Source organism: Plecotus auritus, assembly GCF_963455305.1.
Source record: "Plecotus auritus genome assembly, chromosome: X".
In the NCBI taxonomy this organism is placed as follows: Eukaryota; Metazoa; Chordata; class Mammalia; order Chiroptera; family Vespertilionidae; genus Plecotus; species Plecotus auritus.
The window spans coordinates 69,363,853-69,508,031 of record NC_137784.1 but is presented as its reverse complement, the minus strand read 5'-3'; the positions used below and the strand labels follow the sequence as shown (position 1 = coordinate 69,508,031).

Here is a 144,179-nt window from a genome sequence, read left to right as displayed (position 1 = left end):
TGTGGAGGGAGAATTTGTTAAAGAATGCTTTCTTTCTATTGCCAAAGAGATGTGTCCAGAGAAGGCCGATTTATTTAGTACAGTGAGTCTTTCAGGACCTACAATTACATGAAGGATTGAAGAAATGGGAGACAATTTGCATCAGCATTTGCAAAACTCTGCAAAAAAAACTTTCCTATTTTTCCTTGGCACTAGACGAAAGTAAAGATGTTTGTGATTCTGCACAACTTCTAATTTTTATTCGTGGGATGAATGACTATTTCGAAGTCACAGAAGAGCTTGCTGCACTGCAAAGCATCAAAGGAACAACTACAAGAGAGGATATCTATGAAAAGGTTTGCCAAACTGTGAATGGTTTGGAGCTGTACTGGGCTAAACTAGCCAGTGTGACAACTGATGGTGCTCCTAGCATGGTGGGGTCTAAGAAAGGAGTAATTGCTCACATTAACCAAGAGATGGACAAACATAACCATTCTCATCCAATAGCCATACACTGCCTCATCCACCAACAAGCACTGTGTAGTAAATCACTGAAGTGGGACTCCGTTATGAAAATTGTGGTATCTTGTGTTAACTTCATTAGAGCTAATGCACTAAACCACGGACAATTTCAGGAATTTCTGTCTGAGCTAAATGTTGCCTATGAAGATGTTCTGTACCACACAGAAGTCCATTGGCTGAGTCGAGGGAGAGTTTTGAAACATTTCTATGACTTACTTCCACAGATTACAGCTTTTCTGCTTTCAAAAAACAAAGAAGTACCAGAGCTCAGTGATGCAGAATGGAAATGGCACCTTGCCTTTCTGACAGATGTAACAGAGCTACCCAACAGTTTCAATGTGCAACTTCAAGGAAAGGGGAAGCTCATCTGTGATATGCAATCACATGTGAAAGCATTTGAAGTAAAATTAGGCCTCCTCATCAAACAAGTGAAGGAGGAAAATTTCTGCCATCTCCCCACAACTCAAAATCTGTTAGCGGAAAAACCATTGGTTGCATTCCCAAACAAAAGATGTGTGGATTCACTGGAAAAGTTGCAAAAGGAGTTCCAATTTAGATTTAAAGAGCTTCATATCCATGAACAGGGCATACAGCTTTTCTGTAACCCATTTTCTATTGACATTGAAAATGTGGATACAATTTACCAAATGGAACTGGCTGAACTGCAGAATTGTGACTCTCTGAAAGACACATTCAAGTCAAGCAGCCTTCCTAATTTCTATGCATCTCTCCCCTCTGAGACATATCCTAATCTCAGGAACCATGCACTCAAAATGGCAACCATCTTTGGCAGCACTTACGTCTGTGAACAGACTTCTTCCAGAATGAAACATCTGAAATCTCCAACCAGATCTAGACTAACTGATGCACACTTGCATCACTTGTTACGACTAGCAGTGACAAATATGGAACCGGACATTGACCATCTCATTAGCCAAAAGCAGGCCCATAGTTCCCATTGAAATACTGGTAACTTTGTTGATTTAACTTTACTTGTTCTTCATTTTAAATATTGTATTTGTTCCCATTTTGGGTTTTTTTTACTTCAAAATAAGATATGTGCAGTGTGCATAGGAATTTGTTCATAGTTTTTTTTTTTTTAAACTATAGTCCAGCCCTCCAACGGTCTGAGGGACAGTGAACTGGCCCCCTGTTTAAAAAGTTTGAGGACCCCTGCTTTATAGCATTTACATACAAAATTGTCTTATTTTTGTTCTTTCTTATTGCCTGTTTTTCTCAAGATTATGCACTTATTAATGATACTTCAAATGTTACATTACATTCTCAAAGTGTTTTCTTAAATACTTCATATGATCTTAGATGAGAATGGATAACTGTTTTCTCCAGGAAACAAGCTCAGATATGTTATATGCATTGTAAAAGATCTCGTGACTCATAAATAACAGTTACAGTAAGCACCATGGTTTCTGACTCATAGTTCAATACTATTTTAAAATGGCTAAAGTCTGTTTCTTATTTAACAGCTATAGAGCATCTATGTAGAGAGAGAACTATGTGCCCTATTAAAGTGACACCATCAGTAAGATTACATAGGAGCCAATAGCTACAATATAAATTTAGAAAGTTATTTCCTAAAGAAAAGTTTCCAAAGGCTACTTTCATTGAAATTAATTTCATTCTAGCTCTTAGATTTTGAACTTTACAAGTTCATTCTTGTTTGACTGTCTTGATAGTTTGTTGACTACAAGGAGTGGCCTAGAAGACCCTTATAATGGTGTTGAAGAAACTAATAACAGCTCTTTTTTAAAGTGCCAAATAACTTAACATTATCGAGCATGTACTATATGCCAGACATTATACTAAAGGTCCTATTGATGCCGTTGTAATACCCTGCTTATTATTTAACAGGAAAGGAAAGACTAGATATAGACATGCCATTTATACAGCTTTGTCAAAAGCTTTATTTAATATTCTCCAAGTCTGTTCCCCAGTGATTGGTGGGGAAGTGACTGGACAAAGGCAGTTTAGATGCATGCCCAGGAAGATTTAAGTGACATGGGAAGGTGCTTACCTGTCTTCTTGTCAATCACACCTGGAATCCAGTCAGTGTCCAGCATAGACATGGCCACTGCAAGATCTCAAAACCTGCATATTTAAACTTCTAAACAAAGTAAGTTCCCTCTCTCTTTTCTCCCTCTGGTGCACCAGGTTCATGTCACAGGGATATGCTCCCCTACGCCCACGTGGCACAGGACCATGTTGGACTCTACACAATAGACTAATGAACTTTAATTAGCTTGGATGCTGAACCACACCCGGCTGCAACATGGAATAAAAGTTCTGGACACTGGTCCTACTTCTGGCTCTGCTGAACTCCCAGCTGCCCCTCTTTTAGGACTGGCTTGGAGAAAATGGGACATTGCAACCTGAGAAATATAACCTCATGCAAATAAAACCTTTTTTCACATCCCATCTTCCCATGGGGACTTCTGAAAATGTTTTTTTTCAGCAGTACCCCAAGAACCTCATTCCTACTCATGTCTAAGAAATCTGGCCCATTAATTCCTCCTGCAACTCAAGTACATTAACTAAGTTAATATATAAAACAAATAATAGCTCTAACTGATTTGGCTCAGTGGATAGAGCATAGGCCTGCGGACTGAAGGGTCCCATGTTCAATTCCGGTCAAGGGCATGTGCCTTGGTTGTGGGCACATCCCCAGTAGGAGGTGTGCAGGAGGCAGCTGATCGATGTTTCTCTCCCATCCATGTTTCTGACTCTCTATCCCTCTCCCTTCCTCTCTGTAAAAAAGTAATAAAATATATTTTTAAAAAAACAATAAACATAGGTTGTATTTCTATATCCCATTCTACAAATAAGGAAACTGAGGCCAAGAGGTTAGAAAACCTTCCCAAGGTCATACAGTTTCTAAGTGGAAGATAGAATTTGAACCCAAGCAGTCTTTCAACACTCAGCCACTAAATTCCATGTGCTATGTGCCAAGTGTTTGATGAACATTTACAATCTCATTTAATATTCACAACAACCTTATAAGTTATATATTTATACTCCATTTTCATAGATAAGAAAACAGGCTCAGAGACACTCAAGGGTATCATTTGTTTCAAGGCCATATAGCTAATAGCAAAAGAGAAATTTGAACTTACCTCTGTCTGTCTTTGCCACATTTGTATTCACACCTAAGCAAATCTTTACCCAATACATACACACACACACACACACACACACACACACACACACACACACACACACACATATATATATATATATATATATATATATATATATATATATATATGGAAATAGTTTATTCTTTTCTGCATGAAAAGAGTTTATTAAGGAGAGGAGGTTAAGATGATGGCCGGCAGGACAGAAGTGAGGGAGAGAGTGTGAGTGGGTGAGGGAGCAAAAGGGGAGTGTGTGAATGTGGTGTGTGTGTGTGTGTGTGTGTGTGTGTGTGTGTGAGGAACAGTTAGATCTTGCAGGAGTCTCGGGGGCTGGCAGACCAGGCTCCCCTATACAGAAGCCCCTGCTACCACTGCAAGCACTCTCAGGGTGGACGGCTCTGGCACAGAAACCACACCATCTTGAAGAGGAGAGCTGCTGTGACTAGGAGCCCAGCCACACCACCACCTACACTGGCCTCGGACACTGCCACTGGACCCTGCAGCCATGCCAGCCAAAGACCTGAAACCTCATATGAAAATCCACAGACTCTGAGACTCCAGCCTCCCTGGTCACAGGCTCTTGTGAGCCCCGGAGTGTGTGCCTCTTCCACCAAGCCCAACGTTTCAGCCACAGACACCACACAACTTGGTGCCTGGACACCTTGGTGAGTCTAGGAGTACACATCTCTCCTGCCAAACCCACTGCTTCAGCTGCTGACCCCATGCGTCTCGGTGCATGGCCACCTCAGTGAGTTTCAGGGTGCATCCCTCCTGCCAAGCCTTCTGCTTCAGCTGTAGACCCCATGAAACCCACACCTCGGTGCTTAGAACCCTTGGTGAGACTTGGAGTGTTTGCCCGTACAGCCAAGCATGCCACGAACTCCACCCACCAACATGAACAGATCTGTCACCTGGCACGTGCCCTAACCCTGGCCCAAGTCAGAGCTGCTGGTAAGACCTGGTGTTCCCAGCCACAGGCCACAAAACCACACTGCATGTGTGCTGCCAGAGGGACCTACGGCGCCATCCTACCTTGGATGCTGAGGTGGCACAGTGAATTGCATGCCAGAGAGCTCTGGGCCTTCACAGGAAGTCACAGAAAAGGAACTGTGCACACCCCCCCACACTGACCCCAAGAATCTCAAGTGGACAGCTGATGGAACAGAACCGGGGGAAGAGGGGGTTACAACTCAGAGCAGAGACAACAAAGGTGTGAAACTCAAGGCAGACTCAGCCTCTGGACCAACGAGTCCACGATCATTGAACCACTAGGGGCTTCAATATCACAGACCCCAAGCAGGGAGCCCAGGGCCAGAAAGAGACAGCAAAAAATGGGGAGAGAGTCATCTAGGCAGGAAAAATGGCGGCAGAATAGACAGACGTGTTCCGAGCCTTGTCCCGGAGCAGAAAGAAAGAACAGCTGAGGGTCGCACGAGGAGTGTTTGTTGGCAAGTTGGGGGACAGCTGAACTCCAGAAGAAGGTGGAGGACTGCTAGACGGGGTTCCCCTGACCTGGCAGCCCCCACTGCTGCTGGGTCCCCTCCCAGAGCTGCGGGCTCGGACTCGGAGTCTGCGCCACCTTGAACCAGAAAGTGGAGCTTATAGGAAGCCTGAGAATCCACAACTGTGGCACCCACGGAACAGCTGCGAGCCCCAGAAAACTGCCCCCCAATTGGCACAAACACACGAATTCAGAGGAGCTGTACACTCCACCATGGAAAGGTCAGATTTCGCCTGGGATAAGGTGAGGTCTCTGGTCCTGGCTGGAGAGAGGAACGCGCATTTTCGGGAGCTGGAGGACCAGGGAAGTCTGTGCCTAGAAAAATCCGTGGCTGTTGGGGCTGGCGTGATCCGTGAATGTGGAAGGGGGTCCTCAGAGCTGCTAACAGAAGGGCTCTCTAAAAAGCAACCCATTTTGATCTGATGTGCAGGGACACCCTAAGAATTTCAGGGGTGTGCCGGCTGCCTAGACTTATGCGCAGCCCCGGGGTTCGCACACTTGCGCTTTTTCCTCTTCAAATCCTTGCTTCTGATTACTAAGCCCAATACGTAGGATCACCCAGTTGGGGACACCCTGGGAGTCTGCAGGAGAAAGTTGTTTTTCTGGAACCTGGGGATCGGAGCGGGGAGTGACCATCAGAGAGCCAGCTCTGAGGCAGCCCACTCCCACAAACCAGTAGTGAGTGCCACAGGGAAAGAAGGCTCTAACACTGCCTAGAGAGGCCATAGATAGACCCGGAAGTCAATCCAGAAACACTGCCACCCAGGAGCTGAATCACAAATTGACTCTTGTGTAATCAAAAATAAAGGAATACGAGAAATTAAGACACACCGCCTGCTTAAAATCAGGACTGGCTTACAACACTGAAGAGCAGTGGAACACAGGGAACTGCAATACTGTCTGGACTGAGAAACAGGCGTGCCAAACAGAATAACAGAGGAAGTGAATGACCTTCACTACTCCACATTTTATTTTTTTATTTTCACTTTTTGCATCTTTTACTAAGAAACTAATTTTTCTTTTTTCCTCCCTTGATTTTACCTTTTTAATTATTACATTTTTATTTTCAATCCGTATTATTACTGCTGCTATTTTCTTTCTTTTTTTTAAAGTGTCATTTTATTTTCTCTTCATTTTATTTTGGGATTAGTGTTCCACATTCTATTTTTATCTTTCCTTTAGCATCGTTTTACTCTATCTCAACTCTACCTTTATGCCATCACTCTCTTCCTAACCTTCCCCTTTTCAGTGTCCTGTTTATCTTACCCCTTTCCTGCTTTAGATTTTCCCTATTCTTTCTGTTTACCCCTTGTTAATATTTCACCCTACTTACATATCTAATCTCCAATCCCCTGCTCCAAGTCCATACACACCTCTCTCTTCGCTGTCTTAACTATTCAAAAAATTGTTTTTCTCTCTGTCCTTTTGTTGTTGTTCGCTTGAATGTAGATTATATAGAATTTTTATGCTTTTTTGTGAGATTGTTTTGCTTATTCTTCTTTTGTTTATTTTTTTCTTTGTTTTGTGCTTCTATTTTCCCTTGCCTCACTCAATATTAGTTGGTGTTGTAGTTTGTATTACTCCCCAGGTACTTGTTGCTGGAATTTGCTGGGATTAGTGATTGTTCTATTAAAGTTTTATCGCCAATATATATAGTCTGTTTCCCTTTCTCTCTTAGTCTCTTTCTTGTCTCTCTTACTTTTGTTTCCCTTTTCCCAATTTCATTTAGACACTCCTTTTTTTTTCTTCTTCTTTCTTTCTTTTTCCTCTTCTTCTTTCTCTCCTATCCCCTAATTTGCCTTTCTCTGGTGGTCACCTTTATTGGAGGTTATTAATATCGTGAATAGATTTCTGTTCAGTGCCTTGTGTGTTGTACCTGATAGTGCTGTATTTTGTGCCTTTAAATCAACGCAGGAGAGAGAGAACTACATAACCAGACACCCAGAGAAGAGAGACCATGGGGAGATAAAGAAACAGCCCGCATATGAAAGAAAAGCAGGCATCACCAGAAAAGGAAGTAAACGAAATGGAGGCAAGCAACCTTCCAGAAAAAGAATTCATAGAAATGGTCATAAGGTGGCTGAAAAGAATGGAAGACAAATTTGACAATAGGAATAAGAACCAAGAGGAAATGAAGAAGAACCAAGAAGAAATGAAAAATGACATCGCTGCTGTAAAGAACTCAATAGAAAGCATCAAGAGTAGACTAGAAGAAGCAGAGGACCGCATCAGTGAGCTAGAAGACAAGATGGGAAAAACTACCCAAGTAGAGCAACTTCTAGAAAAAAAAAAATTAAAAGGCAGGAGGTGAGCCTAAGGGAACTTTGGGACAACATGAAACAAAACAACATCCACATAATAGGGGTTCCAGAAGGAAAGGAAGATGAGCAAGGAATAGAAAACCTCTTTGAAGAAATAATGACAGAAAATTTCCCTGATATAGGGAGGAAAAAACCCACACAAATCCAAGAAGCTCACAGAGTCCCACGCAAAATGAACTCCAAAAGACCGACACCAAGGCACATTATAATTAAATTGGCAAACACCAACGACAAAGTAAGAATCTTAAAAGCGGCAAGAGAGAGACAGAAAGTTACATACAAAGGAACCCCCATCAGACTAGCAACTGATTTCTCAACAGAAACTCATCAGGCCAGAAGGGAATGGAATGAAATATACAAAGTCATGCAAAGGAAGGGTCTGAATCCAAGAATACTGTAACCACCAAGGCTATCAATCAAAATTGAAGGTGAAATCAGGAGCTTCACAGACAAAAAAGGACTAAGGGAATTTATTACCACCAAACCAGCAAGGCAAGAAATGCTAAAGGGTCTGCTATAAAAAAAAAAAAAAGAAAGAAAGAAAAAAAAAAGAAATAGGAAGCGAAGAAGGAACACAGGGGTAAAGAATAGGAATGGCGACAAATAAGTACCTATCAATAATAACTTTAAATGTAAATGGATTAAATGCCCCAATCAAAAGATATAGGGTAATGGATTGGATAAGAAAACACGACACATATATCTGCTGTCTACAAGAAACCCACCTCAGAAAAAAAGACACACACAGACTGAGGGTGAAGGGATGTAAAAAGGTTTTACAGGCAAATGGAACAGAAAAAAAAAGCTGGGGTAACAATACTTATATGTGACAAATTAGATCTCAAAGTGAAGGACATAACAAGAGATAAGGAAGGCCACTTCATAATACTAAAGGGAACAATCCAACAAGAAGAAATAACTCTGGTAAACATATATGCACCCAATACAGGAGCACCCAAATACATAAAAAAACTCCTGGAGGATATCAAGGGAGAGATTGACAGCAATACAATCATAGTAGGAGACTTTAATACCCCACTATCACCATTGGACAAATACTCTAAACAAAAAATCAGCAAAGAAACATCAATCCTAAATGACTCACTAGACCAGATAGAATTAATTGACATCTTCAGAACATTTCACCCCAAAGCCACAGAATATACATTCTTCTCAAGTGCACATGGGTCATTTTCAAAGATAGACCATATGTTGGGACATAGGCAAAGTATCTTCAAATTCAAGAAGATAGAAATCATATGAAGCATCTTCTCAGACCACAGTGGCATAAAACTGGAAATCAACTACAATAAAAACAACCCAAAGAAATCAAACACATGGAGACTAAACAGCAGGCTATTAACCATGACTGGGTTACCAGAGAGATCAAAGAAGAAATAAAAAACATCATGGAAACAAATGACAATGAAAACACTACAATCCAAAATCTATGGGACACAGTGAAAGCAGTCTTGAGAGGGAAGTTCATAGCTCTACAAGCCTACTGCAAAAAACAAGAAACAGGGGTAATAAATTACCTAACCCAACAACTCAAAGAGTTAGAAAAAGAGCAACAAGAAAAGCCCAGTGTAAGCAGAAGGAAGGAAATAATAAAGATCAGAGCGGAGATAAACGACATAGAGACCAAAGAAACAATACAAAAGATCAACAAAACCAAGAGCTGGTTCTTTGAAAGGATAAATAAGATTGATGAACCTCTAGCCAGGCTCACCAAGAAGCAAAGAGAGAGGACCCAAATAAACAAAATCAGAAGTGAAAGAGGTGAAATAACAACAGATACCACCGAAATACAAAGCATTGTTAAAAAATACTATGAACAACTCTATTCCAACAAACTGGACAACCTGGAGGAAATGGACATATTCCTAGAAAAATATAACCTTCCAAAACTCAATGAGGAAAAATCTAAACAGCTCAACATGCCAGTAACTATGGAAGAAATTGAAGCAGTCATCAAAGAGCTTCCAGCAAACAAAAGCCCGGGGCCAGATGGCTTCACAGGAGAGTTTTACCAAACATTCAAGGAAGAAGTAAAACCTATCCTCCTCAGACTATTCCAAAAAATTCAGGAGGAAAGAACACCCAAGCTCCTTCTATGAAGCCAGCATCACCCTAATACCAAAACCAGATAAAGACAACACAATGAAGGAGAATTACAGGCCAATATCCCTCATGAATGTAGATGCCAAAATCCTCAACAAAATTCTAGCAAATCGGATCCAGCAGTACATCAGAAAGATCATACACCATGACCAAGTAGGATTTATCCCAGGAATGCAAGGATGGTACAATATCCGCAAATCAATAAATGTGATACATCACATAAACAAATTGAGAGATAAAAATCACATAGTCATATCAATTGATGCAGAAAAAGCATTTGACAAAATCCAACACCCTTTCTTCATAAAAACTCTCAACAAGGTGGGAATAGAAGGATCATACCTCAACATAATAAAAGCTATATATGATAAACCCACAGCTAACATCATACTCAATGGGCAAAAACTAAAACCATTTTCCCTAAGAACAGGAACAAGACAGGGTTGCCCACTCTTACCACTCGTGTTTGACATAGTACTGGAAGTATTAGCCATTGCAATTAGACAAGAAGAAGAAATAAAAGGCATCCAAATTGGAAAAGAAGAAGTAAAGCTGTCCTTATTTGCAGATGACATGATATTGTACATAAAAAAAAACGAAAGACTCCATCAAAAAAGTAACAGACTTAATAAATGAATTCGGCAATGTAGCAGGATACAAAATTAACACCAAGAAATCTATAGCATTTCTATACACCAACAGTGAACTTACAGAAAGAGAGACTAAAAAAGCAATCCCATTTTCCATCGCACCAAAAAAATTAAGATACTTAGGAATAAACCTAACCAAGGAGGTAAAACACCTATATGTGGAAAACTACAGGACACTGAAAAAAGAGATAGAGGAAGATGCAAACAGATGGAAGAACATACCATGTTCTTGGATTGGTAGAATCAACATCATTAAAATGTCCATACTACCCAAAGCAATCTATAGATTCAATGCACTCCCCATTAAAATACCAACGGCATATTTCACAGACCTAGAAAGAACTCTCCAAAAATTAATCTGGAATGAAAAAAGACCCCAAATAGCCACAGCAATCCTGAGAAAGAAGAACAAAGTAGGAGGGATCTCAATAACAGATTTCAAGCTGTATTACAAAGCCACTGTCCTCAAAACAGCCTGGTACTGGCACAAGAACAGACATATAGATCAATGGAATAGAGTAGAGAATCCAGATATTGACCCAAACCACTATGCACAATTAATATTTGACAAAGGAGGCATGAGCATACAATGGAGTCAAGACAGTCTCTTCAATAAATGGTGTTGGGAAAATTGGACAGATACTTGCAAAAAAAATGAAACTAGATCACCAACTTACACCATACACAAAAATAAACTCAAAATGGATACAGGACTTTAATATAAGATGGGAAACCATAAAAATACTAGAGGAATCCACAGGCAGCAAAATCTCAGACATATGCCAAAAGAACTTTTTTACTGATATTGCCCCTAGGGCAATGGAAGCAAAGAGAAAATATACAAATGGGACTACATCAAAATAAAAAGCTTTTGCACAGCAAAAGAAACCATCAACAATACAACAAGAAACCCCACTGTATGGGAGAACATATTTGCAAATGTTATCACTGATAAACGTTTAATCTCCAACATCTACAGGCAGCTTATACAACTTAATAAAAGGAAGATAAATGATCCAATAAAAAAATGGGCAACGGACCTAAATAGAATCTTTTCGAAAGAAGACAGAAGGAAGGCCAAGAGACACATGAAAACATGCTCTAAGTCACTAATTATCTGAGAGATGCAAATCAAAACGACAATGCGATACCATCTCATACCTGTCAGAATGGCTATCATCAACAAATCAACTAACGACAAGTGTTGGCGAGGATGCGGAGAAAAAGGAACCCTCGTGCACTGCTGGTGGGAATGCAGACTGGTGTAGGCACTGTGGAGAACAGTATGGAGTTTCCTCAAAAAACTGAAAATGGAACTCCCATTTGACCCAGTAATCCCACTCCTAGGTATATATCCTAACAAACTAGAAACACCAATCAGAAAGGATATATGCACCTTTATGTTCATAGCAGCACAATTTACAATAGCTAAGATTTGGAAACAGCCTAGGTGCCCGTCAGCAGATGACTGGATCAGAAAACTATGGTACATCTACACAATGGAATATTATGCTGCCATAAAAAAGAAGGAATTACTACCATTTGTAGGCACCTGGATGGAATTAGAGAACATTATGCTAAGTGAAATAAGCCAGTCAATGAAAAAAAAACACCACATGATCTCACTCATTTGGGGATAATGAAAAACATTATAAACTGATGAACAAAAAGATTGATACAGAGGCAGTAAAGCATCAAACAGACTCTCAAATTACAGCGGTAAGGTTAGGGAGACGTGGGGGAAATAAGAGATCAACTGAAGGACTTATATGCATGCATATAAGAGTAACCAACGGGTGCAAAACATTGGGGGGTGAGGGCATGTATGGGAGTGGGGTGGGGGGGGGCAATGGTAAGATATGTACACATATAATACCTTAATAATAAAAAAAAATGGGGAGAGAAAGAAACAACACCCAAAGGAAAGAAAAGGAGGAATCTCCAGAAAATGAAATAAATGAAACAGAGGCATGCAATATGTCAGAATAAGTATTCAGCGTAAGGGTCAAAGAGTTCATAAATGAGCTGAATGAGAAAATCAACAACTTATTTAAGAATCAAGATGAAATGAAGAATTATATAGCTACAATAAAAAACACAATGGAAGGTTTCAACCGTATACAAGAAGAAGCAGAGGACCGATTAGCCAGTTAGAAGGCAGGGTAGAAAACACAACCAATCTGAACAGCAGTTGGAGAAAAAAAAAATTAAAGCAGGAGGAGACCCTAAGGGAGCCTTGGGACAACATGACACGAAGTAACATCCATAAATAGGGGTTCCTGAAGGACAAGAAGTAGAGCAAGAATTAGAAAACCTATTTGAAGATTTAATGACAGAAAACTTCCCTGATTTGGGGAAGAATAAGCCACACAAGCACAGAGAGTCCCAATCAAGATGAACCCAAAAAGACCTACACCAAGAGACATGTCATAAATACAATGGCAAATGCGAACGAAAAAGAGAAAATCTTAAGGGCTGCAAGAGAAAGACAGAGAGTTACCTACAAGGGATCTCCCATTAGATTATCAAATGATTTCTAAACAGAAACACATCAGTCCAGAAGGGAAGGGAATGATGTATACAGAGTGATGCAAAGCAAGGGTTTGAATCCAAGAATACTCTATCCACCAAGGATATTATTTAAAATTGAAGGGGAAATTGGAAGCCTCACAGACAAAAAAAAAAAAAAAAAAAAAAGTAAGGGAGTTTATCACTACCAAGTGTGAAATGGAAGATATGCTAAAGGGACTACTGTAAAAAGAAGTACAATGGGGGATGGGGTGGGACATATGTAATACTTTAAACAATAAAGAATTTTTTAAAAATGGAAATAGAAAGGGAAGAAGTTACACAGGCTTAAAAAATAAAAATGGCTACAAACAAGTACCTATCAATAATAGCCTTAAGTGTAAATGGATTAAATGCTTCAATCAAAAGACATATAGTGGCTGAATGAATAAGAAAACATGACCCATATATATGCTGTCTACAAGAGACCCACCTCAGAAAAAGGGACTCACACAGACTGAACATGAAGGGATGGAAAAATATCTTTCAGGCAAATGGAAATAAAAAAGACGCTGGGGTATAAATACTTATATCTGATAAAATAGACCTCAAAGTGAAGGCCATAACAAGAGATAAGGAAGGCCACTTCATAATAATAAAGGGATCAATACAACAAGAGGATATAACTCTGGTAAACATATATTCACCCAATACAGGAGCACCCAAATACATAAAAAAACCTTCTGAAAGATATCAAGGGAGAGATTGACAGCAATACAATGATAGTAGTGGACTTTAATACCCCATTGACATCACTGGATAAATCCTCTAGACAAAAAAATCAACAAAGAAACAGCAATCTTAAATGACTCACTTGATCAGATGGACTTAATTGACATCTTCAGAACATTTCACCCCAAAGCTATGGAATATACATTCTTCTCAAGTCACATGGGACATTCTCAAAAATAGACCACATATTGGGACACAAGCAAAGTCTCTCCAAATTCAAGAAGATTGAAACCATATCAAGCATCATCTCAGATCACACTAGCATAATATTGGAAATCAACTACAATAAAAAAATTCAAACATTTGGAGACTACATAATATGTTATTAAGCAATGATTAGATTACCAAAGAGATCAAAGAAGAAATAAAAAACATCCTGGAAACAAATGACAATAAAAACACAATAATACAAAATCTATGAGACACATTGAAAGCAGTCCTGAGAGGGAAGTTCATAGCATTACAGACCTATCTCAAAAAAAAGAAAAGAAAAACTAGTAATAAATGATTTAACTCTACAACATAAATAATTAGAAAGAAAGCAATAATAAAAGTCCAGAATGACCAGAAGGAAAGGAATAATGGAGATCAGAATGGAAATAAATGATATAGAGACAAAAAAATACAAAAGATCAATAAAACCAAGGGCTGGTTTTTTGAAAGGATATAAAAGATTGATAAACCTCCAGCCAGGCTCACCAAGAAGCAAAGAGAGAGGACCCAAATAGACAAAATCAGAAATGAAAGAGGTGAAATAACAACCAATCCCATGGAAATGCAAAGGATTTCAAAAAAATACTATGAACAACTCTATTTCAACAAACTGGACAACCCAGAAGAAAGTAACATATTCCTAGAAAAATATGATCTTCCAAAACTCAATCCGGAAGAATTAAAAAAATCTCAATAGGCCAATAACTACTGATAAAATTGAAGCAGCAATCAACAAATGTCCAGCAAACAAAAGCACTGGGCTGAAAGGCTTCACAGGGGAGTTTTACCAAACATTCAAAGAAGAACTAAAACCTACCCTTCTCAGACTATTCCAAAAAATTCTAGAGCAATGCTCACTTCCAGGAATTTTCTATGAAGTCAGCATTACCCTAAACCCAAAACCAGATGAAAACACTACAAAGAAAGAATTATAGGCCAATATCCCTGATAAACATAAATTCTAAAATCCTCAACAAAATTCTAACAAATCAAATCCAGCATTACATTAGAAAGATAATACACCATGACCAAGTTGGTTTTATTCCAGGGATGCAAGGCTGGTACAATATCTCCAAATCTATAAATGAGATATATCACATAAACAAATTGAGAGACAAAAATCATATAATCAGATCAATAGATGCAGAAAAAGCATTTGACAAAATCCAACACTCTTTATTTTTTTAAATATATTTCATTAATTTTTTTACAGAGAGGAAGAGAGAGGGATAGAGAGTTAGAAACATCGATGAGAGAGAAACATCGATCAGCTGCCTCCTGCATACCTCCTCCTGGGGATGTGCCCACAACCAAGGTACATGCCCTTGACCAGAATCAAACCTGGGACCTTTCAGTCCGCAGGCCGATGCTCTATCCACTGAGCAAAACCGGTCAGGGTTCCAACACTCTTTCTTGATAAAAACTCTTAGCAAGGTGGAAATAGAGGGGTCATATGTCAAAATAATAAAAAGCCTTATATGACAAACCTACAACCAATATCATACTCAATGAGCAACAACTAAAACCATTTTCCCTAAGAATAGGAACAGGGATTTCAATTTTCACCACTCCTTTTCGACATAGTACTGGAAGTACTAACTATAGCAATCAGACAAGAAGAAGAAGTAATGGCATCCAAATATGAAAAGAAGAAGCAAAACTGTCATTATTCACAGGTGACATGATACTTACATAGAAAAGCAAAGAATCCATTAAAAAAAACTACTAGACTTAATAAATGAATTTGGCAATGTAGCAGGATACAAAATTAACCCCCAGAAATCTGTAGCTTTTTTTATACAACAGTAATGAACTCACAGAAAGAGAAACAAACAAAACATCCCATTTACCATTGCAACAAAAAAACTTAAGATACCTAGGAAATAAACTTAACTAAGGAGGTAAAAGACTTGTACTTGGAAAACCACAGGACACTGAAAAAAGTGATAGAGGAAGACATAAACAAATGGAAGAATATACCATGGTCATGGATTGGTAGAATCAATCAACATCATTAAAATGTCCATAATACCAAAGAAATCTATAGATTCAATGCAATACCCATTAAAATTCCAATGGCATATTTCATAAACCTAGAACAAACTCTCCAAAAATTCATATGAAATAAAAAAAGACCCCAAATAGCCAGAGCAATCCTAAGAAAGAACAAAGTTGGAAGGATCACAATACCAGATATCAAGCTATATTACAAAGCCACTGTTCTTAAAACTGCCTGGCACTGGCATAAGAGCAGACACATAGACCAATGGAACAGAACAGAGAACCCAGAAATGGACCCAACCTATTATGCTCAATTAATATTTGACAAAGGAGGCAAGAGCATACAATGGAGTCAAGACAGTCTCTTCAATAAATAGTGTTGGGAAAATTGGACAAATACATGAAAAAAAAAAGAATCTAGACCACCAACTTACACCATACACAAAAATAAACTCAAAATGGATAAAAGACTTAAACATAAGACAAGAAAGCATAAAAATCTTAGAAGAATCCATAGGCAGCAAAATATAGACATATGCCCTAGCAATATCTCTACTGATACAGCTCCTAGAACAATAGAAACTAAGGAGAAAATAAACAAATGGGACTACATCAAAACAAAAAGCTTCTGCACAGCAAAAGAAACCATCAAAAAAAGATAGAAAAAACAAAGAAGAAACCATCAAGAAAATAACAAGAAAGCCCACTGCATGGGAGAACATATTTGCCAATGATATAGCCAATAATGGTCTATCATCCAAAATTTATAGGGAACTCATACATCTTAACAAAAGGAAGGTATACAATCCAATGAAAAATGGGCAAAGGACAGAAATAGACACTTTTTGAAGGTAAACATACAGAGGCCAAAGAGACATATGAAAACATGTTCAAAGTCACTAATCATCTGAGAGATGAAAATCAAAAGGACAATGTGGTACCATCTCACACCTGTCAGAATGGCTATCATCAACAAATCAACAAATGACAAGTGCTGGTGAGGATGTGGAGAAAAAGGAACCCTCCTGCACTGCTGGTGGGAATGCAGACTGGTGCAGCCACTGTGGAGAACAGAATGGAATTTCCTCAAAAAATTAAAAATGGAACTTTCATTAGACCCAGTATTCCCACTTCTAGGAATGTATTTCAAAAAATCAGAAAAACCAGTCAGAAAGGATATATGCACCCTTATGTTTAAGCAGAAGAATTTACAATAGCTAAGATTTGGAAACAGCCTAAGTGCCCATCAGCAGATGAGTGGATTAGAACATCTATACAATGGAATACTATGCTGCTGTAAAAAAGAAATAACTCTTGCCCTACTCGGTTTGGCTCAGTGGATAGAGCGTCGGCCTGCAGACTGAAGGGTCCCGGGTTCAATTCCGGCCAAGGGCATGTGCCCGGGTTGTGGGCTCGATCCCCAGTGGGGGTCTTGCAGGAGGCAGCCAATCAACAATTCTCTCTCATCATTGATGTTTCTATCTCTCTCTCCCTCTCCCTTCCTCTCTGAAATCAATAAAAGAAATATATTAAAAAAAAAAAGAAATAACTCTTACCATTCGCAACAGCATGAAGGGACATGGAGAGAATTATGCTAAGTGAAATAAGCCAGTCTAAGAAAGATAAATATCACATAATCTCACTCATTTGTGGACTATAATGAATAACATAACCTGATGAACAAAAATAGATCCAGAGACAGAGGAGCATTGAACAGACAGTGAAAACTCAGAGGGAAGGCAGCGGAGGGTGGGGGGTGTGTAAGAGATCAACCAAAGGACATGTATGCATGCATATGAGCATAAGGAATGGACACAGACACTAGGGGGTGTGAGGGCATATGCTGGGTGGTGGGAGGGGCTGAGGAGAGGTCAATGGGGGGAAAAGGAGACATATGTAATACTTTAAACAATAAATAATTTAAAAGAAAAGAAAAAAAAGAACTCTTACCATTCTTAATGCTTGGATGGAACTGGAGAGCATTATGCTAAGTGACATAAGCTAGTCAGAGAAAGATATATATCACATGATCTCACTTATTTGTTGAATATCTATCTATACTAATAAAAGGGTAATATGCTAACTAGACCGGGAGACCTTCCGGACGTCCTTCTGGACAAATCCATGGTGGCGGGGCCAAGGCAGAGTCAGTTAAGGGCAATCAGGCCAGGAGGGGAGGGCAGTTGGGGGCAAGCAGGCTGGCAGGTGGGGGCAGTTGGGGGTAAGCAGGCTGGCAGGGGGGAAGTTGGGGGCAATCAGGGGGGGCAGTTGGTGGGATCAGGCTAGGGGGGAAGTTGGGGGTGATCAGGCCAGCAGGGGGGGAGTAGTTAGGGGCAATCAGACTGGAAGGGGGGGAAGTTGGTGGCAATCAGGCAGGCAGGCAGGTGAGTGGTTAGGAGCCAGTGGTCCCTGTGGGATCGGGCCTAAACTGGCAGTTGGACATCCCCCAAAAGGTCCCAGATTGGAGAGGGTGCAGGCCAGGCTGAGAGACAACGCCCCCCATGCATGAATTTCTTTCACTGGGTCACTAGTGTGTATATATATATATATATATATATATATATAAGCCCAGCAACCTAATGGCAGAGTGACCAGAATGACTGGAATGACCAGTAGCTATGATGTGCACAGCAGCAGCCACCCTGCCTGATTGGGGCCCAGATAGTCCCCCACTAACCTCCTGAAGCCCCTCCCACCTGGCCAGCCCCGCCCCTGAACGCCCCCCCCATCCCAATTGTGGGTGGGGCCAGCTGGCCAACCGCCCTGGCTCCCTCCCTCTGACTGCCCACAGCCCCCCCCACCCCTGGCAGCCCCAATTAGCCCCCATTGGGGCAGGCCGGCCGGACCTCCCCTGTGCATGAATTTGTGCACTGGGCCTCTAGTAATGAATAACAAACTGATGAATAAAAATAGATCCAGAGACAGAGAAGCATGGAACAGACCATCAAAACCTCAGAGGGAAGGCAGGGGAGGGTCGGGGGGTGGTCTGGGGTAAGAGATTAACCAAAGGACTTATATGCATGCATATAAGCATAACCAATGGACATAGATTCTAGGGGGGTTATGGCATGTGCTGGGGGGGGGGGGAGTGGCCACGAAAAGGTCAATGGGATAAAACAAAGACATCTGTTATACTTTAAACAATATAGAATTTTTTAAAAAAGAGTTCATTGAAATATTATCACTCATTGCAATTGGTCAAAATAGAAAACCCAAAAGATATGTTAGACCTATGACCCAAAATGAATTATCCTTTTTGCTCCTTTCCAGTCACTTTTCTCTCCTGATGTCTTCACTTCCATGTACCCATTTTCCTTAATTTATTCAGGTGTCTTGATGATCCAGAGCCAAGCAAAACAAAGCTCTCGAGCTTCTCTCCATGATAAATGGTCCAGATTCCATAAACTTATTTGCCTCCACTATCTCCTACCTCCACTCACTTCATCCTAAGCATCAAAATTTCCTTTTCTCAGTACCCAGTTCTGAGAATGGTACTAGGAAAAGAAACTATTCATGATAAATTCCATATGATTAATAAATGCTTAATATTATCATTCCCAGAAACAGTTGAATAGTTACACTTTGAAAAAAGAACTCAATATGTCTTCAACCAAAGGGATGAATTTTGAATGTTGAAATCTCAGAAGTGTGGCTGTTATGTGCATTGTTTATTAAAAGGCTTTCTGGAATTTCTCTATTCACATTAACTGAATGTACTGAAGGAGTAAGGAATGCAACTTGGTTCATGATAATGCCCTCACATATAACTTACTTAAATCATTTAAAGTAAATAGTAAATGAAAATTAATATTAAATTAGTCTTTTTAGACTAAAGTTGTTGGGATCCTGATTTCTAAGAACTTCCTCTGCCTTGGTTGTCTCATCTTTAAATGGGAGCTCCCTGATGTACCAGTACTACCACTTCTTTCTAAATGTCAGGCCCTATTGCTGAGTCTGACTTTGCCAATATCCTTCATATTTTCCCTGAATTCATCAAATATTCAGTGAACACGTACTGTATGTCAGAGATTCTTCTAGGATTCGGAAATATATCAGTGAACAAAACAACGAGTCTTACTTCATGGTGCTTACATTCTAGTGAGGAGAAATGGGCAATGAGAACAAACATAATATATAAGTTAACTACTAATATCTTAGAAGATGATAAATGCTATGTTAAACCTAGAGTAGATTAAGGGGGGTTGCCAGTGAATATAGAGTGACTACACTTCCATTTTACATAAATTGTCAGAGTAGGTATCAATGAAAAGGTAAAGGCGGCATTTGAGCAAAGGCATATCAGAAGTGAGGGGTAGAATCATGGTGCTATTTGGAGGAAGAATATTCCAAGCAGAAGTGATAGCTGTGTCCAGGGCCCTGAGGCAAGAGCATTAGAGGAACAGCCAATGTTGTTGGAGACAAGTGATCCAGCAAAAGAATCTGATTGATAAAGAAGATGTTCTACATATATATATATATAACAGAAGATTACTTGGTCATAAAAAAGGATGAAATCTTACCATTTGTAACAACATGGATAGACCTAGAGAGTATCATTCTAAGTGAAATAAGTCAGAGAGATAAAGATGAATACCATATGATTTCACCTATATGTGTAATCTAAAGGACAAAAAGAACCTGAACAAACAAAACAGAAACAGACTCACAGATACATAGAACAAACTGACGGTTGCCAAATGGAAGGAGCATTGGGGGACTGGGTGAAAAAGGTAAAGGAATTAAAAACTACAAATTGGTAGTTACAAAACAGTCATGAGAATGTGAAGTACATCATAGGGAATATAGTCAATAATATTATAATAAGCTTTTATGGTGTCAGGTAATAGCTAGATTTATTGGGGTATTCACTTTTTAAATTATATAAATGTCTAATCATGAAGTTGTACACCTGAAACTAATATTGTATGTCAACTGTAATTGAAATCCTATATAATAAAAGGCTAATATGCAAATCAACCGAATGGCATAACAACTGGTCGCTATGATGAGCATTGACCATCAGGGGGCAGAGCTCAACACAGGAGCTGCACCCTGGTGGTCAGTGTACTCCCACGGGGGGAGCACCACTCAGCCAGAAGTTCTGAGCTGGGCTCATGACTGGCGAGTGCAGTGGCAGTGGCACTAAAGATGTCTGACTGATGGCTTAGGCCTGCTTCCCAGGCCTCTAGTATAAAAATATAAAAGAATATCTAATCTAGTGACCAGTAATTCATTTTTTTGGTAAAGGGCCAGATATTTTAGGCTTGTGGCCATACAGTCTATGTTGCTATTCCAGTCTGCCACTGTAGAGCAGAAGCAGCCACAGATAATATGAAAATGAATGAGAGTAGCAGTGTTCCAATAAAACTTTATTTATGAACACTGAAATTTGTTTTTTATATAATTTCACATCTGTCATTAAATATTATTGATTTTTTCAACCATTTAAAAATGTACAAATCTTTCTTAGTTCATGGGTTATACAAATTAGACTACAGGGGACCCACTTGGTGCTTACTTTCACATCCTTGACCCATTGTAACTGTGAACCAAAGGCTGAGGAAAGCATGATCATCAAGAGCTTAGACCACTTGAGAATGAAGGTTTGGATCCCACTATGAAAACCTGCCAAAGTGGTAGACAAAGATGAAGGGAATTTATAATAGACTAGAGGCCTGGTGCATGAAATTCGTGCACTCAGGGGGGTCCCTCAGCTTGGCCTGCACCCTCTTGCTGTCTGGGAGCCCTCGGGGGATGTCTGACTGATGACTTAGGACCGTCAGTTGGGCATCCTTAGTGCTGCCGTGGAGGTGGGAGAGAATCCTTGCACCGCCACTGCGCTTGCCAGCTGTAAGCCCAGCTTCTGATTGAGAGGTGCTCCCCCTGTAGGAGCGCACTGACCACCAGGGAGCAGCTCCTGGGTTGAGCATCTTCCCCCTGGTGGTCAGTGTGTGTCATAGAGACCGGTACTGGTTGTTCCGCCGTTTGGTCAAGTTGCATATTAACCTTTTATTATATAGGATTGTGCAGAAGGGAGACAATGAGTTCCAGTTGTGGCCCAGGATTAATTGCAGAGGCTGGTGCATCAGGTTCATCCCACTAATTTCCTTATTCTGTTTTTTTCTTAGAAAGAAAAACCCATAGGAACCATAGACTAGCTACTTCCCCTTTAGCTATGAGGGGCAATGCTTGACTGCAGTAGCCAAGAGAATACATCTTGTAGACCTCTTACTACAGGGTGTGTTACTGATTGAGAGCTCCATTGACTATGTCCTGAAATCCACCACAGTGTTTATCCCAAAGCCACACTTCCCACAGGCTGCTCCCAGCCAGTGATTGAGTGCAGCTGAAATACTAAAACAGGCCTATCCTGGGAGGTGTGGGTCTCATCTAATGGGCTGTTTTGATCCCTTGGAATCTCTCAGGAAGAGATGAGTTTGAGGTCACACTGTGATATAAATTAAAGTCCATAGTCTAATTCCAATTTCAGTACTCCATGTTGTCAAACCTTCCTTAGAATTGCACTGCAGTTGAAGATGCTTACACCTCACCCTCTTCCTTCCTTCCCTCTTTCCTTCCCTCATAGACTTAGTCTGTCAGTGATCCTATGAACTCTCAGTTCTCTCAGCCACCCAACTCCCTTCCCCTTTTGCTAAGAGGTATTCTCCCTGATAAATTCCTTGCATTATTGATTTCATCTTGTTGATTTCTTGCACGACCAGGAGTAACACATTGTGAAACCAAAAGGATATTGCAGAAGTGATGGAGTGTGATATCTGAAACTAGGTCAAAACAGGCATTGTGGGTTCCACCTTTCTCTCTCTTGGATCATTCATTTTAAAGAATACAGTTGCCGTATCACAAGATACCTAGCAGCCTTCAAAAAGGCCCATGTGGGGAAGAACTAAAACATGTTGTCCACAGCTAACATTGATTTGCCAGCCTTGTGAGTAAACCACTCTGAAGAGAACCCTCTAGTCCTTGTCAGGTCTCAGATGACTGCATCCCCAGCCAACATATTTTTAAAAATATGTTTTTATTTATTTTAGAGAGAGAGAGAAGGAGGAAGAGGGAGAGAGAAGAACATTGATGTTATAAACATCAGTTGGTTGCCTCCCACATGCACCCTGACTGGGGATTGAACCTGCAACCTGGGCATGTGCCCTGACCTGGAATAAAACATGCAACCTTTTGGTTCATGGGATAACGCTCAATCAGCAGAGCCACAGGGAACAGGGCCCCAGCCCACATCTTGACTGTAGCTTCCTGAGAGATCCAGAAAGACCCCCCCCCAAAAAAAAAACACTGAACCAGGAAGTCCCAAGTAAACCATTCCAAATTCATGACTCCTAGAAACTGTGTGCAACAATAAATGTTTATTATTTTAAGCTTCTAAATTTAGGAGTAATCTGTTATACATAAGTAAATAACTAACACACACCTTGAGGTGAGATACTTCTTTTAAAGGTGATATGAATCAATGGCCACATTCAAAAACAAATGGCCATGCACATATTTTCTTTTTCATGACTAAGAGAAGATGAGTTTGAGGTCACACTGTGATATAAACTAAAGTCCATAGTCTAATTCCAATTTCAGTACTCCATTAATTAAGGAGTTCTATGAGTGCTGTTAAAATAGTCTCAGGTAAAATTTAAATATTATAATTGTGGCATTTGAAAAACCTTAATGAAGGAAAATGTTATAAGCATTCCTATATGTAATTTCCTATCAATCTTTAGGCCCTATTACCTTACAATTGTTCAGAGTCTAATCCGGATTTCCAGTAATTATCATGTATGTTTTATTGGTTTCTCAGGAACCAATGCACCATCAGTAAAACATGTCAGTAAGAAATTATAGTTTAAGGAAGAAAGCATACCATGTAGTTTTAAGATGTTAGAGTGAGAAAGAGTAAACTAATGACTTCTTCATATTCCTCCAGCAGCCATCTGTGAGCTGGAAAATTGATTTCAGCAGTCTTCACCACTGATCTTTGGTTCAAATGATTTAGTGCCATTCCCATGTAACTATCACAGAACCTTTTATATGTCCATGGGAAAAAGCCATATTTCACACTTAGAATTGATTGTTGCTATCCAGAAAGAGCAGTGAGAGTATAAGCAACACTGCAAAACTTCTAAATTTAAAAAGAAATCACAACTTTCAGGTAATTTATATATATAAAACCCTATATGCAAATAGACTGAATGGCGGAACAACTGAACAATTGAACAACTGAACAACCGGGGGACGTGTGCACTGACCACCAGGGGACGTGTGGAACATGGTGGGTGTCAGCCATGGTGGGATGGTGGAGCAGGTGAGCAGGGGCACTAGACCATGGTGAGGTGCCGGTCGCTGTCATTGGTGCAAGCCTCTGGGGGTTACTGAAAATTCTTTGCTACCATATGCCGCAGTCACTCGTGGCACTCGCACCCACTGCTGGTGCCGGCCCCACTCACACCTGCAGCCAGTGCTGGAGATTCATTGGCACCCGTTGCCAGTGCCCGACGCTGGTCCTCATCGTTCTGTGCCATCAGCAGGTGTGAGCGGTGGCTGACGGCCCTGATTACCCCTCAGGGCTTCTCCACCTCCCCCTGCTCCTGAGAGGTGATCAGGGCAGCAGCCACCATTCGCACCCATTGCCGGTGCCATCCCCAATCATTCTGCACCAACAGCTGGTGTGAGTGGGGCCAGCGCCATCAGCGCATGGGAGCAGCAACAGGAGCGGGGCTTCTGGCAGACAGGAGCGGGGCTTCTGGCAGACAGGACCAGAGGCCAGGGTGGGAGGGGCTGGGCAGAGGTGTGGAGGATGGTCCAAGACCCGCCCCTGTGCCCACTGCAGCCTTGTGGCCCACAGTTCCTTTCAAGGTGCACGAATTTGTGCACTGGGACCCTAGTTGATATATAAATTGCTGACATTTTAATGAATGTTTTAAAATAGTTTTGAATGATAAGGGAGTCATTACCAATTTATGAAAGCTGTGCAAATTTTATGCTTAAATTAGTCATTTCATCATTTGCCCCCTAGAGACATTATTCAATATCTGGAAATATGTTTTGGTTGTCATAGCTGGGGAGAGGGTGCTACTAACATCTAGTGGATAGAGGACAGGGATGCTGATAAACATCTTACAATGCACAACATAACCTAACACAACAAAGAATTACCTGGTCGGAAATATCAACAGTCCTCAGGTTGAGAAACTCTAAATTAAAGAGTCTAAATACATTCTTTAAGCAGTTGTTGAAAGCAAGTCCAAAGGCTTTATTAATTTAGCTGATAAGTATTGTACAGATTAAAAGAGCAAATAAAAGTTACTACTACTAAAACCATCTGATAAAAATGTTCAACTCTATGGCATAAATTGAAAGTCATGTTAAACAAATGAAGAAATAAAATAAAAAGAAAATCAGCTGATTTGGATTGTTTTCATAATTTATCTGTATTGGATTACTACAATCTTCATTGCTTAAAACAACACACATTGATTTCTTACAGTTTTGTAGGTCAGAAGTCTGATGCAGATCTCACTGTGCTAAAATCAAGGTTTTAGGTCAGTTGTATTCATTTCTAGGGAAAAAAAATCTATCCTTGCCTTTTCCAGATTCTATAGACCACCAACATTTCTTGGCTCATGGCCCTCTTCCTCCATCTCTAGAGCTAGTGAAGGCAAGTCAAGTTCTTCTCACATAGCATCACTCTGACCAATTCTTCTTCCTTCCTTTCCACTTGTGATTTCACTGGCTCACCCAGATGATCCTTAATTCCACTTTGCCATGTAAGTTCACATATTCATAGGTTCAGGGGATTAGAACATGTACATCTTCAGAGGGGACATTATTCTTTCTACCAGAATATTCACAGAAAAGTGAAACATTAGAAGATTCAGCATGTACCATTCAATATAAAAGAAAGGCGGTCATTGTTCAGCAAGCTCAGGCTTAATTAGCTGCTTTGATATTACAGTCAAACACCAATGTATCATTATTTATCTGATTAACTCCTTAGTTATAAATTCAATCAACTCTTTCTTATGTGGAAATACATACTGTAACTTACTCATTAAGTTCCAATGAATGAATATTAAAGATCAATCTCTATATCATGGCTTTATCTTTTGAACTTGGTCCTCTATTTTATTACAAAATTTGCTAGTACTGTTATAATTTTTCTTTATCTCTTTCATATAGGTTTGTCTAAGTTCATCACAGTAGGGAGGTTGATACAGCCTGAGAAATCCCTCTGGGATGCCTTATATTTCTGGAAATAATCCCAGTAACATCTGTATCTGTTATATTGGTCTCTGTGGACCTGAAGATATTATAAAGGTGCTTTCACTAAGGGAAAATAATCATCTTTTACTGACTGACATCTGTAATCATAATAAAAATATCAGAGAGACGAAGAAATATCTGTGGTATAAAATGACTATTTCTTCTACCAGGTTCTAAGTCTATAATGCAATTTCGTCCTTTTTACACATCAAATAATCCAACACCAGATGCCTCAGGATAGCCATTATTGATAAGTTATTGAGTGATTGCAGTATAAAAAGTACAAGACTAAAAATAAATTGTCTAGGTCCAGGAGAGACAAAGGTTCTTAGGTGCTAATCACCCTGTTACTTAAAGAGTCACTGCAGGGAGAGGATCCAAGATGGCGGCATAGGTAAACACCTAAACTGCTGCCTCGCACAACAATTTCAAAACTACAACTAAAAGACAAAACGTCTATCACCCAAAACCACGGGAAAGCTGGCTGAGTGGAAGTTCTACAACTAGAAGGAAAGAGAAAAGAGCATTGAGAGGTGCACAAGCGCTGAAAAGCTGAGGTATGGAGGCACGCGAATTGACTGGGAGCCCTGCTTTTTTCAACCCTAAGGGAGACAAGCTCCCGATTACTCTAAACTCCAGTTTCTGGGGAGACACAGGGGACCCAAACTCCTACGGGGAGAAGCTTGACTGTCTGCCATTGGGTGGGAAAGTGAGGGTGGCTTGCTTGCAGAGCTGCACACAGGAATAATTGTGTACTGCACAGGGGCGCAGGATGTGGTCAGAGACGCAGAGCCGGCTTACTGGCAGCCATCGCTGTTTGCCACGCCCTAGCCTAGTGGTGCCCTGAGACCCTGCCCCACACAACCTACAAACCCACCCAAGCTCCAAGCAGCAGCATTAGCATATGAATGGCCTGCCCTATCAAAGCTTAACCTAGCAAACTTGCAGCCCTGGTCAGACAGCTCCAAAACCTCCAAACCCTAAGCAAAGAGGAGAAAACTGTAGTTCTCCCTGTAGCTCCTGATAGGCGGCCTCAGACAGTAGCTGACCTGTACCCCATTGGAGATCCAGAAGCCAGTGTACCTAGTGGTCAGTGTGAGACACCAGATTTCAACTCCTCACATCCATAAGTGACACATTCAAGAGGCAGACGCAGTGAGCACCAAAGCCCCACTGAAACAAGTCCTTCCCCATAAGCATGTCTCCAGCACAGCAGTTCTTCCATTATAGACACAGCAGGTCCTCACAGCCAATTGGCCTGGAGGTCAATTCCTCCCAGTGTACCAACAGCAATCAAGGCTTAACTACACCAAGACTTTGCACTCAGCCCACAAAGAGGTGTACCAAAAGCGTCCACCTCAGGTGATTGGGGAGGCTGAGCTATTGGCCCCTATAGGTCACCTACCACACAAAGCCACTCCATCAACACGTCATGAATGAAAGAAATGGAGGGAAGAAATTACTGGATGACATAGAGTTCAGAACCACATTTATAAGGTTACTCAAGAATCTTCTAAAAACCGCTGAGGAACTTAGTGAGACCTTTAAGGATCTCAATGAGAATGCCAAAAAAATGGAAAAAGACCAGTCAGAAATTAAGCATACACTGTCTAAAATAAAGAATATACAGAAACTCGCCCTAGCCGGTTTGGCTCAGTGGATAGAGCGTCGGCCTGCAGACTGAAAGGTCCCAGGTTCAATTCCGGTCAAGGGCATGTACCTTGGTTGCGGGCACATCCCCAGGTGGAGGTGTGCAGGAGGCAGCTGATCGATGTTTCTCTCTCATCGATGTTTCTAACTCTCTACCCCTCTCCCTTCCTCTCTGTAAAAAAAATCAATAAAATAAAATTAAAAAAGGAATATACAGAAACTCAACTGTAGGTCAACGTACCCCAAGAATCAAACCAAAGATCTGAAATATGAGGAAACAAAAAACACCCAACCAGAAAAACAAAAAGAAAAAAGAATCCAAAAATATGAAGATAGTGTAAGGAGCCTCTGGGACAACTTTAAGCGTACCAACATCCGAATTTTTGGGGTGCCAGAAGAAGAGAGAGAGCAAAATATTGAAAACCTATTAGAAGAAATAATGACAGAAAACTTTACCTACCTGGTAAAAGAAATAGACTTACAAGTTCAGGAAGCACACAGAACCCCATACAAGAGGAATCCAAAGAGGACCACACCAAGACACATTATAATTAAAATGCCAAGGGCAAAAGACAAAGAGAGAATCTTGAAAGCAGCAAGAGAAAAACAGTTAGTTACCTACAAGGGAGTACCCATACGACTGTCAGCTGATTTCTCGGCAGAAACTATGCAGGCCAGAAGGGAATGCCAAGAAATATTCAAAGTGATGAACAGCAAGAACCTACAACCAAGATTACTCTACCCAGCAAAGCTATTATTCAGAGTTGAAGGTCAGATAAAGAGCTTCACAGACAAGAAAAAGCTAAAGGAGTTCATCACCACCAAACCAGGATTACATGAAATGCTGAAGGGTATTCTTTAAGAAGAGGAAGAAGAAAAAGATAAAGATAAAAATTAAGAACAACAAAATGACATCAAATACATACCTACCAAAAAGTGAATCTAAAAATCAAGTGAATAAAAAATCTGAATAACAGAATGGACTGGTGAATATAATAGAATCAGGGACATAGAAAGGGAGTGGACTGACAATTCTCAGGGGGAAGGGGGTGTGAGGGTTGCGGGAAGAGATTGGACAAAAATCTTACACCTATGGATGAAGACTGTGGTGGGGGTAAGGGCATGGGGTGGGGTGGGGAATCAGGTGGAGGGGAGCTATGGGGGAAAAAAAAAGAGGAACACCTGTAATAATCTGAACAATAAAGATTTATTAAAAATAAATAAATAAAATCAATGGAAAAAAAATAAAGTCACTGCAAAATGGATCAAGCGACAGTTTTTACCATTTAACCATTTGTCTCCATTTGTCTATCTGAAAGGACAATTCAGACTTTTAAGGATGACTTTTTGAACTTAAATAACATATGAAACAACTAGGAAGAGTTTTCATGGGCTCTTTTGTAAACCATTTTAAGCCTTATGAAATAAAAAAAAAAAGAGGTACAATCATAAACTCAACTTAACCTTATCAGAGACAGACACAAAATTGTATCTATGGTATTGGTGTCAGAAGTTTATTTGGCGTGCATCATCACAAATGTCTTAATTCACTCATATTAGTAAAATGACATATTGCTCATAAAGGTTTATGACATGATTTACCTTCATATATAGGGCGCTTGGCAGGCAGACATTTTTTGTTAACAGAGAATACTCAATGGGACATAAATTGACAGATTCTTTTATAGCATCTGCCTCTTTGTACATACCCTGAATCTAGTGATGAGGAACATGTTGGAAGAAAACATACACACTTCATTATTTAATGAAATTGGTGTTGGGCATTAAACCTAAGCTAGTTTTTATCATGCTGTCAGAGCCAAAGAATGTTTAAGGCAGTTTCAAATAGAAGCAAAAGCACTTGAACAATAACTGCTTCAGGAGACTGTGACTTCATGTAATTTGATATTTCTGTCTTGAAACAATTATGTTAGCAGTAAGTTGTTCTTACTTCAACTAGACAACATGACATTAGTGTCATCTATTTTGTCAGAACAACCTTCTAGAGATATTAGTAGGTTTGTTAAGTGATCAACATTTAACCTATCTGAACAAGTCTTCACTGGACCAAATTATTTCTGTAATCATTGATATTAACTCAGAGATAGTGTTAAGGCTAAGGGCAAAAAATGTATGAGATAATCTCCATTTTAGGATATAAATCTGTAACTTGTAAATGGCACTGCCTACCAACTTACTTCACTAGCAATTAGCCAATTACCAGTTACCCTCTCACTAGGACCTTTTAAAAAAGACAAAAGACTGCTACTATTGCCTGAATAGCTTTGATTTTGACACAGTTTCTGTGTGATATAACCATTAAAAATAAGTTGATCCTTATTTTCCCCTTATTTTATATTTGCTGCTTTATCAAAAAGATAAACTATTCTAGGGAGAAAATCTTGATGTCTTATGTTTAATGGTTTCGATTTAGTTATCAGTGATTTTTCTAATACGTCATATTTGGATTTAGTTACTTTTCCCCTTTTAACTAAAGATGTGTGATGAGATTATATTAGAAAATTGGATTAGTACTTAAGTATTCATTTATTTTGTAAGAGACTTTGGAAGATTCATATTAGAAGAAACATTGAAAATTTTGTTTCACTAACTATCCTATCTTGGCACATAGGCCACTATCAACTTATGTCTCATATAGGAGTTACTCAATATTTCTTTCTTCTTATTACATTGCCCAATTTGCTAATTAAAATGTAAAACATATATAAATATACTAGAAGCCCGGTGCATGAAATTCGTGCACAGGGGGGGTGTCCCTCAGCCCAGTCTGCACCCTCTCCAATCTGGGACCCACAGGGATCGGGCCTAAATTGGCAGTCAGACATCCCTCTCACAATCTGGGACTGATGGCTCCCAACAACTTGCCTGCCTGCCTTCCTAATTGCCCCTAACTGCTTCTGCCTGCCAGCCTGATCACCCCCTAACCATTCCCCTGCCAGCCTGATTGATGCCTAACTGTTCCCCTGCTGGCCCGATTGCCCCCAACTGCCCTCCCCTGCCAGCCTGGTCGCCCCTAATTACTCTCCCCTGCAGGTCTTGTCCCCCTCAACTGCCCTTCCCTGCAGGCCTGGTCCCCCCCAACTGTCCTCCCTTGCCAGCCTGGTTGCCCCTTACTGCTTTCCCCTGCAGGCCTGGTTGCCCCCAACTGCCCTCCCCTGCCAGCCTGGTCCCCCCCCCCAACTGCCCTCCCCTTCCACCCTGATTGCCCCTAACTGCCCTCCCCTGCCAGCCTGGTCACCCCTAACTGCCATCCCTTGCCAGCCTGGTTGCCCCCAACTGCCCTCCCCTGCAAGACTGGTCCCCCCCACTGCCCTCCCCTGCCAGCCTGGTTGCCCCTAACTGCCATCCTCTGGAGGCCTGGTTGCCCCCAATGGGGGTGGCCATCTTATGTGAGGGTGTGATGGTCAATATGCATATTACCTCTTTGTTATATGGGATAGTTCTGATTATAGTGTCTGACACATAGTAGGTGATAAACAAATTTCACCTATTTTATATCTATATACAGTCTTAAGTTAGACACGTCTTTCTACATGATATATATAGAAAGTAAAGTTTTAACATTACCATATTGCTTACCCTCACTATATCATTTCCCTAAATATAGGGTGTCCCTAAAATGTATACACACTTTAACAGCTGGATAACTCACTTATTTTTTTATATATATATTTTATTGATATTTCACAGAAAGGAAGGGAGAGGGATAGAGAGCTAGAAACATCGATGAGAGAGAAACATCGATCAGCCGCCTCCTGCACACCTCCTACTGAGGATGTGCCCGCAACCAAGGTACATGCCCCTGACCGGAATCGAACCCGGGACCTTTCAGTCCGTAGGCCGACGCTCTATCCACTGAGCCAAACCGGTTTCGGCAACTCACTTAATTTTTACTCCTTTTCAGGTTTAACTGATAGATATAATGGGTGAAGCCAGACGAAGCTTTAAAGAAAATTTATCCTAAAATGCCACTAGAATTTTCTTTATGGGGATACAGAAAAGATAAAGTTTACAGTACAAAATTAGCAACAGTCAACTAATTGAGGGTGCACAAATACTGAACGAAATGATTTCTGATGTTTGTGGTTCCGTTATTAGCAGTGTCTGAACCAGAACTATCGTCAGTTTGAAAACAGGCATTGACAAAAAAATTATTCATTTCTGTAGATTCTTTTAAATTTTGAAAATTAACTGTTTGTTAATAAACACTGACTTTGGCCCTGACCGGTTTGGCTCAGTGGATAGAGCGTCGGCCTGCAGACTGAAGGGTCCCGGGTTCGATTCCGGTAAAGGGCATGTACCTTGGTTGCAGGCACATCCCCAGTAGGGGGTATGCAGGAGGCAGCTGATTGATGTTTCTCTCTCATCGATGTTTCTAACTCTCTGTCCCTCTCCCTTCCTCTCTGTAAAAAATCAATAAAATATATTTAAAATAAATAAATAAATAAATAAACACTGACTTTGTAATCATTCAAAGTGCATATACATTTTTGGGACACCCTGTATATCTGGAAGTGGTGTTTTGAGTTGAAGTAGGAGAAAAGCAAAGCACTACCATTTATTAAGTGCTTACTCTGTCAAGCATAATGGAAAACCCTTCACAAACTTCTATATATTGTAAGTTTGTGTTCCCCTTAAATTTATATATTGAAACCTTAATCCTCAATGTGATGGTTATTTGGAGATATAAACTTTGGGAGGTAGTTAGGTCATGAGGGTGGATGTGCATTTACAAGAAGAGACTAGAGAGAGCTTGCTTCCCCTCTCTCTCTCTGCTCTCCACCAGGTGAAGATAGAAAAAGGATATACCCTACCATGAAGAGAGCTTCCACCAGACACAGGATCTGCTGGTTCCTTGACTTTGGACTTTCCAGCTTCCAGAACTATCCTATATAATAAAGAGCTAATATGCAAAGAGTCATCATGCCCTTGTGCCCTCGTGCCCTCACACCCTCACACTGGGGCCAGGCGACCTGAGGCCAGGCTGGGGGACCTGAGGCTGTGCCCCTGCCCCGGCGCCAGGGCCAGGGGACCTGAGGCCAGGTCAGGGGACCTAAGACTGCACTCCCTGCCTAGCGGGGCATGATGGGGCTGTGCCCCCCACCCAGTGGGGCTTGACGGGGGACCTGAGGCTGTGCCCCCCACCCTGTGGGGCTTAACAGGAGTGGGGCCAGCTGGGTCTGGGTAGCGCGATTTTGGGGCACATGTAGGTGGGCGGGGACTTGACTCTGAGTCCCACAGTGTGTCCCAGACTCTGACAGGAGGGAGATTTTCATATACATTTTACTAATTTTTTTTCATCTCTGACACTTCTATTATAGAGAAAGGGCAAATAGCAATATTAAAACATTTCCTCTAATTAATTTCCTTTTAATGTGTATGAATTTCATGCACTGGGACACTAGTCCTATATAATAAAAGGCTAATATGCAAATCAACCAAATGGCAGACGACTGGTGGCTATGATGTGCATTGACCACCAGGGTGCAGACACTCAATGCAGGAGCTGCCCTCTGGTGGTCAGTGTGCTCCCACAGGTGGAGCACCATTCAGCCAGAAGCCCTGAGCCGGGCTCATGGCTGGCGAGCACAGTGTCAGTGGCAGGAGCCTTTCCCACCTCCTTAGCGACTGCCGGCTTAGGCCCTAAGCCATCAGTTGGATATCCCCTGAGGGCTTCCAGACTGTGAGAGGGTGCAAGCTAGGCTGAGGGACCCCCCCAAGTGCACGAATTTCATGCACGAGGCCTCTAGTGAATAATAAGTGTTTGTTATTTAAGCTACTCACATTATGGTGATTCTGTTATAGCAGCCCAAACTGACTAAGACACATACATTATGTCACTTAATACAACAAAACTCAGTGAAGTTGGTCTTGTTATTAATACCATTTAGGATAAAGTAACTGAAGCATAGAGAACTTTAATAGCATGTCCAGCATCACACAATTGGATTGCCAGGCTGTACATGTAACATGAACTCCAGCCCATATAACCTCTGAATCAAGCCTACCCAAGAAGAAAGTTTAACCATAGGCACCTTTTCCAAATAATGTCTGATAAGTTCTTTTTTACCTATAGTGACAACCACTCCCAACTCTTCCACTAAGTTAGGATAACATCAATATTGAAATAAAAAGACAAGTCAGAACATGGTTGTCACCAGTGGGGTGTTTTTTACTCACAAGAGTTTAAAATTAGTGTGTCTAACATCTTTGAGGGCAGAAACAGAAAAAATCACACAGAAAAATAATGTATTGAGTACTCATTTTATTCACAGCCTTATTATTAGCCCTGTTGGAAAGAATTAATGTATGTATACATACAGTTTGCATCTGTTTGTATGCATTCAACCTACTTGACTGAGTGAAAAACTTTGGAAACATTTCCCAAACATCTGTTCCCTTTTAAGGCACTAAACTTGTGCTATCCAATATCGTAGCCCCTAGGAATATTGGGCAATTGAGCACTTGAGATGTAGCTGGTGCCACAAATGAAATAATAATATTTTGCATATATTGGGTTAAATAAAGTATATTCTTAAAATTAATTTCATCAATTTCTGTTTATGTTGGTCTTTTAAAATGTCTACTAGAAAATGTAAAATTATGTTTGTGATTTATATCATATTTCTATTGGAGTACTATAACTAAAACATGATCTATAAACTTTATTTTGGTGTTGGCAGAGCAGTAATTTCATGACCAGTGCTTCCAACTGTTTTTTCCCCCTCTCTCACTCTAAGCTTGCGTGGGCATGATTAAATTAGATGGTATTATTCAGTAGTATCTCTTATGCCTTGTGTAAAGACTTTGCACTCTTCATCATGTGCTGCTTTTCAGAGGGTTTGCTTTTCTTTTTCTATTTGTTTACCACTAATCAAGAAAAGCAAGGCAGGGAGACAAGCGTCTTAATTACTTCAATTTGGTACTATATATCTTTAACAGGCAAGCTGGAATTTTACAATAACTTCATTGCCGAATAGACCTGATCCCTAAGCCAGCCTTGGTTTTTCTAGTTTATGATACAGAGTTGATTGTTCTTTCAGTTATGCCATGATTTGGTCTTACAGTTTTGACTAATTATACACAGAACACAGTGATAATGAAAAGGAAGGAGTAATTGTTTTTGATTGACTCCTTACTCTCTTGCTTTCTCATTGGGGATACAACATATAACATAGCTGAACAGTTTAATGTTCTTCATGTTATATTTAACTAGAGGCCTGTTGCATGAAAATCATTCACGGAGGGGGGTTCCTCAGCCCGGCCTGCACCCTCTCCAATCTGGGACCCCTCGGGGGATGTCTGCCTGTCAGTTTGAATGTCTAAACCAGCAGTCAGACATCCCTCTCGCAATCCAGGACTGCTGGCTACTAACTGCTTGCCTGCCTGTCTACCTGATTGCCCCTAACCCCTCTGCCTGCTGGTCTAATAGCCCCTACCTTGCCCCCCTGCCAGCCTGATCGCCCCTACCTTGTCCCCCAGCCGGCCTAATCGCCCCTACCTTGCCCCCCTGTCGGCCTGATCAACCCTAACTTGCCCCCCTGCCAGCCTGATAACCCCCTAACTGCCTCTGCCTTGGCCCCCAGTCTGGCCTCCCTCTGCGAGAGGCGACCTGGCAGATCAGGGGAAGGCACCACCCTCATTACCCCGCTGCTGCTACCACTGCTGGCCTGAGCCTCAGCCCTTTGCAGCCGCCCATGGCTGCCTGAGCCTCGGCCTTGGCAGCCATTGCATCTTTGTCTGGAAGGACTTCCTGAAGATGTCCACTCTAATTAGCATATTACCCTTTTATTAGTATAGATTTGGGGACAATTACAACCACGCAGAACTTAAAGGAACATGGCCCTGGCCCGTTTGGCTTAATGGAGAGAGCATCGGCCTGTGGACTGAAGGGTCCCAGGTTCGATCCTGGTCAGGGCACATGCCTGGGTTGTGGGCTCAATCCCCAGTAGGGGGCCTGAGGGAGGCAGCTGATCAGTGATTCTTATCATTGATGTTTCTATCTCTCTCTCCCTCTCCTTTTCTCTCTGAAATCAATAAAAAATATTTAAAAAAAAATAAAACACATGATCTTCACTTTGGGCTTTGTCATTTTACAATATCCTTTGCAATATTTTAACTTCCCTCAAATTTCCTTTACCCACCCTTAAAAATGCAATCTATTTTGGGGAAGATAAATGATCAGGAAAGTGATTCTAGGTTTTTTTAGAGGTGATGGGGTCGTGAAAATATTTAAAAATTGAGCATGGTGATGGTTGTACCACTCTGAATTTACTTTAAAAAAACAGTTCTTTGTACACTTTAGATGACATGTACAGTATATGAATTATATCTCAACAAAGTTGTTCTTTTATTTCTTTTTGAATAAAAACCAGTCTTATAATCAATTGCAGATGTTTTCAGAGGCCCCAGGATTTGCTTACCGCGTCCCAAACCACGGCTGCGACTCCCAGATGCCTCCAGTCCTGGTGATCTGGATGGTGTGGTTTGCAAAGGAGAAGATGGCAAGAAGCTTGTGGAATTTCTGCAACCCCATTCCCATGGTCTCCTCATAGGGCACCAGGGCCATTTCCACCAGCTCTCTGCTTCCTTTAACCTCTTGGGCAAAAGAATTCTGCGTGCTCTGGCCAGAAAGTGAATTCTCTCTTAGGTAGCCCAAATGCTTTTTTTAAGGTCGTTTTATGGATTCAAAAGCATAAGCAGAGATGTGGAAAGCTTTTGTTGAATTCCTTTTACATGGTTCTTCCAGTCTCGTGGGAAGTGAGATGTGGCTCTGAATTCATCCCCAAGGATGTCTTTGGGCAAAAGCACCCAGAACGGCACAACTCCTGCAGGATGCCCTACACACTTCGCTGTTGGGACTCAGGGGGGTTTGAGGGTGAGCGAGGCGGCGGTGCCAGCACAGGACCCGGGAGAAGGTAGCGCTTTCTACACTGCCCAGGCCACGTGGACTGCAGCTGCACCCACCGAGGTGGGCAGGGTGTTTCTGCTGTTTTGTTTTGGTCTGGCCTCCACACTGTCAGCCATGGACCTGTGCCTGCACTGAGACTGAACGGTTCGATGGTCCTACTTTTTGGTGGACAGTGGACGCACTCCCACCTCCCGGAGACTGGCAGTTAGACACTGGCAGCTTCTGATTAGCTTGCGGAGAGAGCCCAGCCCTAGGTCCAGAACAGACTCAGGGGTCCTCAGCTAGGAGGCCACCCCGGGTCAGGGGCCGCTGGCAGTTTGAAGGCCAGCCATGACCCTGATCATGGTGGGCGTCTCCTCTGGGGCACTGGCCGGCCTGGGCTAGGGGTCGCCCATGGTTTGAAGGATGGCCATGACCCTGATCCAGGCTGGGGTCCTCTCTTGGTGACCATTTGTCCCACTCCCTCAGCTCCCTAGCCTACTGTTCAGTAGCCCATCCGATTGTTTTGGTCGTTACAGCCCCTGGCTTTTTCTATATTAGGATTCTATTACCTTTTGGACAATAGTCAATCAAATTCATTATATTGAAGAACATAACTTAGCTTAATAGATGTATAAAGACAATGGGGCACCGGATCATCACATATAGTATTTATTGAGAAGTATGAATGTGCCAAGGGCAAACAACAGAAAGGAACACACCGAGATGTTGGAAGTTTAGTATCTGTATAAATTGGGTAAAGACAAATCTGAGTAGAAACCTCAATGAAATACACAACACATTTTAATTTGCATCTATGATAGTGACATTGGGTATTTCTTCATATGTCTTTTGGCAATTTGTAGGTCCTCTTTGGAGAAGTGTCTATTCAGATTCTCTGCCCATTTTATAATTGGATTGTTTATCTTCTTTTTGTTGAGTTGTATGAGTACTTTATATATTTTGGAAATTAACCCCTTATCAAATGTATCTGTGGAGAATATGTTCTCCCATACAATGGGCTGCTTTTTCATTTTGATACAAGTTTCTTTTGCTGTGCAGAAGCTTTTGTTTTCTGTAGACCCATTTGTTTATTTTTTCTGTTTCTCTTGCCCTAGGTCAGTGGTCCACAAACTGCGACTCTCGAGCCACATGCAGCTCGCGAGCTGTGGTTTGCTGCTCTGTTGACTAATGAGTTTGCCGACCACTGGTATGGGGGCTTAATCACAAGGAACAACAACAGCCTGTAATTATTGGAATTGAGAGTCTAGGTCAGTGGTCGGAAAACTCATTAGTCAACAGAGCGGCAAACCGTGGCTGGCGAGCCACATGTGGCTTGCAAGCCGCAGTTTGCCAACCACTGCCCTAGGCAATATTTGTGAAAATTCTGCTACATGAGATGTCTGATATTTTGCTGCCTATGTTTTTTTCTAGGATATTTTTTGTTTCACAACTTACATTTAAGCCTTTTATCCACATTGAACTTATTTTTGTGTATGATGCAAGTTGGTGGTACCATCTCACACCTGTCAGAGTGGCTACGATCAATAAATCAACAAATTCAGGTGAGGATGTGGAGAAAAAGGAACCATAGTACACTGCTGGTGGGAATGCAGACTGGTGCAACCATTATGGAAAACAGTGTGGAGTTTTTTAAAAAATTAAATATGGAACTGCAATTTGACCCAGTGATCCCACTTATAAGAAAATATACTAAGAACCCCAAAACACCAATCAGAAAGAATATATGCAACCCTATGTCATAGCAGCACAATTTACAATAGATAAGATCTGGAAACAGTCCAAGTACCCATCAGTAAGTGAATGGATAAGAAAGCTCTGGTAAATTTATACAATGGAATACTATGCAGCTGTAAAAGGAGGAAGGATATTACCCTTTGAGATGACATGGAGGGACCTGGAGATGATTATGATAAATGAAATAAGCCAGTCAGAGGAAGACAAATATCATATAATCTCACTTTAGTGGAATCTAATGAACACAATAAAATGATGAATAAAATGGAACCAGAGACATGGAAACATTGAACAGACTGGCGAATTTCTGAAGGAAGGGGAAATAGAGATAGGAAGAGGATAACCAAAGAACTTATATGCATACTAGGGGCACAGTGCACGAATTTGTGCACCTTGAAAGGAACTGTGGGCCGCAAGGCTGCGGTTAGCCCAGGGGCGGGTCTCGGCACATCCTCTGCACCCCTGCCTGGCCCCTCCCGCCGTGGCCCCTGGTCCCCTGTCTGGTGGCAGCCCCACTTCCGCCACCGCCACTCCCATGTGCTGACAGCACCAGTCCTGCTTACACCCTCTGACAGCATGGATTGATTGGGGTTGGCGCCGTCAGGGGGTGCAAGTGGTGGCTGCTGCCCCAATCGCCCCTCAGGAACAGGGGAAAGTGGAGAAGCACTCAGGGTGATCAGGGCTGGCAACCGCCACTTCCACCCACTGAAGACACTGAGCAATTGGGACCAGTGCTGGCCGCCAGCATCAGGTGCAAGTGGCGGCTCCAGTGCTGGCTGCGGGTACAAGAAGGGCCGGCACCAGCAGTGGTGTGAGCAGTGGCTCCAGCACTACCAGTGGGTGCAAGAAGTGGCTGCAGGCCCCAATCGCCCCTCAGGAGCAGGGGGAGATGGAGAGGCCCTCAGGGGTTATCAGGGCCGGCAGCTGCTGCTCTCACCCGCTGATGGCACTGAGCAATTGGGGCCTGCAACAGCAGCAGGTGCGAGGGCTGGACAGGACCATGGCACATGGGAGCAAAGAATTTTCGTAACCACCAGAAGCTCACCCCAATGATAGCGACTGGCGCCCCACTGTGGTCTGGTGCCCACGCTCTCCTGCTCCATCATCCCGCCGCAGCCAACGCCCTCCATGTTCCATGCTCTGCCGCCTGCTGCTGATGCCTGCCAAGTTCTGTGCATGCCCCCTGGTGGTCAGCACACGTCATAGCGACCAGTTGTTCGGTTGTTCTGCTGTTTGGTCTATTTGCATATTAGGGTTTTATATATATAGATATGCATTTCCCATGGACATAGACAATAGGGTAGTGAAGGTCTGGGACGAAGCAGGAACCAAGGTGTTGGGGGGAAAGGAGAAAAAAGGGGGGGTACATCTGTAATACTCTCAACAATAAAGACAAAAAAGAAAAGAAATACACAACTCCTTGAAATATTGTCATGAAGTGGTTAAGATTATGGATTTTGGAGTCAAAATTATATAAGTAATGTGATCTACCTCTAAATTTTGTTGTAAAGTTTGAGACAATGCATAGAATAAGGCATACAAAGCATAACATCTGGCCAAAATGTATTGCTTACTCAATGTTATTTATTATTATTGAATGATGGAGAACATGGATATAATACATTTAAAACCATATAATGTGACCAAATCAGGACTAATTGGTTAGCAGTAAATAGCTTCACTTTTAAATAAATATATCTAAAACAATTCTTTTAATTCCTATGTTATAGATCCTGAACAATACAACCCAAGACATGATTATTCACTTATTTGCAGTGTTCTCTATTAGATTAATCCATGTATACCTATTTTTCAGTCTTTAAGAAGCATCTTAAGAAACATGCTAGGCACACAACAGAGGCATCACAACCAGGTATTAGTATGTGGTGATAACCTCCTGAATTAGATTCAAAAGTGTAAAACTTTCCAGCCTAACTCTTAACCTAAATGTATGTTCTGTAATCCTGTAACTTGTATGTACACCCATCTTACTTATTGTAAACATTTCCCATGTGAGGGATTTGACAGCCTCATTTACAAGCTTACAAGCTTGTACAGTGTTTGAGCTCCCTGCCAGTCAAGATATTGTTTCTGTTTTGTTAAATTCTGGACTTGAAGACAGAAATGTATCATTTAATATTCTTCTTTCTCCATCCAAATATCTCGTCCTTTCACTACACTTCTTTCCTGCTGTGTTTAATACATTTTCTGACTAGTTTCCTTATGCTTTGCTTTTTTTTATCTTCTATCATATAAAACATCTTATTGGATTTCATTTATATTTACTTTGTTTTTGAGAGTCAACATATGATATTCAATATCCCTCATTCTTAAATCAATGGAAATAAATTTCTAGTACATCTCAGAATTTTAGTATAGAAAGGAGAAAGTAAAATAAAATAGTGAGAAAAAAAACAGCTGTATCATAGAACATTTGTTATATCTGGTGTATAAAACTCAATTTGAGAACAGTCATAGATGTATAAAAAGAAAGTTGATTATTTAGGGTTCTAAAACAAACAAAAAAACTGGGAGGAACTTAATTATAAATTAAGTTACTAAAATGAGTAAATATTTTTTCTTCCTTATGCATAGGGCAAATCCATATAAAAATAACTCAAGACTATTCAAACCTTTACATTTTATTGTAATTTTGCAGGATTGAACTTAGTTTGCAACAAGCAGGCTAATGTGAGGATCTTATATTGTATATTTTTCTTTCATATTGTGTGAAAAACTTTCTTTGGTTATAGCTATTTATCTAATAACTAGTGGCCTGGTGCATGAAATTTGTGCACATTAAAAGGGGATTAATTAGAGGAAATAATTTAATATTGCTATTTGCCCTTTCTCTATAATAGAAGTGTTAGAGATGAAAGAAAATTAGTAAAATGTATATGAAAATCTTCCTCCTGTCAGAGTCTGGGGTGCACTACGGGACCCAGAGTCAAGTCCCAGCCCACCCACATGCGCCTCAAAATCGCGTGAGACCCAGACCTGGCTGGCCCCTGCCCCCATTGGGCTAGATCCAGACCTGGCCAGTCCCACCCTTGTTAAGCCCTGCTGGGCAGGGGATGTAGCCTCAGGTCCCCTGGTCCAGCGCCAGGATGGGGGTCATGGCCTGAGGTCCCCCAGACCAGACCAAGGCAGGGGGCATGCCTTGAGGTCCCCCGTCAAGCCCTGCCAGGTGTGGGACATGGCCTGAGATTCCCTTGTTAAGCCCCGCTGGGTGGGGAGCACGGCCTGAGGTCCCCTATCAAGCCCCGCCAGACAGGGGGGCACAGCCTCAGGTCCCCTGGCCTGGTGCTGGGGCAGGGGGTGTGGCCTGAGGTCCCCCAGCCTGGTGCTGGGGGGGGGCATGGCCTGAACTCCCCTGTCAAGCCCTACCTAGTGGGGGTGCATCCTGAGGTCCCCCGGACTGGTGCTGGGGCAGCAGCCTGAGGTCCCCTAGCCCAGCACCAGGACGGGAAGTGCACCTTAAGGTCCTCCATCAAGCCCCGCTCGGTGGGGGTCATGGCCTGAGGTCCCTCAGCCTGACACCAGGGCTGGGGGCAAGGTCTGAGGTCCCCTGTCAAGCCCTGCTGGGTGAGGAATGCAGCCTGAGGTGCCCTGTCAAGCCCCACTGGGGCGGGGGAGGGCATAGCCTCAGGTCCCTGCTGATTGCTCGTTAAGGCTCCTTATGGGAACTTGGCTTCAGCTGTGGGTGCAGCCATCTTTGTGATGGAGTGATGGTCAATTAGCATATTCCCTCTTTATTAGATAGGATAGGATTTAAGCTATATTTTTTACTGTGACCAGGAAAATAGGAAATATTTTTATTAATTTCAAACTAAATCAGAAATGTTAATCTATGGGTTTTAAGCTCAGAAGAGTGATTAATTATATTAAATATACAGTAAAAATTTTGTTCCCATCAGATAGATTTTCATACTTTGATAAAATAAACCAAAATAAAACAAGTAATGCTTATGTAACATAAAAACTGCATCTCTGTCTCATATATCATTTGTCTTGAAATTATAATCTATTCCTTTAGTCTGATGGAATTATAATGTTTCAAAATGCTAAGTTGATCTCAGCAGCCCCAACCACTTGAAATTTTATTATGAGTTAATCATCAATAACAATTTTCCACTGAGAAGTCATTCTACTCCTATTTGCAGTATCCAAAAAAAGATGAAGTTTTTTCCATAATTATCAAGAGAATATATAGATTCTTCACTAACCATTTCTTTGCTACCTTTTGATGTTACGTAGTTGAGTGGTTATAGTAAGTGATGCTATGACCTTTTTCACATATTTTTTAACCAGAAATATTTCTCAGTTGAATAGAAATATTTCAACTGTGTTAATAAAATTTGATGTTTTAGCCCTAACCAGTTTGGCTCAGTGGATAGAGCGTCAGCCTGTGGACTGAAAGGTCCCAGGTTCAATTCCAGTCAAGGGCATGTACCTTGGTTGCGAGCACATCCCCAGTAGGAGGTGTGCAGGAGGCAGCTGATTGATGTTTCTCTCTCATTGATGTTTCTAACTCTCTATCCCTCTCCCTTCCTCTCTGTAAAAAATCAATAAAACAAAATAAAATAAAAATGCACAAACACACACACACACACACACACACACACACACTCACATTAAATCATTATGGTACACAAAAGGTCACTAGAAAAAAATTAAATTAAATTTGATGTTTTAAATACCTGGAAGACATCATTGTAATTTATTGAGTGTATACAGTCATTATTTATTACTACAGGCCGGTGCACGAAATTTGTGCACTGGGGGGGGGGGGGCGGTGTCCCTCAGCCCAGCCTGGACCCTCTCCAATCCAGGACTGCTGGCTCCCAACTGCTCGCCTGCCTGACTTCCTGATTGCCCCTAACTGCTTCTGCCTGCCAGCCTGATCACCCGCTAACCACTCCCCTGCCAGCCTGATTGATGCCTAAGTGCTCCCCTGCTAGCCTGTTTACCCCTAACTGCCCTCCCCTGCAGGCTTGGTCACCCCTAACTGCCCTCCCCTGCAGGCCTGGTCCCCACCAACTGCTCTCCCCTGCAGGCCTGGTTCCTCCCAACTGACCTCCCTTGCTGGCCATCTTGTGGTGGCCATCTTGTGTCCACATAGGGGCAGCCATCTTGTGTGTTGGAGTGATGGTCAATTTGCATATTACGCTTTTATTAGATAGGATGGAAAGCAAATAATTATAAAAAGTTATGAGAAAATATATCTGTACTTCATCATCAGTTATAATAAGTCATTAATTCCAACGTTTGTTTTATTTTTTGGATCCTCATTGATTATTAACAGTGATTATTGGACAGCATTACCAAGTGTCATACATGCCTGTGCTTGGGCTCCAGGGTTCAATTACCCCAAATATTATTAACCACTATATATATATATATATATATATATATATATATATATATATATATATATATATATATATTTCTACTTTAAAAAAAATTAAAGGACAGTTATTATCCTTTCATGCTATAAATTTTAGAGGAAGTACTTTTGTAAATACTTGCAACAGATTAATTAAATTCTAAACCTAAAATTTTCTATTTTAAGAACTTAATGATTATTTCCTGCTTATAAGGTACCAAGCTAGGCCTTTGACTCAATGTTATCACATTTAATCCTCACAACTATCTTAGGAAGTATGTACTGGTATAAACCTCATTTATAGATGAAAACTATTTTAAGCTTGCCTTATCCTTTCTGAACATTGCAAATACCTAAAACATAAAATTATCTAAAAATGTGTCTTTTATCCCAAACATCATGATTCCCGGTCTCTTTCTATCTTAAATTAATGAAAAGTACATGTCTAGCACATTTTAGCTTTTCATTAGAGCATATACTCTCATCTTTGTCTTGCCTTGCCTCTGTACTCTTCAAATTTACCAGAAAACAATAAAATTATAACTAGCCATAAAATAAGCAAACAAACAAAACAGTGGGAAAACATTGCTATTTCATATGACAGTGGTATGAGCTAAGGCAGACCTTCTTTGATTGGTTTTCATCTTCATGATTATTAAAGGTAAAGCAAAGTTTGAATTTAACTTTAACAATCTTTATTATCCTTAACCAATGTCACCCCAATAAATTTAATAAAAAATAGCCTCCCTGATATACACCAAATTAAGGGTAATAATTACTAAGATCCTTTCCCTTTATGTTTGGCTCAGGTGAGCCTTCAGATATTCATGCTGGATCAAACTTGAGGTAATTTGTGTCCCATAAAGAATTAGTCACTGGAGGTGGAAAAAAATGGCGGCGGAATAGACAGACTTGTCCTGAGCCTTGTCCTGGAGCAAATAGAGGGAGCAGCTGAAACGAGTGGAATCCAGCCCTAATTGGTGAAGGAGGCACAGCTGGTGAGACAGTTCACAGCTGGGAAGGGAAGAGATCCCCCCGATAAAGGTAAAATCAAAGATCTAGACAGTAGAATCTTCTAGACCTCTGTGCCCAGAAGGTCAGGGAGAAACTACACGGTGCCAAGCTGCGTCACTGAGGACAGGCAAAGCGTCTGATTGGGGGGGAAAAAAAAAGGGTTCACGGGACTGTGGGAGGTAGTGGATTTTAGACCTTCGAGTCTGGATTGGAGATCTGAGCTCAAAGGCAACCCTGAAGAGCGGCCGGAATGCGAAGTGCCGTCAAGAGAGGAACTTGCAGAGACACGGTCCCTCCTCACTCTGGGGCCATCGCCTTTCTCCACTGAACCTAGTTCATAGGACCTTTCGGGTACAGACACTTACCTGTGTCTGAGGTGCAGAAGAAGGGCTGGGGTTGTGGAATCTGGGGACAGTAGGTAGCAACGGACGGACCAGGAGAGGTGGGAGCGAGTCTGGTGCTGAGTCATATCTAAGCCCCAGTCGCCATTTTCTCCTGAGAGATAGCCCCTCCCTCCAGTCTCCAGGCAACCAATATAGCCACACCCAGATCCTACCCTGAATAACACCATGAAATCTGAATACTCCCTGAGGCCATAGGATCTGCCCTAAAGAGAAATCTTTAGAAGCTAGGCACCTCAATTACACAGCTACACTGCGAGAGCCCTTCAGAGTGCTTCAGTGTGCCTCGCTGGCAAACTTACCGTGGGTGCTCCTGTAAGCCACCACTGGGAGTAAGCGCCTATCCACCACAGGTGCAGCAGCGAAAGCTGAGTCTGCCCACCCCAGCTACAGAACTGTGGGCATCACAGTCACACCTTTCCAGAGTGCAAGCCCCCTGAGCCACATCACCCCAACAGACAGTTCCTTGGTGCCACTGTGAGTCCCCACTGGGCACGTGTGAATTCAATTAAGGGTGCAAGACAGCAAAAATTGGGACACTCCCCTCCAGGGCTGCTGATTTCTAGACACCACAGTTGTACCTCTAAAGCTCGCAGGCCTACAACAAGAGAACCCAAAGAGCTCAAGTAGGTAGCTGCACTAGGTTACCAAGCCCAGGAGAACTGAGAGATTACACCAGTAGCACCATCACCAAAAGAACCTGGGCAGCAAAGCAATGGGATGTACAATTAAAACATTACAGGAAGCCAAAAACGGTTTGGCTCAGTGGATAGAGTGTCAGCCTGTGGACTGAAAGGTCCCAGGTTCGATTCCAGTCAAGGGCATGTACCTTGGTTGTGGGCACGTACCCAGTAGGGGGTGTGCAGGAGGCAGCTGATTGATGTTTCTCTCTCATCGAAGTTTCTAACTCTCTATCCCTCTCCCTTCCTGTCTGTAAAAAAAATCAATAAAATATATTAAAAAAAAAAACATTACAGGAAAACATGGGGAGACAAAAAAGCAACTCCCAAAGGAAAGAAAAAGAGGAATCACCAGAAAGGGAGTTAAATGAAATTGAGGCTAGCAGCTTAACAGAGAAAGAATTCAGAGTAATGGTTATAAGGATGTTTAAACAGATGGATGACAAATACACACAACTCAATCACAAATACACACAACTCAATGAGAACTATAAGGAGCTGAATGAGAAGGTCACCAACATGAAAAGAAACCAAGAGGTGATGAAGAACGACATAGCTGCAATAAAGAACACATTGGAAGGCTTAAACAGTAGACTAAAAGAGGCTGAGGACCACATCAGCGAATTAGAAGACAAGGTAGGAAAAAAAACACAAACACAGCAGCAACTGGAAAGAAGACTTAAAAAGCAAGAGGAGAGCCTAAGGGAGTTTTGGGACAACACGAAATGAAGCAACATTCGCTTAATAGGGATAGCAGAAAGAGAGGATGAGAAGCAAGGAATAGAAAACCTGTTTGAAGAAATAATGACAGAAAACTTCCCTGCTATTGGCAAGAAAAAAATCTATGCAAGTCCAAGAAGTACATAGAGTCCCAAACAAGTTGAACCCCAAAAGACCGACACCAAAACACATAATAATTAAATTGGCGAACACTAACGACAAAGTAAGAATCTTAAAGGCTGCCAGAGAGAGACAGAAAGTTACCTACAAGGGATCTCCTATTAGAATATCAACTGATTTCTCAACAGAAACATACCAGGCCAGAAGGGAATGGAATGAAATATACAAAGTGATGCAAAGCAAGGGTCTGAATCCAAGAATACTATATCCAGCAAAGCTATCATTCAAAATTGAAGGTGCAATCAGGAGCTTCACAGAAAAAAAAGGGCTAAGAGTTTATCACTACCAAGCCAGCAATGCAAGAGATGCTAAAGGGACTGCTGTAAAAAGAAGAGAAAGGCAAAAAGAAACACAAACACTAAGGAAAAATATGACAACAAACATGTACTTGTCAATAATAACATTAAACGTAAATGGATTAAATGCACCAATCAAAGACAGTGGGTAGCTGAATGGATAAGAAAACATGACCCATATATTTGCTGTCTAAAAGAGACCCACCTCAGAGCAAAGGATTCACACAGACTGAGAGTGAAGGGATGCAAAAATATTTTTCAGGCAAATGGAAATGAGAAAAAACCTGGGGTTGCGATACTTATATCTGATAAAATAGACCTCAAAGTAACGGCCAAAACAAGAAATAAGGAAGGCCATTTCATAATACAAAAGGGAGCAAATTAACAAGAAGATATAACACTGGTAAACATATATGCACCCAATGCAGGAGCACCCAAATACATAAAAAAACTCCTGGAAGATATCAAGGGAGAGATCGACAACAATACAATCATAGTAGGAGAATTTAATACACCACTGACATCACTGGATAAATCCTCTAGACAAAAAACCAGCAAAGAAACAGCAATTCTAAATGATGCACTAGATCAAATGGACCTAATTGACATCTTCAGAGCATTTCACCCCATAGCCACGGAATATACGTTCCTCTCAAGTGTACATGGGACATTTTCAAAAATAGACCACATACTGGGTCACAAGCAAAGTCTCCCCAAATTCAAAAAGATTGAAATCATATCAAGCATTTTCTCAGACCACAATGGCATAAGATTAGAAATAAACTATAATAAAAACATTCCAAAAAATTCAAACTCTTGGAAGCTGAATAGCATGCTATTAAACAATGATTGGGTGAGCATCGAGATCAAAGAAGAAATTAAAAACATCCTGGAGACTAATGACAATAAAAACACAACAATGCAAATGCTATGGGACACAATGAAAGCAGTTCTGAGAGGGAAGTTTATAGCTCTACAGGCCTACCTCAAAAAACAAGAAAAAATGCTAATAAATCATCTAACTCAACAACTGAAAGAATTAGAAAGAGAGCAACAAGAAAAGCCCACAATGAGCAGAAGGAAGGACATAGTAAAGATCAGAGTGGAGATAAATGACATTGAGACCAAAAAACAATATGAAAGATCAACAAAACCAAGAGCTGGTTCTTCAAAAGGATAAACAAGATTGATGAACCTCTAGCCAGGCTCACCAAGAAGCAAAGAGAGAGGACCCAAATAAACAAAATCAGAAATGAGAGAGGCGAAATAACAACAGACCCCACAGAAATACAAAGGATTGTTAAAAAATACAATGAACAACTCTATTCTAACAAACTACACAACCTGGAGGAAATGGACACATTCCTAGAAAAATACAACCTTCCAACCTCACTCAGGAAGATTCTAAAAATCTCAATAGGCTGATAACTATGGAAGAAATTGAAGCACTCATCAAAAAGCTCCCAGCAAACAAAAGCCCAGGGCCAGATGGCTTCACAGGGGAGTTTTACCAAACATTCAAGGAGAACTAAAACCTATTCTCCTCAGACTACTCCCAAAAATTCAAGAGGAAGGAACACTTCCAAGCTCCTTCTATGAAGCCAGCATCACCCTAATACCAAAATGAGATAAAGATGACACAATGAAAGAGAATTACAGGCCAATATCCCTCATGAATATAGATGCCAAAATCCTCAACAAAATTCTAGCAAATCGAATCCAGCAGTACATCAGAAAGATCATACACCATGACCAAGTAGGATTTATCCCGGGGATGCAAGGATGGTACAATATTCGCAAATCAATAAACGTGATACATCACATAAACCAATTGAGAGATAAAAATCAAATAATCATATCAATTGATGCAGAAAGAGCATTTGACAAAATCCAACACCCTTTCTTCATAAAAACTCTCAGCAAGGTGGGAATAGAAGGATCATACCTCAACATAATAAAAGCCATATATGACAAACCCACAGCCTACATCATACTCAATGGGCAAAAACTAAAACCATTTCCCCTAAGAACAGGAACAAGACAGGGATGCCCACTCTCACCACTCCTATTCAATATAGTGCTGGAAGTACTGGCCATTGCGATCAGACAAGAAGAAGAAATAAAAGGCATCCAAATTGGAAAAGAAGAAGTAAAACTGTTTTTATTTGCAGATGCCATGATACTGTACATAGGAAACCCTAAAGACTCCATCAAAAAACTAACAGACTTAATAAATGAATTCGGCAATGTAGCAGGATACAAAATTAATGCCAATAAATCTATGTCATTTCTATACACCAATAATGAACTTACAGAAAGAGAGACTAAAAAAGCAATCCCATTTACCATCGCACCAAAAAAATTAAGATACCTAGGAATAAATTTAACTAAGGAGGTAAAAGAGCTATAAGTGGAAAACTACACGACACTGAAAAAGGAGTTAGAGGAAGACATAAACAGATGGCAGAACATACCATATTCATGGATTGGTAGAATCAACATCATTAAAATGTCCATACTACACAAAGCAATCTATAAATTCAATGCACTTCCCATTAAAATACCAACAACTTATTTCACAGACGTAGAACGAACATTCCAAAAATTTATCTGGAATAAAAGAAGATCCCAAATAGCTGCAGCAATCCTGAGAAATAAGAACAAACTAGGTGGGATCTCAATACCAGATATCAAGCTGTATTACAAAGCCACTGTTCTTAAAACAGCCTGGTACTGGCACAAGAACAGACATATAGATCAATGGAATAGAATAGAGAACCCAGAAATGGACCCAAATCACTATGCTCAATTAATATTTGACAAAGGAGGCACGAACATACAATGGAGTCAAGACAGTCTCTTCAACAAATGGTGTTGGGAAAATTGGAGAGATACATGCAAAAAAATGAAGCTAGATCACCAACTTACACCATACACAAAAATAAACTCAAAATGGATAAAGGACTTAAACATAAGACGGGAAACCATAAAAATACTAGAGGAATCCACAGGCAGAAAAATCTCAGACATATGCTGAAGGAACTTCTTCACTGATACTGCCCCTAGGGCAATGAAAACTAAAGAGAAAATAAACAAATGGGACTATCTCAAAATAAAAGCTTTTGCACAGCAAAGGAAACCATCAATAAAACAACAAGAAAGCCCACTGCATGGGAGAACGTATTTGCCAATGATATCAACGATAGGGGTTTAATCTCCAACATTTACAGGGAACTCATGCAGCTTAACAAAAAGAAGATAAACAACCCAATCAAAAAATGGGCAACTGATCTAAATAGACACTTTTCGAAAGAAGACAGAAGGAAGGCCAAGAGACATATGAAAACCTGCTCAAAGTCACTAATCATCAGAGAGATGCAAATCAAAACAACAATTCGGTACCATCTCACTCCTGTCAGAATGGCTATTATCAACAAATCAACAAATTACAAGTGCTGGCGAGGATGCAAAGAAAAAGGAACCCTCATGCACTGCTGGTGGGAATGCAGACTGGTGCAGCCTCTGTGGAGAACAGTATGGAGTTTCCTCAAAAACCTAAAAATGGAACTCCCATTTGACCCAGTGATCCCACTTCTAGGAATATATCCCAAGAAACTAGAAACACGAATCAGAAAGGATACATGCACCCCTATGTTCATAGCAGCACAATTCACCATAGCTAAGATTTGGAAACAGCCTAAATGCCCATCAGCAGATGAGTGGATTAAAAAACTGTGGTATATCTACACAATGGAATACTACGCTGTGGTAAAAAAGAAGGAGTTCCTACCATTTGCAACAACATGGATGGAGATGGAGAGTATTATGTTAAGTGAAATAAGCCAGGCAGAGAAAGATAAATATCACATGATCTCACTCACTTGTGGAATATAATGAATGGCATAGACTGATGAACAAGAACAGATCCAGAGACTGAGAAACGTTGAACAGCACTTCGTACCTCAGGGAAGGTAGGGGAGGGTGGGGGCAAGGGGGAGAGATCAACCAAGGGACTTGTGTGCATGCATATGAGCCTAATCAATGGACACAGACAACAAGGGGGTGGGGCATAAGTGGGGGGTGGGGGTTTATGGGGGAATAAGGACACATATGTAAAAAATAACAATTTAAAAAATAATTAAAAATTATAAAAAAATAAAATTAAATTAAAATAAAATATTAAATCTAATCCATACCAGTGGTCACCGTAACCTTCAGAGAAATTGTTTCATGTGACAAAGATTTTTAAATGAAACTCACTGTAGCCCGAAAATTATTTTGGAAGGAAACAAAGAGAAGTTTCCTTCAAAAGTCGTAAGGATTGTAATTGAAAGTCAATATATTTGGCCTCTTGAACTAAAGTAAGTAATTTGTGTTTTTGCCTCCCTGACAAAGTTTATATAAAGTTACAAAAAGAAATTGACAGCCAGTTTGAAATTGAATTGCCATGGCCTAGAGCAAAGAATATCCTTACATGATATTATTCTTCAATGTCATTATAATTTTAGATATTTTACAACAGCATATTGTACAATTATCCCAAACAAACTTACAAACTAATTCTTTGAATGTTTGGCAGCAATTGTTAAAAAAGGACATGAAAGGATTTAATCCCTTTCAGAAGGAATTAGGGCCCTGGGAAGGCACTTGAGCATTCTCTTTTGGCCCCTCTTGCCTTTTGTGCCAAGAGGGACCCTCTTCTCACAAGCCAATTGCCCTCAGCTGTTGCCTGAGCTTTCTGTTCATGCTGAGCTTGAAGCCTCGTGGTGGCTGGTACCATGGATCTGTCTCTCGGCCAATCGTGTGAGCTGGGCCCTCCCTGGAGAAGAAACCTGAGTTCCCCGAGATATGTGATCAGTGCTGGGGCCCCGCCAGCAGGCCAGGGGACCCCAAGGCAGGTGCTGGGCGTGGAGGCCACGGGGGCATAGGCTACCAAGGAGACAGAACTGAACCTTACATCACCCTGCTTGGCCCCAGAGGATGGCTGGTTAGCCAAAGACGGGTAAGATTCCTCAGGGAAGGAACAACCTAAGACAGGCACAGTCGCAGAGGGGCCATCAGGAGAGAACTTGGGGGTCAACAGAGGTGGGGCACAGACCCTCACCCCCCCAACCTTTCAGGGGCCTGAACCCTCACCCCATCTGAGGGAGGTCTCCTGCCCCCATGGCTGCTTTGCTTCCCACGCCCAGCTCAGATCGGTACACAGGTGACAGACAGTGTGACTTGGCCCAGCTCAGATTGGGACCCAGGTAACAGACAGAGACTTGGCCGACAGCAGCTGCCCTATATCTAAATCCAGCCTAGCACCAGGAATGCTCAGGGCCTACTCAAGAATGCAAATAATCCTTTCCACTAATATTTACAGGGTAAACTAAGATTGTTGGTAGAGTATTAAATTTGACAGTAAAATAATAATCAAGTTTTCAGATTAATTTAAATAGGCTAATTCAAATAAGTGAATATTCAAGAAAATTTAATTGTACTGGACAAAAAACTGTTCCTAAAGTGTTAACTAAAATTTCTATTGGTAGTTCATCTCATGGTAAAATTCCTAAACATGCAATGAAACTAAAGCAGTCATATTTTTGTGCAAAAAATTAAAATTTAAAGTTATCAAGACTGCATTATAAAATTTACAAAAGCCTCCATTAATCAAAAAAGGGGGGATAGTAGGGTAATATCATGTAAGGAAAAATATCCTATAAGTAAATTACATCTAGAAAATTTTTACTTTACAAAATTAATTTTCATTTGTAATGCTAACAGCAAGACACCTATGAAAAACACACATGGTGTCTAAATAAGACAAAGGAAAATCGTTTGGGCAAAAATAAAAAGGATCCCAAATCAATTAGATAGAAAAGATTCCTTTATTAACTTTTGGTTGAGAATATGTTTGTATATTTTCAGAAAACAACTCCAAGACCATGTGGATTCCTGCAACAGAGAGGAATTGACAGGTCTGCTCCAACCACGAAGACAAGAGGAGAAACAGTCCAGAGATGGGAGACGCTGACGACGCCTTGCCATGCTAGCAGTCAGAAGCTGTGTGATGCAGCAGCGTGCCTAGGACCAAACCAGAGAGGGTTGGACCTGCATTGTCACCATGTGCCCACCATCCAGATATCATTGCTGACATGTACACATAAGGAACTGTTTGACATTGAAACGGGGAATCAGAACTGTTGGACATTGAAATTGGGACTCAAACATTTTTTGTTATTATATGTTTATTTCTAGTCTGCAGAGGCAAGATTTTTTAAAGGAAAGAAAAGGGGGAAAAATAGATACAGAAGCAAAGAAGCATTGAACAGACTGTCAAACTACAGTGGGAAGGCAGAGGAGGTTTTGGGGGGCAGGGGGGCTGTAAGAGATCAACCGAAGGACTTGTATGCATGCATATAAGCATAACCAATGGATAAAAGACACTTGGGGGGGGCAGGTAAAGGCATGTACTGGGGGGAAGGGGGGGTGGGGGGAGGTCAATGGGGGAAAAAAAGAGACATAAGTACTACTATTTTTAATACTTCAAACAATTAAAAAAATGTAAAAAAATAAAAAAATAAAAGTACCAGATGAAAAAAAATAAAATAAAATAAAATAAAAATAAAATTAATAGTTATGGATATGACTGGTCAATAAGTAAATAAAACTAATATTTCCAGTAAAAAAAAAAAAGAAGAAGAAGAAGAAAAAAAGGAGTGTCAAAATGAAATTGGGAAAAGGGAAACAAAAGTAAGAGAGACAAGAAAGAGACTAAGAGAGAAAAGGGGAACTAACTGTATATATGGGGATAAAACTCCAATAGAACAATCACTAATCCTAGCAAATGCCAGCAACAAGTACCTGGGGATTAATACAAACTACAACACCAACTAATATTGAGTGAGGCAAGGGAAAACAAGCACAAAACAAACAAAAAAATAAGCAAACGAAGAATAAGCAAAACAATCTCACAAAAACGCATAAAAATTCGATATAATCTACATTCAAGCGAACAACAACAAAAGGACAGAGAGAAAAACAATTTTTGGATAGTTAAGACAGCGAAGAGAGAGGTGTGTATGGACTTGGAGCAGGGGATTGGAGATTAGATATGTAAGTAGGGTGAAATATTAACAAGGGGTAAACAGAAAGAATAGGGAAAATCTAAAGCAGGAAAGGGGTAAGATAAACAGGACACTGAAAAGGGGAAGGTTAGGAAGAGAGTGATGGCATAAAGGTAGAGTTGAGATAGAGTAAAACAATGTTAAAGGAAAGATAAAAATAGAATGTGGAACACTAATCCCAAAATAAAATGAAGAGAAAATAAAATGACACTTTAAAAAAAAAGAAAGATAAAATAGCAGCAGTAATAATACAGATTGAAAATAAAAATGTAATAATTAAAAAGGTAAAATCAAGTGAGGAAAAAAGAAAAAAAATTAGTTTCTTGAGTAAAAGATGCAAAAAATGAAAATAAAAAAATAAAAAAATAAAAAATAAAAATAAAATGTGGAGTAGTGAAGTTCATTCACTTCCTCTGTTGTTCTGTTTGGCACGCCTGTTTCTCAGTCCGGACAGTATTGCAGTTCCCTGCGTTCCACTGCTCTTCAGTGTTGTAAGCCAGTCCTGATTTTAAGCAGGCGGTGTGTCTTAATTTCTCATATTCCTTTATTTTTGATTACACAAGAGTCAATTTGTGATTCAGCTCCTGGGTGGCAGTGTTTCTGGAATGACTTCCGGGTCTATCTATGGCCTCTCTAGGCAGTGTTAGAGCCTTCTTTCCCTGTGGCACTCACTACCGGTTTGTGGGAGTGGGCTGCCTCATAGCTGGCTCTCCGATGGTCACTCCCTGCTCGGATCCCCAGGTTCCAGAAAAACACTTTCTCCTGCAGTCTCCCAGGGTGTCCCCAACTGTGTGATCCTATGTATTGGGATTAATAATCAGAAGCAAGGATTTGAAGAGGAAAAAGCCCAAGTGTGCGAACTCCGGGGCTGCGAGTAAGTCTAGGCAGCCAGCACACCCCTGAAATTCTTAGGGTGTCCCTGCACGTCAGATCAAAATGGGTTGCTTTTTAGAGAGCCCTTCTGTTAGCAGCTCTGAGGACCCCCTTCCATATTCACAGATCACGCCAGCCCCAACAGCCACGGATTTTTCTAGGCACAGACTTCCCTGGTCCTCCAGCTCCCGCAAAATGGGCTTTCCTCTCTCCTGCCGGGACCAGAGACCTCACCTTATCCCAGGCGAAATCTGACCTTTCCGTGGTGGAGTGTAGAGCTCCTGTGAACCCGTGTGTTTGCGCCAATTGGGGGGCGGTGTTCTGGGGCTCGCAGCTGTTCCGTGGGTGCCACAGTTGTGGATTCTCAGGCTTCTTATAAGCTCCACTTTCAGGTTCCAGATGGTGCAGACTCCGCGTCCAAGCCTGCAGCTCCGGGAGGGGATCCAGCCGCAGTGGGGGCTGCCAGGTCAGGGGAACCCCGTCTAGCAGTCCCCCACCTTCTCCTGGACTTCAGCTGTCCCCCAACTTGCCAACAAACACTACTCGTGCGACCCTCAGCTGTTCTTTCTTTCTGCTCCGGGACAAGGCTCAGAACACGTCTGTCTATTCCACCGCCATTTTTCCTCCCTCCTCAGATTAATTTAAATAGGCTAATTGAAATAAGTGAATATTCAAGAAAATTTAATTGTACTGGACACAAAGCTGTTCCTAAAGTGGTAACTAAAATTTCTATTGGTAGTTCATCTCATGGTAAAATTCCTAACATGCAATGAAACTAAAGCAGTCATATTTTTGTGCAAAAAATTAAAATTTAAAGTTATCAAGACTGCATTATAAAATTTACAAAAGCCTCCATTAATCAAAAAAGGGGAGTTAGTAGGGTAATATCATGTAAGGAAAAATATCCTATAAATAAATTACATCTAGAAAATTTTTATTTTACAAAATTAATTTTCATTTATAATGCTAACAGGAAGACACCCATGAAAAACACACATGGTGTCTAAACAAGACAAAGGAAAATCATTTGGGCAAAAATAAAAAGGATCCCAAATCAATTAGATAGAAAAGATTTCTTTATTAACTTTTGGTCGAGAATATGTTTGTATATTTTCAGAAAACAACTCCAAGACCATGTGGATTCCTGCATCAGAGAGGAATTGACAGGTCTGCTCCAACCACGAAGACAAGAGGAGAAACAGTCCAGAGATGGACGACGCTGACGACGCCTTGCCATGCTAGCAGTCAGCAGCTGTGCGACGCAGCAGGTTGCCCAGGACCAAACTGAGAGGGTCGGACCTGCATTGCCACCATGTGCCCACCATCCAGATATCATTGCTGACATGTACACTTAAGGAACTGTTTGACATTGAAACGGGGACTCAGAACTGTTGGACACTGAAATTGGGATTCAAACATTTTTTCTTATTATATGTTTATTTCTAATCTGCAGAGGCAAGATTTTTTAAAGGAAAGAAAAGGGGGAAAAATAGATACAGAGGCAAAGAAGCATTGGACAGACTGTCAAACTACAGCGGGAAGGCAGGAGAGGTTGTGGGGGGGCTGTAAGAGATCAACCGAAGGACCTGTACGCATTCATATAAGCATAACCAATGAATACAAGACACTGAGCCGGGGGGGCGGGGGTAGGTAAAGCCATGTACTGGGGGGAAGGGGAGGCCAGGGGGAGGTCAATGGGGAAAAAAAAAGGAGACATATGTACTACTATTTGTAATACTTCAAACAATTTAAAAAATTATAATTAAAAAAAATGAATTAGTCATTGGCATTCCTGTCTCATCTCCTACTCAGTGCCATCCCCTTCCCTGATGGGAACTTGAAGCACGTTGCACATTAAAGATCTCTCTAGTGTGCCATAAATATAGACTGTAGGACCTCAAGAAAATTACTCGATTATACTGTGCCTCATTTTGCTCATCTGTAAAACAGGCATAACAATAATTCCTATTTCCCAGAGTTGTTATGACAAATTCAATCAAAATCTTAAAGCACCCAGCATGCTGCTTGGAAAACAATTGTATTGAAGTGTTATCTATTAGGGAATAATCTTATCCAAAATTTGTGCAACATTTTAGCATTTCCTTAGAACATATATTCTCACAATGGTAATAGATTAAATAGGGTCACTTGATTTTAGTTGATAAACTATTTTGAGATGGTTTGTAGCTGAAATAAGTGTGATAAAAGTACCAGTTATTAATGGGAACTCTAATAGAATTATCTGCTAAGGTTAAAACATAACACAATATCTATACTAATAATAGAGGAATATGCAAATTGTCCAGGATGCCATCACAGTAACGACCAAACAGCAGGCTGTGTGGGGCGACCAGGTCGGCAGGGGGGTTAGTGAGGGACACCAAACGACTGAGCAGAAGGCTGCATGTGGCAACCAAGCCACCAGCGGGGGGAGTTGGGGGCAACCAGGCTGGCGGGGGGGGGGGGGGGTAATTACGGGTGATCAGGCATTGCAGGCAGGTGAGCAGTTAGGAGCCAGTGGTCCCAGATTGTGAGAGTGATGTCCAACTGCCGGTTTAGGCCTGATCACCTGGATCAGGCCTAAACCGGCAGTCGGACATCCCCTGAGGGGTCCCGGATTGGAAAGGGTGCAGGCTGGGCTGAGGGGACCCCTCTTCCATGCACGAATTTCATGCACCAGGCCTCTGGTTGTATTAATAACATTGTTCTTCCTCACCACCTCTTTACAATGCTTGTTTGACTTAATCAAAATGCTTATTTAACTAGCAAGAACATAGCCATAAAATTCTCTTTTATGCTTAAAAGAGTAGGAATTTAGGTAATTCCTCTCCTATAATTACTGTGATCAGTGCAAAATTAGTAATTGAGAAGATTTTGCCAAGGAGTCAGCATCTGATATTTCCAGGGCAGTAGTCTTCCTCTGGTCATCATTGGACTACCTATTTCATAATCACCTGAGGTACTTGTAAGAACATTAAGATTCCTGTACCTCACCACATATTTACTGAAACCATTTCTGGAATTGGGTCCAGATAAATATGTATGTGTTTTACTCATCCTCAGGTGATTCTCATGCATGACATCTGTTGGAATCACTTATCTAGAGAATATTAACCAGAAGACAGAACCAGGATCACTGATAGTAAGTTCCACTTCAAGAATGGAAATTTCAAACCTAGGTCACTCTCTTACTATGGTCAAGTTACTCCTGAAAGAAATTCCCTGCCAGGGTTCCATTTTCACTCAGGTTTTTGTAAATCATAAACATTATTATTTCAATTATGTCAAAGTTCAGAAAATCTTAACTTGTGATTTAAGAAATGAGGGCGAGAGAATCCAAGATGGCGGCATAGGTAAACACCTAAATTGTTGCCTTGCACAACAATTTCAAAACTACAACTAAAAGACAAAACGTCTATCACCCAGAACCACGGGAAAGCTGGCTGAGTGGAAGTTCTACAACTAGAAGGAAAGAGCAAACAGCATTGAGAGGTGCACAAGCGCTGAAAAACTGAGGTTCGGAGGCGTGCGAATTGGGCTGGCGACTGGTGACTGGGAGCGCTGCTTTTTCAGCCCGAAGGGAGACAAGCTCCCAATTACTCCGAACTCCAGTTTCTGGGGAGACACGGGGGACCCAAACTCCTATGTGGAGAAGCTGGACTGTCTGCCGTGGGGTCGGAAAGTGAGGGAGGCTTGCCTGCAGGGCTGCGCACAGGAATAATTATTTACTACACTGGGGCCCAGGACGCTGGGATGTGGTTGGAGACGCAGAGCCGGCTTACTGGCAGCCATCACTGTTTGCCACGCCCTAGCCTAGTGACGCCCTGAGACCCCACCCCGCACAACCTATAAACCCACCCAAGCCCCAAGCAGCGGCTTTAGCATATGAATGACCTGCCCTATTGCAGCTTAACCTAGCAAACTTGCAGCCCTGGTCAGACAGCTCCAAAACCTCCAAACCCCAAGCAAAGTGGAGAAAACTGTAGTTCTCTCTGTAGTGCCTGCTGGGTGGCCTCAGACAGTAGCTGACCTGCACACCATTAGAGATCCAGAAGCCAGTGTACCTAGTGGTCAGTGTGAGACACCAGATTTCAACTCCTCACATCCATAAGTGACACATTCAAGAGGCAGACTCAGTAAGCACCAAAGCCCCACTGAAACAAGTCCTTCCCCATAAGCATGTCTCCAGCGCAGCAGTTCTTCCATTATAGACACAGCGGGTCCTCACAGCCAATTGGCCTGGAGTTCAATTCCTCCCAGTGTACCAACAGCAATCAAGGCTTAACTACACCAAGACTTTGCACTCAGCCCACAAAGGGGTGTACCAAAAGCGTCCACCTCAGGTGATTGGGGAGGCTGAGCTATTGGCCCCTACAGGTCACCTACCACACAAAGCCACTCCATCAACACAGGGAAGCAGCAAAATGTGGAGACAAAGAAACATGTCACGAATGAAAGAAATGGAGGAAAGCAAACTACTGGATGACATAGAGTTCAGAACCACATTTATAAGGTTACTCAAGAATCTTCTAAAAACCGCTGAGGAACTTAGTGAGACCTTTAAGGATCTCAATGAGAATGCCAAAAAAATGGAAAAGGACCAGTCAGAAATTAAGCATACACTGTCTGAAATAAAGAATATACAGAAACTCAACTGTAGATCAATGTACCCCAAGAATCAAACCAAAGATCTGAAACATGAGGAAACAAAAAACACCCAACCAGAAAAACAAAAAGAAAAAAGAATCCAAAAATATGAAGATAGTGTAAGCAGCCTCTGGGACAACTTTAAGAGTTCCAACATCCGAATTTTTGGGGTGCCAGAAGAAGAGAGAGAGCAAAATATTGAAAACCTATTAGAAGAAATAATGACAGAAAACTTTCCCTACCTGGTGAAAGAAATAGACTTACAAGTTCAGGAAGCACACAGAACCCCATACAAGAGGAATCCAAAGAGGACCACACCAAGACACACCATAATTAAAATGCCAAGGGCCAAAGACAAAGAGAGTATCTTGAAAGCAGCAAGAGAAAAACAGTTAGTTACCTATAAGGGAGCACCCATAAGACTGTCAGCTGATTTCTTGGCAGAAACTATGCAGGCCAGAAGGGAGTGGCAAGAAATTTTCAAAGTGATGAACAGCAAGAACCTACAACCAAGATTACTCTACCCAGCAAAGCTATCATTCAGAGTTGAAGGTCAGATAAAGAGCTTCACAGACAAGAAAAAGCTAAAGGAGTTCATCACCACCAAACCGGGATTACATGAAATGCTGAAGGGTATTCTTTAAGAAGAGGAAGAAGAAGAAAAAGGTAAAGATAAAAATTAAGAACAACAAAATGACATCAAATACATACCTACCAACAAGTGAATCTAAAAATCAAGTGAATGGAGAGAAACCAAGATGGCGGCATAGGTAAACACCTAAACTGCTGCCTCGCACAACAATTTCAAAACTACAGCTAAAAGACAGAACGGACACCATCCAGAACCACAGGAAAGCTGGCTGAGTGAAAATTCTACAACTAGAAGGAAAGAGAAAAGCTCACAGAGAATTGGAGGTACGGCAAAGGGTCTTTGTGCGCGCAGAGAGGAAGGGCGGCTGAGAGCCTGGCTGACTTTCTCTGGTGGAAGGGGGAAGGAAGCCCCCGACCGCACTGAACCTCAGTTCTGACTGCACTGAACCCCAGTTCCGGGTGAGCCTCTGGGAACCCATGCTCTTACGGGGGGAGTCTGGACTCTCGGGCGGAGACTCGGGAGCCGGGGAAGGCAGAGGTCTGAAGGAGCACGCCTGCCAGTGCGCACAAAGGCTGTGGAGGTTGCCACAGGCTTTCCCTAGTGGAAGGAAGTCAGAGGCTCCTGACTGCACTGAGCCCTAGTTCTGACTGCACTGAACCCCAGTTCCAGGTGAGCCCCTGGAGACCCACGCTCTTGTGGGGGGAGTCTGGACACTCGGGCGGAGACTCGGGAGCTGAGGAAGGCAGAAGTCTACGAGTGTGCGCAAGGGCAAGGCTGACGGGAAGCCAAGACTGTCTGCTCCACCCTGAGACTCCACCCCATCCAAGCTGAGCACAGAGGCTATTGCAATTTGGCAAGTCTAATCCTATAAGGCTGTCTCCAGCACCGAACTTCTCCCAGCATAGACACAGCTGATCCTTACAGCCAACTGGCCTGGAGGTCAATTCCTCCCAGTGATACCAACAACAATCAAGACTTAATTACAACAAGGCTGTACACACAGTCCACAAAGGGGTGCACCAAGAGTGTCCACCTCAGGTTAACTGGGGAGGCCGACCCACTGGGCCATATTGGAAATCTAGCACACAAATCTACCCTACCAACTCAGGGAAGCAGTGAAAATGCGGCGTCAAAGAAACAGATCACAAATGAAAGAAATGGGGGAAAACAAACGACTGGATATAGAATTCAAAACCACGGTTATAAGGCTTTTCAAGAATATCCTAGAAAAGGCCGATAAATATAACGAGACCCTCGAAGATATGAAAAAGGACCAACTAGAAATTAAACATACACTGACTGAAATAAAAAATATTATACAGAGACCCAAAAACAGACTAGAGGAACACAAGAATCAAGTCAAAGAATTGAAATACAAAGAAGCAAAAAACACTCACCCGAAAAAGCAAAAAGCAAAAAAAAATCCAAAAAGTTGAAGATAGTGTAAGAAGACTCTGGGACAAGTTCAAGTGTACCAACATCAGAATTATGGGGGTGCCAGAAGAAGAGAGAGAGCAAGATACTGAAAACCTATTTGAAGAAATAATGACCGAAAACTTCCCCCACCTGGTGAAAGAAATAGACTTACAAGTCCAGGAAGCACACAGAACCCCAAACAAAAGGAATCCAAAGAGGACCACACCAAGACACATCATAATTAAAATGCCAAGAGCAAAAGACAAAGAGAGAATATTAAAAGCAGCAAGAGAAAAACAGTTAATTACCTACAAGGGAGCACCCATACGACTGTCAGCTGATTTCTCAACAGAAACTATGCAGGCCAGACGGGAGTGGCAAGAAATTTTCAATGTGATGAATAGCAAGAACCTACAACCAAGCTTACTCTACCCAGCAAAGCTATCATTCAGAATTGAAGGGCAGATAAAGAGCTTCACAGATAAGAAAAAGCTAAAGGAGTTCATCACCACCAAACCAGTATTATATGAAATGCTGAAAGGTATTCTTAAAGAAGAGGAAGAAGAAAAAAGTAAAGATAAAAATTATGAACAACAAATACATATCTATCAACAAGTGAACCTAAAAATCAAGTGAATTAAAAACCTGAGGAACAGAATAATCTGGTGAATAGAATAGAATCAGGGGCATAGAAAGGGAGTGGACTGATAATTCTCAGGGGGGAAGGGGTATGGGGGGTTCAGGAAGAGACTGGACAAAAATCATACACCTATGGATGAGGACAGTTGGGGGGAGGTAAGGGCCGAAGGTGGGGTGGGAACCGGGTGGAGCGGAGCTATGGGGGGAAAAAGGAGAAACAATTGTAATAATCTGAATAAAGATTTATTTAAAAAAAATAAAAACAAACAAACAAAAAAGTCTTTTGTCTGGGAGGGGTAGGGGAGTAATGGGAGGAAAGTACACATATGTAATACCTTAATCAATAAAGAAATTAAAAAAAAATAAAAAAATAAAAATCAAGTGAATAAAAAATCTGAATAACAGAATGGACTGGTGAATATAATAGAATCAGGGATATAGAAAGGGAGTGGACTGACAATTCTCAGGGGGAAGGGGGTGTGAGGGTTTCGGGAAGAGATTGGACAAAAATCATACACCTATGGATGAAGACAGTGGCGAGGGGTAAGGGCATAGGGTGGGGTGGGGAATTAGGTGGAGGGGAGCTATGGGGGGAAAAAAGAGGAACACCTGTAATAATCTGAACAATAAAGATTTATTTAAAAAAAAGAAATGAGGGCGAAATGTAGATAACGTAACGTGTAGAATGCATTATAGGTTATATTGTTCATCTCAATTCGAGTTTGGATAGAGATGGTTTAAGGAAGTCTTCAGACATCCCCACTTTAGTTATTCAAGAAGACTGACGCCCGTCACTTAAACTTGGAACAAAGTTCTCATCTCTGGAAAACCTAGCAAATGTTTTTGAACAATCTGCTCCAACAGTTTGTATCAGGGCATCCCTAAGAGAAGGAACTATTCTTAGCCTCATGTTGAGGGCAATGCAACTCAATGGTAATAGATTAAATAAGGTCACTTGGTTTTAGTTGATAAGCTATTTTGAGGTGGTTTGTAGCTAAAATAAGTATGATAAAAAGTGCCAGTTGTTATTACAGATAATAATAATAATTATAACTTTTATTAAGTGTTTATTATGTATCAGCCAGTTCTTAGTATTTTACATGGATAATCATTATATTCTTACATACCATGAGGCATATACTGTTTTCATTTCTATGCTGCAATTGGAAAAAAAAAACAAACCCTGAGACTTGTGAAAGGTATTTAAGTTGCCCTTGATTGTAGAGATGGAAAGTAACAGTCTGGTTGAATTTGAATGCACTTAATCACTCTGCTAAAATGTCCATGGTCTTAACAACTATGATATTTTATTTTTAAGTAATTAGAGATTGGGCTTTAAGACCTTTAAGTTTCCAGATCAGTTTAAATGATTCCAAAAAGAATTGTTAACAAAGTTAATAATTGTTATATTTTACATGTGTAAATGAGGATTGTCTAAATAACTTAAAAAAAAAGAAAATATACACAAACAAACTGCTACCATCACCTATAGGTTTGGGTTGAAAATTTTGTTGTGCATAATGATAGCACCCATGTTTTATGGATTTACTTTAATAAGTATATATTGTCAGCTTGATCTTTAAGAGTCTCATGCTCTACCAACTGAGCTAGCCAAGCCCGGTGTCAGCTTGATCTTTAAAAGTGTAACAAATTAAAATTCCACTTTGTGCATTTTCTTGTATTGGTTTAATATTTCATTTTTAAAGGTATTTCAGTTTTTAATTTAATTTAATTTTAATTCTTTATTGCTGAAAGTATTACATATGTCCCCTTTCCCCCCCCCCCCCATTGTCCTCTCCCAGCCTGCCCCCGCCCTCCCAGCCCTGGCCTTCACTCCCCGCCCCCACTGTCTGTGTCCATTTGTCCATTGGTTATGCTTATATGGATGCAAGTTCTTTGGTTGATCTCTTATCACCCCCCACCCACCCCTATCTTCCTTCTGAGGTTTGACAGTCTGTCCGATGATTCTGTGTCTCTGGATCTATTTTGTTCATCACTTCATGTTGTTTATTATATTCCACAAATGAGTGAGATCATGTGATATGTAGTTTTCTCTGACTGGCTTATTTCACTTAGCATAATGCTCTCCAGGTCCATCCATGCTGTTGAGAATAGTAAGAGTTCTTTCTTTAAAAAAAAAATTCTTTATTGTTTAAAGTATTACATACTCCTTTTTCCCCCATTGACTTCTCCCTGGCCCCTCCCACCCCCTAGCACATGCCCTCACTGTGCACACCCCCCCCCCCCCAGTGTCTGTGTCCACTCCTTATGCTCATATGCATGCATACAAGTCCTTTGGTTGATCTCTTACACCTCCTCACCCTACCCTCCCCTGCCTTCCCTCTGAGGTTTCACAGTCTGTTTGATGCTTCTCTGTCTCTGGAGCTATTTTTGTTCATCAGTTTATGTTGTTCATTATATTCCACATATAAGTGAGATCATGTGATATTTATCTTTCTCTGACTGGCTTATTACGCTTAGCATAATGCTCTCCATGTCTATCCATGCTGTTGCTAATTGAAGCAGTTCTTTCTTTTTTAAGCAGCATAGTATTCCATTGTGTAGATGTACCACAGTTTTTTAATCCACTCATCTGCTGATGGGCACTTAGGCAGTTTCTAAATCTTAGCTATTGTAAATTGTGCTGCTATGAACATAGGGGTGCATATATCCTTTCTGATTGGTGTTTCTGATTTCTTAAGATATATTTCTAGAAGTGGGATCACTGGGTCAAATAGAAGTTCCATTTTAATTTTTTGAGGAAACTCCATACTGTTTTCCACAGTGGCTGCACCAGTCTGCATTCCCACCAGCAGTGCATGAGGGTTCCTTTTTCTCTGCATCCTCGCCCAGCACTTGTCATTTGTTGATTTGTTGATGATAGCCATTCTGACAGGTGTGAGGTGATACCTCATTTTCCTTTTAATTTGAATCTCTCAGGTAATTAGTGACTTTAAGCATGTTTTCATATGTCTCTTGGTCTTCTGTATGTCCACTTTCAAAAGTGTCTATTTAGGTACTTTGCCCATTTTTTATTGTATTGTTTACCTTCCTTTTGTTTAGTTGTATGAGTTCCCTATAAATTTTGGAGATTAAACCCTTATCAGCTGTCACATTGGCAAATATATATGTTCTCCCATTCAGTGAGTTTTCTTATTGTTTTGTTCATGGTTTCCTTTGCTGTGCAGAAGCTTTTTATTTTGATGTAGTACCATTTGTTTGTATTCTCATTTGCTTCCATTGTCCTAGGAAATGTGTCAGTAATCGTATTGCTATGAGCTATATTGGATATTTTGCTTCCTATGTATTCTTCTAAGATTTTTATGGTTTCCCGTCTTACATTTAAGGCTTTTATCCATTTTGAGTTTATTTTTGTGTATGGTGTAAGTTGGTGGTCTAGTTTCATTTTTTTTTTGCATGTATCTGTTCAATTTTCCCAACACCATTTATTGAAGAGACTGTCTTGACTCCATTGTATGCTCTTGCCTCCTTTGTCAAATATTAATTGAGCATAATGGGTTGGGTCAATTTCTGGATTCTCTGCTCTGTTCCATTGGTCTATGTGTCTGCTCTTATGCCAGTGCCATGCTGTTTTGAGAACAGTGGTTTTGTAATATAACTTAATGTCTGGTATTGTGATGCCTCCAACTTTGTTCTTTTTTTTCAGGATTGCTGTGGCTATTTGGGGTCTGTTTTTATTCCATACAAATTTTTGGAGAGTTTGTTCTAGGTCTGTGAAATATGCCATTGGTATTTTAATGGGGATTGTGCTGAATCTATAGATTGCTTTGGGTAGTATGGACATTTTAATTATGTTGATTCTACCAATCCATGAAGATGATATATTCTTCTACTTGTATATATCTTCCTCTATCTCTTTTTTCAATGTCCTGTAGTTTTCTGAGTACAGGTCCTTTACATCCGTAGTTAAGTTTATTCCTATACATCTTAATTTTTTTTTGTTGTTGCAATGATAAATGGGATTCTTTTTTTATTTTCTCTTTCTGTGAGTTCATTATTGGTGTATAAAAAAGCCATAGATTTCTAGATCTTAATTTTGTAAACTGCTACAGTGCCAAATTCATTTATTAAATCAAGCAGGTTTTTTTTGATGGAGTCTTTAGGTATTTTAGTTTTAAAGTGTCATTTTTGGCATTTTCAGTGCTTAACTCAGTGGATACACATAGCACAACCAAAATAATTGTTTTAAATGCAAGAATGAATGACACAAGTTCTAGCTTACACCATTGTATGTAAAAATCAAGATTACTTGATAATAAGTAATAAAAGTGTTTGCAGGAGTTTCTGGACTTCCTCCTAAAGATTTTGGATCTCATCATTTGACAATATGTTCTCTTGCAGAATCAACATATCACATCTCTGAATCTATAGATCAGACATGAACATAATCTTTTACATCTAACACTGGGGAATATGCCTCAATCTTTCTGGAGTGTTTCCCATACTGTGTTGCTTTGACAGCAAAGTGACCTCTACCTATAATAAACAGCACATTGATTTTTTATTCTAATGATGCAATGTCTCTGGTTAGGTTATTTGCATAGGCCATTGTACATTTTAGAACAATGCTTCTTGGTGTTGAAGAAAAGAACTGAGCCTTCAAAAGTATCGATAAGTTCATTGCACACTATAATCTTAGATGAAGTAGGTGTGCTGAAAGACAATATTTTGACACATGCCCAGGTCCCATATATTTCCTGGAAGACAGCATGCAAATGGTTTTTAACTAATTCTGTACAGAATTTTGTCATTTTAATTAAGTTATCTGGCTTTTATAATATTCTCATTTTTTCCTACACATTAATTTTCAGAAATACTTTTTCTCATTTTGAATTCCATGAAATCAAAATTTGTTAAACATTTAGTTTACCAATGAAAGACATTAATAAATATGCTAGTTTGTCTATAAACAAAATGCTGGGAGATTTCCAAGCAGCATTCCAAAAGATTAAATGTTTTCACAAATCCAGTATAATTACCATTTGGTATTTTTTCTGCAAATACCAAAGATTGAATCAATGTTCTCTTTTTTCTTACCCCTCACAAAATGTGCTCTATGGTCAAGAAGTGGCAGACCATGATTGAAGCTCATGTCGATGTCAAGACTACCGATGGTTATTTGCTTCATCTATTCTGTGCTGGTTTTAGTAAAAAGCACAACAATCAGATTCAGAAGACCTCTTATGCTCAGCATCAGCAGGTTCGCCAAATCCAGAAGATGATGATGGAAATCATCACTCGAGAGGTGCAGACAAATGACTTGAAAGAAGTGGTCAATAAATTGATTCCAGACAGCATTGGAAAAGACATAGAAAAGCCTTGCCAATCTATTTATCTGCTCCATGATGTCTTTGTTAGAAAAGTCAAAATGCTGAAGAAGCCCAAGTGTGAATTGGGAAAACTCATGGAGCATGAATGGTGAAGGTAGCAGTTTTGGAAAAGCTACTGGGGATGAGACATGTGCTAAAGTTGAACGAGCTGATGGATATGAGCCTCCAGTCCAAGAATCTGTTTAAAATTCAGACATTTAATGGTGACAAATAAAATATCCTATTTGTGAAAAAAAATTGAAAATATTAGAATAAAAATAAATAGTCAAACATCATTTCTACTCGCTTTCCATAGAAGAGCTTTGTTACATGATCATACTTAACAGAGAATTCTGGGGATATAATGTAGCATTGTACTCAAGAAAATAATGGAAACAGACTTTGGTAAGCAGCTAGCAATATCTTCCATAACTAATCAAATAAAGAATTTTTCTATGTTTGTTCCTTATTTAGATGTCTTAATTTGTTCAAGATGTTTGTCCTTTGTTTTTTAATGATATGTTCATCATTTAATTACATGTTGGAACATCAATAATGTATGTATGTATCTGTCTTATAAGTAACAAGTATTTTCACTTTTAATTCCATCAAATTTTCTTTTAGTTGTTTTTACAAATAATAGTTTCAAATGCTTAAATTATAGTTCTAGCAGTATTTTTCTTGGGCTTTATGCTCAGAAATCCCAACTCTATCTCCAAATAAGACAATATTCACCTGTATATTTTCATTGCTATTTTATGGTTTCATTTTTTTAGATTTAAAATTTTAACCTGTGTATAATACATTTTGATACATATAATTATAACTGTACTGTTTTCCCCACTGATTTAAATTGCTATCTAAACTTTTTTTTCAGTACTTATAACTAATTGATTGTTGTGTTCATCATAATACATCTCAATTATTGGATACTAGAGGCCTGGTGCATGAAATTTGTGCACGGGTGGGGCCCCTAGGCCTGGCTGGTGATCAGGGCCTATAGGGGCTGTCTTTCCCAGTCCCTACTGGGGCTGGGCTGGCAGGGGCCTGCTAGCTGCCAGATGGGGCCTGCCAGCTGCTGGACAGGGCCAGAGGGATGGGGGAACAACAAGGGGAGGGACTGGGGGAGGTTGGCTGGCTGTGGGAGGTTGACAGTGGGAGCTCACTGACCACCAGGGGGTGACTCCTGCATTGAGCATCTGCCCCCTGGTGGTCAGTGCGCATCATAACAACAGGGCAACCGGTCATTCCGGTCATTTGGTTGTAATGATCGCTTAGGCTTTTATATATATATAGTTAAAAATTTGTAAAATAATATTTCCCATTTTTCATAAGTTCTGTATTACATTATTTTTGGTGAATGAAAGTAGATGTCTGAAAGTGAAGAAAAAAGTGGGGTTTGGAAAAGATTCTTAATTTTCCTAAGCTGGTACACGTTCTTGGGTGTGGATCAATGGATTGCTACATCTATGAAAGAACAGCTTCAAGAAGGTTAACTGAACCATGCCCAGCGTGGCCAGGGGTGAACCTGAGGAGGGGCAGTGAAGGATTGAAGAAGACAGTCAAAAGAATACAGTTGGAACCAAATAAGTACTTGAATTTATTTAATCAGCATATTGGACTCTTCCAGAAAGTGGGCAACAGGAAAAATGGAGAAGAGATTAAAGGAGTTCCAGAGAGTGTTTGTAAAGCAATTAAACATGGGATCCAGATAGGCAGGGGATAGAAATGAAGCCATTAATTGGCTGACAGACTAGACTAAAATTGAGGGAGGGGGGAGGAATTATGGGACTAGTAAAGCAACAAACATGTGCCTAGACTTTATATAAACACTGGTGAACAAACAAACAAGCCTTTCATCTAAATCTAAACTTTGTTCATTATTCATTAACTATCACCTTGATTGCAAAAATATGATTAATTTAATGTATGTTTCTGAACACTGTAACAAGAATTCCTAAAAGAAATATTTTTCAAAAGATGCACATTTTACTTGAAGAATTAAAACATTCTATATGTATTCAAGTTAGCATATTATGATGAAAATGTCATTCATTTTAATGCAATTTTTACGGAACATATTAATTAGTCATAGCTTGCCTTGAAAAGAAAACATTATTTATGCTGTATAAAAATAGGAAAAAATAACAAAGTGTGCCATCTCATGAAATCCTTTGGTCTGAACATGAGAAAGAAGACAAAGGATTTGTAATTTGTTCTCCATAAGCTTCTGAACTTCTGAAATGAAGTGATTTTAACAGCCCTTACCCAATCACAGTTGGCTGTCAATAAGCATATTTGCATGTTTATTTGCTGCATAAGTAGATTTCATTCAGTGTTACTGAAAATCATGCACTGTACTTCCAAATGTATTACCAAATACAACTTACAGTAAATGCCTCATAAGATTCTCTGCTGACTAACAGCCATGTTATCTCTCTGAGCAGCTAGGCATGGCCAAGATATTGCAATGATGATAAGGAAAGACACTTGGTGATTTAACATTCAATATACAAATCACCATCCTGTATGCACAACAGAAAATTAGTTTGACAGTCAAAAATTATCTCCTAAGAACTGGACAGTTTTTACATTATGAATGAGCCAGATTCATTTCCTTATTAAGAAAGTCCTCCATTGAGAATCAAGATGACAACATAGGTAAACACTGGTACTCACCACCTCCCACAACCACATAAGAATTACAACTAAAATACAGAACAACCATCATTCAGAACTGCCTGATATCTGGCTAAATGGAAGTCCTACAACTACAGAAGTAACAGAGAAAGCACATTGAGATTGGTAGAAGGGGTGAAGGTGCAGAACGGGCTGTTCCAGCACCCAGGTGTGGTGTTTTTAATCAGAAGGGATATCTGCTGCGGAGGCCTCCTGTGAGAAGCAAGGGGGCCCAGCCTCACACCATTTCCCCAGCCCAGGGTCCCAGAGCTGGAAAGAGAAGTCCCCATAACTTCAGGCTGTAAAAATCAATGAGGATTATGGCTGAGTGTCATGGAGGGTGATGGAGACCCAGGTGTTCCTCTTAAAGAGCCAGCACACAAATGTACATGGTCCCACTTCCTCTGAGCTCCAGCACCAGGCAGTAGCTTTGGGGGAATCCAGAGACTTATTGGGAGGAACTGGACTGTCTGGCAGTGGGTCAGGAAATCAGTGGTGGCTTTCTCCAAGACAGGGGTGCCCACAGGGGTCATTATTCCTGTGCTACGACCTATGACCTCCCTCATTGAGAGCAACTGGCAGCCATATCTGAGTTTCCATCAGCATCACCCATACTGTTTGCTCTGCCCTAGGGATTCCCTAAGACCCTGCCCCATCCAATTTTCAGCCCCACCCAAGCTGTTTGCAGCTGCTTTTACATATGAATGGCCTGTACTGGTTCAGGCTTCAGACTTGCTAAAATCTCTCAAACAAGCAGCAGCTCCAGTTAGCATGCCAAAAACCTATCAGTTAAAAGCCCAAGACCCAGCACTGGCACCAGCTTGCCTTGCTTCACTGCTACACCTCACCTGGGTACTTCCTAGCCCAATACAATTAGGATCCATGTGCAGATTTCTCTCTAGATCCTTCCAGGTGGCTCCAGGCAGTGGCTGACTTTGTACCTCCCAGGAGGCCCCAGAGTCAGTGCAACCAGAGGACAGCTTCAGATCATACAAGGTTATAACTCTACACATCCACAGGTGACACACTCAGGGGGCAGACTCAGTGAGCACCAAAGCCCCACTGAAATAAGTCCTGCCACATAGGGGTATGCCCTGCACAGCAAGTCCTGCTCCATTGTAGACACAGCTGGCCCTCATAGCCAATTGGACTGGAGGTCAATTCTTCTCAGTGATGTCAACAGCAATTAAGGCTCAACTACAACAAGACAGTGCACACAGCCCACACAAGGGCACACCTAGAGTGCTCAGCTCATGTGATGGTGGAGGCTGAGCCACTGGGCCCTGCAAAACACCTAATACACAAGAACACTCTACCAATTTCAGGAGACATAACAGCTCTAACAATACATAGAAATAAACACAGGAAAGCAGCCAAAATGCAGAGACAAAGAAACATGTTACAAATGAAGAAATGGAAGCAAGCAAACTATTGGATACAGAGTTCAAAACAATGGTTATAAGTTTACTCAAGGATATTAATGAAAGCTTCAAGAAACTTAATGAATGCCTCAAGGGGCTTAGTGAGACTTTCAAGTATCTTAGTGAGAATGTCAAAGACATGAAAAAGGACCAGTCAGAAATTAAGCATACACTAATTGAAATAAAGATTAATTTACAGGTATTCAACAGTAGAGTAGATAATCCCAAGAATCAAATCAACAATTTGGAATATGAGGAAGCAAAAAACACCCAATCAGAAGAGCAAAATGAAAAAGTAATCCCAAAATATGAAGGTAGTGTAAGGAGCCTCTGGGACAACTTCAAGCGTACCAACATTCATTTTAGGGGGGTGCCAGAAAGAGAAGAGACAGAGCAAGATATTTAAAACCTATTTGAAGAAATAATGACAGAAAACTTCCCTTACCTGGTCAATGAAATAGGCTTACAAGTCCAGGAAGTGCAAAGAGTCCCAAACAATAGGAATCCAAAGAGGCCCACACTAAGACACATCATAATTAAAATGCCAAGGGTTAAAAACAAAGAGAGGATATTAAAAGCAGCAAGAGAAAAACAGTTAGTTACCTACCAGGGAGAGCCCATACGACTGTCAGCTGATTTCTCAACAAAAACTTTTCAGACTAGAGGGGAGTGGCAAGAAATATTCAAAATGATGAATAGCAAAGACCTACCATCAAGATTACTGTATCCAGCAAAGCTATTGTTTAGAATTGAAGGTCAGATAAAGAACTTCACAGACAAGGAAAAGCTAAAGGAGTTCATCACCACCAAACCAGTATTACATGAAATGTTGAAGGGTGTTAAGAAGAGGAAGAAGAAGAAGAAAAAAAAGATAAAAATATGAACAATAAAATGAAAATAAATACATGTCTATCAATAATTGAATCTAAAAATTAAAAAAAATAAATGAACAAGAAATCTAATGAACAAAATCAACTGATGAATAAAATAGAATCAGAGGCTTGGAGACATGGAACAGACTGATGAAGCTCAGAGTGAAGGGGAATGGGGGATGGGAAGAGATATAACCAAAGATCTTATATGCATATATGCATTACCTATGGACACAGACAATAGGATGTTGAAGGCCTGGGTGGGGCAGAAACTGGGTTTAGGGGGACAATGGGGAGAAAAGGGGGATATCTGTAATACTCTCAACAATAACTATTTTTTAAAAAAGAAAGTCCTCTTTATATTCACAAGTACCCATCGAATTCTATTTCTTGTACAAATAGACTAGGGGCACTCTTAGTGTCTCTCCATAAAACAGTAATTGTCTCAATCTCTATCTCCATATATCCAAGTCTCTCTCTCTCTCTCTCTCTCTCTCTCTCTCTCTCTCTCTCTCTCTCTCTCTCTCTCCACATTTCATTCTCTATATGGATGCCTAGTAAGGGAAGAAATCAATAAGTAGGAACTCTATATTCTTCTACTCTTTGGGAGAACCTACTAGTATCTTCTGAGAAAAAAAAATTCCCTCCCACAGACATAGCCTTGGCAAAAGAAACACAAAGTCTTCTTCACTATATAAATGTGCAGACACTTGCCTATCTAGTCTATCCCTTCAATACAAAATAGAAAGAAAAAGGCGAAGGAGGTAACATTTACTAGGCACCCAAAATTTTGCCAAATATGATTTAGAATCTTTTTGCATAACATCATTTGATTTTTATAACAAGTCTACATATTATATATGAACAACCCTAATTTCTGGGTGAGGAAATCAATCCTCAAAGAGGAGTAGAAATCAACTCACAATGGCACAGCTAACAAAGAGCAGAATAGAGAATGTTGTCACTGACCTAGATTCAGGACAACACCTAGGTAGTCATGGCTGCTGAACTACATACACATGCATGCACACATGCAGACTGCTAAATATCTTTTCATCCCCCCCCCCCCACACACACACACAAACAGCATATATTGTAGTGGAAAGAAGACTGAAATAAGATTCTGGGCTCAGGTTTTTAGGTGTAGTTCTTTCTCTAATTAGCTTTTGTAAACATTCTTAAATTTTCTGAGCCTAATATTTCTCATCTATTAAATAAGGATGTGGTTTCTAAGTCTCATGTCATTCTAAAATATCTTCACTTCCTCTTTTCCTCTTAATCATTGCAAGTCCAGCATAAACTATATTGTATGCACTAGTTGGCATTTTAAGAACATGTCCTTCTGAAACACAGAAGATGTTCATCTTCCTTTACCAGTATGTATGTCTTACATACTGTTGTCCTGATACATGATTTAATACTGGTCAATAATTGTCAAACTCACCACCACTCAGCCATCTCAATCCACTCATCTGCTTCACAATGCAGTCCAATTCTGATGCCTATTGCTAACTTTGTGTTTATAATACATTTGAGGGGCAAGTTATTGTAGAGTTTCTGCTTGCAAAACCACTCTTTGGAGAAAGTTTTTGGTTTTTACAAGGCTGCCTATGCTTCAGAGCAGTGCATTGAGAGAAGGTCTCCTCCACAACAAAAGGTATATTCTAAGCAGGGGTATGAGCATCTGGAAAGGAAATACCATTATGAACACACAAATGAAATACACAGAAATGCTTGATCAGAAAGAGTACTGGAATCAGAGTCAAGGGACCTGAACTGGAGTTCAAATACAGCTGCTACCTAGATGCTTAATCCTGGATAAGGCATTTGACCTTTTGGGCTTTAATTTTAGTGATTAAAATGATTTTCTAAAGACAAATATTTGAGGGTAAAATAGGTGCACCTAAACAGTTCTGGTTTCCCCAGGCTACTCACTATCCCTCTCTGATCTCTATTCAAATCTCTAACACCTCTTCTTTAGTTCCTATTTCATTAAGACAGCAACAATTATAAGAAAACATCCACAAGTTTCCAACACATCTCCTCATCTGCCTGCATCTGTGCTCATATACTCTGCTTTCTTCCTATTACAGTGAAAGATGAAAGTCCAAAATAAGATCAGCCACTCCATTTGTGCTCTGGATCCTGAGTCCCTTTCTCAAAAGCTCTGGTCCTACAGTTATACTTTTCTTCCCTTTATTACATACTAGAGGCACGGTGAACAAAATTCGTGCATGGGGTGGTGTCCCCTCAGCCCTGCCTGCACCCTCTCCAATCCGGGACCCCTTGGGGGATGTCTGACTGCCGGTTTAGGCCCAATCCTGGGGATCGGGCCTAAACCAGCAGTCAGACATCCCTCTCACAATCCTGGACTGCTGGCTCATAATTGCTCACCTGCCTGCCTGCCTGGTTGCCCCTAGCTGCCCCTCCCATGCTGGCCTGATCACCTCTAACTGCCCCCCGCTGCCGGCCTGGTCACCATCAACTGCCCCCTCCCTGCTGGCCTGTTCGTTTCTAACTGTCCCCCCTCCGTCGGCCTGGTCACCCCTTACTGCCCCCCCTGCCAGCCTGGTCACCTCAATTGCCTCCCTCTGCTGGCCTGGATGCCCCTAACTGCCCTCACTGCTGGCCTGGTCACTCCCAACTGCACCCCCCTGCCAGCCTGGTCGCCCCCAACTGCACCCCCCTTCCAGCCTTGTTGCCCCCAACTGGTCACTCCTCACGGTCCACCCCCCCCCCCCCCCCGGGCCTGTTCGCTACACGCCGCCTGCTGTTCAGTCGTTTGGTCGTCCCTCACTAACCCCCCTGCCAGCCTGGTCATAGGCCGCCATCTTGTGAGGGCATGATGGTCAATTTGCATATTACCTCTTTATTATATAGGATTTCTCCTTCCTACTGGATCATTTCCATCAACAAACTTGTTCTTATGTTTTAGGATATCTCTCCTCAAATTAAAAAAAAAATAAAAATACTTAAAATAAAAACACTTGGGTCCATGTTCCTCTCCAGATACTTCCCAATTATTTTTTCAGCAAAGTTTCTTTAAAGAGCAGTTTACTAGTAGCCCTGCCAGAGTGGTTCAGTGGTTAAGCATTGTCCCATGCACCAGGAGGTCACGGTTCGATTCCAAGTCAGAGCACATGCCCAGGTTATAAGCTCCATTCCCAGTAGGGAGCATGTAGGAGGCAGCCAATCTATGATTCTCTATAATCATCAATGTTTCTATCTCTGAAATCAACAAAAACATATTTTAAAAAAGAGAGCAGTCTATATTTTCCTCCAATCTCTCTAAGCTGACTCAATCATCATTTTTTTCTCCTTTAATTATTCCATTTCTTATCCACTTGACAGAGTGGACTACTCCATCCTTTCCTAGCTTTGTGATGGTCCTGATTTCCCTCCTATTTCAATGGTTGTTTCACCTCAGAGATCAATATTCTCTCTGCATAAATAACTGCACTCTAATGATGCTAAACATCACCAGTATCCTAACAACTCCAAAATTTATATCTTCACCTAAAACTTCTTCTATGAACACCAGACTCATATATCTACTTGACTACCTGCTATCTGGAAAGGCTTTATAGTATAGTGCTGCAGGATATGGGCTTCCTATACAACCACAGCCAATGATGAACATGACAGTACTACAAGAAACTCATCATTCCTGACAGTGCAGGTCCCTTCTGTGAACTTTCTCAGAGTTGCACAAGGCGACTTTCTACTGAAGGCAGCCTGTCAGCCAAATGTGCTCCCTTAGCAAATACTGTCTTGAAGTGAAATTTGATTGGCCCATAGAGGCCACAACTTAAAGCTCAGAGACACCACCACTGGCAGAGAAGTGCCTCTTCCTCAGAGGTCTGAGTCTTAGTTGGGAGTGGGGATGGGAAGCCCCATCTAAGTTCTGAAGTTTCAATCATTCAGCCTCTTTCCTTCCCAACCCTAGGGATGATAACTACTTCCTTTATTTGCTACTTTTATGACACTTGAGAATTCTCTTTTGACTTTTTCAGTCAGTTACCTGGTTAATAAATTTATACCTACTTTTATTTATTTTTAATAATTTTTTATTGTTGAAAGTATTATATTTGTTCTCCTTTCCCCCCATTGACCCACTACAGCCCACCACCACTACCTGCCCCAGGCCTCCACCACCCTACTGTCTGTGTCTACGGGTTATGCATATATGCATACAAGGTCTTTGATTGATTACCTCCCAACCACCCACCCTCCTCACCTTCCCTCTGAGATTCCACACTCTGTTCTATGCTTCTATGTCTCTGGATCCACTCCGTTCATCAGTTTATTTTGTTACTTAGACTCCACATATGAGTGAGATCATGTGATACTTGTCTTTTTCTGACTGACTTATTTCAGTTAGCATGATACTCTTCCAGGTCCCTCCCACGCTGTCTCAAAGGGTAAGAGATTCTTATTTTTTACTGCCACACAGTATTCCATGGTATAAATGTACATAGCTTTTTTAATCCACTCATCTACAGATGGGCAGTTGGGCTGTTTCCATATCTTAGTTATTGTAACTTGTGCTGTGATGAACATAGGGGTCCATACATTCTTTCTGATTGTTGTTTTGGGTTTCTTAGGATATATTCCTGGAAGTGGGATTACTGGGTCAAATGGCAGTTCCATATGTAACTTTTTGAGGAAACTCCAAACTGTTTTCCATAATGGCTGCGCCAGTCTGCATTTCCACCAGCAGTGTACTAAGGTTTCCTTTTCTCCACATCCTCTCCAGCACTTGTCATTTGTTGATTTCTTGATGATAGCCATTCTGACAGGTGTGAGATGGTACCTCATTGTCATTTTAATTTGCATCTCTCTGATGATCAGTGACTTTGAACATTTTTCATATGTCTCTTGGCCTTCTGTATGTCCACTTTGGAGAAGTGTCTATTTAGGTCCTTTGCCCATTTTTTAAATTGGATTATCTGTCTTCCTTTTGTTAAGTTGTATGAGTTCCTTATATATTTTGGATATTAACCCTTTATCAGATATATCATTGCCAAATATGTTCTCCCATACAGTGGGCTCCCTTTTTGTTTTGTTGATTGTTTCTTTTGCTGTGCAGAAGCTTTTTATTTTGATGTAGTCCCATTTGTTTATTTTCTCCTTAGTTTCCTTTGCCATAGGACATGTATCATAAACATATTGTTATGAGAGATGTCTGAGATTTTGCTGCCTCTGGTTTCTTCTAGGATTTTTATGGTTTCCTGACTTACATTTAAGTCTTTTATCCATTTTGAGTTTATTCTTGTGCATGGTGTAAGTTTTTGGTTTAGTTTCATTTTTTTGTATGTATCTGTCCAATTTTCCCAACACCATTTATTGTAGAAACTCTTTTGACTCTATTATATGCTCTTGCCTTCTTTGTCAAATATTAATTGAGCGTAATGGCTTGGATAGATTTCTGGGGTCTCTGTTCTGTTCCATTGATCTATGTGTCTGTTCTTGTGCCAGTACCAGGCTGATTTGATTATAGTGGCTTTGTAGTATAACTTGAAATCTGATATTGTGATTTCTCCAACTTTGTTTTTCTTTCTCAAGGTTGCTGCACTATTTGGAGTCTTTTTTGATTCCATATAAATTTTTGAAGTATTTGTTCTAGATCTGTGAAATATGCTGTTGGTATTTTAGTAGAAATTGCATTGAATCTGTAGATTGCCTTTGGTAGTATGGACATTTTAATGATGTTGATTCTACCAATCCATGAACACGATATAGTCCTCCACTTGTTTATATCTTCCTCTATCTCTTTTTTTAATGTCCTGTAGTTTTCTGAGTACAGGTCATTTGCCTCCTTGGTTAAGTTTATTCCTAAGTATCTTAATTTTTTGTTGCAATGTAAATGGGATGGTTTAGTTTCTTTTTCTGAGAATTTTATACCTAATTTTAAAAAATAATTATGCTAAATTCTCTCTGGTCAAAAAATGGTGTTTCTCTCTTGATTGGATCCTTCCTAGTGACAGCATTATCTAATGGCTTTTTTTTTTTTTTTTTGGATGATGGGCATTCAACTTTTTTTCACCAACTTTTTTTTTTTTCAAATTTTTATTAAGGTATTATATGTGTACATATCTTACCATTGCCCCCCCCACCCCACTCCCATACCTGCCCTCACCCCCCAATGTTTTGCATCAGTTGGTTACTCTTATATGCATGCATACAAGTCCTTCAGTTGATCTCTTATTTCCCCCACCTCTCCCTAAACTTACTGCTGTAATTAGACACTCTGTTTGATGCTTTACTGCCTCTGTAACTATCTTTTGGTTCATCAGTTTATAATGTTTTTCATTATCCCTAAATGAGTGAGATCATGTGGTATTTTTCTTTCATTGACTGGCTTATTTCACTTAGCATAATGTTCTCTAATTCCATCCAGGTGTCTACAAATGGTAGTAATTCCTTCTTTTTTATGGCAGCATAGTATTCCATTGTGTAGATGTACCATAGTTTTCTGATCCAGTCATCTGCTGACGGGCACTTAGGCTGTTTCCAAATCTTAGCTATTGCAAATTGTGCTGCTATGAACATAGGGGTGCATATATCCTTTCTGATTGGTGTTTCTGGTTTCTTAGGATATATTCCTAGGAGTGGGATTACTGGGTCAAATGGGAGTTCCATTTTCAGTTTTTTGAGGAAACTCCATACTGTTCTCCACAGTGGCTGCACCAGTCTGCATTCCCACCAGCAGTGCACGAGGGTTCCTTTTTCTCCGCATCCTCGCCAACACTTGTCGTTTGTTGATTTGTTGATGATAGCCATTCTGACAGGTGTGAGATGGTATTGCATTGTCATTTTGGTTTGCATCTCTCGGATAATTAGTGACTTTGAGCATGTTTTCATGTGTCTCTTGGCCTTCCTTCTGTCTTCTTTCGAAAAGATTGTATTTAGGTCCGTTGCCCATTTTTTTATTGGATCATTTATCTTCCTTTTATTAAGTTGTATAAGCTGCCTGTAGATGTTGGAAATTAAACCTTTATCAGTGATACCATTTGCAAATATGTTCTCCCATACAGTGGGGTTTCTTGTTGTTTTGTTGATGGTTTCTTTTGCTGTGCAAAAGCTTTTTATTTTGATGTAGTCCCATTTGTTTATTTTCTCTTTGGCTTCCATTGCCCTAGGGGCAGTATCACTGAAAAAGTTCTTTTGGCATATGTCTGAGATTTTGCTGCCTGTGGATTCCTCTAGTATTTTTATGGTTTCCCGTCTTATATTTAAGTCCTTTATCCATTTTGAGTTTATTTTTGTGTATGGTGTAAGTTGGTGATCTAGTTTCATTTTTTTGCATGTATCTGTCCAATTTTCCCAACACCATTTATTGAAGAGACTGTCTTGACTCTATTGTATGCTCATGCCTCCTTTGTCAAATATTAATTGCACATATTGGTTTGGGTCGATATCTGGATTCTCTATTCTATTCCATTGATCTATATGTCTGTTCTTGTGCCAGTACCAGGCTGTTTTGAGGACAGTGGCTTTGTAATACAGCTTGAAATCTGGTATTGAGATCCCTTCTACTTTATTCTTCTTTCTCAGGATTGCTGTGGCTATTCGGGGTCTTTTTTTATTACAGATGAATTTTTGGAGAGTTCTTTCTAGGTCTGTGAAATATGCTGTTGGTATTTTAATGGGGAGTGCATTGAATCTATAGATTGCTTTGGGTAGTATGGACATTTTGATGATGTTGATTCTACCAATCCATGAACATGGTATGTTCTTCCATCTGTTTACATCTTCCTCTATCTCTTTTTTCAGTGTCCTGTAGTTTTCCGCATATAGGTCTTTTACCTCCTTGGTTAGGTTTATTCCTAAGTATCTTAATTTTTTTGGTGCGATGGAAAATGGGATTGCTTTTTTAGTCTCTCTTTCTGTAAGTTCACTGTTGGTGTATAGAAATGCCATAGATTTCTTGGCGTTAATTTTGTATCCTGCTACCTTACCGAATTCATTTATTAAGTCTGTTAGTTTTTTGATGGAGTCTTTCGGGTTTTTTATGTACAATATCATGTCATCTGCAAATAAGGACAGCTTTACTTCTTCTTTTCCAATTTGGATGCCTTTTATTTCTTCTTCTTGTCTAATTGCAATGGCTAATACTTCCAGTACTATGTCAAACAGGAGTGGTGAGAGTGGGCATCCTTGTCTTGTTCCTGTTCTTAGGGGAAATGGTTTTAGTTTTTGCCCATTGAGTATGATGTTAGCTGTGGGTTTATCATATATAGCTTTTATTATGTTGAGGTATGATCCTTCTATTCCCACCTTGTTGAGAGTTTTTATGAAGAAAGGGTGTTGGATTTTGTCAAATGCTTTTTCTGCATCAATTGATATGACTATGTGATTTTTATCTCTCAATTTGTTTATGTGATGTATCACATTTATTGATTTTCGGATATTGAACCATCCTTGCATTCCTGGGATAAACCCTACTTGGTCATGGTGTATGATATTTCTGATGTACTGCTGGATCCGATTTGCTAGAATTTTGTTGAGGATTTTGGCATCTACATTCATGAGGGATATTGGCCTGTAATTCTCTTTCATTGTGTTGTCTTTATCTGGTTTTGGTATTAGGGTGATGCTGGCTTCACAGAAGGAGCTTGGAAGTGTTCCTTCATCTTGAATTTTTTGGAATAGTCTGAGGAGGATAGGTTTTAGTTCTTCCTTGAATGTTTGGTAAAACTCTCCTGTGAAGCCGTCTGGCCCCGGGCTTTTGTTTGCCGGAAGCTCTTTGATGACTGCTTCAATTTCTTCCATAGTTACTGGCATATTGAGCTGTTTAGATTCTTCCTGATTGAGTTTTGGAAGGTTATATTTTTCTAGGAATATGTCCATTTCCTCCAGGTTGTCCAGTTTGTTGGAATAGAGTTGTTCGTAGCATTTTTTAACAATCCTTTGTATTTCGGCGGGATCTGTTGTTATTTCACCTCTTTCATTTCTGATTTTGTTTATTTGGGTCCTCTCTCTTTGCTTCTTGGTGAGCCTGGCTAGAGGTTCATCAATCTTGTTTATCCTTTCAAAGAACCAGCTCTTGGTTTTGTTGATCTTTTGTATTGTTTCTTTGGTCTCTATGTTGTTTATCTGTGCTCTGATCTTTATTATTTCCTTCCTTCTGCTTACACTGGGCTTTTCTTGTTGCTCTTTTTCTAACTCTTTGAGTTGTTGGGTTAGGTAATTTATTACCCCTGTTTCTTGTTTTTTGCAGTAGGCTTGTAGAGCTATGAACTTCCCTCTCAAGACTGCTTTTGCTGTGTCCCATAGATTTTGGATTGTAGTGTTTTCATTGTCATTTGTTGTCATGATGTTTTTTATTTCTTCTTTGATCTCTCTGGTAACCCAGTCATGGTTTAATAGCATGCTGTTTAGTCTCCATGTGTTTGATTTCTTTGGGTTGTTTTTATTGTAGTTGATTTCCAGTTTTATGCCACTGTGGTCTGAGAAGATGCTTGATATGATTTCTATCTTCTTGAATTTGAAGAGACTTTGCCTATGTCCCAACATATGGTCTATCTTTGAAAATGACCCATGTGCACTTGAGAAGAATGTATATTCTGTGGCTTTGGGGTGAAATGTTCTGAAGATGTCAATTAATTCCATCTGGTCTAGTGAGTCATTTAGGATTGATGTTTCTTTGCTGATTTTTTGTTTAGAGGATTTGTCCAATGGTGATAGTGGGGTATTAAAGTCTCCTACTATGATTGTATTGCTGTCAATCTCTCCCTTGATATCCTCCAGGAGTTTTTTTATGTATTTGGGTGCTCCTGTATTGGGTGCATATATGTTTACCAGAGTTATTTCTTCTTGTTGGATTGTTCCCTTTAGTATTATGAAGTGGCCTTCCTTATCTCTTGTTATGTCCTTCAGTTTGAGATCTAATTTGTCAGATATAAGTATTGCTACCCCAGCTTTTTTTTCAGTTCCATTTGCCTGGAAAACCTTTTTCCATCCCTTCACCCTCAGTCTGTGTGCGTCTTTTTTTCTGAGGTGGGTTTCTTGTAGACAGCAGATATATGGGTCATGTTTTCTTATCCAATCCATTACCCTATGTCTTTTGATTGGGGCATTTAATCCGTTTACATTTAAAGTTATTATTGATAGGTACTTATTTGTCGCCATTCCTATTCTTTACACCTGTGTTCCTTCTTCGCTTCCTATTTCTTTTTTTTTTTACAGCAGACCCTTTAGCATTTCTTGCATTGCTGGTTTGGTGATAATAAATTCCCTTAGTCCTTTTTTGTCTGTGAAGCTCCTGATTTCACCTTCAATTTTGATTGACAGCCTTGCTGGGTACAGTATTCTTGGATTCAGACCCTTCCTTTGCATGACTTTGTATATTTCATTCCATTCCCTTCTGGCCTGATGAGTTTCTGTTGAGAAATCAGTTGCTAGTCTGATGGGGGTTCCTTTGTATGTAACTTTCTGTCTCTCTCTGGCCGCTTTTAAGATTCTTACTTTGTCGTTGGTGTTTGCCAATTTAATTATAATGTGCCTTGGCGTCGGTCTTTTGGGGTTCATTTTGCTTGGGACTCTGTGAGCTTCTTGGATTTGTGTGGGTTTTTTCTTCTCTATATCAGGGAAATTTTCTGTCATTATTTCTTCAAATAGGTTTTCTATTCCTTGCTCATCTTCCTTTCCTTCTGGAACCCCTATTATGCGGATGTTGTTTTGTTTCGTGTTGTCCCAAAGTTCCCTTAGGCTCTCCTCCTGCCTTTTAATTTTTTTTTCTAGAAGTTGCTCTACTTGAGTATTTTTTCCCATCTTGTCTTCTAGCTCACTGATGCGGTCCTCTGCTTCTTCTAGTCTACTCTTGATGCTTTCTATTGAGTTCTTTACAGCAGCGATGTCATTTTTCATTTCTTCTTGGTTCTTCTTCATTTCCTCTTGGTTCTTGCTCATATTGTCGAATTTGTCTTCCATTCTTTTCAGCCACCTTATGACCATTTCTCTGAATTCTTTTTCTGGAAGGTTGCTTGCTTCCATTTCGTTTACTTCCTTTTCTGGTGATGCCTGCTTTTCTTTCATATGCGGGCTGTGTCTTTGTCTCCCCATGGTCTCTCTTCTCTGTGTGTCTGGTTATGTAGTTCTCTCTCTCCTGCGTCGATTTAAAGGCACAAAATACAGCACTACCAGGTACAACACACAAGGCACTGAACAGAAATGTATTCACGATATTAATAACCTCCAATAAAGGTGACCACCAGAGAAAGGCAAATTAGGGGATAGTAGAGAAAGAAGAAGAGGAAAAAGAAAGAAAGAAGAAGAAAAAAAAAGGGGTGTCAAAATGAAATTGGGAAAAGGGAAAAAAAGAAGAAAAAAAAGTAAGAGAGACAAGAAAGAGACTAAGAGAGAAAGGGAAACAGACTATATATATTGGGGATAAAACTCCAATAGAACAATCACTTATCCCAATAGAACAAACACTCCTAGTGCGACCCTCAGCTGTTCTTTCTTTCTGCTCCGGGACAAGGCTCGGAACACGTCTGTCTATTCCGCCGCCATTTTTCTCCCCCCTTTTTTTTTTCACCAACTTTGAGCCACATCCCCTACATAGGAACATATTCGTCCTTACTCCACTGTTATATTCTATCACAACTGCATCTTACATCAGTTCAATGTTTATTATTTTGACTATGCTAAAAGCTTGTTTCAACCCTACCTTATAGTTTATTTTTTAGTTATGTTTCCTTCCCTAATCAGGGCTTTTTGGTTTTGTTTTACTATTATCTTGATTTCTACATATTACACTTTTCTTCACCTCTACTAGCACATTTCCTTGATTACATAAATATTGTCTCAATTACATTCCAATACATTTTTGTATTTTATTGTTATCGCTGTCCCAAAGACTTTTCTCTTAGACCTTTTGATCTTCTCTAGAATTTGGGTTGTTCCCTAGGCCTGCTGTATATAGCAGTTTTCTATGGAATTCCTGTTACCAGCTCCCATCACCCTATAGATACTTGTAGCCACCGTTTGGCATGTTGGATCCTCTGTTTACATGCGTTTATAAACAAACTCATCTCAAATGTAGAATACAGCAGCTGATGAACAGTGTCTATCAATACCATAAATGTTAAGGCTAAAAAAAAATAAATGTGAAGCATGTAAAGATTTCAGCTGAAGTAATGGGAAAGTCAAGACAGGCAAAATATACTAAGAAAATGACAGATCATGAAGTGACTTTTAGACTCCAATGCATATCCCATCTTCTTCAATGTTGGTCCACAGGAGCCTGAATAGCAGGAGAAATGTGTCATGTGTTCAGCCACTGGAAAAGTAATTTCAAAGAAAATGAGATTCCCATTTCAATTATGTATTCAGATTATGTTGAAAACAGTAATATCACAAATCAAATCAGAATGTTTCTAATTGTGCTTCATAATCTTGAATCTGAAGAAAATGTAATGAACCAGAAACCTGCACTCGTATGTATCTGTTTCTTTTTGGAAACTGAGATATTGCCCAGGTCTATGTGACAAAAGTAACTAGGTCAGTAAATGTTACTTGAGTAACTAAAATAACTTGGCTCAATTGATTTCTGAACCTCATTTTTTAAATAGAGTCACATAGAAGTAGATTCCAGAGCCAAAGTAAAATGACAACAAAACAATTTTAAAAGAGGGGGAAAAGAATAGGCAAAAATGCCAAGGAGAAATTTATAATATCACGTTCAGTTCACCCAAAAATGACATCAATAGAGGTTAAATAATTGCTTCAGATTGATTACAACAAAATGTTGATTGGTTTGCCTCTTGATGAGGAAAAAGGAGAGGACCATCAGCTATTTTGACAAGAAAGGAATTACATACTTTAAACAACTGACCTGAGTTTGTGATAGAATCATGATGAAATCAAAATGAAGCTTAAATAATAGTGCCACTGCACAATCCTTTTAGTACTTGAAAGTTAGCCTTTTAAAACTAAGCCTTCTCCAAATATGGTTAGAGTAGCTGCACCACTTTCTGTTGTTATTTTAAAAGCTACCACGAGGGGGCAATGTGCCCATGCCTCGCTGAGGCTTCTTTCCCATTCAAAGTCTCAGACAAGGTTTTTTCAGGCAACAGCTTGTTTTTCCGCATTGCAAGTGAGTCTGCGCGGCCCCGCAGCTCAAAATTAGTCAGCATCCGCTGACGTCCAAAACTTATATAACTCTATGTGCGTTATTGCAGAGGTTCTAGATCCTGACTGCATTGGCGTCACCTAGGATACTTTAAAAAACAAATAATGATGCCCAGAGAATGTCTCAGGGTGGGGCCAGTATCAGTATATTTTCAAAGCTTCCTAAAGTGAGGCTGCCAAGGATGAACACTCCATGCAACCCAGCCCCAGGGTATTAGAAAACAGCAGTTAGGCGTTTGAGGATTTCACATTTGTGTGAGTGCTCTTTCCTTGTTTTATCTTCTCTAATAAAGTCGTTTCAGGGAATCTTATAATGAGGTTGCTGCTTGAATCATCTTTCTATTCTTATTGGTTTTAGTCAGCCCAGTATTTAAGATTGAACTGCCTGTATCAGCCTAGTTTTTATTATGTTTATTCTCATCTGGAAACTTGAATACTTTTTAAAGAGGGCAATGCTATTTTATTATTATCTCTAATGAATGACTGCTAAGTAACCTGTAGTGAAGGATGGTGGCAAACTGTCATTTCAGCTCAAGGCCACAAACATGGCTTTAATGTAACAAGCAGAAATGCAGATCCTATGAACAATGATTGAGTTAATAAGGAGGGGGCCTGCTGTGATTAACTCAGATATCATCACTTCAATTTTTACTTTACGGGTACCACGAAAAGAAAACACTTTGGAACTCAGAGTGAGTCTTTGTGAAAAATTAAAGGTTTGTCTTTCAAGCCATTAAAAACAAAATCTGAAAATCAGACTTTGACAGGTAGTCAAAGGAGAGGCAAAGGCATGGTTCTCTTCCTACAGTTTGGCTAATGTGATAGTCTGATTTATATGATAACCTGCTTTACCTAGGTTATCTATTGTTCTACAAGTACATAGCACACGGCAAAAAGAGGCTTTTAGTCAGACAAATGTCCTTTAAAATCTTTATTTTATAAATCGCTTAGTAGGCAGCATAAGCAAAATACTTAACCTTTCTGAGCCTCTGTTTTCTCATGTCTATAACTGCGATAATCACTACATCACAGAGCTGTGTGAATGGAATGGGGCAACAAAAGAGACAATGCCATGATAGCTTGCTAATACTGACATTTCAAAGTCTGGAAAGTCTACAGCTGCTGCAGCTGCCACTGTTGCTGGCCATTGCTTGGTCCCTAGTCAAGTCCAGAATGGTTAGTGTCTGATTACAAGCCTTATCCTCACTATCCTCAGTTTCCCACTCAACTGATATTCACCATCCTCCCACAAATCACCCTTCCCCAGGGCTTAATCAGGATGCATGGGGAAACAACAACCAGGGGTCTTAAGAAACAAACATGTTGAAATGTTATTGGCATCATGTTTAGCATTTGCACATCTCTTGGAATTCTTTAGCAAATTGATCTTCAATTAACACTTCACTGTCAGATTGGGATGGGTCTGTTTTATATTATTCTTGTGGCCCTTGATCATCCAGAAGCAAGGAAAGAAGCAGTATGGAACAGAAAGTATAAATTATACTATATTGAAATTGTATGTTTAGCTTAACATTTGCTAATTTACATCCAAGTTATCTGGCTAAGCTGCTCACAAGCAGAGACAATGTCTAATTCTTCTTTACATTATTTAAAAAAAATTATTGATTGATTTAAAGGAGAGGAGAGGAGAGGAGATTGAGAGAGAGAGAGAGAGAGAGAGAGAGAGAGAGAGAAACATCGTTTAGAGAGAAACACCGATCGGCTGCCTCCTGTAAGTACTCACTGGGAATCAAACCTGAAGCCCAGGCATGTGCCCTGACTAGGAATTGAACCAGTGACCTCTTGGTGCATGGGACGATGACATTCAATCACTAAGCCACACCTGCCTTTTTTGTATTCTGATCAAGCTCAAGGACTAGTACCCAAAAAATGTAAATTAAAACAAAATTATCCTTCCATCAAGTTGGCAAAACCTGAAAGGTAATACCCCAATGATGGCTATAACCCAAACCTTTCTGAACTCAACAATATGTTTAAAAAGCCTTAAAAAATGTCCATACCCTTTGACAGGGCAATTTTATTCATAGTACTTTGACATAATGAATATTTAAGGAATGTTCAAAGTTATAGTTTCAATCTTCACACAGTGTTGCTTATTACACAGGAAAATAAAATAGGACTATAATGAGAGATTTGTTAAATAAGAAATAGTGCATCCATATGGTGACCATTAAACATGATGTTAAGGGAACTATTGCCTGGTTTTGAAAAGAATGGTTCATAATATGTTAAGTGATAAAAGCAGAACATAATAGCATGATTTCACTTTTCAAAAATAAAAAATAATATATACCTGAAATTACTCTGGAAGACTGAGAGCATATAACCTAAAATACTAACAACCATATCTTTAGATGATGAAATGACAAAGGATTGTTTTCTCATTTATACATTTCAGCATTGTTTAATTTCTACAGTAAGCATGTATTACTTTTTATTCAACTAAAATTTAAATATTGAAATATTCAGATAAATAGAAAACTATAAGAAGTAATGAAACAGGCACCCACATGAGCTGTATCTAAAATAAGTATTGACATTTTGCCAAATCTTCTTCTCTCTCTCTCAATGAAAAATAAAAAAAGTAACCTCTACACTCCTACTCACCAAGCTTTCTGTTTTCTGCTTCCCCACAGGTAAGCACTACCCTCACAGTTGATGTGCATTATTCCTATGAATATGATTTTCTTTATAAATATAGTCATTATTTTTAGTTTATTTTAAATTTTTACAGATTGTTATCATCAGCAATATCATAATTATCATCATCACTTTAGCTGGGCTTTATCAAGCCACCTCACTAGTATTAGCTAATTTTGTTATACTGGGATGATCAACTTGCTTTTTTCACTCTGCATGTGGTTTATGCAGATGAAAATAAACAATTACTATTTTTTATCATTAAACTAGAGTCCCAGTGCACGAAACTCGTGGACAGGTGGGGGTCCCTAGCCCTGGTGTGGGATCAGGGCCAGATTGATGGGGCCTAAAGGCCCCAGTGGGATCAGGAGAGGAGGTGATTGTCACTAGGCTGGGCATGGAAGGAACAGATGCCAGATGCCAATGTTGCCCTGGGTTCCCCACCACCCCACGGTTCCCTGCTTCCCCCACTCCTCCTTCCCTCGCTGCCACTCTGCCACCGGGGGCCTGCTGGCCTGGGAAGGAATAGGAGGAGGGGCCGGGGAGGTTTCAATCCCCAGTTTGGAACGTGCAGGAGGCAGCCAATCAATGATTCTCTATCATCATTGATGTTTCTATCTCTCTTTCCGTCTCCGAAATCAATCAAATATATATTTTTAAAATGCAAGGTTTTTAGAGTAAGAAAGGTAGGGCAAGGGAGCTATTGACAGGGGGGCATTTGGGATCTTGCTCACATTTCAGAAAGGATAACATAAGGTGGTCCTTAGGGGGTGATAGGTGAGGAGTGGCAGTGGGTGGAGCAGGGCACTGCGGGCTGAGGAACTGGCTGTAATGACTGGGAATGTCTGTGACAGTGACACCGAGCATGTGTTGGGGCCATCGCTGGGATCATTCATCCCCAAAAGGTTTTGATTCCGGATGGGAGGAGAAACACGGAGATCAGCGGGCCTTTCTTAGCCTAGAAGGTGAGGTGGGCAGCAGGAGCGGGCTGCCCTGCTTCCCTACAAATGTAAACATGCAGTGTAACTGCACATGGACATGAGTCAGCGGTCAAATCAATGCCCAACCAGCGCTGGTGGCTGTGTCCTGCCACTCTCTGGCTGTGCTGTGGCGCTATTGAGCAAGGCCGAAGCCACGCTCCCAAATGAGGGTAGTATAGGATGGGGCAGGCAGGAAGCCAGAGCTGGAAGTCGGGAGCTGAGGTGGCAGCAGCGCTGCGTCTGCCATGGAGCTGGACAGGGAGCAGCTGTTCGTGTGACTGGCTTTGGAGTCAGAGGGTTTTTGCTTCCTGCATGTCACCTGTGAGTCCTCGAGAGCCTGTGGCGTGACAGCTGGGCGGGGCAGGGCCTGGGGAGGCCTTTCCCTCCTGGAGCCATTCTTCCCAGGGTAGCAGTGTCCGGCTGCTTTTGTTATTCAGTTTATTTTTTATATTGGAAAGCAAGCTCTGGGCTTGTGGTCCCTGGGATCCCTAGGCCATAGCGTGCACCTCCAGGCCTCACTGTGCCCCCCTCCTCCTTCTCCTGTGTTGAGCATCTGGCCCCTGGTGGTTGGTGTGCATCATAGCGACTGGTTGACCAGTCATTCTGGTTGTTCCGCTGTAATGGTCTCTGGGCTTGTATTATATAGGATGTTATTATTCTAAGCATACTTATGAAGTTATCTTCATTTTTTACTTCCTTCAGATTATTCTTAGAGTGGAACTGCCAGGTCAAAGAGAATAACTAATTGTACAACTTGATACATGCTTCAGGACATTAACCAATTGACCATATTCCAAGAAAAGTATCAGTGAAATCAGTTCTTTACAACATGGTCAAAATTGACTTGATAAATTTTATATACTTTGATGGTTTAACAGCTATATGATCCTACTCTAAACTGATTCTAATTTTTAATTATGTAATTGCTATTGAGGCTAAATTTTTCTCTTTTGGTTAATTAATTATTTTGCTTTGTATTTGTAAAAATTCTATTCACTCTTTTGATTACATACTCAGTGGTATTTTATATGTGATCATACTCATATCTTAACCCTTAGTATGATTTGGTCAAAAAGGCACAATATATATAATATATATAAAGTAGATAAAATATATAATCTTATCTAATAAAAGAGTAATATGAAAAATGACCATATCTCCGCTACACCCACCAGCCACGCCCACCAGCCAATCAGGAGCGAATATGCAAATAAACCTAACCAAGATGGCTGCAGCCACAGAGAGCAGGAGGGAGGCTTGGGTTTCCCCAGCAGTGGAGGAAATCAAGCTTTCCACCTGCCCTTGCCAGCCCAGGCCGCCACTCAAGGCTACAAAGTTTCAATGATAGAAGGTAAATAAATTCCAACAGAAATGGCGGCAGCCATGGAGCTGGAAAGAGCAGGAGGCTAGGGTTGCCCCCGGCGATGGAGGAAGCCAAGCTTTCCGCACACCCTGGCCGGCCCAGGCCTCCGCTTAAGGCTACAAAGTTTCAATTATAGAAGATACATAAATCCCAACAGAAATGGCTGCTGCCACTGAGAGAGCAGGAGTCTTGGCTCCGCTCCAGGCTACAAAATTTCTATTGTAGAAGATAAATAAACCCCAGATACCAGGGCCTCCACTTGGGTCACCAAGGGACGTGGCCGGCCTGCAAACCACCACAGGCCCCTCGCCCAGGCAGCCTCACGCCCCAAGGGAACCCCATCCTGATCCGGGACACCCTTCAGGGCAAACCAGCTGGCCCCCACCCATGCACCAGGCCTCTATCCTATCTAATAAAAGAGTAATATGCAGATTGACCATCACTCTAACACACAAGATGGCTGCCCCCATGTGGTCAAAGATCCTGCCCCCATGTGGACACAAGATGGCCACCACAAGATGGCCAGCAGGGGAGGGCAGTTGGGAGGGACCAGGCCTGCAAGGGAGGGCATTTGGGGCGTACCAGGCCTGCAGGGGAGGGCAGTTGTGGGTGATCAGTCCAGCAGGGGAGGGCAGTTGGGAGGGACCAGGTCTGCAGGGGATGGCAGTTAGGGGCAAACAGGCTGGCAGGGGAGCAGTTAGGCATCAATCAGGCTGGCAGGGGAGTGGTTAGGGGGTGATCAGACTGGCAGGCAGAAGTGGTTAGGGCCAATCAAGAAGGCAGGTAGGTGAGCAGTTGGGAGCCAGCAGTCCTGGATTGTGAGAGGGATCCCAGATTGGAGAGGGTGCCGGCTGGGCTGAGGGACACCCCCCCCCCCATATACGAATTTCATGCACTGGGCCTCTAGTGTATATATAAAAATTATGATAACAGCCCTAACTGGTTTGGCTCAGTGGATAGAGCATCGGCCTGTGGACTGAAGGGTCCCAGGTTAGATTCTGGTCAAGGGCATGTACCTTGGTTGCGGGCACATCCCCAGGAGGAGGTGTGCAGGAGGCAGCTGATCGATGTTTCTCTCTCATCGATGTTTCTAACTCTCTATCCCTCTCCCTTCCTCTCTGTAAAAAATCAATAAAATATATATTTTTTTTAAATTATGACAACAAAATTTATAGATAATTAGTACCAACACCCTTTTATTTTTTCATTAGAATATGTAGCATTATGTAGATAGAGACATACTGTTCTTTAGGTGCTGTAGGTTAGTATTTTGACCTGGGGAAAGATACTGTGTCCTATATCTTTTTTGAGAGTGAAATATTGATACAGAAGAATGCTCTTATATTTCAGTGAGTTATTTTTCAGCTTGCTTTCAATTTTATTTTGTATTGATTTTAGGTGTACAGCTTAGTGGTTAGACAATCATATATTTTTAACATAGTGTTCCCCTCAATATTTCCAGTACCCATCTGGCACTGTTGTAGGTGGTGGGAATGGCACCAGGTGTTAGACGGGTGAGGTCGGACTGGATCTGGGTTCAGCAACCTCGGTACTTGAGTTCTGGCTAGGAAAGACTTCAGAGCCAAGACTCCAACTATAAGAGAACATTTATTTAGAAAGTCACAGAGGTGGAAGAAGTAATTCATAGAAGAAATGGGCTTAGGGAACAAGTTATAGGGACAAAGGAAGGGCCCTTGGTACTTTGGAGTGAGGAAGCTAATGGTAACTCGCCTGGGGGGAGTCTCAGATGTGCTTCTGAAGGGAAAGTACTCTGGGTCCTCCATCCTAAGGGTTTTTTTGTTTTTTTAATTAGTAATGATCACACCTCGGATAAACCTCATTGGCTACGATACTGCCACTGCCCAAAGCTCATCCTAAGGGTTTTAAGGGTGGAGATTTTAGGGGAGGTCCCAGGGTAAGATCTCAATAGAATATTCAGCAGCTTTCCAGATATGTACTTTAAGGGTGTAGCTATCCACTGATTGATTGGTCCAATCCAGGGCAGGGGGGTCATTATTCAATGCAGCTGGTCCTGAGGTCAGCCTTGGCATGGCATTGCTTATCTGGTTTTGCTGATTTTCTGGGCCTGGACCTGAACTACAGACCTGAGACCTAGATGTTATCTCTAGGGAGGAAAGGTCATGGGGTCCAAACCATATGACCAGCAACATGCTAAGTGAGGAAAGGTCACCCTGGGGGCGAGGTCCCACCCTATAATTGTCCTTTGCTAGGAACCTGGGGCTTTCCACCCTGGTGACCTTCTGTACCTGCCCCATTGTCCTTGCTCTGCTCAGATCTGTCTAACTGCCTACAACAGCACCATATATAGTTACTATAATATTATTGACTATATTCCCTATGCTGTACTTTACATCCCAATGACTATTCTGTAACTACCAATTTGTACTTCTTAATCCCCTCAAATTTTTCACCCCGCCCCCCTTTTGTTTGTTCATTTATTTTGTTTTTTTAGATTCCATATATAAGTGAAATTACATATAGATATAAAACATCCCCAGACAAATCTTAAGTCAAGACACATCTCATGGTTTCAACTTGAGAAACTAAATTTGATTCATAATGGCTCTCTAATTCTAAATGGTGAGAATCTATTTAATAACCTAATAACAAAAGCAAAATGAGAACTACCCTTATCCCTCCATCTGAATTTTACCCCAAACTTAACCCCATTCTTAATAAAGTTTCAAGGCCCAACATCACACTCAATCCTTGTTGAGAATTTTTTTCTCAGACATAGCATTACCACTCTCACACCATGTCTATATGTACCTGGCTTCTTGTATCAAGTCACCCTGAGCCACTTAAAGCTTTAAAAAGGAGTATGGGTAACAGTGAGTTGAGAGGGAAATAAAAGGTAATAGAGGAAGTATTGATCAGGTTGATCATTTTCATAGAAGAAGCCTGAGGATGGCTGGGTCCATATAAAATAACTTTGAAAAAATTGCCATAAGATATAAGGGTGTTTTTTAAAATATGTTTTTACTAGAGGCCTGGTGCATGGATTCATATACCAGTGGGGTCCCTTAGCCTGACCTGTGCCCTCTTACAGTCCGGGACCCCTCGGCCAGGGAGGAGCCCAAGCCCAGGCCATTCACCATGCTTGCTTCCACTCATCCCAGCCTCGCTGCACCTGTTGCTACCACTCAGTAGCTGCTGCAGCGGCGGGAGAAGCTCACACCACTGCAGCTGTGCTTGCCAGCCATGAGCCCAGTGTCTGGAGCCCGTCGGTCAGCTGAGTGGCACTCCTGCTGTGGGAGCACACTGACCACCAAGGGGCAGCTCCTGCATTAAGTGTCTGTCCCCCTGGTGGTCAGTGCGCATCACAGCAACCAGTTGATCGGTCATTTGGTCATTTGGTTGTTGGGTTGCTTAGGCTTTTATATATATATAGACTAGTGGCCCGGTGCATGAAATTTGTGCATGGTGGGGGGGAGTTCCCTCAGCCCAGCCTGCATCCTCATCCCTTGGGGGATGTCCGACTGCTGGTTTAGGCCCAATCCCTGGGATTGGACCCTCTCACAATCCAGGACCGCTGGCTTCTAACTGCTCACTTGCCTGATCACCTCTAACTGCCTCTGCCTGCCTGCCTGATAGCCCCTAACTGACTCTGCCTGCCTGCCTGATTGCCCTTAACTACCCTCTCCTGCTGGCCGAATCTCGCCCACAACTGCTCTCCCCTGCCAGCCTGATCTTGACCCAACTGCCTCTGCCTGCCTGATCACCCCTAACTGCCCTCCACTGCCGGCCTGATATTGCCCCCAACTGCCCTCCCCTGACGGCCCCAACTGACCCCCCACCTGCCTGATCTCACCCAGTCTCTGTCTCTCTTTGTTTTTCTCAGCAGTCCTCCAGGCCTGTCTGCCTCCCTGTCTCCCTCTTTCTCTTTCCTGGCTGGGAGGGGGCGGGGCCAGTGGGGGCCACTTCACCCTCTGCCCACCCTCCTTTCCATCCAGGCCTCTTCAGGCCCAGTCTGTTTTGTTTCCTCATTCTGAGAGAGGCTCCTAGAGTGAGCTTGGAAGGAGGGAAAGAAAGGGAGGAAAGGCTGTGAGCTGGTGGGCACTGTGTGTGTCTGTGTGTGTGTGGTTGTGAGTGAGTGTGAGTGCCGGCCACGCCTCCCCCATCCCTGTCTCTGCTGCCACAAGTCCCCACCCATCAGATCCTGCTGTGCATGCAGCCTAGGCGTTAGGTCAAGCCTCCAGTCATTGTGGATGTGACAGACCTAAGGTTTTTATATATTAGGATTGATTTCAGAGAGGAAAGGAGAAGGAGGGAGAGATAGAAACATCAATGATGAGAGAATTATTGATCATCTGCCTCCTGTGCAGGTCGAGCCCACAACCTGGGCATGTGCCCTTGACAAGAATTGAACCCAGGACCTTTCAGTCCACAGGCCAACACTCTATCCACTGAGCCAAACTGGCTAGGGTAAGATATGAAGATTTTTAAACAAGAAAGTATTAATTTCTTATGAACCCAATTTAAAGAAACCATACTTTAGACTCACAAAAATAGGGAAAAATAATGATTTTACCCTAAATTTAGGTACTCCAGGATTTAACAACATTTTTCTTATTTTTATAAGTTTTAAAGACAAATAATTTAATGAGTGAATTTACTCTTAGATTTTGTTGTAATGTACCCCACGAGTAATACACAGGATGCAAAACCAAATCAATGAGTCACTTAATCAATAAAGCCGGCAACTTCGAGGGAGATGTGGCTCCAAATCTCGCAGCCCCGAAATGGCAGTAACATCAGGCTTATATAGGCAAATATCACAAAGGTATTGATTACATCTTTAGGTTTGGAATGAGGAACCTGGTTTGCAAAAAGTAGTTACAGAAGCTAAACTGAGCAAGTTAGTTATATACAAAGATTAATCATAGTTATAGGTCTTGGAGCCACTGAGTCAATGGAAAACACATTTTCTGGAGCCACTGAAGCAATTTAAGCAATTGTGCTGTCCTGGTCACAGGATGCAAAGGAATGTGTTTTGAAAGATCAGTAAAAAGCACAATCTATGGGGTATTCAATTGAATGGGATGATTTATGTAAGTTCAGAAAATCAATGTAACTTCTCTTTTATTTTAGCAAGCAAATAAGTACAGAAGCTAGAACAGCAGGGTTAAAAATTAAACAGCAGTTTTTACCCAAGATGATTGCTACTATGCTTCAATTTTACCAACTATGATATGTTCTATTCAATTCAGATAATCTTGTAAAGAAATAAAGTTTGGTGTCTGCTGCTAGCTAGCTTAAACTAACAAAATGTTAAATACTATCTTGTCATCAAAATAGATAATTTAGGAACAAATTAGATAAATTGTAATGTTGAGTTATCTATCACTCAGCTGTTGTGCAGCAAGATTAACACTTAGACCTGTGGGGCCTAAAGATCTTGTATGTTAAAGAAATTCATTTTGTGGAAATTATGGTTAAAAACATGATTCATAAGTTTTCACTGTTCGATGGAGTGTTCATTATAAGCTATGTTATATATATATTCCATGTTTTTGATTTAGAAAGACATTTCTAACAGTTAGTAGACATGTGGACTATGGTTTTTACAGTTTATTGAATCTCAGATTATGAAAACTATGCTTTTTCACTAAAAAGTCATGATCTTATAGAAATTAAGAGAATGGGCATTGAAGCCAGATTGCCTGGGACTGAATCACAAGTCTGCCGTTTCGCTGTGTGACCATGGTGAAGTTATTTAACCTCTCCTTACCTCAGTGTACACATCTGTAAAATGGAGTTAATAATAAGACCTTCTTCTTGGGTTGTTAAATGAAGATTAAATGAGTCAATAAGCATAAAGGTTTTGGAAGAGAATGTGGCACAGGATAAGCGCTACTTTAAGAATTGGCACTAGGCACACTCTCCAAATTATAATCTTGGTTTTTGGAATTTCTTTAAAGAAGTCCTTAATTCTCAATTCTGGGAGTACCTACAACATAATCATTTTAGATAGAGGTTTTCTGTAGTTTTGATACTTTTTATTTTGTGTTTTCTTGTCATTTGCTTTGTTATTTGATTTATTCAAATGTCAGAATGATCAACAAGGTCTGGAAATTTGTCCTGGAATCTATTTTTATTTGAGAGAATTTCCATAAACTTTATTTGAAAAGAAGTATTAGTTTAATTTGCTAGCAAGAATGCTAGCTACTCAATTATCACTTGTATTGCTTATTTTCACTTGCAAGCTTCTGGATAATTTTTATTGCTATTTTTTTCTAGCCATGAACTTGCTTTTTTTCCAACATCCACAATTTTGTCTGACATTTAGTTCTTCAGAAATTTTCCCATTAACAGCTGTCAGAATGTAATCTCACTGTCAAAACCACAAAGAAAATCTAATCTGAAAAGCAGAAGATTCAGAAATATAAGATGTTCAGAAAGAGCAGAGGTGTTCTTAACATGTCCTCTTAAGCTGGGTGCTCTTCTACTTGGATTGTGAAGGACCATTTAAGATAGAGGGCAGAGTCTGAGGAGGAAACTGGTCTTGCGAGGCGTGTCAGGCCATAAAAACTGTGAACAATGCACTGCCCTGGGGGGGAGGGTCATTATCGCTGGCCCCAGGACAGATCATCAGATATGGCCTGGGGACCCCCAACACCTGGGGGCCTTCCTGTAAGCCCATGAAAGGGGGCGGAACCATATCTACAAGACAAAGGTTATAAAAAGTGAAGCCCTCTGCATGTTTCTTCACTCTGATTTGGAAATTATTCCCAGAGTCCACTAGTGTTAATAAACGGGGTCCCTCCCTTTCTCTAGGAAGCGTGCTTGGTATTTCTTTGGTCTTCTGCAACATTTGCTTCCCTGAACCGGGAAGCTAACCACGTTTGACTTTTGCCTCTGGTGAGTGGACAGAGTGTGGGGCCTGGGGGCGTGGGACAGGCCTCCGAAAGGCAGGCGCTTCTGATTTTAGCAGAATTGAACCTGGGGGGTGTGGAGGGGGGGGACTCCAGGCACTCCCGGACCTCAGCCCAGGACCTGGCCGGCAACTGGAGAAAGTGGACGGACACCTCTGGACCTGTTAACAGAATCGGTAAGGTAGGGGCCCTAGTCAGTCAGGCCCACTCCAAGTGAGTGGAAGGGGGAGCTTGATCACCTCCCTGGAAGTCATAGGACTTTGTCAGGTAAATCAGGAATCAGGACTCCGGAGGTGAGTGAATTCAGATTCGATTGAGGAATTATGGGTTCACTCTTCTGTTTGTTTGTGTGTGGGACTAGCCAATTTGCTACCAAGAAGTGGGGCTGGACGCAGTCTTAACTCCTCAGGTAGGTTCTCACCAAGATATCGGTCGAGAATTCTGTTCTGGGGTGTGGGTACCAGGAGTGCCCCCATGCCCATCTGGGGAGTTGGGCATTATCTGCTCAGCTCCAGTCTGGGCTAGTCTACTGAGAGAGTGTGAGTACAGATGTTTGTCTGTCTTGGCATAATTATCTGCTCATTAACTGGTCTGTGTGAAAGTGAAAGCTACTTTGATTTTCTGTTTGCTCATTGGGTTAAAACGTTTGATTTACTGAAGGCTGAACCCATGATGGTCTGCACAAGTCTCAATCAGCGCTATTGAGTTAGTTTTCTCAGAGACATTTTCTCTCTATAACGGAGGGATAGTTGATAAAAAATTCTGTCTATGTTTGTGTACTAGGGGCTTTGGTTTGCTCTGTGATTTTGCTGTGTTAGGTTGAAATTTTGGAATTCTGGGTAGATTTAAAGGTATTTGCGACTTTTCTTGTCTCTTTTGGCTGGCTGGGACTTTCAGGGGCGAGGCTCACAGCTCCACAGGGTGGAGAGATTTTACCCACCCTGCCCCTGCCTGTGCTGATTAAGGATCTTTTCTTTAAGGAGACCCTCCAGGCTTTTAGTTAATTTCCCTGCACCATTGTCTGTCTCTCGCCACCGATCATCATGGGGTTGGGACAAAGTAAACCCACTGTTCTCAATTGCATGTTGGAAAATTTTGAAAAGGGCTTTATTGAGGACTATGGTATTAAAATGAACCCCAAAACACTGTGGAAATTCTGTGAATTAGAATGGCCAGCCTTTGGGGTCGGCTGGCCCCCAGAAGGCTCTTTAGATGTACGACTGGTCAGGGCAGTCTGGAATGTAGTCACAACAGACCCCAGACACCCAGATCAGTTCCCTTACATAGACAGCTGGTTAGGAATTGCTCAAACCTTGCTGCCTTGTGTCCGGTTCTGTAAGGTTTTAGTAGTAGGAGAAAAGAAACAGGTCTCTCAGAAGGAAACCCAACCCCTTGTTCTGCCAGGATCTCCTGAGGAAGTCCCGCTAGTTTTACCATCTCCATATGTGCCACAGGCAGCACCAAGTGCTTCCCCAGCTGGTCTGAAAGGTCTAGAAATATAGCCCCCTTCCATTTCTCCTCAACCAGGCTCTCCAGAGCCAGTTGGGTGGCACTTGCATTCAGCCTATCAAGGGCCCAGGCCACAACCAGCATGTCAGATGCCTCCAAGGGAGATTCGGGGTGCCAAAGTAGTTGGCAAAGATGGGACCTTGCAGGAGGGAGGGCCAGTCTATTATTATCAGCCCTTTGCCACCAGTGACATCTTGAATTGGAAACATCACACCCCAGCTTATTCTGAAAAACCTCAGGCCATGGTAGACCTCCTAGAAATGATTTTCCAGACCCAGAAGCCCACCTGGGTGGACTGCAAGCAGCTCCTTTTCACATTCTTTAACACTGAGGAGCGCATGAGAGTAGTAACAGAGGCTCGGAAGTGGCTCCAGACCCAGGCCCCGGCAGGAATATTAGACACAAACAGATGGGCTAGGAAGGCCTTTCCAGATGAGGAACCTGATTGGAACCCGAACTCAGAAGATGGAAGGACCGGGCTAGAAAGATATCGGCTGGCCTTCCTCCAGGGGGTCAGGGCCAGAGCCGAGAAGCCCACCAACATGGCTAAAATCTCTGAGGTTTTCCAGAAGCCTGATGAAAGTTCAGCACCTTTCTATGAGAGACTATGTGAGGCATACCGGATCTACACCCCCTTTAGACCTGAGGCCCCAGAAAATCAAACCATGGTAAATGCTGTTTTTGTAGGCCAAGCCCAGCCTGACATCAGGAGAAAATTACCGAAACTGGAAGGGTTTGCAGGAAAGTATGCTACTGAACTGCTAGAGATAGCTAACAAGGTTTTCAACAATCGAGACAGTGCAGCAAGGAAGGAGGAAGAAAAGAGAATACAAAGAACAGCCAATATAATAGCAGCGGCTTTTTAGAGGCTCAGACTCCCAGACAGATCAGTAAGACCAGGGGGAAAAGGAAGAGCGAGCCTGAGATGAGACCAGTGTGCCTATTGTAAAGAAACAGGACACTGGAAGAATGAATGTCCCAAATGGCAAAGTAAAAAGACCAGGCCCCCCTTTCTGCCCAGCTGCTATCAACCAGAGCCACCTGAAGCAGATCTTATTGGGCTAGCAATGGCTAATTCCGACTAGGACAGACCGGGCTCACTTCAGCTAGGCCCCCACGAGCCCATGGTCAGAATGAAAATTGGGGGCCAGACTGTGGACTTTATGGTTGATACAGGAGCTGAGCACTCAGTAGTCAATCAGAAAGTAGCACCTCTCTCAGGAAAGGAGGTCACCATTATTGGAGCTACTGGGGACCAGACCTGTAGACCATTCTGCCGCTCTTGCTGATGCCAACTTGGCGGTCATCAAATAATTCATGAATTCCTATACTTGCCAGACTCTCCAGTGTCTCTAATGGGTAGAGACCTTTTAGCCAAAATGGGGGCAGAAATCACTTTTGATCCAGATGGCTCAGCCCAGCTTCACCTAGGTGAGGAGACCTCCCCAGTGACCCTGTCCTTAGCAGTGCCGAGGGAGGAGGAATGGAGACTTTATACCCCCCAGACAAAGGCCTCACCATTAGAACCTGAATTAGAGAAGGAATTCCCACTGGTCTGGGCAGACGGGAATTCTACAGGCCTGGCTAAGGACCACACCCCAGTGCTAATCGAGTTAAAGCCTGGGGCACAGCCTTTTAAAATCCACCAATATCCAATTCCAAGGGAAGCAAGCCTAGGAATCCAGGTCCACTTAGACCGGCTGCTTCAGTGGGGACTTGTTAAAAGATGCAGGTCTCCATGGAACACGCCTCTCTTGCCTGTCAAAAAGCCTGGGACTAATGACTACCTCCCTGTCCAGGATCTACGGGCTGTTAATGAGGCTGTTATAACCCTGCATTCAGCACGGCCGAACCCCTACACTCTTCTGGGACTCACCCTATCAGAGGCGGAATGGTTTACATGCCTAGATCGGAAAGATGCCTTTTTCTGTCTTCAATTAGCGCCTTCCAGTCAGCCTCTCTTCACTTTTGAATGGGAAAACCCAACTACAGGGGCCAAGGAGCAGTTCACCTGGACTAGACTGCCATAAGGGTTCAAGAACTCCCCTACTCCTTTTAGTGGAGCACTAGCATCTGATCTGTCTAAGTTCCCAGGACAGGACTTGGGGTGTCTTCTACTCCAGTATGTAGACGACCTCCTACTGGCCAGCTCCACACGAGCTCAGTGCTGGGAAGGGACAGGAGCCCTCCTGAGCCTATTAACTGAAACAGGTTATTGGGTGTCTAAGAAAAAAAGCACAGATTTGTCAGAAAAAAGTCAAGTATCTAGGCTTCCGAATCAGCCAAGGGAAACGAAGGCTAGGGACTGAAAGGAAGCAGGCAGTATGTGCCGTCCCAGTCCCTAGCACCCGGTGGCAGATTCGGGAATTCCTGGGAGCAGCAGGGTTCTGTTGAATTTGGATCCCAGGGTTTTCAGACCTGGCCAAGCCTCCCTATGAAGCTTTAAGCAGAGAAAAGAAGACACCCATTGTATGGGGTCCCAAACAGGAGAAAGCCTTCATCACCATAAAGGCAAAGCTCACTGAAGCCCCTGCACTAGGGCTACCAGATGTGACAAGAGACTTTAATCTTTTTGTTCATGAGAACAGCGGGGTAGCCCTAGGAGTTCTAACCCAGGAGTTTGGACCTTGGCAAAAACCTATCTCTCTAAGCAGATTGACCCAGTTGCCTCCGGGTGGCCCCCGTGTCTCAGGGCCCTTGCAGCCACTGCATTGTTAGTCAAGGAAGCGGATTAGCTTACCTTAGGACAAAACTTAAATGTAAAAGTACTTCATGCTGTTGTCACCCTGATGGAAGCAAGGGGGCAGCACTGGCTGACTCATGCTTGAATGACTCAATATCAAGGGCTGTTAAGTGAGAACCCGCGGGTACGATTAGAAGCAGTGAGAACACTAATCCTGCTACCTTTCTACCTGTTGCTGAGGGGGCCCCTGAGCATGATTGCCTGGAAGTCCTAGAGGAGTTTTATTCCAGTAGGCCAGATCTAACAGATAGGCCCCTGCCAAACCCGGACTTGGTATTGTTCCCAGACGGCAGTAGCTTCTTAGATGAAGGAAAAAGATGAGCTGGATATGCAGTGGTATCAAACTTGGAGACAATTGAAGCACAGGCCCTGCTTGAAGGATGATCAGCACAGAGGGCAGAACTTTGGGGCCTAGTAAGAGACCTAGAACTCAGTAAGAATAAGCGTGCCAACATCTACACTGACTCGCGCTATGCCTTTGCTACCCTGCATGTCCAAAGGGCCATATATAAGGAAAGGGGGCTCCTGACAGCAGGAAGAAAAGGAATCAAAAATAAGAATGAGATTTTAAAGTTACTAGAAGCAGTCTGGGAGCCTAAGGAAATAGCTGTCATCCATTGCAAAGGTCACCAGAAAGGGAAAGAGTCAGTATCAGAAGGAAACCAGCGTGCTGTTGCCGAAGCCAAGCTGGCTGCTAAACAACAAGCAGCACTGGCACGGATCATGTTGGCCCCCACATTACCTGAACCTCCAAAATACACTCCTCAGGAAGAGAAATGGGCCCAGAAAGAAGGGGGCAAGAGAACAAAGGAAGGCTGGTGGATACTCCCAGATCATAGGGTCTATGTCCCAGAACAGTTAGCCCATAAGGTAGTCCTCCAGCAGCATGAACTCACTCATTTAGGGAAGACTGCTCTAGAAGCCTTGTTAGGCAGATACTACCTAATTGCCCGTCTTCCCTCCTTGTGTGCCTCAGTCTCTCAGCATTGTCTCCTCTGTGCTCAGAACAATGCTAAACAGGGTCTTGTGGGACTGATAGGAGTTCAGCGCTGTGGGCAACTCCTTTTGAGGACTTAGAAGTAGATTTTACAGAAATAGGGCCTAGCAGAGGAAATAAATACCTACTAGTCTTTGTTTGCACCTTTTCAGGTTGGGTCCAGGCATATCCCACTTGCACTGAAAAGGCAAGAGAAGTCACTAAGGCATTGTTGAAGGACATAATTCCATGATATGGAATGCCTCTGACCATAGAGTCCAATAAAGGTCCAGCCTTTGTAGCAGAAATAGTACAACAGGTACCTAAGGCTTTAGGAATTAAATGGAATCTACATACCTCTTACAGGCCTCAGAGTTCAGGGAAAGTAGAGCGCATGAACCGGACTCTAAAGCAGACTATGGCTAAGCTATGCCAAGAGACAACCTTACCCTGGACAGATATCTTGCCTCTTGTACTCCTGTGTGTATGCTGTGCCCCAAGGGCCAGGGTAGGTTTCTCTCCCTTTGAAATTCTATATGTTAGACCCCCTCCCTTAATTCAGCCAAAGGGAAATTTGGGGGAAATAGGGAACTTAGAAATCCAGAAACAACTACAAGGACTTGGAAAAACTGACTTTGAGGTCCACAGGTGGGTTACTGACTGACTACCCATCTCTCTAGGAACATCCATACATCCTTATAAATCTGGAGACCAGGTTTGGGTAAAAGACTGGAAAAAGGAGCCCCTCAAGCCTACCTGTAAGGGACCCTATACAGTCATACTAACCACCCCCACAGCTCTTAAGTTTGCAGGACTAAACACCTGGATCCACCACTCCCGGGTGAAGGCAGCCCACCAGCCGAGTGAAGCCCAGTCTGAGTGGAAGGTGACCTCTGACCAGAAGCACCCCCTGGGGATCACCCTCAAGAAGACGGCAGACCTGGCCGAGCAACCTGCTCCAAGGAATTCAGATAACACCCTGCTGAATTCTCCCTAACACTAATCTCTCTTTCTTATCTTCTCCTAAAGGTAATATGCTCTGGTATTTCTGGATAATCACTGGTTTTATCTAACAATTCTTATTTTGTCTTTTTATGAGAGCCAGCGGAATCTTAGACTAGTACCAGGAGGAGAACTCATCTGCTCTTGCTGGGACACAGAAGCACCATAAAATTACTGTTCCCCACACAGCAAGGAAACAAAGGCCTCATCATAAATTGTTGGATTACACCTTGTCATGCTATCCTTTGCTCCTTGCTTAGAAACTTGCTACCCAAGTATGCTAGACCGGGTAGTCCAGGAGAAAACGCAATCAAGCCAGATGTTTGTTAGCTATACTTATCAGCCTGCGGCATGTTATGACTCCACTACCAAATGCACGTGGCGGGGGGGATTGTATTGGAAGGAAAAAGTAATAATAGGACCTGTCACGGCCAATGTGCAGCTAACTAATGTTGCTCCTATTTGTTTCAGCAGTACGCAGGGCCAACATCCAACAGGTCACCTCCCAGATGAACTACGCAACTCTACCCTCAGGGCTGAAAACACCACCTACCCCTGGTTCTCCCTGCAGGAACATTCTGCACGTGTGGGACCACTGCTTACCTCTACCTGCCTGAAAACTGGACGGCAATGCCTTTAAACTTCACATGGTCCTACAAACCAGAAGAACTCCCTACAAACCCCTCTGAGAGGAAGAAGCGGGATGCTAACCCCTTGGTCATCATCCCTTTCCAGCAGGAAGTAGCTAAGAGTGGTTGTCACCCCTGTTCACCATAACATCCTGTGGTCCTTGCTCCACAAGGCTAAAAGAAGCTTGTGAGACAAGGGAGGTGGTGGTGGTGGGGGGGGGAGAATGAGGAGGAAACTGGTCTTGCAAGGCGTGTCAGGCCATAAAAACTGTGAACAATGCACTGCCCTGGTGGGGGGGGGGGGTCATTATCACTGACCCCAGGACAGATCATCGGATATGGCCTGGGGACCCCCAACACCTGTGGGCCTTCCTGTAAGCCCACAAAAGGGAGCGGAACCATATCTGCAAGACAAAAGTGAAGCCCTCTGCCTATTTCTTCACTCTGATTTGGAAATTATTCCCGGAGTCCACTAGTGTTAATAAATGTGTTCCCTTCCTTTCTCTGGAAGCATGCTTGGTATTTCTTTGGTCTTCTGCAACAAGTCAAAAGAGGCTGACTACAAATATTAGAGGAACACCCACAGAGTATGATATTCATTTTCTTCTTTCTCAGTGATGACCATTTTCCTTCTACTGTGGATGAAAGGGGCCACATGCTGATCTGACAAAGTCAGGGAAGGCCTGCATGGCAGTTTTGCAAACTCAGAGACCTAAAGTAACCAAAAAGGATGATTTGAAATTAAACTTTAACTAAAAGCAGTTATGGTGGATAGTCACCTCCTAGGCTGGTATCTTCCCTGTGAAGGTCAATCTTTACCTTAACTGAGATTATTTTCTTTTTGCATGTATAATAGCATATTGAAATGTCAGGGTAACTTGTAACTTCCCTTTATTCTGAACCCCTCAGGGCATAACCAAATACCCTGGGCGCAGGACAGATACCACAAATTTCTTCATTGTTATTGCTATCACATTAATTGGTGACTGTGTTAAGGTGAAAAACATTCAAACCTGTAAAGAATTTTTGTGAGTTTATTTGAGCCAAACTGTCAGCAATTGCTGACTATTGCCAAGAAGAGGTATTTCAATCAGAGAATGGTGGGTTACATCTATATTTATACAACTGCAATCAAAGGAAGGGACGTAGGTGGGTTACATGAAATCCATTGGTGATAGACTAGAGAAGCGGGAGAAAGCAAAGAGGGGAAACCCCTGGGATTGAATAAAAAGTAAAATGATGGACACATACTTAGGTGGGTGCAGGAACAATTCACATGATAACAATGAAGGAATTTGTGGTATCTGTCATGGCGCCCAGGCACATTAGGTTGTGCCCCAAGGGGTCTACAAAAAGGGAAGTTACAAGTTACCCAGACATTTCAAGGATCTGTTATCATAGATGCAAAAAGACAGATAGGCTCAGTTAAGGTAAAGGTTGACCTTGTCAGTGAAGATACAGGTCTAGGAGATGACTACCTACCATAACTGCTTTTAGTTAAAGTTTAATTTCAGACAGTCCTTTGTGGTTACTTTAGGTCTCAGAGCTTGCAAGACTGTCATGCAGGCCTCCCCTGAGCTTGTCAGGTCGCATGTGGCCCCTTTCATCCACAACTTTTAACTATCCTGTGCCCACCTAAGTAAAAGAAGTATGTATCTATCATTTTACTCTTTATCCAATCCCAGAGGTTTCCCTGCTTTGCTTTCTCCCGCCTCTCTAATCTATCACCAGTGGATTTCATGTAACCCACCTGCGTCTCCTCCTTTGATTGTAATGTATAAAAATAGGTGAAAAACCGCCATTCTCCAGAGCATTATCCCAATCCATTGAGATTCTGCTTCCAGGCAACTGTCAACAGTTTGGCTCAAATAAACTCACAAAAATTTTTTACAGGTTTGAATGTTTTTATGTTAACATTACTTGGCATAGTCACAGCAGAATTCAAAAGAAGCTCACCCAGGACCAGCCCACAAACCCAGACCCGGTGTTAATGAAGGGGAAAATAAGACATTTGGGGGGCTAGCTATCTGAATCTGTGCCAATAAACTGCCTTCTGATGTATCCTTGCTTGCCAATAAACATACACTCTTGCTTGCCATTAAACTCCATTCTTATCAAACTCCCTTCTTATCTGTGATGCCTGTCCTGCCTTGCAGAACCTGTTTCCTGAATACTACCATTTTACAGAGGCAATAAACCATGAACCATATACAAGCCCGGAGGGCTGGCGCTAGTGCTGGCAGGCCTCTGGATGTGATCGCACTTCCCCCATTCCAACTCATGGGGGCGTGCTGCAAAGCCTGGGAAGGGTCCGGAAGTCTGATCCATATTTGGGGGACAAAGGAACTAAAGGGTATAAAGGGAAAGCTTCATCCATATTCATCACTCAGGATTTGGAGACTGACTCCCCTGAGTCATGGCACTAGTGCATCTGCAATAAAGGCTACTTTTCTGAAAATATCCTCTTGAGTGCCCAACTGATTAATTCTCCCATGCCACCTGGCAGCCTATCTGCAACATTAGGATCTAGCAAAGGGCCCATTGAGCCCGCCAGTTCTCTGCCCATTGGGTGAACTTAGGTGAGTTGTCTCTTGGATCCAGGATCTTTTCTTGCTTTTTGGTAGAGGGTATGACTTTATCTGAGCTGTGTTTTAAAATCCTCAAGGTGGGACTAAGGTTAAGGGTTGACAGAACCCAGGCTAAGGCAGGACTGGAAGAAAAAAATGGGTGGCTGGTTTTCATTTTGGCTTTTCAATTGGAATTGCTTTCTGAGAATCTGAGCAAAAAAAACCTTCTCTGTATAAATGAGAGCTGAACTCATTCAGCTCCGAAGATAAAGGGGCCCATCCTCTCTGCAGTCCAATTCACAAGTGTTCTTAGGTGACTAAGAATCATTGTGGAGGTGTCAGAAGTGCAGGAGCCCCATAGGGAAGTCCCAAATGAACTGTGATTAACTGGCTCATCCAGGGGCCACCATAATGCTTGGTCTGCCAGGGCCCCTAACCCTTCCAGTTGTTTTATTTTTTTAATACTCACCCAGGGATACTTTTCCATTGATTTTTAGTTGAAGAGAGAGGGAAAGACAGAGGGAAACATTGATGTGAGAGAAACATCCATTGGTTGCCTCCTGCATGTGCCCTGACCAAGACCTGGGCCGAGGAGGAGCCTGCAACCGAGGTATCGAACCTGGGACCCTTTGGTCCACAGGCTGACAATCTATCCACTGAGCCAAACTGGCTAGGGCCCCTTCCAGTTGTTTTAAACAGCTGGGAGAGAAACTGAGGCCACACTTGACCCACTGTATAACATGTCTAGAAAATTTGCTCAGACTACAGATAGCCAAAAAAAAAAAAAAAAAAAAAAAAATTTACATGGGAAATTGTGCCTCCAAGGATAAAAGATCGCAAATCCCAGCCCTCATTTAATATTCCTGATAGGAAGCCTTTACTTGCAAGTGCTTTACAGAAATAAGAAGATTTAACTAGAAAGTATCAACTTAGAAATGGCCAAAATGTAGTTGTCTTTGGATAACTACATTAATATTTTGCATGCAGAAATTAGAAAAATGCCAACTCTAAAATTAAACTGAATGACTATATGGGGAGCATTTCTTGATTTGGAAATTATAAGCTTCTAAGGAGGAACATAGAACAAAATATTCTTCCAAAAAGAGATGACAATAAGTTCATAAATGGCTACACCCCATTTCCCCTCCTTCCTTTCTGAGGTTCCTTCTCTGGACTTGCCATTTCCTCACCCTTCTTCCTTCCCCTTCAGTCTCCTCTACTACCACTGACTTGAAGGGAAATGAGAATAGGAATTCTAACAGCTTCCTTTGGAAAAAAGCTGGTCTCAACTAGAGAGGAACCAGCAATTTTCCCGACTTTATCCAGGACCCTGATGGATTCACAAAACTTTAACTGTTAGAACATGTAATCCTGACTATTCTGACCTACTCCAATTAACACACCTACTGGTTTCTGAAAGCAAGGCAACAGAATTGCTAAAAAAGGTCTGCTATAAAACAGTAGAGGAGTCTTTTGCTGTAAAAAAAAATATATAAGAATGATTGTTTAAAAAGAAAACCTGAAGTGTGATTTACAAAGAGAAAACAGAAGCAAACATAGGGCTGCTCCAGGACTATGAGAGGGTATTTTCCCCTTCTCCTTACTAATACTTTAGGAGAAATTTAAATTATCTTAAAAGGGGGAATTACCAAGGACCTTGTAGATACTGGGGCTTCTTTATCTGTTCTTAACCCTACCCATCAAAGTTTCCCTTTCCCTTGGAGTAAAGCTTCTGTAGGGATATCTGAGCAACCAATCACTGTTTTAAAATCAGAACCTGTCCCCCTTTCAACTAGGGCATGTTAAGGGGCAACATATATTTTACTGGTCAATTCAGCCCCCCATTAACCTGATAGGGAGATATTTTTAAAATCAGTGATGCCCACATAACGGTTTTTTTTCAGACGGCTAATATGTATTAGAACTAAATGACCCAGATACTGAACCAAAAAGGGAAAATGATGATTTTAAAGAAACCCCCAATGAGAAGGCTAATTCCCATGTAACCCTGATATTTTGTGGTGGTTGGGGGTGGGGGGCTAGCAATCTGAATCCATGCTAGCAAGCCCAGTGTACATTCTTGATAACCTATAAGTCACTACCTCTTTCCCAGAAACTGGTCTTGCAGAACCTGTTACAGAGGCCATAAAACTGTGAACAGTGCACTGCCCCGGAGGGAGAGTTATTAATGCTGGCACCAGGCCAGACCATCAGAGATGGCCTGGAGACCCCCAACACCTGGGGCCTTCTTGCAGAGACCGCGAAAAGGACCAGAAGCATAATACATATTTGTGGGACAAAGACCTCAGGAATATATAAAAAAGAAGCCCCTCAATGTTACTTTACTCGGATTTGGGAAGTTATTCCTATGGGTCTGCTGGTGTAATGGCATAAATCGTGTAACTCCATTTTTCTAAAAGCATTGCTTGGTTTTTCTTTGGTCTTCTGCAACACCAAGAGGAAACTAATCGAACGTTTGCTAACCATCTTTTCTTCATTATTAACTTCCATGAGAGCCTGCGAGTCCCCTTTTCTTTTGGGGTACAAACTCTTCAACTGGGAGAAATTTGAGTCTGGGTCTCTCAAGAAAAAGGCTAATCTTCATTTGCAACATAGCCTGGCCACACTATAAAGTGGACAATTTGGAAGTTTGGCCAGTTCATGGCACCATTAAGTGTGGTGCTACGCTGCAGCTAAACTTGTTTTCATATTCCCAGGGAAGTAAATGGAGAATGAGGCCTTCTTAGATCAGCATGTCTTTTCCATACATGCAAGCTGTTATGACTCAGAAATGGCCCTCAGCTATATGCTACCTGGAAACTAGACCTCTCTGTAATTGCTACAGAGCCTCAGAGAAAAATATACTCAAATGAGAGAAACATTTCAAAATGGGTGCATTTGTTAGTCCTTTGTCAACACCTGCCAATCTTTGAGGAACTAAAAGTACTGCCCTTGTTTTACAATGCCGATTTCACAGGGTCAAAGGTGTGTGACTCAGAGCCCACTAAATCCTTTTACATTCCAAGAAACCTCCCCTATTTAGCACAAAATGCTATAATTGGCTTTCCAAAACTAAAGTCTCAGGCAGGACCTCTGAGATGCAAATACTAGGAATTCTGGTCTGGGCCATGTGTAAAATACAAATCTCTGGAAAATAGCCACCTAAACAAATCACTTTTAACTTATTTAAACTATTTCTTTCTAAATTAGTAAATTTTAATTAAGGTTATTGAATTTCTAGATATTATGAAATACTGAAACATTGATTGCTTCATAAATCTTTAAATTTGCCTGATTTTTTCTTTATTGCCTAAAGTCTGTAAAATGGATTTAAGCTTTTGACAGAATGTCTGGTGCTTGAAGGTGTGTTTCTTGAAAGTGAGAATGTGTTTAAAAGGGGTTCATAAATGTCAATGTCAATCTAAGGAATGCTGGTCACTTATTTTATTTTGGTTATTATTGGAAATTGAGGCTTCTAAGAGTTAAAAGTTCAAATTAAGTTGGGAGAAATTATATGGTTGTGATAATAAAAGGCATCATGTATGGAGATTCATTTTTGTTCTTGTGTTCTTCTGCAAAAATTAGTAATTTGAATTATGTTAAGATCTTTATGTGGTATGTGTTTGTCTGTGTAACACATGTGGTAAATTTTCAGCCTCCGGATGGCATTACTAGGATATAATATTTTATTGGCCTGATTAAAAACAAAAAATATTAAATACTTATATAACTCAAGCAGAATTCTGTGGTCTGGACAAAATTTTTAATATTAAAACCAGTTTAAGTTTGATTAATGTCTAGGAATAAAATACATGTTCCTAGATTTACAAAGAGTTTATGATTTAATCTTTTGGTTAAGTATATTTGACAATTTTCAAAGTTTAAATTTTAAGGCTTTTTGACCAAGAGATGACTTTCAGTCATTCCAATGGGTCCTGGAATGACTCAAGGATTTATTCTTTCTTCTTAAAAGAAATATTTTTAAACTAAATTAGGCTGATTTAATATACATGAAATTACATGGGAAGCTTTGTCAAATAAAAATTAATAATAACTATGTTCTATTTATATACATATATTTTGTTAAAATGAATATTATAGAAATTTTAGTCTGCTTCAGAAAGGAACTTGCAAAGATTCAGAGTCAAATTCAAACAGAAAACTCTCAGGAATAACTGGTGTCCAGTCAGGGACACCAGGCAAGCCAAGAGTCATGATTCCCTACGGGGGTGTCTGCCAGTGATACTCTGGATATTTGTGTTTCACATATTGGGAGTTTATGAATTATTTTCAATGCTCAATACACCGTGTGCAATAAGCCATGTATCATGTTTTAAAATCTTACATATTATTTATTTTTATATGCTGAAATTATATATTGAATCTAAATATATACAGATTTTATATTATTCTCTATGTCATTTTACAGTAAGGTCCCTTATTTACCAAGAATTTGTTGTCTAAAACATTATATCTTATAGAAAAGCTAAGATTTTTATCAATTTCATTATAATAAAATCTTTAACCATGTCATTTTTAAGTCTTGTCATTCATGGATAGTCATTGCTTTTCTCTGATTCATTTGCAGGTATATCTTTAGAAAAATCTATGAAAAGGGACCTACTCTAACTTGCAGGCTTCTAAGCAGGTCATATCTTTGAACTGGATGAAGATTTATAGAACTTTAAGGAATAATTGAATTCAAAAAAATATTGGCAAATAAACAGGATAAACAAAAATAACTATGAGACCAAATGAATTGAGAATAATTATTCTTATGATTCTGTTTAAAATATTGTTGATTTTTAAATCTTTTGTTTCCCTAATATAAGGAAAAATAAAGCAGACCTTCTGCATTCTAGGAACCAATAAATTAGTAACATTCATTTCACAGTACTCCCAGGAGACAAAGATTCAAAGACTATGACAACCCGGAGATTTTTGTCCATTGGGAAATCTCTATATATAAAAGCCTAACTGACCGTTTGACCGTTCGACTGCTCAACTGGTCGACTGGTAGCTATGACACACACTGACCACCAGGGGGAAGACACTCAACGCAGGAGCTGCCCCTTGGTGGTCAGTGTGCTCCCACAGCGGGAGCACCGCTCACCTGACCAACGGGCACCAGACGCCGGGCTCATGGCTGGTGAGTGCAGCTGCGGTGGCGCAAGCCTCTCCTGCTGACACTTTGCCTGCACGCCCCTCCCCCATCTGGATTGAGACTGGCATTGGGACTGACTGGGCTTGAGGCCATGACCACTTCTTGGTCATGGGCGTGTTGGTATCACCCTAGGATGGGCGTATGGGAACCACAGCATAGCGGCAGCAAGCCTACAGAGCAGTGGCGGTGGCAGGCGCAGCAGGGCCGCTTGAGCAGGAGTGGCATGGTGCCTGGTCAGGGTCATGCTCTTCCCTGGCCACCTGCTGCTTCGCACCTCAGGGGATGTAGGATTGCCAGTTTCAGATGATCCCTGCAGGCCAGGCCTAGGGACCCCACCAGTGCATGAATCCAGGCCTCTAGTACATTAATAAAAGACTCTCTCCAACAGTGTTAAAGGGACCTTACCTTATTAGGTACCTAACCATGAATGGGCATTTGCCCCTATCTCTGACACTCACCTTCAACTCAAGGATGAGATACCGATGACTACAGAGGAGGTAGACAGCCATCCCAAGACATCAACAAGGCCTGCATGCTCAAAAATTGATGCTGTTCAAACTTTGCTCTTATATCACCTTTTTGTTATTGATTGAATGAACGTAAAATATTTTTATATTGTTATTATGCTCCTTATGATTTCTTAGTGGAAACAATATCTGTCTCCCTAGACACCTTTCCCTATTAGACATGAAAAATTTAACTTGGGTACCTGCTAATCTTTCCCACCTGCTAGACAATGATATTCTGATTATCAGCTACAATAATGAAGTTACTGTTTTGTTGGCCACACACTGGTGGTCTTCTATCAATATAAGCTTTGGTACTTTTTTTTTTTTCAGGCTGTATATATTATAAAAGATCTACCTTGAACAAACCTCTCCAAGAACACCTCCCTAATAATTCCCCGGGTAGAATTATGTATGGATCCAATCTAGATAAGTATTTTAGATGAGTATTGTCTAAATATAGGAATAGATGAAATTAATTGCCCAGAAGAAAAATTAGAACTTCTGGATTATAGTAGATACTTGTTCCCCCTCAGATCCTTCCTTGTCTAATATTAGACATTTTTTCCTAATCAGTGTTAATGGCTTAATATTTTTACTTTTGTTCCTGGTATGTAAATGTTATATTAGATGCAAAAAAAGCAAAACTTAAGACAAACAGCAAAAAAGACTAGGATCATGGTGGCTGCTCAAAAATTAGAAATGATCCAGAATACTTTTTAACGAGGACATATAAGATCTGACTGCCTCCCATTTACCTGCCCTTTTTGAATAGTAATAATTTGATCTTACATGCCATCTAAGGTTATGGTCTTGCCCCATCCCCAGTGGTCCACTCTGTTCAGCAAGACAAATGCTGACACTGAGACTTCCTAGGAATGAGCCTTCCTAGCACTGTAGGACTCTGGACTCCATTATCCAACCAAAAGGTTGGTCATCAGTGCATCCTTGGGATTGATTTATGACCAAAAGGGGGATGTGTGGATGAAAAGGGCCACATGCTAACCTGACAAGCTCAGGGAAGGACTGCATGGCAGTCTTGCAGACTCTAAGACAGCCATGGGCAAACTACGGCCTGCGGGCCGGATCCGGCCCGTTCGGCTGTTCTATCCGGCCTGTGGAGCCGAAAGAGCAGAGGGTTCTCTTGCTCTCCCCTCCGCTCCTTCACCAGCAGTAGTGTTAACATGGCAACGTCGGGAAACACGGCTGCAGCTCCTTCTTCTGAGTGGGAGGATTTATATCTGCCCATTCAGTAGAAGGAACAACCTCTCAATCTTCCAGAGGCTCCTTGTAATGCCCGCGGACACGTCCCCCAACATCACCCTGGGAATGCGTAGACAAGTTATGGTGGTGATGTAGGGAGACACGCCCCTGGAGAGCACAGTATCAGAGCCTTTCTGAGGTAAGATTAAGAGCTCTACTCAAACACAATTTTTTCCTGTTCCCACATTCTGTACATCACAATGACTTGTTAATAAAACAACAAAGACTTTCAGCTTTTAGGGCTTGTATCCACTGCAGTTTTTTTTCCCACTGCGGACGCACACAGCAGGGAAAAAGACACACAGAGGACATGTCACACTAACCATGTTGCGGCTGCATTTTTTTGCTGATACGGATGCGGTATCAGTAACGCTACTGTGGCCACTAACCGCATTTACTGTTTACACATTTTGTTCTTTTCTATTTGTTTTACTTTTAAATTATTTTATTATATTTAAGTTTAATTTGAAAGGCTTTTGTACCTTTCCTTTGTTAGGCAATTTTATTTTGCCTTTGCCATCTTCAATATAAGGTATGTTATTGTGCTATGATTCCTCCATTTTTTGAAGTTTCAAATTATAATAATTAGTGTTTACATTCTTCTTGTTAAAATGTTTAAAATGAATAAAACTATTGAAGTAAAAAAAAGACTGTACCCTTTTATGTAATGATGTTTACTTTGAATTTATATTAGTTCACACAAACACTCCATCCATGCTTTTGTTCCGGCCCTCCGGTCCAGTTTAAGAACCCATTGTGGCCCTCGAGTCAAAAAGTTTGCCCACCCCTGCTCTAAGAGCTAAAGTAACCACAATGATGGTCAGAAATTAAAACTTTAACTAAAAGCAATTATAATGGGTAGTCACCTCCTGGGCCAGTATCTTCCCTGACAAGGTCAATCTTTACCTTAACTGAGATTATTGTCTTTTTGCATCTATGATAACATATCTTTGAAATGTCAGGGTAACTTGTAACTTCCCTTTTTTTCCCAGACCCCTCAGGGCATTACTAAATGCCCTAGGCGCCAGGACAGATACCAAACATTCCTTCATTGTCATTGTTATCATGTTAATTCTTGACTGTTAACTATCCTGTACCCACCTAAGTAAAATAAATATGTGTCTATACAGCCATGGGCAAACAACGGCCCGCGGGCCGGATCCGGCCCGTTTGGCTGTTCTATCCGGCCCACGGAGCCGAAAGAGTGGAGGGTTCTCTTGCTCTCCCCTCCGCTCCTTTACTTTGAATTTATATTAGTTCACACAAACACTCCATCCATGCTTTTGTTCTGGCCCTCCGGTCCAGTTTAAGAACCCTTGGTGGCCCTCGAGTCTAAAAGTTTGCCCACCCCATCTTACTCTTCATCCAATCCCAGAAAACCCCCCCTACCCCCCACTTTGCTTTCTCCCGCCTCTCTAATCTAACACCAATGGATTTCATGTAACCCACCTATGTCTTCTCCTTTGATTGTAATGTATAAAAATTGGTGAAAAACTGCCATTCCCCAGAGTATTATCCCAATCCATTGAGATTCTGCTTCCCGGCAATAGTTGACAGTTTGGCTCAAATAAACTCACAAAAATTCCTTACAGGTTTGAATGTTTTTACGTTAACACTACTTATTAAATCTGGGAATACTGAGAAAAAGTTGGAGAAATAAGAAAGGTCCCTTCAACTTGATCCATTTTGGTCCTTGAAAATCTCTTGGTTGTGAGATTCAACTAAAGTCATAATAAAATCACTGGCTATTTATTTAGGTATATATAAGAAGGCAAGAATTGTGATAGATACTTTGCATATTTAAATATTTTATTTCCAGTCTACAGAGGTCAAAACAGGCCTCTGGAGGTTAAATAACTTATGCAAAGTCATGTACCCTAGTAAGCAGCAGAACCATAATTCAATCACAGGCTGTGCTGTTTCCATTAGAATTAGTAATGGTGACAGAGAGAGATTTGGAAAATATGGTTGAGATCTCAGAACACACTGCACACCCACTGATATTTTATTTTTTTATTATTTTTTTAATAAATCTTTATTCAGATTATTACAATTGTTTCTCCTTTTCCCCCCCATAGCTCTCCTCCACCCGGTTCCCACCCCACCTTCTGCCCTTACCTCCCCCCCACTGTCCTCATCCATAGGTGTATGGTTTTTGTCCAGTCTCTTCCTGAACCCCCCCATACCCCTTTCCCCCTGAGAATTATCAGTCCACTCCCTTTCTATGCCCCTGATTCTATTATATTCACCAGATTATTCTGTTCCTCAGGTTTTTAATTCACTTGTTTTTTAGGTTCACTTGTTGATAGATATGTATTTGTTGTTCATAATTTTTATCTTTACTTTTTTCTTCTTCCTCTTCTTTAAGAATACCTTTCAGCATTTCATATAATACTGGTTTGGTGGTGATGAACTCCTTTAGCTTTTTCTTATCTGTGAAGTTCTTTATCTGCCCTTCAATTCTGAATGATAGCTTTGCTGAGTAGAGTAATCTTGGTTGTAGGTTCTTGCTATTCATCACATTGAAAATTCCTTGCCACTCCCGTCTGGCCTGCATAGTTTCTGTTGAGAAATCAGCTGACAGTCGTATGGGTGCTCCCTTGTAGGTAATTAACTGTTTTTCTCTTGCTGTTTTTAATATTCTCTCTTTGTCTTTTGCTCTTGGCATTTTAATTATGATGTGTCTTGGTGTGGTCCTCTTTGGGTTCCTTTTGTTTGGGGTTCTGTGTGCTTCCTGGACTTGTAAGTCTATTTCTTTCACCAGGTGGGGGAAGTTTTCAGTCATTATTTCTTCCAATAGGTTTTCAGTATCTTGCTCTCTCTCTTCTTCTGGCACCCCCATAATTCTGATGTTGGTACGCTTGAAGTTGTCCCAGAGTCTTCTTACACTATCTTCAACTTTTTGGATTTTTTTTTTCTTTTTGCTTTTTCAGTTGAGTGTTTTTTGCTTCTTTTTATTTCAATTCTTTGACTTGATTCTTGTGCTCCTATAGTCTGTTGTTGGGTCTCTGTACAATATTTTTTATTTCAGTCAGTGTATGTTTAATTTCTAGTTGGTCCTTTTTAATATCTTCGAGGGTCTCATTATATTTATTGGCCTTTTCTATGATATTCTTGAAAAGCCTTATAACCGTGGTTTTGAATTCTATATCCAGTCATTTGTTTTCCTCCATTTCTTTCATTTGTGATCTGTTTCTTTGACGCCGCATTTTCACTGCTTCCCTGAGTTGGTAGGGTAGATTTATGTGCTAGGTTTCCTATATGGCCCAGTGGGTCGGCCTCCCTAGTTAACCTGAGGTGGACACTCTTGGTGCACCCCTTTGTGGACTGTGTGTAGAGCCTTGTTGTAATTAATTCTTGATTGTTGTTGGTATCACTGGGAGGAATTGACCTCCAGGCCAGTTGGCTGTAAGGATCAGCTGTGTCTATGCTGGGAGAAGTTCGGTGCTGGAGACAGCCTTATAGGATTAGACTTGCCAAATTGCAATAATCTCTGTGCTCAGCTTGGATGGGGTGGAGTCTCAGGGCGGAGCAGACAGTCTTGGCTTCCCGTCAGCCTTGCCCTTGCACGCACGCGTGAGCCTTCAGACCTCTGCCTTCCCCGGCTCCCGAGTCTCCGCCCGAGAGTCCAGATTCCCCCCGTAAGAGTGTGGGTCCCCAGGGGCTTGCCTGGAACTGGGGTTCAGTGCAGTCAGAACTGGGGTTCAGTGCAGTCGGGGGCTTCCTTCCCCCTTCCGCCAGAGAAAGTCAGCCAGGCTCTCAGCCACCCTTCCTCTCTGCGCGCACAAAGACCCTTTGCCGTACCTCCAATTCTCTGTGAGCTTTTCTCTTTCCTTCTAGTTGTAGAATTTTCACTCAGCCAGCTTTCCTGTGGTTCTGGATGGTGTCCGTTCTGTCTTTTAGTTGTAGTTTTGAAATTGTTGTGCGAGGCAGCAGTTTAGGTGTTTACCTATGCCGCCATCTTGGTTTCCTCCACTCACTGACATTTTAGTCAGTTTTCCTTACATGCACACACAGACACAAACACCTACGCATGCTTCAAATGCATTTACTGTTAGTATTTTCTTACTGAAATGAGAAGGCTAACCCCTATTTTGTAAAACTAGTGTTCGGAATTCTCTGCTTTTCTTTAGACAGCCTCTTATTCTAAAAAAAATAATAACTTTGCTTTCCAGTGCCGGAAGCGGATCATTGTAGAAAGCTGTGGACAGGGAATTCGGAGGGCTGGTCAACCTTAATTGAAGCCCCCACCTGTTAGTCCTAAATTCAATGATTAGCTTCTATTGGAGTTTCCTGGGTGTATCCCGTAATCTTAATAAAAGGGATGGTGAAGCCAGAGTGAGGAGTAGTTCTCCCACTAGAGTTGGACTACTGCCTGGCCCCCCATTTCCCAAATTAATGCTTTTCTAAGTCTCTTTCATTTGTGTGTGGCCTTCTCCAGAACCTGAACCCTGAACTGGAACCCTGGATCTCGCGGGACTTGAAAGGGGTTTCCACATTCCAGCCTGCTTTAGCCTGCTTGAATAATGAGGAAGATAAACTTAGCTGTCTGACCTTGTTGGCCAGAGACTAGATATGCCCATACTCTCAATGCCATGCCAGGTGCATTTTTTAATTGGATAGAACTGTGTTGTTTTCAAGGCCAGCAGCAAGATAACCACTAAGCACACGTAGGGCTGGCTCTTTAATAAAAAGGGAAGTTCTGCTTGTAGCCTTGCTTAGAATTTGAATTCATTTTCTCTAAGCCCACTTCAGTGAATAAAGTGTGACTCCAAACTCTCTGAGCATTGCTAGATTTATTCCGGTTCTTTGTAACAGAAATAACTCTTTGTCTAATCAAAATTTTAATTTTAAGATTCAATCCAGTATTTATAAGGTTTTTCAAAAATAGTGAGAAGACAGGCAGTCTATATAGAGACTACATATGTAGGTAGGCGTGTTTGTGTGTGTGTGTGTGTGTGTGTGTGTGTGTGTTTGTTCCCCACACCCTCCTCACCGCACCTTCCCATGAAAAGACATAGAACACAAAACAGTTAATGTAAACATTCGCTTTCCTGGAAAGCAAATGTGATTTTCTTTGTTTTGAGTTGAGAAAACTGAAACGAAACAGTCATAAAACTTTTCAAAGGCCAAGCAATGGTCAAACTAAATCTAAGTATCTTTATGCTGATTATAAGTCCAGTAGCAAACCTTTATATCCAAATCTTTACATTATCCACTTTTTCTACTATGAACATATAATGCACCTTTCCCCTTTTGTGAAAAAATAAAATGTATATCTAAAGAATAGCTAGACTATACGAAAATATGGTAATATGTTATAGGCTTAAACCAAAGTATAATGACATATTCATTATTATAATATCGTACAGAATATTTTTCTGAACTGTGCCTACTCATCTCTCTTCCCTCCCAAATGTGGCAACCACTCATCTTTTCATTGTCCTCACATTTTTGCCTTTTCAGGATGTCATCTTATTGGAATCAAAGTATTTAACCTTTCAAATTGACTTCTTTTACTTTGTAATATGTATTTAAGGTTCCTTCATGTCTTTTCTTGGCTTGATAGTGTTACAGAATTTACCAGGCTACCAAAAAATACACAGGAGTACCTGGAGATACAGGTGCTAGAGGCTAAGACCAACAAGCAGCTAACATATAAATGCGAGAAGTCTGTTAGAAGGCTGATGGACTTTGATATTCAGCAAGGGCTGAAAATCAGCATAATATTACCTGCTGCTGACTGAATGGCTGAAGGCAATCCTCTAACCCAGTGGTTGGCAAACTCATTAGTCAACAGAGCCAAATATCAACAGTACAACGATTGAAATTTCTTTTGAGAGCCAAATTTTTTAAACTTAAACTTCTTTTAACACCACTTCTTCAAAATAGACTCGCCCAGGCCATGGTATTTTGTGGAAGAGCCACACTCAAGGGGCCAAAGAGCCGCATGTGGCTCGCGAGCTGCTCTGTTGACTAATGAGTTTGCCAACCATTGACCTAGACTCTCGATTCCAATAATTATAGGCTTTTGTTGTTCCTTGTGATTAAGCCCCTATCCCAGTGGTCGGCAAACTCATTAGTCAACAGAGCGGCAAACCGCGGCTCTCGAGCTGCATGTGGCTTGCAAGCCACAGTTTGCCGACCACTGCCCTAACCTGATAATCCTTTTATTGTTTACCAAACCTTACCATTATGCCTGTTTTCTTTGCTAAAGGGCAAATGTGTATTCCAGTAAATAAAAAGCTGATGGGTCCAGAGATTCAGAGAGCTTCTCCACTAGAGTGAAACCTCCACCTGGCTCCCCCATGCCTTCTAAATTTATATTTCTTGTCTAGTGTATCCGTTTGTGCACAGCCCCTTCTCCAGACCTTGAACCCTAGTTGCAAATGGATGAGGTGTTGACATACAGGAAAAAAACATTTATTTTCAGATGTTTCACATGTACTAGTACAGTGACTCAGGGGGTCAGTTCTCCAAATCCTGAGTAAGCCAATATGGAGGAAACTATTTCTTTAGAACCTTTGGCTTCTTTGTCCCCCATATATGGATCAGACTTCAGGACCTTTCGCGGGCTTTGCAAAAAGCCCCGTGTGTTGGGATGGGGAACCTGAGAACACACCTAAAGGCCTGGCCTAGTGCCAGTGCTGATAACTCCTCTGGGGATTGTGGATTGTTCATGGTTTATGGCCTCTGTAAAATGGGAGTATTTAGGTAAACAGGTCTTGCAAGACCAGATAATTAAGGAAGGGGCAGTGACTAGACCAGCCGTGGGCAAACATTCAGCTGTTCTATCCGGCCCGCGGAGCCGAAAGAGTGGAGGGTTCTCTTGCTCTCCCCTCCGCTCCTTTACTTTGAATTTATATTAGTTCACACAAACACTCCATCCATGCTTTTGTTCTGGCCCTCCGGTCCAGTTTAAGAACCCATTGTGGCCCTCGAGTCAAAAAGTTTGCCCACCCCTGGACTAGACTATAGGCTATCAAGAATGTATATTAGGTTACTGGCACAGATTCAGATTGCTATCCCCTCCGCCCCCCCATGTAAGGTTGCTATTTTCTTATAATCAGAGTACCCAGATGGCTAGGAAATATATAGTATCATTAAAGTAGAAGATTATTTTCCCCATCATTAGCTTATTTCTTTTTGGTGCTGAATAATATTCCTTTGTCTGGATGTACCATAGATTAATTGTCCATTCACCTATTGCAGGACATCTGGGTTGCTTCCAAAGATGTACATCACCAAGACAGAATCCTACTGTAAACTATAGACTTTGAGTGATTATAAATCTCTGTACATCCCTTTCAATTTTGTTGCAAACCTAAAACTTCTCTAAAAATAGTCTTCTAAAAAAAGGTAACATCTTTTTTGTTGTTGTTGTTAATCCTCACCTGAGGATATTTTTTCCATTGATTTTTATACAGAGTGGAAGGAGGGAAGACACAGAGAGCAAGAAATATTGATGTGAGAGAGACACATCGATTGGTTGCCTCCCACAGTGCCCTGCCCAGGGCCGGGGATTAAGCCTGCAACCAAGGTAGGTGCCCTTGACCAGAATCAAACCTGGGACCCTTCAGTCTGAGGGTGGACATTCTAATCATTGAGCCAAACCAGCTAGGGAAAAAGGTAATTCCTTTGGGAAATCAAATATACAGTTGAGTTAATGTTCAACGGGGAAATGGTTTTAAATGTAAATAGCCACATAAAAAGACATCTTTAAAATATAAATAATAGGTTAATTTTATAGAAACAACAGTAATATCAAGATGTAAATGATGGACAAAAGAAAAATACAAATTTAAACAGATTAAAATAAATCTCTGAAATCAAAATAGGTTTTATTTAATAATTAGTCAAGTGTAACACATAAATTATTGCAGCTAACAACAGGGGTAATTGATGCTCCTGGCATTAGTATGTAGTCATATATATACGATCATAGAGAGACAGAGATAGACATAGAGAGGGACTGTGTGCTGTTCTGTTTGCTGCAAGGGCAGGGGAGCAGAAGAGAAGAGTTCAGGAAGTAGAGATTGCTCCAGCAGCCTAAAGGAAGTCGGTGAGCCATTTCAGACTAACCACTTACACATCTGGTAAGATAAACAGATCCAGCAACAATGCCCAAAAAATCTCATTAGTGAATTTGAAAGGGATTAGATTCTAATCTTCACCTCTAGCTGCTCCCTGCAGAATGGTCTGCTTGATAAAATCTGCTTGACTCACAAGGGTATTTGAGTCTTAGGTAAAATATAAAAGAACATATTTTGTGTATGGAATTTAAGCTCTTATTCATACAGAAGGACTTTCAGTTTATGGCTCTCATTATCATTATCACTATAGGGAGTTACTACGAACACATCGATTATAAAATGACTGAACAATATATCATGTGCTTTAATTTATAAAAATGAGGATATATAAACTTATTAGACTGAAGATTTAATTCTAAAAAAATAAATCTTATAAATAAATAGATTTTAGCTAACTGCAAACCAAATTTTCTGAAAAATTTATGTTTCCAGTGACAGGCTACAAGTGGTTTGTAACATTAGTCCAGTCTGCAAATTTTGGGAAATATATATTTTTTTACTGTAAGAATCAGGAGTTATAGCTAAAGTAGTCCCTATTCCTCAGTGGTCTGCCAAAGTCACACAGATTTCTCACGATGCAGGGTTTATTTTCAGTATAGGAAAGAGAATCACCGACTGAGGCTGTCAGAAAATCAACAGAAAAGGAACCATGATGGAAACATGTTTAAATCATAAATGGCCCCTACTCACTATACATTTGACAATAAACTGTTTCCTGCAAGGAACATGATTATCTGAAGTATGGTCCTCCAAAAAATTGGGAAGAGACAATTCCAAGTTGTACTGCTAGTATTCTAAAATTGATTGCAACTGCCTACTTATTAGATAGAGATGGAATTTGGCAGTTGCAGTCAAGGCTGCCAAACATCTTGTAGAATCGATATATATAAAACCCTAAGCAACTGGTCAACTGATTGACCATTTGACTGGTTGCTATGATGTGCACTGACTATTAGAGCACAGACATTCAATGCAGGAGCTGCCCCCTGGTGGTCAGTGCGCTCCCACAGTGGGAGTGCCACTCAGCAAGCTTACTGAGAAGCAGCAGCAGCAGGCGCAGTGGGGCAGGGATGAGAGGGAGTGGCACGGTGTCTGGGCCAGCTTGAGCTCCTCCCCAGCTGCCTGCCACTTCGTGCACTACTATATCCCTCAGGGGATGTTGGACTGCTGGTTTCAGCCTGATCCCCCAACATCCCCCTGAGGGGTTCTGGATTTCGAGAGGGCGCAGGCCAGGCTGAGGGACCCCACTGGTGCATGAATCTGTGTACCGGGCCTCTAGTATTAAATAGAAAAGTGCAAGTTGTGAATTATAAAATGAAGGAATGATGGAAAGAAGAAAGGAAGGGAAAGGAATAAAGAGAGAGAAAGAAAGTATGAGAGGAAGGAAGGAAGGAAGGAAGGAAGGAAGGAAGGAAGGAAGGAAAAAAAAAAGGAAGGAAGGAAGAAAGGAAGGGAGAAAACAAACAAACCAGGAACATATGAGCTGGTTTTTGCTTTGTGTGATAAAAACAAGCTATTCAAATACTATAAAAAGAAGAGGAATTGAGAAAAATAAAACCTAAAAATGGTAAATACACAATCTATTAGCCAAATCAATTGGTCATTATTTGCACACTAATAAACACATCACTAAAGATTCAGATATATAAGAGGAATTGGACAAAAAGGCATACTGAGGAACTTTCTTGGAACTGATTTTGCATGATATACACTTTTGCTTATGTTCAGTGTTGACTGTTGCCACCTACTTATATATCACAGATCAATAGAAATGACAAAAATTTTTAAAGGGACTTTTATTAACACTGAATGTGCAATTGAAAAGAATGCCTATACTATTTATCAAAAGGGACTTCAAGGCATATCTTCTACCCTAATCTACCTTTGGTAAAAGAGCACGGATAACACAAAAACTAACAGTCAATTGTCATTTTTTTTACTACTATAACTTTGCTGTTCTTCTTATCCAGGTTTGTTTTGCTTACTTAACAACTTGGATTTTCCTTTAACTAATATAAACATTGCATATAAATATTATATATAATATGTTGTCTATATATAATCAGTTTTGCTACAATGCTAAAACATGGTGTGTGTGTTCCAGATATCACTGCACTACACAATTTGTGCAATGAAAACTTGAGGGCTCATTGGAAAAATAGGGTTAACGTGAAGTGCTTATGTGCTGTGTAGCTATTCTTATTTTTCCCATGAGCCCTGTAATTTTAGTATATGATATGTATAGCACAGTGATCTTTGGGAACACATGTATTGGAAGAAAATGTTTCAAAACAAGCATTATAGCAAAACTCCTAGATATTTATATAATATATCCAACCCATGAAAAGGCCATCCGTTCCCCACTCAAGGATTCCAAATCTAACATGCTCTTTCATCCATCAACCTCTTTTATTGAAATAATCATCATAGTTTTTAGTGAACACTAAGGTTGCTATCTTACCTAATAATAGACAAACATGTAAATTGACCGTACCTCCACTATGCCACCAGCCAATCAGGAGTGATATGCAAATTAACCCAACCAAGATGGCGGGTAAATTTGCATACGCAGGCGGGGCGGGCAGCACCAGGGCCCGACCCCTGTTCAATTGGGGGCCCAGGGAGGCGGGGTGGGCAGTGCCAGGCCCCAACCACGGGGTCCTGGTTCATCGGGGGCCCTGGGAGGTGGGACGGGCAGCATCAGGCCCTGCCTGCAAAGTCCTGTTTCATCGGGGGCCCAGGGAGGTTGAGCGGGCAGCGCCAGGCCCCAACCGTGGGGTCCCGTTCCATCGGGGGCCTGGGGAGGCGGGGTGGGCAGCACCAGGCCCCGCCCACAAAGTCCTGTTCCATCAGGGGCCCGGGTAGTCAAGGTGGGCAGTGCAAGGCTTTTTAGGCTGCTGTATGGCATGAGGGAAGGCCCACATTTCCTGCTGTTTCTAGCAACACAATTGCCTATTTATTGCGCCTGAATTCTTCTGCCCCCTTACAAGGACTCTAAATTCCCTTGGGGGTTGATTTTCAATGATAGCTGTTCATGGGAATTACTTGAGGAGTGTGTGTGTGTGTGTGTGTGTGTGTGTGTGTGTGTGTGTAAAATATTCAAAACAACAAGTCTACCCCTTCAGAAATTAGTGTTCCAATTCTGTTCAATTTCCATAGATTCTGATTTTGTTGATTTGGAGAGTATCTAGCCAACAGTAAATTTTAAGTGTCCCTGAATGATTCTAACCTGTTGGTTAGAAGCCACTGCTTATGTTTATGCAAACACAAGAGCCAAATATCCAGGTAAAATACAGAAATCTCAATTGTACAGCTCAATAAATGTTTACCTATGTCTACACCCAGGTAGCCACCATCCAGAATGTTCTGTTGAATCTTTCTCCATTAGCAATAAAGGAGTACTGGCTAGTTATCTTGGAGAGAGGAAAAAGAAAACAAAGGAGAATGTGTGGGAATATGTAATAATACCTCAAAACAGTACCTCCCAATAATTTTATTTATCAGATTATAGGCTCTTACTCATCTGTGTTGTACTTACCGGCAGTCAGACATCCCCGAGGCGTCCCACATTGGAGAGGGTGCAGGCCGGGCTGAGGGACCCCCCGCCCCACCGTGCACAAATTTTGTGCACCGGGCTACTAGTTGTCTTATAACCAGAGTACCCAGATGGCTAGGAAATATATAGTATCATTAAAGTACAATGACTCAAAAGTTTCTCTTCTGATTTATTACCAAGTAAGTGATACTCTATTGTTCCATCAGGACTCTGAAAAACACGAAAACAGAAAGAAAGTCTCAGAAAAATGTGGATTATCAATGGTCAGTTCTTACTTTCTATACAGCTGTCTTAATATATGTACACTGTTATGCCATCAGCTGAGTTTAAAGTTGTACATGGATCTTGCATCATACTAAGCATATTTAGGATGAATCTAGCTTAAATCTCACAGAAAGGAGGATGAAAGAACTGAGAGGAGTGTGAATGCATAAGATGTGAGCAAGTGATAACATTAATTTGAAAAGCTTAAATTACACAGAGCAAGAGGGAAAAAAATTACCCATATCAGCTCTCAAAGTTTAAATGACAGGAATTACTAGAATTTGTTTAGTTATACCTTTGCAGCTCTTTTTTCTAAAAGAAAAATATATTTTGTTAGAAAAAGTTTTATGAAGAAAGTTAAGATGCTAACCAATGGTGAGATGTAAAGTGAGATATAATGGTGGGTATGTAAAATGGTACAACCACTTTGGAAAACTGTCAGCTTATTTATATATATAAAAGCCTAAGTGACTGGCTAACCAGCCGACTGGCCTGTAGGTATGATGTGCACTGACCACCAGAGGGCAGACACTCAACGCAGGAGCTGCCAAGCGACAGTAAGTTTGCAGAGTGCCCTCTCGCACTATGGGACCCCTCAGGGGATGTTGGACTGCTGGTTTCGTCCCGATCCCTGTAGGCCAGGCCAAGGGACCCCACCTGCTGGAGGGACCCCACTCACTCTGCAGACGCCCTTCGAGCCCTGGTGCCGCCCCAGGTGTGGCCAGCCTGGGAGGGACCATGGGAGGTTGCCTTCAGGGCATGTCTGGTCCATCCCTCCCAGTCCCACCCCACTGGCCACCTTCTAATTAATTTCCTTTCAATGTGCACAAATCCGTGCACCAGGCCTCTAGTAGAAAATATATATCTACCCCATGTGTTAGCAATTCTACTCCTAGATGTGTGTGTGTGTGTGTGTGTGTGTGTGTGTGTGTGTGTGTATTTATATTTATACTAGAGGCCCGGTGCATGAAATTCGTGCATGGTGTGTGTGTGTGTGTGTGTCTCTAAGCCCAGCCTGCACCCTCTCCAATCTGGGACCCCTCGAGCCATGTTTGACTGCCCAGTTGGATCGGGCCTAAACAGGCAGTTGGACATCCCTCTCACAATACAGGACTGCTGGCTGCCAACTGCTCGCCTTCCTGCCTGCCTGATTGCCCCTAATCGCTTCTGCCTGCCAGCCTGATCACCCCCTAACCACTCCCCTGCCAGCCTGATCAATGCCTACCTGATCCCCTGCCAGTCTGATTGCCCCTAACTGCCCTCCCCTGCTGGCCATCTTGTGGCTGCCATCTTGTGTCCTCATGGGAGTGACCATCTCGTGTTGGAGTGATGGTCAATTTGCATACTACCTCTTTATTATATAGGATATATATGTCAGGAAGAAAAGGTTAGTACAAGAATATTCATAGCATCTTTATTCATAAATGGCAAAAATTAAAACTAACCAAAATATAATTTTATGGAAAAATGGGTAAGAACTACAGTTTATTCATGCCACAGATTATTCATAAGCAATAACAGTAAATGAACAACAAAAAAGCAACATGAGTATTATAGATATTATTTAGAGCAAAATAAGCCAGGCACATGAGGCTACATATCCTTTGATCACATTTATATAAAGTTGAAGAACAGGTAAAAGTAATCTATGGTTGTAGAAATTAGAACAGTAGTTACCTCTGCTACATGACAATAAATTATTATGGCCCGGTAATCTATTATACAATAAATATGTGATATGAGGTAGAGAAAGGAGTCTATAGATTCATGAGAAATTGAAAGCCTCAAAAGTGGTCAGAAATGATCTTTCCAGCAAAAAACTTGTCAGGTGGTATGGCAGAGATTGCATCTGGAGAAGAAAAGAAATATGACAACCTTGAGATAAAGTAGTTAAGGAATTCTTTAAAAGTACCTGGGTGCTCTATATTTGAACCCTGGGTTCAAGGGAGGCCTTTGAAAACTTATCTCAGCAGTCTCAAAAGGGCAAGGAGTAGATAAGTTAAAAGGCTGAAGAGACAAATGGTTGAATGTGGAGTCCACACTCCAGGGGCAATGCAATCCCAGTGGAATAATACATCTTTTTTTTCTTTAGCTATTATAAGTGAGATGGAGGGCATATAACAGGCCAGGAATCTGGCACACTAGTGAAGAGGTCTTGCCAACTTTATATGGTAGTTACAGACATGATATGGTAATATATTACTTTAATTAAATTTCTTAATATAACTTTATGCTAGAATCATTACAAGGTAGAGTGAGTGACAAAAGAAGACTGATTCATTCTAATATATATTTTCAGAGATACTATTTGCAAGACAAAGTGAAATATTAATAAATTTAATAATAAAATTACAGAGCAATAAACCAACTGGGAAAATATAGCATATATTGCAGGCAATGTGTTAATATTTCTATTCTATAAAGAATTATTCAAATTCGATAAGAACAGTGTGACTACCTACATAGAACAATGGGTTAAGGGTATTGATTAATAATTCACAGAAACATAAATATAAATAGCCAATAAGTATATGAAAAGGATTCAAACTAATGATTAAATAAATGATGGATGAAAACTAAAAGGCCAATATTATCCTGTTTTTATTCCTTGAAATAAGATTTACAAAATGATCAAGCACCTATTCATATACTCCTATACAAACATGCAATATTTTTGTTTTAGAAAAAATGATGTTATGGAAAAATGTTTGTGATATACCAGTATTGTGAAATAGACAGGAAGTTTTTAGACATTAAGTACAATATGATTCAAATTATTAATTTTGAAAAGTAGAATTATTCATTGGAAAGGATGTAGGGAAAATGATGTAACAAAAATATTTTTGAGTTGGACATAATGTCAATTTGTATACTTTGCATTAATTTCCAACTCTTCTGCTTTACTAAGAATCTATTATTAAAACATGTAAGATCAGTAATTTTGAATATTTAAGTTAATAATAGTCAGCACAGATTTTACATTTGAAATCATATGCAAGCCCAGGCATGTGCTCTGACTGGGAATTGAACCAGCAACTTTTTCGTGCACAGGGCGATGCCCAACTGTTACAGAAAACCGGGGAAGAACCAAGCAATACTTAGAGAGATGGAGTTACATTTATTACGCGCAGGTCCAGAGGAAAATGTCTCTCAAATTCTGGGCCCCAACATGGAGGAATTTTCCCTATTTATATGTTTTTACCTTTTTTGTCTCCCAAATATGCGGTGTTTCCGGCCCCCTTTGCAAGTTCTTAAAGAGCCCCTATGTGCTGGGGCCTTGAGACCTCAACCAAAGGCCTGGCCTGGTGCCAGCACTGATAATTTTGTCTGGGGAAGGTTTAATGGCCTCTCTGAAGTGGGAGTAGTCTTATTTTCCTTATTATTTAAGCAAGTAAGCATTTACAGAAGCCAAATAGCAGGGTTAAAATTTCAAACAGCAGTTTTTATATAAGATGGATGCTTCACAACCAACTGAGCCACACCTACCAGTTCAGAATGTGATTGTTTTTAGAGATGAGGTCTTTAAAGAAGTGATTAAGTCAAAATGAGGCTATTAGAATGGGGCACTAACCACTATGGCTGGTGTTTTTATAAAACAAAGAGACACAAGGGGTGCATATGCAGAGAACAACAACCATGTGAAGAGGCAGCAACAAGAGGAAAGGTGGCCATCTGTAAACCAAGGAGAGGGGCCTCAGAGGAAACCAACCCTGTTAATAGCTTGATCTTGGACTTTCAGCCTCCGTAATGTGAGAAATTAAATTTCTTTTGTTTAAGCCACCAAGTGTGTAGCATTTTTTATGGAAACTCTAGAAAATTAATATAGGTAGTACATTCATGTAAGTATAGTTCCTCTATTGAGATTGGAGATTAAAAGCAAGTATCTTCTGGATCCTTCAGTTGGGAGACCTTCTGTGAAACAAAGCATTGTTTCTTCTGAAAGCAGTTTAAACAGCATTTAGAAAATATGTGTAATTCCAAGTACAGAGACCTCATTTCTTTCATAATATTTCTTACCCAGATGCCATCCCTTCCGAATTGATACATAAATTTACTGGTAAAACAAACATTCCTATAAATGATTAAATTTGAAACCAATAGCAATTCTCACCAAAGTCTTGAGCCCCTGAACTAAATAAACATGTAAAAAAAAGCTTGTTTGAAACAGATAGCTGTAAGTTTTAAAGTCAATACAAAATTACCATGTCTAACTCAGCAAGGTCATTTTACAATAAAAAGTACTAAATTTAGAAAAGAGAAAGTGAGGAATTATTTATAACTTGCCCAGAAGTCCTCTGTGTCTAGAAAACCAGCATGCTTACTTAATATTGGGAGTCCAAGAGAGAATTCTAAATCTTGTGTTCACTGCAAATTCAGACACATATTCGGCATTTCTACCTAGAGGGTCAGCCTGCCACAGTTCTTACTTTTCAGGAGGGACTCAGCATTAGCCTCCTGGGAGGGAGAATACCTGCACAATGAAGCAGAAAGTCAGTCCTTCAAAACTGTGATCCTTAAACTCTTCGGAAACAAAAACTCTTTCTTGCTCTCTGTCTCCATCACAAGATATCTGATGGAACAAAGAACTGGACCTGAGGTGAGAGAATATTAGGGTACACAAACTTCATCCAATAACAATGGTTTTGGGAAAGTGGGGAAGTATTACTTGGAAAATATAAGAATTTGTGTTTTCTAGTTCATAGGTGCTTGTCAGAAACTAGGGGAGGTGGGATGGGGTTGTTAAGAAAAACAATAGAAAAAGCATAGTCATTTGTGGCCTAGTAATAGAAAAAACCTTCAAAATAACAACACGTATTTACTGAGCACCTACTGTACACCAGGCATCTTGCAAGGTACTGTGTAAACCAAGAACAAGAAAGCATACATAGTTCCTGAATTTATCCCTTGAAACAGATCCAATACAACTTTTCCTAAGATAAATAGCCATGTGCTATTGAGTCTCTTAATCTTTTCATCTCATGTCCCAACCCCTGAGCACTTCAAGAAAATTTTGATTTTTTTCCAGTAAACCAGTAAAGGAAGTAAGAAGTCAGTGATGCTTCAGAAATATTTAAAAATATATGTCCTTGGGAGGACTTAGAGAGTATTATGCTAAATGAAATAAGCCAGTCAGAAAAAGACAAGTATCACATGATCTCACATGTATGTGGAATCTAACGAACAAAGTAAACTGATGAACAAAATACATCCAGAGACACTGAAGCATGCAACAGACTGATGTATTTCAGGGTGGGAAGAGATTAACCAAAGAATTTATATGGGCTTAATTTAGGTGGGCTTATATGCATAGCCCATGGACAGACAATAGTGCGATGAAGGCCTGGGAGGGGGTAGGAGTGAGCGGGATGGTGGGGGTCAATGGGGGAGAAAGAGGAACATATGTAACACTTTCAACAATGAAGGTAAATTAAATGTGTATATATTCAAACTATACTGGTACTACATTCTTTGCTTTGTACCCTGTTAATCGAAGCTACCTTTAGCATTAATTTATTCACTCAGTAATCATCTATTGAGCTTCCTCTGTGTGGTCAAGTACTGTGTTTGGCACAAGGATACCATAGAGAACTTGATGGAGCTTATAGTCAAAGTTAAAAGAAAGAGAAGTCAATGGCAACATGCCAAATTTGAAGCATCATCTATATGTATATAAAAATTACTATCCCTTAGCCTTTAAAACTTTAAATTTAATTTTAAAACTCGATTCCTATATCTGAAAAGTTTTTGTTTGACGTATATTCTGTGGAAGTGGATGCTTTCTTTAAAAAGAAATATTTAGTAGCTGAAATAAGACTGTTAATTCAACCAGCTGTTAGATAACCAAATTGTTCACAACTATTCATTTCCTCCACTGCAACAGTAGTACATTCCCATGCTCATCATGTAACTTGCAAGGCCTGCTTGTAGGTAAAGTCTACTTGCCCACCTAATTATCAGGGTTGGTCACATGACTTGCTTTGGTCAACGTAATGTGAGTGGACGTGATATATGCCATGTCCTAGCAGAGGCTTGAAATGTGATTAAAGATTGGCTTTGCTGCTTGCTAATGCCCTTGCCATAAGAATAATGTGTATAAAAGATCGGGTCTGCTCTTCCAGCTAATGCCTGAAAATTAGATACATAAGCAGTAGACTGAAGCAGAGTCACTTCTGACCTACAGCCAACATATAATATGCACAAGAAACAAGTGTTTATTATTGTAAGCCCGTGCATTTGGGGGCTATTTATTACTACAGTAAAGTTAACACATGACTTTTACTTAAATTTCACTTGACATAAACCATAGAAGTTTCACAAGTAAACATGTTATGGTAGACATAGAGTGGAGAGAAAGCCTCATTCTTCTTCCACAAAAACTAACAGACCAAAAGTTGACATTTAAAATGCCAATTCGATCCATGCTAATCAATGCCTTTGAATGAAATGGATGGAAAAAATAATTACTTATTGACTTTTTAGCTTTCCAAATTAAACCAACTTATCTGTTTTCTTTAAAAGTTTAGTATTTTGATATTCTGTAATAAGTGATGGAAGTCCAGTTTCAAATGTTTAATTTTGCTAATTTAAGATTTAATGTAACTTTTAAAAAATAATTTTATATCCATTATAGAAAGCCCACAAGTACATTGATTACAGCAGAGTTCCTCAGTGTGTGCTTGAAAGGCCATCTACATTAGGAATCACCGGAGATACTTATTAAAAATGCAACTTCACAGCCATGCCTCCTCTCCAACTTGTTGAATCAGAATCTGGCAGTGAGTAGGTAGAAATATATGTTTTTAAGAAGCTCTTCAGTATTTTTGATACAAACTAGAGTTCAAAAATGACTTTTAATTTTCCTGTTATTATTCAAATCAGTATTAGTGAACCCAACAACAATTCCCTGACTTCAACCTAAGGGCCATTTAAATTGTTTTGATAGAAAAGATCTTGAGAGTGGAATTAGCATAAAAATCTGGTAAATATTCTACTAACTGATAGAAATTGTGTATCTTATAATTGTTCATAATCTCTCGAGGTGTTAAAAAATGAACAGTCCTAGGAAGCTTGTGACTGAGGAAGAGAGCTGCAATTCTTTGACTGATTTGTAGAAAACTGGAACCTTTAATTAGTTAGATGTACACATAAAGTCTTATTCATTTTAATGACCCAGCAAAAGTGCACTATGAGCCTGGCAAATTAAGTGCTCATTTTCTGAAAGTGACTTCTTGTTGATTTGTAAGATATTTCATTATTTCTTTAATGGTTGAATATACATCATTCTTCAAATGCACTGCCCTCCTAAATTATAGTCAGGGACCTGGGCTTGCAGAATTTTGAAATTAAAAGGGACCTTGAGATCATCTAGCTCAACAATTTTATGTACTGTAATAGATGAACAAACTGAGATTTTAAGAGAGTATGTAATAGTTTAGCTATAAAATAGCTACCAAATTCTTTACCACAGCCTAAATAATCCTTATAATATTTTTAATAACAAGGGACTAGAAATAAAAGTTTGGGATATCTACACACCAGATTATAAAAAGCTTTATTCCTCTGAATAAAATCAGGAATCTAAATTTATTCAACAAACAAGTATTGAGGTTCTACTATGTGCCAGGTACTTTAAGTCCTTAGCATACAGAGATAAAAGATAATTCCTGTCTTCTGAGAACTCACAGTTGGTTGGCTTCAGCACTCCAATTTCTGCCTTGATTTTTATATGGTATTCTCCCTGTGTGCATGTCTATGTTCAAATATTCCCTTTTATATAAAGACACCAGTCCTATTTGTTTGCAACTTCATAAAGTCATTGGGCCCTGTACATGAAGGGTAAGGGGAGACCAAAGAAAGAAGCATACCACTCCAGATTGGTAGGTGGCAGTTTTAATAAGCAAAATAACTTACACAGGAGTCTTTTCTTGGGAAGCCACAAGACAAGTAGATCTCCATACCTGTTCACCAAAATTTTAGAAGTTTATATAGAGACCTTAAAGGTGTTCATTCAAGTATTCAGTCCAGATGGTCTCAGCAACACATTACTCTTTTATTTTAATTTTTTTATTTTAATTGTTTAAATATATTTTATTGATTTTTACAGAGAGGATGGGAGAGGGATAGAGAGTTAGAAACATCGATCAGCTGCCTCCTGCACACCTCCTACTGGGGATGTGCCCGCAACCAAGGTACATGCCCTTGACCGGAATCGAACCTGGGACCCTTCAGTCCGCAGGCCGATGCTCTATCCACTGAGCAAAACCAGTTAGGGCTACACATTACTCTTAAAAGGCTATGTCCCTGAAACAGCTCCTAGCATTGCAATAGTAAGAAGAATCTATAATTCAAGGACAAGGGATAGGATAAGGAGTCTCTGATTATCAGGGTCCAACTCACACATCAGCAGGCAGTCATGTCCTCATGAAGGCCTCCTCCAGGAGGGCCCCATCCTACTTTATTATGACCTCACCTTAATTATCTACATCTACAATGGCTCTATCACCAAATAGGTTCACATTCTCAGGTACAGGGAGTTAGGACTTCAACTTATAAATTTTGGGGACACAATTTAACTCATTACAATCTACCTTCTAACTGTCAAACACTCATCTCCTTCTCACATGAAAAATATATTAACCATGTTCCTGTAACCCCAAAAGTTTTAACCCATTCTGATATCAACTGGAAGTTGAAAAACTCATCCAAATATTGTCTAAATGGGTATGGGTGAGACTTGGGGTATGATTCATCCTGGGGTAAAACTATTCTCCATCTATGAATTTGTAGAACCAGATAAGTTGTCTATTCTCAAAATACAATGGCGGAGCAGGCACAGGGTAGACCTTCCCATTCCAAAACGTATAAAAGGTCACACTTGCCCTAGCAAGTCCCAAAAGTACCAGGGTAAGTTTCATTAGATTTTAAAATGTCAGAATAATTTTTTTTGGCTGATGCTCTGTCCTCTGGGCCCACTAGAGTTATAGCCTAATATCCTTGGTGCTGGACACAGACCTCATTTCCTCAGTCATGGGTGGCAACTCTATACCTTCAAACCAAGGAGGCAATAACCTCTGAGCCACTGTTGGGGTCTTTTTTTTATTGAAGGATAATACAGTTTTCAGCTTAAAATCTCAATAGGCCCATTTCCTTCCTATAGAATCCCAGAACTCTACCAACCTTCCTTCAATTTCTCCCATCTTTGTCTTCTTCAACCCAAGCTGGCAAGATTTCTCCATTGGTGGTGATTGAATACACAAGTCACATGCTTAATACCTTTAGCAAATAATTGTCCAGCCATATCCTTAGTGTTCTTTTCACAGCATACTTTCTCATTTTTTTTGTAATATGGACAGGCTTGATTTTATTTTCAAATCTTCATTTTCTAGTTCCTTCTAGCTTTATATTTCCTTTTCAATCTCTCTCTTTCCTTTTGCCTTTTACTACAAGTGGCAAGGCAATAGTTTTCTTTAAAATATATCTTTATTGATTTCAGAGAGGAGAGGAGTGGGGGAGAGATAGAAACATCAATGATGAGAGAGAATCATTGATCGACTGCCTCCTGCACCCACCCACTGAGGATTGAGCCCACAATCCAGGCATGTGACCCAGCCAGGAATCAAATTGTGACCTCCTGGTTCATAGGTCTATATTCAACCACTGAGTGACACCAGCCGGGCAAGGCAATAGTTTTCTACCACTTAATGATAAGGATTGGCTTTCCTACAGTTTCCAATAATGTGTTCCTCATTTCCATCTGAGATTTCACCAGAAGCATCTTTATCATTCATATTTCTAGCAACATTCTGTTCATGATGATATATGTATTCTTTAAGATGATAGGAGCTTTCTCTACAAATCTCTTTTCTTTCTGAGTTCTCACCAGGATCTCCTTAAACATCCATATTTCTACCAACAATCTCTTCAAGGCAATGTAGACTTTTTCTACCAAGAGCCTCAAATCTCTTCTATCCTCTATGCATTACTCCATTCAAAAGCCACGTCCATGTTTTCAGATATTTGTTACAGCACCAAATCACTCCAGTACCAAAATACTAGTATATTCATTTTTCTAGGGCTATAGTAACAAAGAACCATAAGTGATCATTTAGAACTACAAAAAAATATATATATATCATTTCACAGTTCTGGATGCTAGACATCTGAGAGATCAAGGTGTTGGTGGAGTTGTTTTTTTCTGAGGGCTGTGCTGGAGAAATCTATTCCAGGCTGCTCTCCTAGTTTCTGTGGTTTGCTGATAATATTTGGCATTCCTGGGTTTATATAAGCATAGTCCCAATCTCTTGCTTTAGCTTCATATTAAGGACCCGCCCTACTGTAGGATGACTTTATCTTAAGTAACAATTCCGGCAATGACACTATTATCAAATAACATCACAATTTGAACTACTGGGGGTTTGGAGTTGGGATTTCAAAATATGAATTTTGAGGTAACACAATGTACCTCACAGTAGGGGGTTAAAGGTAGGATATCATTTCAAACAATCTAGCTCCAGAGTTTGTACTTATAACCACTCTGCTACGTATGTGCTATAATAAAAGTAATAAAAACAATGCTATGAACCCAGATTTAAAAAAGAATTATGTCTGGAATACAGTGGTTGGGGGTTGGAGGAGGCTTTCCAAGGAGTTCATGATTTAGCTGAATTTTGAATAATGAATTTGAGCTTATCAGACTGAAAGTACTACATGAGCAAAGGCACAGAAGTGAGAAGGTACCTGGTATATCACCACCTCTCTCCCATACTACTGCAACAGCCTACTAATTGAGTCTCCTTGCTTCCATACTTGCTCCCCTATGGTCAATTATCCATCAGCAGCCAGAGTGATCTTTTTCACAAAGGCAAGTCAAGTCATGTAATTTCCCTGCTCTCAACTCTCCAATAGTTTCTCATTATGCTTAGAGCCATCCAAAGTATTTACTCAGGCCCCACTTGTTCTGATCTTTACGTACCTTTCCAACATCATTTCCTACCACTCTTGCCCTGGCTTTTTATGCCATAGTAAAACTGGCCTTTCCCCTGGCTGTTCCCCATTTCAGAGTATTTTTCTCCCATATTTTTACATAACTAGATCCTTCTTATCATTCAGAGTGCAACTCAAATGCCATCTTCTAAAAGAAGCCTTATCTAATCATTCAATCTAAGTAGCCCTCTCCCAGTCATTTTTCTATCACATCTTGTGTTTTTGTTTGTTTTTCTTATTAGTCTGTGGTTATAATTGTCATTGAAGAAAAACACTTATACAGGCTTATTAGGAGAAAATGAAGAGGTGGGGAGGAAGGAAGGGGGAGAAGGAGAAGAAAAGAGGGAAGGGAGAGGAGAGGGAGAGATTACATATATGGGGAAAAGAGGACAATGGATTAAATAAAATACCAGTGGAAATGAAGGGTATGAGTTCAAGAGCACCATGGATAGGTTCTCTTTGAAAAAGATCAAGTGCATTATCTTCCTCTGAGACAAAATTTTACAAGGAAGGGATTAGTGAATATTCAGATGTATTTGAGGGATGAGGGAAGAAGGGATGTTTAAGAATGTCATTGAGGTATGCTTCTAGACCAGCCGTGGGCAAACTACAGCCTGCGGGCCGGATCCGGCCCGTTCGGCTGTTCTATCCGGCCCGCGGAGCCGAAAGAGCAGAGGGTTCTCTTGCTCTCCCCTCCGCTCCTTCACCAGCAGCAGTGTTAACATGACAACGTCGGGAAACACGGCCGCAGCTCCTTCTTCTGAGTGGGAGGATTTATATCTGCCCATTCAGTAGAAGGAACAACCTCTCAATCTTCCAGAGGCTCCTTGTAATGCCCGCGGACGCGTCCCCGGACATCACCCTGGGAATGCGGAGACAAGTTATCGTGGTGATGTAGGGAGACACGCCCCTGGAGAGCACAGTATCAGAGCATTAGCTAAAAAGGAGACCAACAACACTGTTCCCACTGAAGTTGATGTTTTAAAGACCAAAAACCTTTCAACCCAGTCTACATTGCCATCTACATCTACATCCCGGGCATAATTTGGAAGTTGCACTAAAGAAAATGTTTAATTTACTGTTTACACATTTTGTTCTTTTCTATTTGTTTTACTTTTAAATTATTTTATTATATTTAAGTTTAATTTGAAAGGCTTTTGTACCTTTCCTTTGTTAGGCAATTTTATTTTGCCTTTGCCATCTTCAATATAAGGTATGTTATTGTGCTATGATTCCTCCATTTTTTGAAGTTTCAAATTATAATAATTAGTGTTTACATTCTTCTTGTTAAAATGTTTGAAATGAATAAAACTATTGAAATAAAAAAAAAGACCGTACCCTTTTATGTAATGATGTTTACTTTGAATTTATATTAGTTCACACAAACACTCCATCCATGCTTTTGTTCCGGCCCTCCGGTCCAGTTTAAGAACCCACTGTGGCCCTCGAGTCAAAAAGTTTGCCCACCCCTGTTCTAGACCCTCTGCTGAAAGGAAGGCCTGAAAGGATTCTTAATGAGATTGGTAAGGTTCAGAATAGCTATTGCTAAGTACAAGAAAGGGGACCAATTAGGTTGAGTAAAAGAATTGTTGAGCATTGCTGACAGCTGGGGTTGGAGATCATGAATTAGCAATGCATCCAATCTAAAAGGATATGTGCTTTTTCTTCTGTAGAACTCTACAGCACTGAAACAGAAGTAGAAAAAAATGTTAATACTGCAGAGTTGGTGGTTGGCAGGGTAAGTTCAGCAGAAGGTTAAGACAGCTGAAAATGATATAGTTGAAGTGTTTGCTCATTTTAATTAGTTAGTGAAAGAAGTAGAGCTAGGAGAAAGCTGACATTTAGGAGACATGTCAGATGTTATGCTGGAAGTAAGGTATTGGGAAATGCAGCAAATTGTGGTCACAGAATTGGAGTTCAGAGCTTTAAAAAGGAAACAAATCAGAGGTGAAGGAAGAATGGACTTCAAAGAGGTAGCAATAATTTTAGGGAGAATATTAGAAATATTCTATATCTTGATTGTGGTGGTTTAATTACTAAATGGATATAGTTTATAGTGTATGGCTATTCCTCAGTCTAGTCGGTAAGAAAAACTTTTTTTTTTAAGTTGTAGTAATTTTGGGTAATGGCAAAGTTCAGGTTGCAGCCATGTTATTAAACTGTAAAGAAACTTTGAAACTGTAGGGCAAGGTACTAGAAGTTATCAAAGATGAGTGAGAGTACTGGGTAAGCCAGATCGAGAGCCTTCAATGCTCATTTAATAATCTGGAGATGGGGTTGTTGAAGAAAGCATTTTATCATTCACTTATTATTTTACGTGGGGTTTTTATTTTTTGCTTTGGCATTCAGTTCAAATTGACAAGTAAATCTTTTTCAAATCCAGATTATATAGGTGAAATACTGTTACATTTGTTTACAAGAATTTTAAACATAAGCTGATAAAGGCTAGAGTTAAAGGTAAAGTATTAAAATCAGGATTATTATCATGCATTGAAAAAAAACAAAATCATTCATGAATCAATACAAATACCAATTGCATGACTATATTCTTTGAAACAAAAGTTCTCTTTTTTGAGACATTGCTGTTTCTAATTATGATGCTGTTTTAAGCATTATTTAATTTCCATGTTCTTAACAAAATAAAAATAAAAATTTTGCTCTTTCTCAGAACATGAGACTTCCTAAATTCAATCTCAAAATTAATTATAAAACAGATAGTGTGAAATTTGTAGTACAAAGAAGGGAAGGAAATTAGTCACTGTAAATATAATTTTATTATCTTTTTAAAAAATTGTAAGTATATTTCTTGATAGAAAATACCAGCTTTTAAATGCATTTTATTAAGGTATATGCCTTATAATTGGCAATATCCTTTATGTTATTTTAATTTTTTAAACAAATATTGAATATATTGAGGTAACTGGTTAATAAAATTATATAGGCTTCAAGTATACAATTCTATAATACATCATCTGCATAATGTATTATGTGTTCACCACCCAAAGTCAAGTCCTCTTCCATCACCATTTATCCCCAAATTACCCTCTTCTATCTACACCCATTCCCCTTTATCTCTGGTAATCACCATACTGTTGTTTGCATCTATGAGTATTTTTTTCTCTGCTTAATCCCTTCACCTATTTCACTGATTTCCCCAACCCTCCTCCCCTCTAACAGTTATCAGTCTGTTTTCCATAACTATAAATCTGTTTCTATTATGTTTGTTAATTTTGTTCATTAGATTCCACATATAAGTGAAATCATGGTAATTGTCTTCCTATGCCTGGCTTATTTTAGTTACCATTAATACTTTCCAGGTCCATCCATGGTGTTGCAAAAGGTAAGATTTCCTTCCTTTTTACAGCCAAGTAGTACTCCATGGTGTAAATGTACCACAGCTTTTTTATCCACTCATCTACTGATGGGCACTTGGGCTGCTTCCAGATCTTAGCTATTGCAAATATTGGTAGTGTTCCAATGAACATAGGGGTACATATATTCTTTCGAATTGGTGGAATTGTTGGGTCATAAGGCAGTTCCATTTTTAATTTTTTGAGGAAACTCCATACTGATTTCCACAGTGGCTGCACCAATTTGCATTGCCACCAACAGTGCACAAGGGTTCCCCTTTCTCCACATCCTTGCTAACACTTATTTGTTGGTTTACTGATGGTAGCCATTCTGATAAGTGTGAGGTGTCATCTCATGGTTTTATTTTACATTTTTCTGATGATTAGTGACATTGAATATCTTTCATAAGTCTATTAACTATCTGCATGTCCTTTTTGATGAAGTGCCTAGTCAGGTCCTTTGCTCATTTTTTAGTTAGATTGTTTGTTTTTTGGTGTTGAATTGTATGTTATTTATAAATTTTGGATATTAACCCCTTATCAGATGTATCATTAGTGAACATATTCTTCTATTCAGTGGGTTTTCTTTCATTTTGTTGATTGTTCCTTTGCTGTGCAAATATTTTTAGTTTGATGTAGTCCAATTTTTTTATTTTTCTTTTGTTTCCCTTGCCTGAGGAGATATATCAAAAAGTATTGTCACGAGAAATGTCTGAGATTCTACTGCCTATATTTTCTTCTAGGATTTTTATGCTTTTGGGTCTAACAAATCTTTCATTCATTTTGAACTTATTCTTGTATAAGGTATAAGAAGGTAGTCTAGTTTCATTTTTTGCACATATCTGTCTCATTTTAACAACACTATGTATTGAATACTCTGTTTACCCCGTTGCATGTTCTTGCCTCCTTTGTAAAATATTAATTGACTATAAATCTTGGGTTTATTTCTGGACTATATTTTGTTCTATTGATCTATGTCTGTTTTTATGACACTACCATGATGTTTTGATTACTATGGTCTTGTATTACAGTCTGATATTAGGTAGCATGATTCTTCCAACTTTATTCTTCTTTCACATGATTTCTTTGGCTATTCGAGGTTTCTTTGGGGTTTCACATACATTTATAGAATATTTTTTCTAGTTCTGTGAAATATGCCATTGGTCTCTTGATAGGAATTGCATTGAATTGTAGGTTGCCTTGAGTACTACGGTCATTTTAATAATGTTAATTCTTCCTATGCATGAACAAGGTATATGCTTCCACTTATTTGTATCTTCAATTTCTTTCTTCAGTGTCTTATAATTTTCCAAGTATAGGTCTTTTAACTTTTTGGTTAAATTTAACCCTAGGTATTTTTTAAAAATATATATTTTATTGATTTTACAGAGAGGAAGGGAGAGGGATAGAGTTACAAACATCCATGAGAGAGAAACTGTCACAAGTAGATCCTGGGAACCGATCTGGGGTGTTTATCTAAGGCTTCCCTTGAGATAAACTTTAACTGTGTAGGTGTGGGACATTCAAGTAGTTGCTAATGAAGAGGCTACTCTATGCAAGCAGGACCAAGGGCAGGCTTAGGATCAAAAAGACCAGAAGCTTTAATTTAAATTTTAAGCGTACACAAAATAATTCAATTAACTGCTGGAGGAATTACACCACATGAAACATATGCAGTGGCAAATCACACAGCACTTCATTACTCACACAATTCCTGGTGCTGCGGGTACAGGCTTATTGGGGATCCCGGTGGTCCTGTCCTCTGGGGTCCAGCAGCTGAGCTGGTCTGGTCCGGATGCAGGGAGCCGGCATTCCTCACCCAAGAGCTCGGTTGTGTCTCAGTCGGGAGTTATTAGCCATTCTTCTATCATCTGGCAGGAAGAAGAGTGTGGAGTGGCGTCGCTTGCCGGACTGACAAAGGGATGTGCCTTTGTAGCTGTCTTGACAGGCGTGCATTGGGCTGGTTAGGATCCCCATTTTTAAAGCCTGTACCACATTTGCAGCAGTCCAGGTGGCTATCAATGAATTATGTCAATGCACACATGTTTATCTCAAACAGGGCGAGGGGCTGCATGTGGTTATCTAGGGAGAGTACATCACTCACTCAGATGGCTATCTTAGCAAGTCACTCTGAGTTATTTACTGAAGTTCAAATTCTTATTTATGAGGTACACACGCTTCAGGGCAGTGGGGAATGTGTCCTTAATATCACACTTTAAGTTTCAAGGAAAGTTAATTTAAACATTTTAAAGCCTTTTTAACATTTTTTAGGCATTTTAAAAGCATTTTTAAACATTTCTATATATTACTACAACAGAAACATTCATCAGCTGCCTCCTGCATGCCCCCTACTGAGGATCGGGCCCACAACCAACTTATATGCCCTTGACCTGAATCAAACCCAGGATCCTTCAGTCCACAGGCCGATGCTATATCCACTGAGCCAAACCAGCTAGGGAAACCCTATGTATTTTTTGATGCAATTGTAAATGGGATTGTTTACTCTGTTTCCTTTTCTGATAGTTCATTGTTAGTGTATAAAAATATAACTGATTTCTGGATATTTTGTATCATGCTACTTTACTCAATTAGTCAGTTCCAGTAAATTTTGCTGTTGTTAATCCTCACCCAAGGATACTTTTTTCCACTGATTTTTAGAGAGAAAGAGAGGGAAACATTGATGTGCGAGAGACACATCTATCGGTTGCCTCCTGCACGTGCCCCAACTGGGGTGGGAACGAACCTGCAACCCAGGTATGTGACCTTGACCAGGAATCAAACCAGAGACTCTTCCATGCTGGGCTGATGCTTTACCACTGAGCAACACCAGCCAGGGAAGTTCTAGTACTGTGTGTGTTTGTGTGTGTGTGTGTGTGTGTGTGTGTGTGTGTGTGTGTGTGTGTAATCTGTGTAATCTGTAGGGTTCTCTATATACAGTATCATGTCAGCTGCAAATAATCACAATTTTACTTCTTCCTTTCCAATTTGGATGCCATTTATTTCTTCTTGTTATCTGATTGATATGGCTAGGTTTTACAGTACCATGTTGACTTAAAGTGGTATAAGTGAACATCACTGTCTTGGTCCTGATCTTGGCTGTGGATTTGTTATATATGGCCTTTTTTACATTGTGGTGTGTTCCCTCAATTCCCACTTTGCTGAGAGTTTTTATCATAATTGGGTGCTGGATTTTATTAAATGCTTTTTCTGAATCTATTGATATTATCATGTGTTTTTTATCCTTCATTTTGTTTATTTGGTGTATCACATTTATTGATTTGCAGATATTGTACCAACCTTGCATCCCTGCAATTAATAATCCCACTTGGTCATGGTGTATGATCTTCTTAATATATTGCTGCAACCAGTTTGCTAATATTTTAAGAACTTTAGTATCTAGTTTCATTAGAGATATCAGCCTATAATTTTCTTTCTTTCTAGTGTCTTTATATGGTTTTAGAATTAGGATAATGCTGGCCTTATAAAAGAGCTTGGGAGTTTTCCCTCCTCTTCAATTTTTTGCAATAGTTTCAGAAGGATAGGTGTTAGTTCTTAAAGTGTTTGGTAAAATTCACTTGTGAAGCCATAAGGTCCAGGACTTTTGTTTGTTGGTAGCTTTTAATTACTGTTTCTATTTCATTAGTTGTAATCAGTCTATTCCCATTTTCTAAATCTTTCTGATTCATTTTTGAAAGATTGTATGTTTCTGGGAATTTATCCATTTTGTCCAATTTGTTGGCATATAGTTGTTCATTATATTTTTTATACTCCTTTATTTTTATGGTGTCATTTGATATTTCTCTTTCACCTCTGGTCTAATTTATTTGGGTCCTCTCTCTTTTTTTCTTGATGAGTCTGGTTAAAGTTTGTGAATCTTGTTGATCTTTAAAAAGACCAGGTTTTGGTTTCATTGATCTTTTGT

General features: G+C 40.7%; 1 long non-coding RNA gene and 1 pseudogene across 2 annotated transcripts; both read left to right on the top strand.

Annotated features, from left to right (window-relative positions):
• Nucleotides 1-67,381: 67,381 nt before the first annotated feature.
• Nucleotides 67,382-67,850, top strand: LOC308240006 (small ribosomal subunit protein eS1-like; annotated as a pseudogene). Its single transcript has one exon. The product of its transcript is annotated as a small ribosomal subunit protein eS1-like (transcript).
• Nucleotides 67,851-85,858: 18,008 nt separating this feature from the next.
• Nucleotides 85,859-105,021, top strand: LOC308239329. Its single transcript, XR_013959735.1, has 2 exons — nt 85,859-86,007; nt 104,357-105,021. It is a non-coding gene; the product is annotated as an uncharacterized lncRNA (long non-coding RNA).
• Nucleotides 105,022-144,179: the final 39,158 nt, after the last annotated feature.